The sequence below is a fragment of the Macaca fascicularis genome, chromosome 7 (assembly GCF_037993035.2).
Source record: "Macaca fascicularis isolate 582-1 chromosome 7, T2T-MFA8v1.1".
In the NCBI taxonomy this organism is placed as follows: Eukaryota; Metazoa; Chordata; class Mammalia; order Primates; family Cercopithecidae; genus Macaca; species Macaca fascicularis.
This window is the reverse complement of record NC_088381.1, coordinates 87,506,564-87,624,167: the sequence shown is the minus strand read 5'-3', so window position 1 is coordinate 87,624,167 and position 117,604 is coordinate 87,506,564. Positions and strand designations below refer to the sequence as shown.

Genomic DNA, 117,604 nt, shown 5'->3' with positions numbered 1-117,604 from the left:
ATTTCACTTATTTTTTCTTTAGAGCTTCACAATGATTATTAGACATTATTAGATACTTAGTACTACAGATTATATTGTAGATTACATAAATCACTCCAGGTATTTCCAACATAGTGAAGCAGCTTCGTTGTCTGGGGAAATACCTGCAGTTCTTTGTCTTGTGCTGTGCAGATTAACGACACGGACTCACACACGGAGTGGGTTATGGAGCAGAAAGTTTAATAGGCAAGAAAGAAGAGAAGAGCTCCCCCATACAGAGGGAGAAGGGCTTTGAATGGAATAGCCCCACTTGTGGGGAAAGCGGTCAGTTATATTGGGAGGCTCAGAGAGGTGGTGTCTGATTTGCATAGGGCCCAGGGGATTCATTTGACCAGGTGTGTCTGTCATTCACACAACCCATGAAAAGACTGGCCCTCCCACCCTAATCTTTTATTCTGCAAATGCGGCCTCTACCTGGCTGTCGCCATGATGCCTGTACACGTGGCTTTACTGGGCTGGTGCCATGACACCGGCACATGTGGCAACAAAGGAAAGCAAGCGGGAACAGTCATATTGAGTGGACCTGGCTCTTAGCCACCTGCATTTACTTCTGCAAGCCTGCAATTTACATATCTATGCTTGTAGCATGGCTTTTCAGGCCGCTTTCTGTTAGAAAAATGGTTTGGAGGCTGCTTTTTTATTAAAAGGAAAAGCCTTTCTGAGGACTCTTTTACCCTTTCTAGCTGCCTAAAAGTAATTTCTTAATAAGTCCTGTATTAATAGTGGGGTCTAATGTGCGAAATTAGGTACTTATACAATTGTTCAAGTGTAGAAGACCATTATTTATGCTGGGCATCTATTATAGAAATTGTTGCCAGAAAAACACCGTAGAACTAACCTGCTAAGTGATCTATCCCTGCAATAACCAGGAGACCAAGAGGACAAGAAGCCACTTTCCCAGCTCTTGGCTCAAGGAACACATCAATCAGCCATGGTCTGGCACGAAGAGAATTGTAGAGAGCACCTCTCATGGTATTGTCTCTCTCTCTCTAATTATTTTTTCTAAATTAAATTTCGTATATTTGATAGAATCTGTAATGCTAGTGGCAAAAGTTTTCGACAAACCTGTCTATATGTTGACAGCTTCTTCAGAAAACAAACAAAAATGGTGGTAAAATATAGGATAAAAAGTTTGCAATCTTGGAGGTGAGAAAGGCCATTGCAGTTTGACAAAGAAAATGAAAATAAAAAGATATATTAAATCTTGATATCTTCTACATATTTTGATACGTAAAAATGAAAAAGTTTATATGGGCAAAAGGCAGAAAAATGCTGAAAATATTTCTATCACATATAGATGTGAAGATTATTTTCTGCACGATTATAGGGTTTGCATGTAAATTGAATATTTTCTCCCTACTCCAAGATTGTATAAGAGAGCATCCATGCCTACAAATTAAAATAAAAATTATTAAAAATTGATATAAATGATAAAAATTGATCTAATACATAATTTGCTTAAATGAATATGAAATAGGTACATAGAAGGAAATGTGGGCAATGAACAAAGGAAAAAACGAAAAGGCTTATAAACATGAAAGTAAGCTTACCGTTAAAAATCAACCACAGAAATAAAAACCACTGATTTTGATTGCCATTAGAATGTTGCTCATGTATTATCAATCAAAAAGTACAGAATAGGGAGAGGTGCCAGAAGGAGCTATCATGTGCCACTCATGGAGAGGGAGACAAGGTGGTGAGTAAACACTAGCTCTTCAAGTGGCTCCTCCATGAGGCCATGTTAGGATTCATCAAGGAAGCAACTGCAATCCACTGACAGCAGAAAGGGGCCAGGCAGGAAAGCAGGCCACCCAGGATTGGCATAGAGCCAGGGGAGGCTCCCTACCATGGGGAAAGTGTGAATAAGAACCTCCTGGGACCCACACTTCTGCCATGGGCCATTGCAGTCCTGGCACAGGAGATCTCCGGTGACCCCAGGGGGCCTCCAGACCAACACAGAGAGATTACTGGAGTCTGGGCAGAGCTGCAGCTAAGCTCACCCGGAGCCCCATGAGCCCTGGGGACCTGAGCACCCTGGTGCCAGCTGCCATAGCCCCACCAACGAGGGAGGCCAGCTCTCTTGCATGCCCCTAGAATAGGGACTGCATCCATGGTGCTGAAGAGCAGACTGACTGCGGGCCCCACTTGCTTCATCATGCCAGGCAAAGCCCACCGCCCTGGGTCGCCCACGCAGCCACCCGAGTCCCACCTGAGCACTCAGGCCAGTCAGGGCTCTCCATTTCTTTGGGAAGGAACTCCCAGAGGTAACCAATAGGCCTGAGATGTCTGGTACTGTGGTCTGCCACGTGCTGCCCTCAGGCTGGGGAGGGATCAAGAGCACAGGAGCTATCCTAAACCTTCAGCAAGGCAGCTGTCAAACAAACAGCTGTCATACGGAAAAGCGGCCAGATTATTTTCCACGTGGTTCCCCGTCCCAGCTACTCCTCACTGGGCAAGGCCTTCTGCCTGGGGTCCCAGCACAACTGCCCCACCCCCACCTGATCTTTCATTTGGCGGTGGCCCTGAGTTTCTCTGGGGTGGAGCTTCCAGAGACAACCGGCAGGCTCTGTGCCATCACCAGCTGAGCGTAAGGCCCTTCCTTGCTCCTCGCAGGCTAGGTAGGGAACAAAGAGCCTGACTGCAGCTGTCCTAGGGAGAGAAGGCCAGATTGTCTTCCTTGCGGGCCCCTGACCCCCGCTGCTCTTCACCAGACAGGGCCCGCCTTGGGCCCACAGAACAACCGCGTCGCCCCTGGATCCTTCCCCTGGGCAGTAGCTCTGCGTTTCTCTGGGTGGAGTTGCCAGAGGCAGCTGGCAGGCCCTCTGCCACTGCTGCCACCCTCAGGCTAGGAAGGGAACAAACAGCCTGCTTGCTCAGCTTGCATATCCAGCACGCCACAGCTGCCCTATGGAGAGGAGGCCCGACAGTCCCCCCCAACAAGCCCCCCGATCCCTCTGCTCTTCACCAGGGATGGCCCCGGGCTTGGGCCCACAGCACAAACGTCCCATCCCGGGCTGATCATTCTGCCTGGCAGCGGCTCTGAATTTCTTTGGGGTGGAGTTCCCAAAGACGACTGACAAGTCCTCTGCCATTGCCACCGCCAAGGTCCCAACCCCTACTCCCCCAAGCTGGGGAGGGAATACAAAGCCCGAGTTCGCCCCAGGTCCAACACCAGAGCGAGAAGAGAAACCCACACTCTCAGAGCACTGAGAGGGGTAACCGCGTGGGTTCCCGGGCTGCTGTGGGAGCAGGGTAGGCCTCCCTCGGCAGGACGAGCCTCGAAAAGGTGTGGCCTCTCTCCCTGCGGTGGCCTCTGCCTGAGCGAGTCCCGCAGCCTGGAACACCTAGCAAAAGAAATGAGGGTGCAGTGCTAGTGACCAGAGGGGGTTCCCCCAAGGCTCAGGAGCGGACCTGGTGAGGGAGTCACTTCTTTCCCCACTGTCCCGGATACCAGGCTGTAGATGTGAGGAAGCACAAAGGAACCACAGGCCTGAGCAAGAGCTTATCTACAGTCCATTACTCTTAAGCGACATCTACTGGATTGAAGCCAAAACTGCTACAACACCAAAAATAGTTTGCTAATATCCCTCAGTGAAATCAAAGGCAAGAATCCAGCCACAAATAAAGACCCTGCACCAAGCCTTGGCTATCTGAAAACATTCAGAAACCAAGCCAACTGACTATACTCAAATTATACCACAGGTAAAGGAACGCAGGTGTTTCCAGATGAGAAAGAATCAGTGCAAGAACTCTGACAATTCAAAAAGCCAGTGTCCCCTTACTTTCAAATGAGTCCACCAGACCCCAAGCAATGATTTTTTGTTTGTTTGTTTTTTGTTGCTTTCCTTATTTATTTGCTTGTTTTGGGATAACTTTTACTTTTTGTATTTTAATTTTTTAACTTTTATTTTAGGTTCAGGTATACATGTGCGGATTTGTTATATAGGTAAATTGCTTGTCATGGGGGTTTAGTGAACGGATTTATCACCCAGGTAATACGCATAGTGCCTGATAGGCAGTTTTCTGATCCTCACCCTTTTCCCACCATCCATTCTCAACAATGCCCAAGTATTTGTTGTTCCCTTCTTCGTGTTCATGTGTATTCAACGTTTATCTCCAATTTATAAGAACATGTAGTATTTAGTTTTTGTTCCTATGTTAGTTCACTCAGGAAAATGGCCTCCAGCTCCATGCATGTTGCTGCAAAGGATATGTTCTCATTCTTTTTTATGACTGCATAGTATTCCATAGTATATTTGTACCACATCTTCTTTATCATGTTCACCATTGTTGGGCATCCAGGTTGATTCCATGACATTGCTATTGTGAATACTGCTACGATGAACATACGTGTGCCTGTGTCTTTGTGGTAGAATGATTTATATTTCTTTGAGTATATACCCAACAATGGGATTGCTGGGTTGAATGCTACTTGGTTTTAAGTACTTTGTGAAATCGCCACACTGTTTCCCATAATGGCTGAACTAATTTATATTCCCACCAGCAATGCATAAGCATTCCCTTTTCTCTGCAACCTCACCAGCATGATCTATTATTTTTTGATTTTTCAATAATAGCCCATCTAACTTGTGTGAGATGGTATCTCATTGTGGTTTTGATGTGCATTTCTCTAATGATTAGTGATGTTGAGCATTTTTTTCATATGCTTCTTGGCCATGTGTATGTCTTCTTTTTCTTTTTTGAGATGGAGTTTCACTCTTGTCACCCAGGCTGGAGTGCAGTGGTGCGATCTCGGCTCACTGCAACCTCCACCTCCTGGGTTCAAGAGATTCTCCTGCCTCAGTCTCCCCAGTAGCTGGGATTACAGGCGCCCACCACCATGCCTGGCTAATTTTTGTATTTTTAGTAGAGACGGGGTTTCCCAATGTTGGCCAAGGTGGTCTCGAACTCCTGACCTTAGGTGATCCACCCGCCTCGGCTTCCCAAAGTGTTGGGATTACAGGCATGAGCTACTGTGCCCAGCCTTGACTACTTTTTTTTTTTTTTGACGGAGTCTCACTCTGTCACCAGGCTGGAGGGCAGTGGTGTGGGCTCGGCTCACTGCAAACTTTGCCTCCCAGGTTCAAGCAATTCTTCTGCCTCAGTGTCCTGAGTAGCTGGGACTACAGGCATGCATTTGCAAATATTTTATCCTATTCTATAGGTTGTCTGTTTACTGTATTGATAGTTTATTTTGCTGTGCAGAAGCTTTTTAGGTTAATTAGGTCACATTTATTAATTTTTGCTTTTGTCACCTTTGTCATGAAATCTTTGTCAGGGGCTATGCTGAGAATGGAATTTCCTAGGTTATCTTCCAGGGTTTTTATAGTTTTGGGTTTCATATTTAAGTCTTTAATCCACGTTGGATTGATTTTCATATGTGGTATAAGGGAGGGGTTCAGTTTCAATTTTTTGCATATGGCTACCTAGTTATCTCAGCACCATTTATTGAATAGGGAATGCTTTTCCCATTGCTTGTTTTTGTCAGCCTTGTTGAAGATTAGATGGTTTTTGTTTTTAGTTCTGCTTATGTAGTGAATCACATTTACTAATTTGCATATGTTGAACCAACCTTGTGTTCCAGGGATAAAGCCTACTTGATTGTGGTGGATTAGAGTTTTAATGTGCTGTTGGATTCAATTTGCTAGTATTTTCTTTTTTTGCTAGTTTTCTTTTTTTGTTGTGTCTCTGCCAGGTTTTGGTATCAGAATGATGTTGACCTCATAGAATAAATTAGGGAGGAGTCCTTCCTCCTTAAATTTTCAGAATAGTTTCTGTAGGAAAGGTACCAGCTCTTCTTTATGCATCTGGTAGAACTCAGCTGTGAATCCTTCTGGTCCTGGACTTTTTCAGTTGGTAGGCTTTTTATTACTAACACAATCTTGAAACTTGTTATTAGTCTGTTCAGGGTTTCAATTTCTTCCTAGTTCAATCTTAGGAGGTTGTATGTTTCCAATAATTTATTCATTTCTTCTAGTTTGTGTGCATAGAGTTGTTCGTAGTCTCTGAGGGTTTTTTTTTTTTAAATTTATTTGGGATTGGTGGTAATGTTCCCTTTGTCATTTCTGACTGTATTTATTTTTATCTCCTCTCTTTTTTGCTTTATTAGTCTAGCTAGTGCTCAATCAATCTGGTTTGTTATTTTGAAGAAACAAAACCCGGATTTGTTAATCTTTTGTATGGGTTTTTGCATCTCAATTTCTCTCAGTTCAGCTCTGATTTCAGTTATTTCCTTTCTCTTGCTAGCTTTGGGACTGATTTGCTTTTGTTTCTCTAGTTCCTCTTGGTGTGAAGTTAGGATGTTAATTTGAAAACTTTCTAACCTTTGATGTAGATTTTTTTTTTTTTTTTTTTTTTTGAGACGGAGTCTTGCTGTGTCGCCCAGGCTGGAGTGCAGTGGCCGGATCTCAGCTCATTGCAAGCTCCGCCTCCCGGGTTTTTACGCCATTCTCCTGCCTCAGCCTCCCGAGTAGCTGGGACTACAGGCGCCCACCACCTTGCCCGGCTAGTTTTTTGTATTTTTTAGTAGAGACGGGGTTTCACCGTGTTAGCCAGGATGGTCTCGAACTCCTGACGTCGTGATCCGCCTGTCTCGGCCTCCCAAAGTGCTGGGATTACAGGCTTGAGCCACCGCGCCCGGCCGATTTTTTTTTTTAGTGATATAAACTTTTCTCTTAATACTACTTTACCTGTGTGCCAGAGATTTTGATATGTAGTATGTTTGTTCTCATTAGTTTCAAAGATTTTATTGACTTCTGCCTGAATTTCGTTGTTCACCCAAAAGTCATTCAGGAGAAGGTTGGTTCATTTTCACGTATGCTTTTGATGTATTTTATTATATTGATTTCAATGTTTATTGCATTGTGATCTGAGAAAGTGTAGTTTGTATGATTTTGGATTTTTTGAATTTGCTGAAAATTGTTTTATGATCAATAGTGTGGTTGACTTTAGAGTACATGCCATATGCAGATGAGAAGAACATATATTCTAATGTTTTTGGGTGGAGAGTACTGTAAATGTTTGTTAGGACTGTTTTGTCAAATGTTGAGCTCAGTCCTGAATCTCTTTGTTCATTTTCTGTCTCAGTGCTCTAATACTGTCAGTGGGGTGTTGAAGTCTCCCAGTAGTATTGTGTCGTTATCACAGTCTCTTCAAAGGTCTCTAAGAACTTCCTTTATAAGTCTGGGCACTTCTGTGTTGTATGTATGTATTCTTAGGATTGTTAGGTCTTCTTGTTGAGTTTAACTCTTTGTCCTTTCTTTGTCTTTTTCGATTGTTAATGGTTTACACTCTTTTGTCTGAAATTAGAATCAGATCACTTGCTTCTTTTTGCTTGGTCTATTTTTCTCCATCCCTTTATTTTGAACCCCTGGATGTCACTGCATGTGAGATGGGTCTCTTGTAGAGAGAATACAGTTGGGTCTTGCTTCTTTATCCAACTTGCCACTTTATGCCTTTTAATTGAAGCATTTAACCCATTTACATTCAAGGTCACTCAAGGTTTGATTGTGTATTTCCCAGCAATGATTCCTAACCCATAGGAAATTACTGAAATGACAGACATAGAACTCAGGATCTGGATGTCATGGAAGCTCACAGATTCAGGACATATTTGAAATCCAATTATGGAATCCAGTAAAATGATAGAAGGGTTGAAAGACAAATTAGCCACCTTAAGAAAGAATCAAACTGAAACTCTAGAGTTAAAAATTCACTAGAAGAACTTCATAATACAGTTGGAAGTATTAACAGCAGAATAGACCAAGCTAAGGAAGATATGTCTGAGCTCAAAGACTGGTTCTTTTAATTAACACTGTGTGACAAAAATAAAGAAAAAACAATTTTAAAAAGTGAACAAAACTTCTGAGAAAGATTACATAAAGGGACAAAATCTACAACTTATTGCCATTACTGAGAGAGGACAGAGAATAAACTTGGAAAAGTAATATTTTTTGAGAAAAAAATGAATAAATTCAGAGACAAACTCTTTTGTTGGATAAAAATGTTATTGAATATATACATATCAATGCATAAATTGAATGCAATTTAATAAAGTACCAGTAATACTTTTCATTGTAAAATTAATTCAAGATTATCTGAAAGAAAAAATCTATCCAAGGTGATAAAACTTTCCTAGAAGGGTTAAAAAGTCTCCATTTTGAGGACTATTTTAGGTCTTCAGGTTAATTTTATCTTATGTATTAGAGTGAATAATAGGTGAGTAAGATCCTGGGTTATATTCACAATTATGAGAAAAATCATTTTTTTAAAAGTTTTGGTGGCAGGACTAAACCACTCCAAGAAGGGGTTGTTATTCCACTTAAAAACGTATCTAACCTCATGCATTTTTTCTTTCTCTATTTTCCTCTATGTAACTCTCTTTATCATTGTTTTCTTTTTGTGGTTATATGGATTCGTAGACTGTGCCATTTATATGGACTGCCATGTGAGCTGTCAGAGCCCAGATAGTGGAGTGTGATTGGCTTATGGATATTAAGAAGAATTTACCAACAACTGTATAGATTTGAAAAAGTTGTATTAGATGGAAAGAATGCTGCAGAGCAGTGCAGCAGGGCGCCTCAGCAAGAGAGTACACCACTGCAGATTTTTCCTTAGAGTATTTATGGACCTTAAAGTGGGAGCTTAAGGGTAATTTGAGCCATATTGGCCACATAGTTCATGGTAAACGATTACATTTACAGACATTTTGGTGCCTTGATGTCAGCAAGGGTTGCACAATGAGTTGAGAATACATGCATTCCGGCGATGTATAGAAATTCTACTTATTCACAAGTATTTTTGGAAAAGAAATCTGATACCAGATGCTGGCTTTACACAATAGGGATGTCTAATAAATTCTGAATTCATCTGATAAGGAGTTTTGCCTCTGAACGGTCTTGCTCTCCTCATGGGCTAGTATCTCTGTCTCTTCACCTTTTTTTTTTTTTTTTTTTTTTCCAATCATACTGTGTCCAGAATTAGTAGGTTCTTGGTCTCACTGACTTCAAGAATGAATCTGCGGACCCTCGCGGTAAGTGTTACAGTTCTTAAAGATGATGTGTGCGGAGTTTGTTCCTTCAGATGTTCAGATGTGTCTAGAGTTTCTTCCTTCTAGTGGGTTCATGGTCTCGCTGACAGGAGTGAAGCTGCAGACCTTCGGGTGAGTGTTAGAGCTCTTAAAGGCAGTGCATCTGAAGTTGTTCATTCTTCCTGGTGGCTTTGTGGTCTTGCTGGCATCAGGAGTGAAGCTGCAGACCTTCGCGGGTGAGTGTTACAGCTTATAAAGGCAGTGTGGACCCAAAGAGTGAGCAACAGCAAAATTCATAGCAAAGATAGAAAGAATAACACTTCCACAGTGTTGAAAGGGAACCCACCAGGTTGCTACTGCTAACTAGGGCAGCCTGCTTTTATTCCCTTATCTGATCCCACCCACATCCTGCTGATTAGTCCATTTTACAGAGAGCTGATTGGTCCATTTTACAGAGAGCTGATTGGGCCATTTTACAGAGCACTTATTGGTCCATTTTACAGAGAGCTGATTGGTCCATTTTGACAGGGTGCTGATGGGTGCATTTACAATCCTTTAGCTAGACACAAATGTTCTCCAAGTCCCCGCTAGATTAGCTAGACACAGAGCACTGATTGGTGCGTTTACAAACCCTGAGCTACACACAGAGTGCTGATTGGTGCATTTACAATCCTTTAGCTAGACACAGAGTGCTAGACAGAAAAGTTCTACAAGTCCCCACTAGATTAGCTAGACACAGAGTGCCCACTGGTGCCTTTACAAACCCTGAGCTAGACACAGAATGCTGATTGGTGCATTCACAGTCCTCCAGTTAGACATAAAAGTTCTCCAAATCCCCACCGGACTCAGTATTGCATCTGGCTTTGCCTAGTGGATGCCATGCTGGGGCTGGGAAAGAGCTGCCCATCAGTCCCACGCCACACGCCCACACGCCTCAGCCCTCGGGCATTGGATAGGACCGTGCCTGGTGGAGCAGGGGGCAGCACCTGTAGGGGAAGCTTGGGCTGCGTGGGAGCCCATGGGTGGGTGGGGCTTGGGCATGGCAGGCTGCAGGTCCCAAGCCCTGTCCCGCAGAGAGGTGGCTGAGACCTGGTGAGAATTGGAGCATGCGACGGGCAGGCCGGCAGTGCTGGGGGATCTGGCACACCCTTGGCATCTGCTGGCCTGGGTGCTAAGCTCCTCACTGCCCAGGGCCGGCAGAGCCTGCCAGCCACTCCGAGTGTGGGGCGTGCCAAGCCCGCACCCACCCAGAACTGGCCCTGGCCCGTGAGCACAGCGTGCAATCCCGGTTCCCGCCCACACCTCTCCCTCCACACCTCCCCGCAAGCAGAGGGAGCCAGCTCTGGCCTTGGCTAGCCCAGAGAGGGGCTCCCACAGTGCAGTGGCAGACTGAAGGGCTCCTCAAGTGCTGCCAGAGTGGACGGAGGTGGAGGAGGTGCCGAAATGGAGGGCTGCTATTATGTTGTCACCTGTCAATACGACTGTCTTTTCATTTATGTCTTTGCTAGTCTTTCTTTTCCCTTTTCTCTTGTTCTTTATTTTGATTATTGTAACTTTTTCTGTACTTCTCTCTCTCCTTTCTTCTTTCTTTCCTTTTTATACTCTCACACTTTGTTTTTGAACTGTGAAATAAATTAGAACAAATATATTTGGTGATAAATTATGTTTATTACCCCCAAATCTGTGTTATTTCGCTTGTAAAGTGAACATAAACTCAGTGTTTTCTTTAAAGCAAAATAAAAGATTAAAATATTTTAAAAATAAAATTAATAAAATTAACTTGCATTTAATTTTTCTGACTCAATTAATTTTTAAAATTAATAATCTTTAATGGAAAAATGTTTTTCATCCTTGTTTTAGTTGAGCATAGGGAACAAATGACAAATACAAAGATCATGACACATCTTTTCATCCTTTTTTAGGAGGTCACCTTCCCTTTAGCAATTGTTCTATCCAATCCAAGAAACTATTTTCTCTAAGAAGAATTATGTAACAGTATTCATGAGTTCTTTAATATTTCCTTTGCTAATATCCTTATCACTGGCAACATCCTACAACTGAGTAAGGTGCTTATCTTGCATGCAAAATTTAAAGGCATGCCCAAAAACTCAGTAGTAGAAATCAATATTTTGAGAAATCAAAATTAATTTTAAAATTTGTGATAAACAAAATACCAAATTTTAAGCAAAGGCAGGATCAGCAACTGCCATGTTGAGCTATGTTGGTACCTGAGGCAACAGGAAAAATAAATAATATTGGTGAAGCCTTTTTTAAAAATTATACTTTCAATTCTGGGATACATGTGTAGAATGTGCAGGTTTGTTACATAGGTATACATGTGGCATGGTGGTTTGCTGCACCCATCAACCTGTCACCTACATTAGGTATTTCTCCTAATGCTATCCTCCCCCTAGCCCTCCACTCCGTGACAGGCCCCTGTATGGGGTGTTCCCCTCCCTGTGTCCCTGTGTTCTCATTGTTCAGCTCCCACTTATGAGTGAGAACATGTGGTGTTTGGTTTTCAGTTCCTGTGTTAGTTTGCTGAGAATTATGGTTTCCAGTTTCATACATGTCCCTGCAAATGACATGCACTCATCCTTTTTTATGGCTGCATAGTATTCCATAATGTATATGTGACACATTTTCTTTATCCAGTTCTATGATTGGTGGGCATTCGGGTTGGTTCCAAGTCTTTGCTATTGTCAACAGTGCCACAATAAAAATACATGTGCATGTGTCTTTATAGTAGAATGATTTATGATTCTTTGGGTATATACCCAGTAATGGGATCGCTGGGTCAAATGGTATTTCTGGTTCTACATCCTTGAGGAATCGCCACACTGTCTTCCACAATGGTTGAACTGATTTACACTCCCACCAACAGTGTAAAAGCATTCCTATTTCTCTACATCATCTCCAGCATCTGTTGTTTCCTTACCTTTTAATGATCACCATTCTAACTGGCAAGAGATGGTATCTCATTGTGGTTTTGATTTGCATTTCTCTAATGACCAGTGATGATGAGCTCTTTTTTCATATGTTTGTTGGCCACATAAATGTCTTCTTTTGAGAAGTGTCTGTTCATGTCCTTTGTTCACTTTTTGATGGGGTTGTTTGTTATTTTTTCTTGAAAATTTGTTTAAGTTCCTTGTAGAAGCTAGATATTAGCCCTTTGTCACCCTTTGTCAGATGGATAGATTGCAAAAATTTCCTCTCATTCTGTAGATTGACTGTTCACTCTGATGAGAGGTTTTCTTTTCTTTTCTTTTTTTTCTGTGCAGAAGCTCTTTAGTTTAATTAGATCCCATTTGTCAATTTTGGCTTTTGTTGCCATTGCTTTTGGTGTTTTAGTCATGAAGTCTTTTCCTATGCCTATGTCCTGAATGGTATTGCCTAGGTTTTCTTCTAGGGTTTTTATGGTTTTAGGTTTCATGTTTAAGCCTTTAATCCATCTTGAGTTAATTTTTCTGTAAGGTGTAAGAAAGGGTTTCAGTTTCAGTTTTCTACATATGTTTAGCCAGTTTTCACAACACCATTTATTAAATAGGGAATCCTTTTACCATTCCTTGTTTTTGTCAGGCTTGTTAAAGTTCAGATGGTTGTAGATGTGTGGCATTATTTCTAAGGCCTCTTTTCTGTTTCATTCGTCTATATATCTGTTTTGGTACCAGTACCATGCTGTTTTGGTTACTGTGGCCTTGTAGTATAGTTTGAAGTCAGATAATGTGATGCCTCCAGCTTTGTTCTTTTTGCTTAGGATTGTCTTGGCTATACAGGCTCTGTTTTGGTTCCATATGAAATTTAAAGTAGTTTTTTCTAATTCTGTGAAGAAAGTCAATGGTAGCTTGATGGGGATAGCATTGAATCTATAAATTACTTTGGGCAGTATGGCCATTTTCATGATATTGATTCTTCCTGTCCATGAGCACGGAATGTTTTTCCATTTGTTTGTGTTCTCTCTTTTTTCCTTGAGCAGTGGTTTGTAATTCTCCTTGAAGAGGTCATTCATATCCCTCGTTAGTTGTATTCCTAGGTATTTTATTCTCTTTAAAGCAATTGTGAATGGGAGTTCACTCATGATTTGGCTGTTTGTCTATTAATGGTGTATAGGAATGTTTGTAATTTTTGCACATTGATTTTGTATCCCGAGACTTTGCTGAAGTTGCTTATCAGCTTAAGGAGATTTTGGGCTAAGATGATGGGGTTTTCTAAATAATAATCATGTCATCTGTAAACTTTGACAATTTACCTCCCTCTCTTCCTATTTGAATACCTTTATTTTTTTCCCTTCCCTGATTGCCCTGGCCAGAACTTCCATTACTGTGTTGAATAAGAGTGGTAAGAAAGCGAATCATTGTCTTGTGCTGGTTTTCAAAGAGAATGCTTCCAGCTTTCACCCATTCGATATGATATTGGCTGTGGGTGTGTCATAAATAGCTCTTATTATTTTGAGATAAATTCCATCAATACCTAGTTTATTGAGAGTTTTTAGCATGAAGGAGTGAACTTTATTGAAGGCCTTTCTGCATCTATTGAGATAATCATGTGGTGTTTGTCATTGGTTCTGTTTATGTGATGGATTGGGTATGTTGAACCAGCCTTGCATCCCAGGGATGAAGCCAGCTTGATTGTGGTGGATAAGCTTTTTGATGTGCTGCTGGATTCGGTTTGCCAGTATTTTATTGAGGATTTTTGCATCGATGTTCATCAGGGATATTGGCCTGAAAGTTTCCTTTTTGTGTGTGTGTCTCTGCCAGTTTTGGTATCAGGATGTGCTGGTCTAGTAAAATGAGTTAGGAAGGAGTTCCTCTTTCTCTATTGTTGGGAATAGTTTCAGAAGGAATGGTACCAGCTCCTCTTTGTACCTCTGGTAGAATTTGACTGTGAATCTGTCTGGTCCTGGACTGTTTTTGGTTGGTAGGCTATTAATTACTGCCTCAATTTCAGAACTTGTTATTTGTCTATTCAGGGATTCAACTTCTTCTTGGTTCAGTCCTGGGAGGGTATATGTACCCAGGGATTTGTCCATTTCTTGTAGATTTTCTAGTTTATTTGTGTAGAGGTGTTTGTAGTATTCTCTGATGGTAGTTTGTATTTCTGTAGGATCAGTGGTGATATCCCCTTTATCATTTTTTATTGTGTCTATTCAATTCTTCTCTCTTTTCTTCTTTATTAGTCTGGCTAGTGGTCTATTTATTTGTTAATGTTTTCAAAAACCCACCTCCTGGATTCATTGATTTTTTGAAGGGTTTTTTTGTGTTGCTATCTCCTTCAGTTCTGCTCTGATCTTAGTTATTTCTTGTCTTCTGCTAGTTTTTGAATTTATCTGCTCTTCCTTCTCTAGTTTTTTTTAATTGTAATGTCAGGGTGTCGATTTTAGATCTTTCCTGCTTTAAGCTGTTGGCATTTAGTGCTATAAATTTTCCTCTAAACACTGCATTAGCTGTGTCCCAGAGATTCTGGTACATTGTATCTTTGTTGTCATTGGTTTCAAAGAACTTATTTATTTCTGCCTAAATTTTGTTATTTAACCTGTAGTCATTCAGGAGCAGGTTGTTCAGTTTCCATGTAGTTTTGTGGTTTTGAGTGAGTTTCTTAATCCTGAGTTCTAATTTGATTGCACTGTGGTCTGAGAGACTATCTGTTATGATTTCTGTTCTTTTGCATTTGCTGAGGACTGTTTTACTTTCAATTATGTGGTCAATTTTATAATAAGTGTGATGTGGTGCTGAGAAGAATGTATATTCTGTTGATTTGGGGTGGGGAGTTTTGTAGAAGTCTATTAGGTTCACTTTGTCCAGAGCTGAGTTCAAGTCCTGAATATCCTTGTTAATTTTCTGTCTCATTGATCTGTCTAATATTGACAGTGAGGTGTTAAAGTCTCCCACTATTATTGTGTGGGAATGTAAGTCTCTTTGCATGTCTCTAAGGACTTGCTTTATGAATATAGATGCTTCTGTAGTAGGTGCACATGTATTTTGGATAGTTAGCTTATCTCGTTGCATTGAACCCTTTACCATTATGTAATGCCCTTCTTTGTCTTTTTTAATCTTTGTTGGTTTAAAGCCTGTTTTATCAGAGACTAGGATTGCAACCCCTGCTTTTTTTTGGCTTTCAATTTGCTTGGTAAATCTTCTGCCATCCCTTCATTTTGAGCCTATGTGTGTCTTTGCATGTGAGATGGGTCTCCTGAATACAGCACACCAATGGGTCTTGAGTCACTATCCAATTTGCCAGTCTGTGTATTCTAATTGGGGACTTAACCCATTTACATTTAAGGTTAACATTGTTATGTGTGAATTTGATCCTGTCATTATGATGTTAGCTGGTTATTTTGCCCGTTAGTTGATGCAGTTTCTTCATAGTGTCGATGGTGTTTACAATTTGGTATGTTTTTGCAGTGGCTGGTACCAGTTTTTCTTTCCGTATTTAGTGCTTCCTTCTAGAGCTCTTGTAAGGCAGGTCTGGTGGTGACAAAAATCTCTTAGCATTTTCTTATCTGTAAAGGATTTTATTTCTCCTTCGCTTTTGGAGCTTAGTTTGGCTGGATATTAAATTCTGGTTTGAAAATTCTTTTCTTTAAGAATGTTGAATATTGGCCCCCACTTCTTTCTGGTTTGTAGGGTTTCTGCAGAGAGATCCAGTGTCAGTCTGATGGGCTTCCCTTTGTGGGTAATTACTTGACCTTTCTTTCTGGCTGTTCTTAACATTTTTTCCTTCATTTCAACCTTGGTGAATCTGATGATTATGTGTCTTGAGGTTGTTCTTTCGAGGAGTATCTTTGTGGTGGTCTCTGTATTTCCTGAATTTGAATGTTGGCCTGTCTTACTAGGGTGGGGAAGTTCCCCTGGATAATATCCTGAAGAGTGTTTTTTTTGACTTGGTTCCATTCTTCCTGTCACTTTCAGGTACATCAATAAAATGTAGGTTTGGTCTTTTCACATAGTCCCATATTTCTTGGAGGATTTGTTCATTCCTTTTCAATCTTTTTTCTCCAATCTTGTCTTCATGCTTTATTTCATTAAGTTGATCTTCAATCTCTAATATCCTTTCTTCTGCTCAATCGATTTGGCTATTAATACTTGTGTATGCTTCATGAAGTTCTTGTGCTGTGTTTTTCAGCTCCATCAGGTTATTTATGTTCTTTTCTAAAGTGGTTATTCTAGTTATCAATTCCTCTAACCTTTTTCAAGGTTCTTAGCTTCCCTGTGTTGTGTTAGAACATGCTCCTTTAGCTCAGAGGTGTTTGTTACTACCCATCTTTGGAAGCCTACTTCTGTCAACTCATCAAACTCATTCTCCATCCGGTTTTGTTCCCTTGCTGGCAGGGAGTTGTAATCCTTTGAAGGAGAAGAAATGTTCTGGTTTTTGGAATTTTCAGCCTTTTTGCTCTGGTTTTTCCTCACCTTTGTGGACCTATCTAATTTTGTTCTTTGATATTGGTGACCTTCAGATGGGGTTTTTGGGTGGATGTCCTTTTTGTTGATGTTGATGCTACTTCTTTCTGTTTGTTAGTTTTCCTTCTAACAGTCAGGACCCTCAGCTGCAGATGTGCTGGAGTTTGCTGGAGGTCCACTCCAGACCCTGTTTGCCTGAGTATCATCAGTAGATGCTGCAGAACAGCAAAGATTACTGCCTGTTCTTTCTTCTGGAAGCTTTGTCCCAGAGGGGCAACAGCCAGGTGCCAGCTGGAGCTCTCCTGTATGAGGTATCTGTCGACCCCTGCTGGGAGGTGTCTCCCAGTCAGGAGGCACAGACATCAGGGAGCCACTTTAGGAGGCAGTCTGTCCCTTAGCAGAATTCAAGTGCTTTGCTGGGAGATCTGCTGCTCTCTTCAGAGCCAGCAGGCAGGAACATTTAAGCCTGCTGAAGCTGTGCCCACAACCGCCCTTTCCCCCAGGTGCTCTGTCCCAGGGAGATGGGAGTTTTATCTAAAAGCACCTGACTGGGGATGCTGCCATTCTTTCAGAGATGCCCTGCCCAGCGAGGAGGAATCTAGAGAAGCAGTCTGGCTATAGCTGCTTTGCTGGGTTGTGATGGGCTCTGCCCAGTTCAAACTTCCTGGTGGCTTTATTTACACTGTGAAGGGAAAAGTGCCTACTCAAGCCTCAATAGTGGCAGATTCCCCTACCCCCACCAAGCTCGAGTGTCCCAGGTCGACTTCAGAGTGCTGTGCTGACAGTGAGAATTTCAAGCCAGTGGATCTTAGCTTCCTGGGCTCCATGGGGGTGGGATCCCCTGAGATAGACCACTTGACACCCTGGCTTCAGCCCCGTTTCCAGGGGAGTGAATATTTCTGTCTTGCTGGCATTCCAGGTGCCGCTGGGGTATGAAAAAAAAAAAAAAAAAAAAAAAACTCCTGCATCTACCTCAGTGTCTGCCCAAATGGCTGCCTAGTTTTGTGCTTGATACCCAGGGCCCTGGTGGTGTAGGCACCCGAGGGAAACTCCTGGTCTGCAGGTTGGAAAACCTTGGGAAAAGCCTAGTATTTGGGTTGGAATGCACTGTTCTTCTCGGCACAGTCTCTCATGGCTTCCCTTGGCTAGGGGAGGGAGTTCCCTGAACCCTTCCACTTCCCGGGTGAGGTGATGCCCCCTACCCTGCTTTGGCTCACCCTCAGTGGGCTGCAGTCACTGTCTAACCAGTCCCAATGAGATGAGCTGGGTGCCTCAGTTGGAAATGCAGAAGTCACCCACCTTCTGCGTTGGTCTTGCTGGGAGCTGCAGACTAGAGTTGCTCTTATTTGGCCATCTTGCCGGCCACCCTCTACAGTTTGGTGAAGACTTTAATTGAAAAATTTGAGTCTGGAGTCTGTATACACACACACACACACACACACACACACGTATTTTTTGTCTCATCCTACCTCTGCTTGTTTTTGTGGTACAAAGCAATAATCTCTCATCATTTATTTAATATTTTTCTCCTTTTGAATTTTAATTTTAATGTGTAAATTTACTTCTCTCAAACTTCTATTTACTTCTGGACTAATAAACATGCTTCTGAATAGGGTTCTGTCTTTTTCACAATAGGATTTTTGTTTTAGAACTAGAAAGTAAGTCAGCTTGGCATTATGCAGCACATTTAAAAAAATTTAGTTCTTGCAAGGCTCTGGTATTTTTCTTTGCCTTATTTAGTTGATAACTAATATAGTTTGCCTAATAACTCCCTTTGGAAGCATTCAGTGGGTCATGGTAGTCTCAAATCTCAAAAGCACTTTCTCCATTACAATAGAGAGATTTTAAAATCTAAGGTTCCTCATGTGGCAACCAACATTTATGAACAATGGCAGAATTGGTTAGTCTTACTTGGAGGGGGAGGATGGCTACTTTGTGAGAGTAACATAGGATCCCTGAAGGCTTAAATTTCTGGAGCTCTTCATATATATATAAGAAACAAGAAGAAAGGGACAATAGAAAAAATATTGCAACTATTTTACTTGTTTACCTGGTATCTTAGATTGCAGTTGAATAGACAGGTCAGAGTAATAGCAGGAATAGCCACAGGCTAAGGTCTAAATTCAGCAGTGGGGCACTATGTATTCTCTCTCCTAATAGATCTCCATCTGCATTTAATGCTTGGGATTGCTTTACTGGTAACAAAACTTTTAATTCTATTATAATTTTCCATAGACTCGAGAGAATTGACATCTGGTGTTAAAAACCAAAGATCATACAAGTGACTGATATGTATCATTTTCCTTATTGAATATGGAAGAAAAGGGAGGAGGATGCAGAAATGGTAGGCTAAAAGCTCCAGAGAAAAACTTAACAGATTTTATGATTTTGCAGGAGGTAAGTCCTTGACCTCTTCATTTTCACATTCAGCAGGTACGAAAGTTTCTCTTATTGCATATGGTTCTATCATTCATTCACAGAATTTTGACAGAAAGTTGTAGAACTGAAAAAAGCTTGATATACAAACCACTAGCTGCACTGGCAATTTTACGTTACTGATCCTCCACAATTTGTCTCTATTAACTATTCAGATTTATGCAACTACCATTATCCCAGGGGTTACTCAAAGATATTGACAGGAGATCTAGCAGCATTCTGTCCATTCAATATAACTACTTTTAACATCTAAATATTTTCAGGATTAACTTTGGTTGAAGCATACTTGAATGAATTCCTCATTTGATCCTCATCATCACCTCATTTGGTCATCATGTTACCCACATCAGACCCAAAGAGTCAATATATTAATCTATTTGCTAGATGAAAACTCAGGCTTCTGAAAGCTAGGTAACTTTCCAAGAATCACACAATAAGTTAATTGCTAAGTCAAGGCATGAGAGTCAGATATTTGATTCCCAAACCAGGGATCCTTTTATGTTATTATATTGCCTAAAAAGCTGGCATTCAAATGGAATTTAGAGGTCATTTAATCTGGCCATCTCATTTGATTGATGAATAAATTTTCTGGCTAAGAATCTATACATTTGTTTAGTGCTTTATATACTCATCATCAGCATCAGTATAAATTAAATTTTCTGTTATATCCTCAGCCTGATTCACACTTTTTAGAAAATGCAAAACTTATTATTTCATACTTAAATAATTTACTAACCTTGTGTAGTTAGTAAGTTATTACTAACTACTAATATTACATCCCTAGTTTTGAAATTTTTATTCAATATATTTATTTCATTAGGATGCTACTCATGAAATTAACTTCTTTTTTTAAAAAAAGAATTATCTCATTTTTATCAGTTTCATTTACAAGCAATATATATGTGTGTGTGTATATATCAACATATATGTGTGTGTGTATATATACATATATATGAAGTAATTGATAAGTGACTCAGAGTTGGCCAATTGCAAGAATACCACTTAAAAGTAAATGGTTATTACTGAAGAGTGAATTATACATTTTCATTTTGTAGACTTAATATTTAAAATGGAAGATGGTAGGAAGCACACACATTTCTCAGTCTTGTTGGGAAAGAAAATGACAATGACAATGAGATTTTCTGTTTTGTTTTGTTTTGTTTTTAGATGTATTAGCAAGACAGGCGTGGGGTAGAATGGAGTAGCCATGAACATAGAGGAAAAGTGGAGAGAGTGAAAACATTTTGGAGTGAAAAAACATAGATACATTTAAAGGAGAAGAAAGAAAAAATAATAAAGCACAATATTTAAAGAGAATAAAATAAATAAAACCAGAAAGATACAGAGAGGGGAAAAAGAGCAGGCAACAAGTTAACAGGGAAAAGAAAGCACAACCAGAAAAAAAAAAATGAAAATGAATTGCTTATTGATGAATAAAGAAAGAGAGAAAAAGAAAAATAAGAAAGGAGATGGAGTAAGCACATAGGATCTCTAAACACCTGGCTCCAGGAGCCCATCTGACCACAGTTCGGACTCCAGCTATGCACACATAGAGTTGCCTGGAGATGTTTCTCTGTCTCTACCCTGCAAATGTGGTGAACCCTTCTCCTTCATCTTCCTGTTTCTGTAGTGTGTCATCATGGCCAGAAACTGATGAATCTGTGAATTAGCTGAAATGGCAAGACGGATTAGAGATACAGTGAGGAGGGTATGGTACAGACTTTTGACAGAACTTTCTCTACTAATTTGGCTAAAATAAAATACTTTACTCTGATGATGCCGTCATTTATGGATTTTTTTTGGTAGACACTTATTTTATTTTGCTTAGAGGAATGCTCATCTGATTAGTCTCTGTGTCTATTCCAACCACCATTTAGAGAAGGTAGAGCTGATTCAAAGATGGAAATGGGACAGGGCAGAAAGTTGATCAAGATGTCAAGTAGTACAGAATCCCATCTGTTAAGAAACGGTAGAAAAATAACAGTGAGGCTGGGACACACACAGAATGGAGGAGTTTATAACCTTCAATTTCAAAGTCCTTCAGAAATCCTCAAAAGTCTCAGGGATATTGTTAAATGCTAACACATCAAGAAATACCCCACTCTATGTGAGCATGTGGGATGCATAAAACATAAGAGTAAGTACAGTTGACCCCAGAAAAACATGGGTTTGAACCACATGGGTCCACTTTCATGTGAATTTTCTTCCACCTCTGCCACCCCTGAGACAACAAAACGAACCCTTCCTCTTCCTTCCCCTCCTCAGTCTGCTCAGTGGGAAGATGACAAGGATAAGAACTTTATGATGATCCACTTCCACTTAGTGAACAGTATTTATATATTCCTTTCCTTATGATTTTGTTATATTTTATTTTCTGTAGCTTATTTTATTGTAGGAATATAGTATATAATACATAAAACATAAAAATATTTGTTATTCAACTGTTTATGTTACCAGCAAAGCTTCTGATCAACAGGAATCATTAGAAGCTAAGTTTTTAGGGAGTCAAAGTATATGTTAATTTTTTATTGCACAGGGGTTCTGCCCCCTTAACTCCTGCATTGTTTAAGGGTCGACTGTAGAAGGGGCTCTTGATTTAAGGAAATATTTATATAGGCAGATAGTAGAATAAATGTTGAGACAAATGGCTGGCAAAGGGGGGAAAGGTTAAGACAGGAGAAGAAAAGCTCATTTGAAGGACCCACAAAATATTTTTTCCTATTACAATTAGTGTGTGTTTGTACGTATTTGTGTGCATATGTGTGTATTCATGTGGTATTTGCATATGTATATATGATGATGTGTTAAAGGATGACTTTCATAAATTCCACCTGTGGCTGTCAGTAACACCCAGAAATTTCTGTATTAACCACTCTATTCTGCTCTAGGGATACATAAAGCAGATAGTTTTAATGCTTCTTAAAATATGTACCTTAAGATGACACTATATAGATGCACTGTCTTTTGGTGTTTGCTTGCTTGTTTGTTTTGATTTTCTATTTCTTTCTTCTTTCTTCCCTCATACTCTATCTTCCAGTCTTTCTTTTCTAGGTACTGTCACAGTAGCATTTTCCGTCAAAGATTTTCCCTTCCTTCTGCACCCCATGTGCTAGAGCACTTATTTATTTATTTACTTATTTATTTATTTTGAGATGGAGTCTCGCTCTGTCTCCCAGGCTAGAGTGCAGTGGCTCGATCTCAGCTCACTGCAAGCTCTGCCTCCTGGGTTCACGCCATTCTCCTGCCTCAGACTCCTGAGTAGCTGGGACTACAGGCGCCCACCACCATGCCCGGCTAATTTTTTTGTATTTTTTTAGAGAGAGGGGGTTTCACCGTGTTAGCCAGGATGGTCTCAATATCCTGACCTTGTGATCTACCTGCCTCGGCCTCCCAAAGTACTGGGATTACAGGCATGAGCCACCGTGCCCTGCCGCTGAAGCACTTATTTAAAACAATACACTGCTTAGTTAAATCATGTGAAGAATATCCTTTCATATTATAGTTTGTATTTTGTTGTAGGCCAGCAATTTTCAAACTTAAAAAATTTATTCCCGTAAGACATTTTTGACTATATAACCTTAAATGTATGCATATTTATTTATAAAGTATATATCAACCATTGTACTAATATGTTATCCATTATAAATGTTAAAAAGTGAATTTAGAAAAGAATAAAATATTGTGATATGTATAAAATATTATACATCTACTAAATATAGATAAATTACTATGCTCTTCCTGTACTTCAGTGGATTATTATGTGCACCTTCTGGAATGAGTATACACCATGAAACAATCTGAATTTTAAATATGAATTTTATTCACAAGGCACATTGTTTTCTTTTTATTTAAACAAGGTTGAACTTACAAATCAAAGCAATATGGGAGTGATTTTAGACTAGCAATATTATTTTTAGTTATTCAAATGCAAAAAAAGAACATTCATTCATTAAAGCTGTGATTAAAAAATTCTTTATCTATTTAAACTGAATAGTATACACTTGCCTTATCCTATTACTTATCAAGCAGAGCAAAAAATAAAACTCACTCTAAACTTAAGTAATATAACCACAGGAGCTTTTGTTTTCTCATCTTTGAAATGGAAGAATAAGACTACAGTATCTTTATGGGTACTTACAGTGTATCTATGCTATGATTTTATGAGTTGAGATAATGACATTTTGATGTTTTATATTTGCAAATTTTATATTGTAGCATATTGTTTGTTAAAAGGCTCTGTCTTGGGTGTCATACTGGGAAGAGAGAAAGAAATGCGTTGAGTTTATTAGTGTTTGAAACTCAAAAGTGCTAAATAAGCTGCATGCATGTGTGGAGTGGCCACAGGAGTGGTGCTCAAACAGAGTATGGCTGGAGCACTATGTCTGTGTTAGGTCAAAAGTGGAGCTACAGCTTGGGATTCTGGTGAACAGTCTGGGAAAAGAGTATACAAGGATATCAGACCAGAAGGAGTATAATAAGAAGTACATTAGATGATTAGTCAGAGGGCAAGGAAGAGAGTTACCAGCTAGGAACTGGAAATTACACAGGAATTGAGGGAAGAAAATGTCTAGGAAAATTTTGGGGTGGTGTGGACAAGGAGAAAAAGGGTCTAATCCCAAGAAAAGAGCGAAGCCTCAAGCACAGTATATCCACAACAACTCAAAGACCTTCAGATTTGAAGTTAGGTTGTGTTTCCATTAGGAAACTTGAATGATTTAAGAATGTAGGAATCCCAGCGTGGAGGATGCAGGAATCCCAGCGTGGAGGATGCAGGAATCCCAGCGTGGAGGATGCCAGACTCCTGACATGGAAAATGATTCTGTAGAAGCACGTGGTTGAATGGGAATAAAACTGTAGCTTTGAGAACTGTATTTTGTTTTCATTTTAAATTTGGAGAAATTAAGGTAATTACCCAGAATAGGAGAGGGATGGGAAGTGTTGTTTTTAGCTGAAGTACTGTATGTGCCAAATATTTTTTAGCAGTAGAACTAGTATCTAGTTGGAAGACACAGAGACATAGTAATAACAATTAATTCTGCTTGTTAATGTACTGCAGGCCAGGGAAATGGAAAGCGAGAACGGAACAGTGATAACAGAATTCATCCTCCTTGGTCTGACCCAGTCTCGAGATATTCAGCTCCTGGTCTTTGTGCTAGTTTTAATTTTCTACTTCATCATCCTCCCTGGAAATTTTCTCATTATTTTCACCATAAGGTCAGACCCTGGACTCACAGCCCCCCTCTATTTCTTTCTGGGCAACTTGGCCTTCCTGGATGCATCCTACTCCTTCATTGTGGCTCCCAGGATGTTGGTGGACTTCCTCTCTGAGAAGAAGGTAATCTCCTACAGAGGCTGCATCACTCAGCTCTTTTTCTTACACTTCCTTGGAGGCGGGGAGGGATTACTCCTTGTTGTGATGGCCTTTGACCGCTACATCGCCATCTGCCGGCCTCTGCACTATTCAGCTGTCATGAACCCTAGAGCCTGCTATGCAATGTTGTTGGCTCTGTGGCTTGGGGGTTTTGTTCACTCCATTATCCAGGTGGTCTTCATCCTCCGCTTGCCTTTTTGTGGCCCAAATCAACTGGATAACTTCTTCTGTGATGTCCCACAGGTCATCAAGCTGGCCTGCACCAACACGTTTGTGGTAGAGCTTCTGATGGTCTTCAACAGCGGCCTGAGGACACTTCTGTGCTTTCTGGGGCTTCTGGCCTCCTATGCAGTCATTCTTTGTCGCATACGAGGGTCTTCTTCTGAGGCGAAAAACAAGGCCATGTCCACATGCACCACCCATATCATTGTTATATTCTTCATGTTTGGACCTGGCATCTTCATCTACACGCGCCCCTTCAGGGCTTTCCCAGCTGACAAGGTGGTTTCTCTCTTCCATACAGTGATTTTTCCTTTGTTGAATCCTGTCATTTACACTCTTCGCAACCAGGAAGTGAAAGCTTCCATGAAAAGGGTGTTTAATAAGCACATAGCCTGAAAAAGGGGGGGGGGAAATAGAGTGTAGAATTGTATCTGAAATTGATTTGTTTATTTCCAAGCACTGCAATCCTTGAATACCTCCCATTTGTCAGGACTATTCTAGGATCTGAAGAAAGAAATTAATGAGGCAGATAAGGTCTATCTGCTCTCTAAGAGATATAACAAGAGATATAACCTAGTAAAAATAGACCACCATTAAGGTAGAAAATAAACAGCATAGTTTCAGGAAGAGATATTGCTCTGTAAAAACTAAAAAGAAAAGTGAAATGATAAATTGTGACTCTGGATTGGGAGTAACCAATTTGTGTTTAATAATCAAAAAAGGCCTTGAGGAGCTGACGTTTTGGATCATATCTAGATAAACTGAAGAAGCCAAACATGCAAACATTTGGGGCTATAGTATTCTAGACAGAGGGCACAGGTAGTGCAAAAACTCAAAGATGATGATGAACTTGGTATATTTGAGGAATATGATTAAGTCCATGTTACCCAGAATATAGTAATTTAACGTGAAAATGATTAGATTTAAAGTTGGAGATACTGGTAGTGTCAAAAACATATGGTCTACATAGTAAATATGAGTTTTAATTTTATTACAATAAGAAGCCATTCTGTGGCTTTAAGCAAAAGAGTGATTCCTCTACTGAAGGTTCATAAATGACTTAGGGCTGTAAACTCAAGATTCTATGCAGATATCAAAGAGTTTAAAAATATCATTATGAGGAAAATATTATATTTGTAAGTGCACTTTGAAAGATATTAAACTACCAATTTTTCTTCCATAAATAAGCGGAGAGTGGCAAAAGAAAGTTGATTACTTTTATTGAAAAAGGTCACAAAAATATTTTACTTTTTTTTTTTCTAGAGCTTCATTATTAATCCTAGCAAATTTTTATGACTTTTAGCTGTATGTTTGACCTTATCGCCAATGGATTTCACTCTAAGTTTAATAATGATAGTCCTTTGGTAGACCAATCAGGATTTTGTGTCAGAGAGAAGAAACCATTCTAGCTATTTTAAACAAAACATCATTTAATATCGAGAGTTAGGTGTTCACAAAATCTCTGGAAAGTCTAAAAGAGTAGACTATCGGCTGGACATCCAGAGACGCCTTACAGACTAACACAGGTGACCTATGTCGTCAGGGAAGTTGTTCTTGCTACAATCTTAGCCATCTGTTGTCTGTAAAACATTACCACTTTAGCCATGTGCCTGGGATCAAGTTAATGATCCAGAATCACTCTGGACCTATCAAATCACCCCTAGTACAACAGAAGACTCTCCTACTACCTCCCTGCCTAACTAGCTTACTACAAATTCAAATCTCATATGAGTACATTAAATGGGCAGCATCAGAAAAATCTGGAACCCCAAATGCAAGGAGGTCTAAAACTGAGTTTTAAAATATTTTATTTTTGATAATAACCAAAGTTTATACTTATGAATATAAATTATGTACATGGTAAAAATATTCATAGAATATAGAAAAAGTGGTCTGAATCTTCAAATAATCCTTCTCCATTCTCACTCTGTTTATTGTGTTGCTTCCTGTTTTACTGAGAAAGGTAGCAGGTGAGAATTCCTTAATCTCCCATCACTACCACTATATGACCTGCATCTGTGATTAAGTTTCCTTTAACTTCTCCTGAGACTGGGTGACCTGCTCCTGCTCCTACAGAAGTAAACTCTTCCACTTGTGCCCCAGATTCCATCCCCTCCTCTCTACTAAAGGCAATTACTCTGGTAACTCTCCTTTCTCTCATCTATAACATGAACTTTGTCCTCCCTATTGGGTGTAACCTTTAGCATGTAACCACATTTCTTCGCTCCTAAATAAAACCTTCTTGCCACCTTTTTCCCTCTCCATGTCATTTCATGAATTTTAGGATTTTTGAAAATTTCTTTAAAAAAATGATGTTGGGATTTTCACAGACATTGCATTGAATCTATAGATTGCTTCAGGTAGTGTGGATATTTGAACAATATTAATTGTTCTATTCCATTAACATAGAAAGTCTTTCCATTTATTTGCATCTGCTTTAATTTCTTTCATCAATGTTTTATAGTTTAAGTGTACAAGTCTTTCACGTCCTTGGTTAAGTTTACTCCTAAATATTTTATATTTTGGTTCTAATGGAAATGAGATAAATTTCTTAATTTCCATTTTAGATAGTTCTTTGTTGTTGTACAGAAATTGAAATGATTTATTTCTTTGGTAGATTTTTAAATTTATAAATATTTAATTGACAAAGATCAAATATATTCAAAGCATATGAAATGATAATTTGATACACATATACATTGTATAATGATTACCACAATCAAATTAACACATTAATCACCATTCATATTGTACATTAGTTACCCAGAATGTGTTCATCTTATGGATGAAAATTTGTACCCTTTGACGAACATATTCCCCTTTTCTCTCACTTCAAAACCTCTGACAACCACTGTTCTACTCTCTCCTTGTATGAGCTTTTTCTTTTTCAGATTCTACATGTAAGTGAGATTATATAGTATCTCTTTCTGTGTCTGGCTTATTTCACCTACCATAATGTCAATTAGGTTTATCTATATTGCTGCAAATGAACAAAACTTCCTTCTTTCTGTGGCTGAATGACAGTCTATCACATACATGTACCACAATTTTTATACTCATTCATCAATTGATGTACACTTGGGCTGTTTCCATATTTTGGCTATTGTGAATAATGCAGCAGTGAACATAGCAGTAGAGTTATCTTGTAGAGATACTGATTTCATTTCCTTTGGGTATATATCTAGATGTGAGATTGCTGGAACATATGGAAGTTTTAATTTTTATTTTTTTGAGGAACTTCTATATTGTTTTCCATAATGCCTGTGCCAATTTACATTCCCATCAATAGTGTAAAAAGGTTCCCTTTTCTCCACATCCTCACCAACACTTGTTATCATGTGTCTTCTCATAGTAGCCATTTCAGTAGGTATGAGGTGATGTCTCATTGTGGTTTTAATTTGCATTTTCCCAGTGGTTAATGATGTTGAGCACCTTTTCATATACATGTTGGCTATTTCTATGTCTGTTTTGGGAATATGTCTGTTAAAATCTTTTCCAGTTGTAAAAATTAGGTTGTTTGTTGTTTTGCTGTTGACTTGTGTACTTCCTATTATGAATATTAACCCCTTATCATACATATGGTTTACTAACATTTTCTCCCATTTGGTAGGTTGCCTTTTAATTTGGTCAATTGTTTCTTTTGTGGTGCAGTGGAATTTTTAGTTTGATATAGTCCCACTTGTTTATTTTTTTGTTGCCAGTGCTTTTGTGGTCATATCCGAAAAGTGATAGCCAAGACTGTTGTCAGGGAGTTTTTTCCTGATGTTTTCTTCTGGTAGTTTTCAGTTTCAGGTTTTACATTTAAATCTTTAATTCATTTCCAGTTAGTTTTAGCATATGTTATAAGACAAGACTTCAGTTTCTTTGTTTTGCATGTGGATATTTAGCTTTTCCAACACCATTTATTAAATAGACTTTCCTTTTTCCATTGCGTATTATTGGCACCCTTGTCAAATCTTAGTTGGCCGTATATGTGTGAATTTATTTTTTGGGCTCCCTACTCTGTTCCATTGGTATGTGTCATATTTTTATGGCACCACACTGTTTTAATTAATATGGCTTTGTAATAGAGTTTGAAACAGTGAGTGTGATGCTTCCAGGTTTGTTCCTTTTTCTTAAAATTACTTTGGCTATTTGGAGTCTTTTATGAATACATACAAATTTGGTTTTGTTTTTCCATTTCTGTGATGAATGCCATTGAAATTTCGATAGGGACTGCATTGAATCTGTAGGTAATCTAATTATTTTGGGTATTTTAACGATATTAATTTTTTAAATTCATGTACATATATGTTTACTTTTAATTCTCTTTTTCCATTTATTTTGTCAATGTATTATAGTTTTCAGTGTACAGAGCTTTCACCTCCTTGGTTAAATTTATTCCTAAGTATTTTGTTTTAATTTTTGTAGTTATAAATGGGATGGTTTTCTTGACTTCCTTTTCAGATAATTCATTGTTAGTGTATAGAGATACCACTAGTTTTTGTATGTTCATTTTTTAATCTGCAGCTTTACTGAAATCATTCATTCTAAATTTTTTTTGATGACGTCTTTAGGATTTTCTCTATATAAGATCACGTCATCTGCAAACAGACAATTTTACTTCTTCTTTTCCAATTTGGTTGCCTTTTATTTCTTACCTACTTACTCTACTAGTCCTTTCAGTAATATATTGAGTAGATGTAGTAAGAGTGAGCATCCTTATTTTCTTTCTGATCTTAGAAGGAAAGTTTTCAGTTTTTCACCATTGAATGTAATGTTAGCTGTGGGCTTGTCATATGTGGCATTTATCGCTAAGGTAAGTTCCTTCTAAGTGTAATTTATTGGAAGTTTTTATCATGAAGGATGTTGAATTTTGTCAGTGCCTTTTCTGCTTCTATTGAGGTGATCATACGGTTTTTGCCTTTCATTTTGCCAATGTGGGTATATCACATTTATTGATTTGCATATGTTCAAATACCATTGTGCTTGATAACAGTGAATGATCCTTTTAATATGCTGTCAGATTTAGTGTGTTGGTATTTTGGCATTTATGTTCATCAGAGATACTGGATTGAACCTTTCTTTTAGTATCCATCTGTGGCTTAGATATCAGAGTAATACAGGCCTTATAAAATGAGTATGGAAGTGTTCCCACCTCTTCAATTTTTGGAAGAGTTTGGAGTAAATTGATATTAGCTCTTTTTCACATGTTTGGTAAAATTTAAAAAAGAATCCATTAGGTCCTGGGCTTTTCTTTGCTGGATTCAATTTTATTCCTTACTGATCTGTTAAGATTTTTTATTTTTTCTTCATTTAATTTTGATAAGTTGTGTCCAGAAATTTATCTATTTCTTCAAGATTATTCAATTTATTATAGCATAGTTGTTAAAACTTACACGAAGTAAGTTTTTTATATAGTTTTTGACATATTTATAATGTCATGTATTAATTTCTACAGTATTACAAAGAATAATTTCTCCACCTTAAATTGTTCTTCAACTTAAATTATTCTACTCTTCTTTCTTCTCCTTTTACTCTTGGTAACCACCAGTCTTTTACTGTCTCTATAGTTTTAATTTTTCCAAAATGTCATATATTTGGAGTCATACAGTATATAACCTTTCAAAACTGGCTTCTTTCAGCTGGCATTATGCATGTAAGATTCATTCATGCCTTTATATGGCTTGGTAGTTAATGCCCTTTTTATTGCTGAATAACATTCTATTGTAAATATAGCACAGTTAGTTTATTCATACACTCGTTGAATAACATTGTGGTTTTCTCCAATTTTTGTCTGTTAGGGAATGAAGTTGCTGTAAACATTCATGACTGAGTTTTTGTGTACACATGTTTCAAATCAGTTGGGTAAATGCCTAGGAGTATGATCATATGGTAAGGCTATGCTTAGCTTGGTAAGAAACTTCCAATTTGGTCAAGATGTCTGACTAGATGCAGCCAGGTAGAATAGCTGTCACTGTGGGACTAGGATGACTGGCACACTCCTAACAGGTCCTAAAGACACAAAAACTGGGCAGAAGAGAGAGGAAGCTGGGAACTCTGGGTGGGGCTACTGTGCAATGGGACTCATTCCTGGCCCCCAAGAACTTTGGGGGAATGGATGAGTTGAACTGGCAAGAAGCAACCCACTCTTGCTACAAGCCTCTGGAATCCCACCAGGAGGAGACCCCTCAACCATCAGAGACACAGAGTTGGCAGGGAGAGCTTCTTAGAGGAGTGGTAGGAGCAGCATGCTAGCCGATATGGAGCCCAGAGGGTTTGTTGCAGCAATATCTATAGCAGAGCACAGCCAGGGATGCCCATCCCTCCAGGCTTGACTTGCTTCCATAGGAGACTTTAGCCCTAGCCCTAGGGGACTGTTGGACATGAATTCTGCAGGGCAGTCTTGCTCATCAGATGGGGCAGATCCAACCTTAGTACCCGCTAATCTGCTGACCCCTCCCAGTGCTCCAGCCGGGCTTTTTTCTGCTTGCAGTGCAGACTCAGCTTCCCTGGGGACCCACATCTTAGTTTCTGCACTGGCAGACCATATCTGATTGGTGGAGAGCTCTGGTGGGGTGGCCCCTAGGGCCATGTACCTGCTTGCCTGCTCCCTCCCTCTGTGTGGCTTCTTCCAAGCCCATGGCTAACCGCCCCTGCCCACTGATATCATTTGGCTGGCTTGTATGTGTGCAGGTGGATTTTCTCTTCCCTGCCTCACCAGCTTGTGTAAGCACATGCACCTGTCCTGCCTCTGCTGCCAGCAGGAGTGCACTCTGCTCTCCTTCCCCTGCCATACTGCCGTTACAGTCAAAGCTGTACTGGGCACAGAGCCCACCAGTCCTGCCTCTGTCAGTGACCTGCCCCTGTGCCAACACTGCCACCAGAATGAAACTAGGCACTGAAAACAATGAACCCTCCCCTGCCCTGAGCAGCCACAGAGGGTGCACACACACCTGCACCCACCAGTGTCCTGCCCCCATACTAGCACCACCATCAGTGCAACAATGCACACAGTCACCAATGGGGCCTGCTGACCTCCCGAGTTATGCTGACTCTACTCCTGCTGTCAATGCTTTCATGGAGCCAGGCATCTCAGCACCTGCTAGCAATCTACTGCAGCTGACAAGCATGCATGCTTATTTAATACTGCTGGTGCTGCTGAGGGCACCTGTGAACAAGGACAGATCCCACTACCACTACCCTACAAAACACTTTGGCACCATCCATCAATGTGTAGTGACCAGCAGTCCAGGAGCACCTTAGCCACCCCCCATCAGAGTCTGTTCATAACCTTGAGAAGTCAGAGAACAAAGTAGGGTAGGATACAAGTCCACCAGAATTAAAACATGCAGTTGGGGAGATGACAGCTGAACCTTGGTCCCCAAAAATCTTCCAGAAATGAAGCCAGTTGACTGACTCCACCTTATAACACAATCAAACTCTCAAAGTCATCCAACAGGATAAAAGAAAAAACATCCAAAGGACAGGAACTTCAAAGATTGAAAAAACATTAGCCCACAAAAATGAGGAAAAAACCAGTGCAAGAACTCTGATAAGTCAAAAAGCCAGCGTGCTTTCTTTCCTTCAAATGCCTCCACCAGCTCTCCAACAAAAGTTTTTAACTGAGCTGGGATGGCTGAGATGACACAAATAGAATTTAGAGTATGGATAGAAATTACGAGCATCAAGGTGCAGGAGTACGTTGAAACCCAATCCAAGGAAGCTAAGAACCACAATAAAACAATGCAGGAGCTGACAGACAAAATAGACGGTATAGAAAAGAACATAACTGACCTGATAGAACTGAAAAACACGCTACAAAAATTTCATAATGCAATCACAACTATTAACAGCAGAATAGACCAAGCAGAAGAAATGATATTAGTGCTTTAAGACTGGCTTTCTGAAACAACACAGGCAGACAAGAATAGAGAAAAAAGAATGAAAAGGAAGAAATGAAACCTCTGAGAAATACGAGTTTATGTAAAGAGAACAGATCTGTGATTCATTGGTGTCCCTGAAAGACATGGGGAGAATGGCAGCAACTTGGAAAACATATTTCAGGATATCATCGATGAGAACTTTCTCAACCTAGCTAGAGAGGCTAACATTCAAATTCAGAAAATACAGAAAACCCATGTAAGACACTTCACAGGAAGATCATCTCCAGGACACATAATTATCAGATTTTCCAAGGTTGAAACGAAAGAAAAAAATACAAAAGGCAGCTAGAGAGAAAGGTCAGGTCACCTACAAAGGGAAGCCCATCAGACTAACAGCAGACCTCTCAACAAAAACTCTACAAACCAGAAGAGGTTGGGGGCCAATATTCAAGATTCTTAAAGAAAAGAAATTCCAACCCAGAATTTTACATCTGGCCAAACTATGCTTCATAAGTGGAAGAGAAATAATATCCTTTTCAGACAGGCAAATTCTGAGAGAATTTGTTACTACCAGACTGACCTGCCTTGCAAGAGCTCCTGAAGGAAGCACTAAATAAGAAAAGGAAAGATCATTACCAACCACTTCAAAAATATGCTGAAGTACACAGACCAATGACACTATGAAGCAACCACACAAACAAGTATGTATGGTAACTAACTAACAGCATGATGACAGGATCAAATCCACATGTATCAATACTAACCTTGAATGTAAATGGGCTAAATGCCCCAATTAAAAGGCACAGAGTGATAAGCTGGAAAAAAAAGCAAGACCCAATGGTATGCTGTCTTCAAGAGACATTCAATGACACCCATATGCTCACATGCAATGACACCCATAGGCTCAAAATAAAAGGAGGGAGGAAAATCCACTAAGTAAATAGAAAACATAAAAAATACAGAGATTGTAATCCTAATTTCAGACAAAACAGACTTTAGACCAACAAAAATAAAAAAAGACAAAAAAGGGGATTACATAATGGCAAAGAGTTCAATTCAACGAGTAGTGCTAACTATCCTAAATATATGTGCACCCAACACAGGAGCACCCTGATTCAAACAAGTTCTTAGAAACCTACAAAGAAACTTAGACTCACACACAATAATAATGAGAGACTTCAATACCCTACTGACAGTATTAGACAGATCACTGAGGCAGAAAATTAATAAAGATATTTAGGACCTTAACTCAGCACTGGATCAAATGGACCTGATAGATGTTTACAGAACTCTCCACCAAAAAGCAACATAATATACATTCTTCTCATCACCACATGGCACATATTCTGAAGTCAGCCGTGTAATTGAACATAAAACACTCCTTGGCAAATGCAAAAGAACTGAAATTATAACTACCATTCTCTTGGACCACAGCACAATAAAATTAGAAATTAAGACTAAGAAAATTGCTCATAACCATAAAATTATATGGAAATCGAATAACCTGCTCCTGGATGACTTTTGGGTAAATAATGAAATTAAAACAGAAATCAAGAAGTTCTTTGAAACTAATGAGAAAGATACAACATACCAGAATCTCTGGGCCACAGGTAAGGCAATGTTAAGAGGGAAATTTATAGCACTAACCACCCACATCAAGAAGTTAGAAAGATCTCAAGCTAACAACTAAGTATCACAACTTAAAGAACTAAAGAACCAAGGGCAAACCAACCTAAAAGCTAGCAGAAGACAAAAACTCACCAAAATCAGAGTTGAACTAAAGGAGACTGAGACACATAAAGAACATTCCAAATATCAACCTATCCAGGAATTAATTGTTTGAAAAAATTAATAAAATAGATAGACCACTAGCTAGACTAATAAAAAAGAAAAGAGATAATATCCAAATAAACACAATTAGAAATGACAAAGGGGATATCACTGACCCCACAGAAATACAAATAACTATTGGAGAATATTTTGAACATTTCTATGCACACAAACAAGAAAATCTAGAAGAAATGGATAAATTCCTGGAAACATACACCCTCCCAAGACTGAACCAGGAAGAAATTGAATCTCTGAAGAGACCAATAATGAACTCTGAAATTGAATCAGTAATAAATAGCCTACTGACCTAAAAAATCCTAGAGCCAGACAGATTCACCTCTAAATTCTACCAGATGTGCAAACAAGAGTTGATACCATTCCTACTGAAACTGTTTTATGAAACTGAGGTTTCATGGATAGGAAGAATCAATATTAGTAAAATGGCCATGCTGTCCAAAGCAATTTATAGATTCAGTCCAAAGCAATTTATAGATTCAGTGCTATTCCTATCAAACAAACAATGACATTCTTCACAGAACTAGGAAAAACTATTTTAAAAGTCATATAGAACCAAAAAAGAGTCCAAGCTGCCAACTCCTAAGCAAAGGAACAAAGCTGGAAGCAACATGTTACTCAACTTCAAACTATATTACAGGGCTACAGTAACCAAGACAGACACATATAACAATGGAATAGAATAAGTCTATGATTCATTTGTTCCCAAACTATCTTTTCTCTATTAAATTGCCCTTTCTCCTTTGTTGAAAATAATTGACCCTATTTCTGTGGGTCTATTTTTAGGCTCTGTTTCTGTTCCACTGATCTACATGTCTATTCTTTCACCAATACAGTGCTGCTATTTTATTTTATTTTATTTTTCTTTTAATTTTTTTGAGACAGTGTTTCTCTGTCTCTTTGGCAGGGTGCAGTGGTGTGATCATGGCTCACTGCAATCTCAACCTCCTTTCTCAAGTGATCCTCCTGCTTCAGCTTCCTAAGTAGTTAGTACTACAAGTGTGCACCACCATGCCCAAGTAATTTTTATTTTTTTTATAGAGATTGGGTATCCCACTATGTTTCCCAGGCTGGTCTTGAACTCCTGGGCTCATGTGATCCTCCTGCCTTGTCCTTCTAAAGTTCTGGAATTACAGGCATCAGCCACCATGTCTGGTCCATGATGTCTTAATTAGAGTAATTTTATAGTAAGTCTTGACGTCAGGCAGTGTGAATCCTCAAAATTTGTTCTTTTTCTTTGGTATTGTATTATCTATTTTAAGTCTTGTCCCTTTCCATGAAACTTTTGAGTTAGTTGGTATCTACAAAACCTCTTTTCTACTTTTAATGACTTCTGTGATTTTATTGAGCTCATTCTGCTAATACTGGGTAATCTCTCTATTGTAAGGCAAGCTGATTGGCAACCTTAAACCCATCTACAAAGTCCCTTTTGGCAATTCAGGTAACATATTCACATTATAATATTGTAAGGTCTTGTATATACTTGGTCTATATATAATTTGTTGTTCTCAATTCCCTTATATTAATTGTCAGTTGTTTTCTGTGTTTCTCCAATATTACTTAGATATTACGGTTTTATAATTTTTTGCAGATTTGATCTTCGACAAAGCTGACACTGGGGAAAGGATACACTCTTCAATAAATGGTGCTGGGAAAAATGGATAGCCACATCGAGAAGAATGAAACTGGACCACTATCTCACTATATACAAGAATCAACTCAAAATAGATTAAAGGCTTAAACATAAGACCTGGAACTATAAAGATACTTGAAGAAAACCTAGGGAAAAAATTCCTGGACTTTGGTCTAGGGAAAGAATTTATGACTAACACCTCAAAAGCCACAAGCACCACAAATTAAAATAGACAAATGGAACTTAATTAAATTAGAAAGCTTCTGAGCAGCAGACGAAATAATCAGTAGAGTGAAGAGACAACCTCCTGAATGGAAGAAAATATTTGCAAACTATTTATCTGATAGTGGGCTAATACCTAAAATACGCAAACAAACAAACAAACAAACAAAAAACAAAAAAACCCCCAAACAACAGGAAAAAAAACAATACCACTGGAAAGTGGCCAAAGGATATAAATAGACATTTCTCAAAAGAAGACGTACAAAAGGCCAAAAGATATACGAAAAAATGCTCAACATCACTAATCATTATAGAAATGCAAATCAAAACCAAAATGAGATATTATTTTCCCCTAGTCATAATGACTATTACTAAAAACAAAAACAAAACAAAATATAACAGATTGAAAAGGGAACTCTTCTACACTGTTGGTGGGAATGTAAACCAGTACAGCGACTGCAGAAAACAGTATAGAGATTTCTCACAAAACTAAAAATAGAATTACCATTGGATCCAGCAATTTTACCACTGGGTATTTACTCAAAGGGGGAAAAAAATCAATATATCAAGGGGATACCTGAACTTTTCACATGTTTATTGCAGTACTATTCACAATGCAAATATATGAAACCAACCTAAGTGGGGTTTTGGGCTTATGATAGTAAAAACTCAGGGTTTGTGAAGTTGGTGAGGGATTTGGCAAAACTCTTCAAACTGCATGCAAAGCTGTTGACGAGTAAGGATGGCAAGGTGGACAGCTCAGCAGCCAGGGATGTGCTGGTGGGCAGGGGCAGTGGCATGATGTGCAGGTGTTCCCAAAAATGTTTGGGGTACTCAGTTCCCAAGTGGTGCTTGGAAAAGGTGATGAAGCTCTGAAATAATTTCCGAGCATGATCTATTATCATGCCAGTCACAAACAAAATACAGAATATTTCATGATGATATCCTGCAATAAAAATCATGAAAAAATAGACCAAAAAACAAAACAAAACAACAAAAATTGTGGTATATATACACCATGGAATATTATTCAGCCATAAAAAAGAATGAAATAATGTCATTTGCAGCAACATGGATAAAACTGGTGTGAAATAAACCAGGAACAAAATGATAAATACCCCATGTTCTTACTTACATGCAGGAGCTAAAATTTTGATCACGTGGAGGTAGAGAGTGGAAAAATAGATAACAGACACTGGGAAAAGTGAGCAGAAAGGGCAGGGGAAAGTATAAAGCGAAGTGCATTAAAGCATAAGATAGGAGGAATAAACTCAATGTTTGATAGCAGAGGAGGATAATTATACTGTAAAAAGTATTGTACTGGAATGACGAGCACCCTAAAGATCCTGACTTAATCATTATGCATTACTTACATGTAACAAAATTTCACACGTATCCCATAAATTTGTACGAATAAAAAATTGTTTAAGTTATCTAAAAAAGAAAACATAAACAAACAAAATGAAATAATATTTCTAATTATTGACTACTTTAATCTGATTTGCTTCAGACAAATTTTGAAAATTATTTTGTGAACTCAAAAATATCTCATGGTTTATTGAATTTTGTTTTATGGGAGGGAAAATGTATGCGTTGGACAATGTTGTGTTTTTCTCCGATACCACAATAAGTATTTAAATTTATTTGTCAACTTTTTTCTTTTTTAGAATAGTATAGCTTTTGTCATTTATGAACAACACGTTTCTGTTTAAGATTATTTCTATTTACTTTATATAGTCTATCGTTCATCTGAATAGGTTATTTTTGGTTGCATTTTAACTTTTATATTTTAATATAATACATCTGTAATATAATGTTAAATATATTTATTCAACAATTAAATATATTTAAATTAAACAAGTTAAATATATTTAATACAAATTTAATATAATGTTAAATATATTTATTTAACAATATATTTCAATTAAATAAGTTAAATATATTTAATTGTTGAATAATTTATAAGAAGGTTATTGAATTTATTTGCTCATTTTGAAATTTGCCCTTGTACTGAATGATCTGGGTTTACTTTTTAAAATTCTACTTTATAAATGATCTTAAAGTTAAATGGACTTTTTCTTTGTTTTGGTATACAATCCATTGATTTTAGCACATATATAGATTATGTAATCAGCACCACAACCAAGATATAGAACAGGTTACTAATACCAAAAAACTCCTTCATGCTCTCTCTTTCTGAATTATTTTTTATTTCTATTCTTTTTCTGTTTATTCTCTTGCCTTTTCCAGTATTACTCTAATAATAATTATACCTGTTTTCCAGGATTTATACAGTTTTCCAGGATTACTCTAATAATTATTATATATCCTTATTTTTGTTTTACAATAGGACAAATATTTTAAATTTACAGCTAGCCCTCTCTTTCTGTGGGTTTCATGTTCTTGGATTCAATAGTGGATCCAAAATATTAATAAAAAACAATAAAATAATACAAATTTAGAAAGCAATACCGTATAGCAACTAGTTACATAGCATTTATATTGTATTAGGCATCACAAGTGATCTAAGATGATTTAAAGTATATGGGAGGATGTGTTTAGATTGTACACAAATATCATGCCATTTTAACCCAGGGATTTGAGCATCCATGGATTTTGGTATCAGTAGGGGTCCTGGAACTAATCTTCTGTGGATATCAAGGGACAACTAGAAAACTATTAAATCTTTATACCAGTTTTGTTAATTTTTTCAAAAGTTGTTTCCTTTTTCTTCGTAGAAGGATAAACATCTTAAAACTAAACTTGTTTTCTTATTTCAAAGAGTGCTAGAAATGTGGTCAGCTAAGGAAGATTTTCTTGGGCTCTATTGCCAGACCTGTGGGGAATGTAGGATATATTGATGGGGAATGTAGGACAGTTGTGAAGAGTTCAGTCTTTGAGGTATTTGGGAAAAAAGTTGTGCTTAGACAGTAAGCCACAGATAAACGATTGACCTGCAGGCAAATATGGCAAGACCCTTGGCTTATGGTTTTAGGTTGTGAATCCACATCTACCGTCTTCTTGGATGATCTATTATGAACACTTCAAAAGTAATGACAATTATTATAAACATCCCTGCTATTATTTCTACTACATTTTATTAAGTACTTTCCTTGTAGTAAGCATTGAACTGAATGTTTAAAATTTATTTCTATAATTTAATTTTTACACTATTCCTCTAAGGTACTCCATAGTACCTCTCTTCACTTCCCCTGGTTATGTTGGACTTTCCAATATCCCCCTTTCTAGGATTTACCTATCCCTCGAAATAGCTATTGGTATTAGTTTGTGCTAATTTTTAAATGTATTGTCAGAAACTGTAATGCATGATTCTTCCTTTAATATGCAACTTCCAGTAAGCAAGTATTTGTTGGAGACAAATTGCCTTAGCCTAAAAGAATAATTTTCCAATTATGGGATTTTGAACACTGGGGCATAAATATGGGAATATTTCCATAACTAAAGGAGTAATTTTTTGTTCCCCATATGCTCTGTAAATGACTGCTTAGATGTTTTCTTCTCCCAGGCCGGTTCCAGTTGTGCTTTTCTCCAGTGAACATTGCTACATCACAGGTGTGCATTCCCACTTTAAATAGCAAAGACACACTTCACAGTTCTTGTTGCAACTCTGTGAAAAGTTGGGTCAACATTTTAATGACTCCCACTGCAAGTAGATTACAGTGTTTAATCCCTGATCTAGTAAACGTCACTGCTTTCTAAGGGGTTTTATATCAAGACAGGAGAAAATATGCATCCATACTCCAGGCTTCTGATGCTTACTAAAGAACTATGGTGATTTCAGTAGGCTTGTGAATCTCGGAGCAAATGGTGTTTTTGATGCTACGTGCATAACTGGTAGGTTAAAAGCTAGATATGATAGTAAGGATCTTCAGAAGCAGTTGTGGTTTGCATTCTTCAGGTAGCAAAACAATTAACGTTTATTTAATAATTATATAAAAGAGAAATAATGGAGGAATAGTAAAGAAAAAGTATATATGACTTAAAGACTTAAAAATAGATGGTTCCATTAAATAGGGCTTAAAGCATTCTTTCTGGTGATGAAAAGGAGAAAAAATATAAATATAAATTTATGTATATGTTTAAATCAATATAAAAATAGTTCCCATTAGTAAATAAATTGTCAGTAAAATAGAAATATTCAAATGTGTGAAGCTGAGGATTTTCAATGCATTTAATGTAAAAGGAACTTGTGCTATTTTCATATGAAAAATGCAATTTCAAACATATGAAATTATTTTGGTAGCATATGGTCTTTTTCTAAATCCCTGAACTTAGATTAGAATTTTTATTGCATATGTTATTAATAATAACACAAGCTGATTATTTCCAAACAGCAATATTAAATCTGGATTTTGAAACCTAGAAAATTCCTTAAATTTTGCCCAGAAAATATGCTTCAAGCTTTACATAGACCATGTAATATAATTATCACAAGTAGAGGTCAAATCTTAGGCTACTGAGACATAAGTGAAGTCAAGAATACCGTAACTACTCTTAACCACTGGGCAATAGACTCCTTTTAAGAATTCTAGAATATCATTCTATGACAAAATTTAAAAATAATTTTTCTTTTTTTTCTTTTTGAGTTGGAGTCTAGCTCTGCCATCCAGGCTGGAGTGCAATGGTGCCATCTCGGCTCACTGTAACCTCTGCCTCCCAGGTTCAAACAACTCTCCTGCCTCAGCCTCCTGAGTAGCTGGGAATACAGGCACATACCACCACGCCCAGCTAATTTTTAAGTTTTTAGTAGAGATGGGATTTCACCATGTTGGCCAGGCTGGTCTTGAACTCCTGACCTCATGATTCACCCACCGCTCTCTCAAAGTGCTGGGATTATAGGCATGAGCCACTGCACCTGGCCAAAATAATTTTTCAATATTGACAAAACAATTTAAATATGTGCAAATAAATGGAGATGTAACCAGATTTTCCTCCACATGGGAAAACATGAGGTCATCTAAAGGAAAAATATTGCTGAAGGTAACATTTATTTGTATTTTTATTTTTGGGATGCAGTCTCCCAGGTTGGAGTGAGTGGGATGATCTCGGCTCACTGCAATCTCCGTCTCCTGGGTTCAAGCAATTCTCCTGCCTCAGCCTCCCGAGTAGCTGGGATTACAGGTGCCCATCACCACACATGGCTAATTTTTGCATTTTTAGTAGAGACAGCGTTTCACATTGTTGGCCAGGCATCGCGGTCTCCCAAAGTGCTGGGATTACAGGCATGAGCCATTGCACCCGGCCGTGAAGATAATATTTAAAATTCTGATATTTAGTGTTCAATCGCAGAATGAGTTAAGGATGGAATAATAAGGTAAATTGTAATTAACAAAGTATAATTCATTTTCAGTACATTTGCTTCTGCACAGCAACAATTAAAAACAAATTAAAATTTTTTTTAAATGAATCAGATTTTTTCCCATTATTATTTTTCCACTTCTAACTGGACTCTGAAAGTTGCTGCAACAGAACAATCGCTATAATCCTTTTACTCTAAAGTCAGAATATGTAGTCAATGTAAAATTTCTGATAGTTATCCAAAAAAGAAGCCAAAATTGTTTTGGAACATTTGTTTCAGTTTTTACTACAAATCAGGTAAGACTTTTTCTTTAGACTAGAAACTATGCCATTACTTTTAACTGAAAACAACCAGATAATATCTGCAAATGTAATCAGCCAATCAGTTAATTCAGAAAAAAGGTGGCACATAATCATAAAACTTATTTTTTCACTGAATTGATACATTGGCACTGTCAGACAGTTAAATCTATATGTGTATTGATCTACAATCTAAAATTTCAATAGTCAGTAGTCTCAGGCTTCCATAATACAAGATTTTCTTTTTTATTATGTATTTTCAAGAATTTTTGGAAGGATCATTGGGAATAAATTAATGGAAGAGATTGAAGAAAATAAAAGTCAAATAGTTCTTCTTTTTTTTTTTTTGAGACAGATTCTCACTTAGTGCTCAGGCTGGAGTGCAGTGGCATGTTCTGGGCTCACTGGAGCCTCTGCTTCCACCTCCCAGGTTCAAAGTATTCTCCTGCCTTAACCACCCGAGAAGCTGGGATTACAGGTGTGTGCCACTATGCTTGGCAAAGTTTTGTATTTTCAGTAGAGACAGGGTTTCGCCATGGTGGCCAGGCTGGTCTCAAACTCCTGAGCTCAAGCCATCCATCCGCCTGCCTCAGCCTCCCAAAGTGCTAGCATTACAGGCATGAGCCACTGTGCCCGGCCCATTGATTGACTCTTTTTCCATTTGTTCATTCTTCAAATTCATAACAATGATTTTATTCTTTTCTAAGCATATTAATATTGACTATAACTTAAATATTAGTATGTTGATATTTTAAATTTTTGACATTGGTCCACCATGTTTCACTGACATAATGAAATCTTTTTTAGTGTACCTTGAAAACTTTTATTGAAGAAGGAATGAAATATTGCATTTTCAAAGATGGATAAGTTATAATACAGGATTAGATAAAACTGCATTATCTATTATCATTAAATTATGATCAAAACTAGATAAATATTCAAATGTGTAAAGTGAAATACTCAAATGTGTAATATAACAAGGGAATTCATACAGTTTTACATGTGGAAAAAGCAATTTAAAGAAAAATGGTTTAGATGCATATAGACTTATAAATGCCTGATCTAACACTATATTTTTTTACATAATTAATTTCAGTCTCATCAAATTTTCCAGTAACCTAGACAACTTTACAGTTACCCAGCTAAAATTTCTGTAGTCAAAGGCTTAAATTTCATTAGGTGGTTGGCAAAGTAAACCCTACCTGGTCACAAAATTAGCTTTCATTTACTAGGACTAAGTTTCATTTGCTTTGTACCACACATTTGACTCTTTGGTAAAGACATTGATATTCCATAGGAAATAAAATTTCTAGAACTTGGGAAGCACTGTAAATGAAAACATTAATTCTGAAAAAATTCTGAGTTCTTAATGTATCTGTTTTGTTTGTTTTTGTATTTTAAAATATAGCTTTGGGTAGAATGAAGAGAATTAAAGGAAGGAGATTCTCTTTTTAAAACATGTTTTTATGAAATAATAAATTACCCAAAGTGGAGAATAACTCTTGCAGGTTACAAGTATGCCTTTTGATTATCAGTTGTCTTATGGAATTAAGTAATTAAAAATTAAATAATTTATCACCCTCATAAGATATTAAATGGATCTTCTGAAATCATTATAGTAAAGTCTTAGTTAAGTCTACTGTTTAACAATAGTTGATTCAAAATATTCACATTTTTGTGTGTAAGAGAAACCTTTAAGAATTCAACACTCATTTTATTTTTAGTTTTATTTATATGCCTTATTCAGTAAAGCACACAAATGTAATGTAATCTGCCTCAGTAAATGTGTATTATGTAATTCGTTAAGTTGTATTCAGATAGGTATATAATTTTGTGGGCATGTGATGACTACAACTCAATGTGTACTGATGCTGGTCAAAACCAAAGGGTTAAACTTTTCAGATTATATCTGGTAGCAATTGTTAAGTGGTTCCCCCCAAATATCTTCACCCTGAGGATTTTTAGTTGGATTCTAGGTAATCAATCTTTTAGCGAATGATAAGTTAATATGTGGTTGTAGAAATATCACATTTTCAAACTCTGTAATTTTGTCTGCAGCCGAGTCTGCAGATGAATGGAGGGGTTCAACTATTCCAGAGTATCTGAATTCGTGTTACTTGGACTTACTGATTCACCTGAACTCCAGATACTCTTCTTTGTGGTGTTTTCTGTCTTCTATTTAATGACCACGTTGGGCAACTGCCTGATTTTGCTCACTGTCCTATCCACCTCACACCTTCACTCTCCCATGTACTTCCTGCTCAGCAACCTGTCTCTCATTGACATGTGCCTGTCCTCCTTTGCCACACCAAAGATGATTATGGACTTTTTTGCTCAGCGTAAGACCATCTCTTTCGAAGGCTGCATTTCTCAGATCTTTTTTTTGCACCTCTTCACCGGGACTGAGATTGTGCTGCTGATCTCCATGTCTTTTGACAGGTATATTGCCATATGTAAACCTCTCCATTATTCGACAATTATGAGCCGAAGAGTGTGTGTTGAGCTTGTGCTAGTTTCTTGGACAGTGGGCTTTCTGCATACAATGAGCCAATTAGCTTTTACCCTCTATTTGCCCTTCTGTGGTCCCAACGTTGTAGACAGTTTTTTCTGTGATCTTCCTTTGGTCATCCAGCTAGCTTGTATAGATATTTATGTTCTTGGGATCTTCATGATTTCAACCAGTGGTGTGATTGCTCTTATAAGTTTTCTGCTTTTGCTCACCTCCTACATCATTGTTCTTATTACTGTCAGGGACTACTCGTCCACAGGATCCGCCAAAGCTCTTTCTACTTGTACAGCACATTTTATTGTTGTGTTAATGTTCTTTGGGCCCTGTATTTTCATTTATGTGTGGCCTTCCACAAACTTCCTGGTAGACAAAATTCTCTCTGTTTTCTATACCATCTTCACTCCCTTTCTGAATCCACTTATCTATACTTTGAGAAACCAGGAAGTGAAGACAGCGATGAAGAAGAAACTGAATACCCAATATTTCAGTCTTGGGAAAACTGTTCCATGATACTACGTACAGTGAATAGAGATCTCCTTTGTGAGATATATTAACAGTTATGTTCTTAGAGCAATCAAAAAATTAAAGTTAGAATTTACCTTTCAAATTATTTAGTTTAAATTTATGAAAAGAAGTCAGGGATAAGAAATGTGTGACATCTTGATGAAAAGTTAGCGCAGTGTTTACAAGGCTTTTGAGTTATAGGTCTACTTGATAATCTGGTGAAATGTAAAGGTTATCTTCGTAGAAAAATGAACATATCATCAAAATTGTGAATATAAATTCAGGACTTCATAGACCTCTGGGTCCTACAAACATACCTCAGATTAAGACAACTTAGAGAAGCATGAGATAAAATATGATTCTCCTGTTTTCTAATCCAGAACATTCGTATTCTGCACAGCCTTGTGGTACTCTGATGGTGTTTAGATTAATTTAGAACTATAATTAGCAGTGTAGGACAAAACAGGTTTTTTAAAAAAAAACACTGGGAATAGTTTTATGGGAAAATTTATACTGTGAAGAGATTCTTTTAGGTAATGTTCAACAATCTCGATTTAAGGGGTTCAGTTATTTGAGTTCTGTGTCAACTTTGAAAATAAGAGAACAGTTCGAAGAATCAGAAATTTAGCAATACAGTTTCTTAACAGGTGTTTGTATCACTATCACACTTCATAATTAATATAGCAAATAATCAAATAATAATTTGTAAAGTTTAAATCATAGCAAACTACCCAAATCTGACTGGTTTTCAAAACCTGGCTGAAAATTATAGATATGATGAATTTATTTACAATGTTTGGGAAAAATATTAGCTATTAAATTAATGATAACTTTTTCATTTCCAAAATAAAATTTTGCAGCATATTATTAGTCTTAGAAGAAGCTTTGTGTCTAATTTTCAACATAATATAACCTGTGGAAAGAAAGGAAAAAAGAATTTAAGAAATATATAGCATGATTCTCCCTAATTTGGTATATTATTGATCATGTTAAATCGATTTTTTTTTATGACAAGAGAGTCTTTGAAATCAGTCAGCCAGTCCAATTTTCTAACAGCTGAAGTACTGAAGGTCCGGAGAATTCACAGAACTGGTTGAAGGCTGAATCACTGTAAGGGGCAAAGACATTTCTCTAGACACACATGGACCCTGGAATTAAATCTTGATTCTGTCATTTCCTAGTTGTATTATCCTTGGGGATTCACTTTACTTCTGTCCCTTTTTCATCTCTAAAAAGACTGTAAAAGGTAAATTAAATATTTATCATAACTTTTTTATGGAAAGTATACAGAATGGATTCTAAAAATGTCATTTCTATTTCCCTATGACTTCTACACAAAATACATCTTATATTAAAGTAGTATGCCTTTGAAGAATAACTTCTTTCAAAAAAAGTCACTAGCAGGTTAAATTAGATATTCTAGTTTTAGGATGTCTTTAAGACTGCAGCTTGTTAAAGACATATGACGGAAAAACTAATAGAACATTTTCCAGTTTTTCATTAGTAGTATGGTTGGGTGGGGTGACAAAACTAGGTTAGATTGCATGGTATCTTGATATACGGATAAAAATGTGTCTACTTAAAATAACTGACGTATATAAAAAGAATTCTGGAAGCAATCTGTTATCATAGATTTGAACAGTGAGTAGCATGAGCAAAACACAAGACTTTGCCTTGCAAAGAAAGAAATGGCATTAATAGTTTTGCCACTTAAAAGTCCAAGATAATTGTAAAACATGCTTCAACACAATCTCCAAGCCAAATATTTAACATTAAATAATGTGCAGAAGCTTATGAAGAAACGTAGTGTTGGAGCTAGATATAAAACCACATTTTAAATTTGAAACACCAGTTCATTTTAACCAAATCATGAACTCTTCCTTCTTGCCTTGAGTCAGTTAGGCATATGAAAAAAAAAAAAGGTTAAAATGGAAATGTACTTTTGCCTCATTCCCACTTTCCTGCCCAAATTCTCATCTTTGTTTTTGAATATAAATCTCTGCTCCTGAAATGTCAATCTTTAGTTCAATAAGTATTTGTTGAACATCTACTCTGTTTCAGGTCCTTGCTGGATGCCGGAGATCCACTAAAATACAAGATCTGTTTCTCTTGTCGTTGAGGGACATGTATCCAGCAATTAGTTAGATCACTGTGTTGTAGGTATCAATTCCAGGGTCACAGATTTCTTGTTTTGCAACGTTGAGCAAGTTTTTTTCAATGTTTCTAAGCCTCAGTTTTTTTACCTACAAAATGTGGTAGTAATATTTAACCATTAGTAATGTGAAAATTAAGCAAAAATATCTGTAATATATTTAACGATGCTTGGTGTTCATTAATGCTTTAATAAATACTAACTAATAATATTATTGTTATTGTTGCTGTTGCTTTAAACATGCGTAAAATAGCAGGTACTGGAATGGAAATAAGGGTTCTTACTTGAAATTCAATGGCAGAATTTCATACTGTAATAGGATGTATCAATTTACCTAGTATTAATTATTGTTAAAATGCTGGATTTTTATCAATTATTATTAGTCTTTGATGCACTTCTGTAGTTAGCATTGTCCTTTGTATGCATTGGCCTTTGTATATGTTTCCAAAGAAGTACTATACTTTTAGGGTTTCTTATTTTGAATTGAAGTATATTCCAAGATTGCATAAAAGGGAAAAATAATAAATACACTATGTTTTATAGGTCAATGTCTTGTTTTTTTCTACAACAATGATTTTAAATAAAATAAACATGGTTAAAAAAACCTGCAGTATTTTGTCCCTCATCTTTTACCCATTCAAAAAATAGTCATGGAAATGCTTTAAGTTCTTATATATATCAATTGAGAAATAAATGACTTAATAGTTATCTATTGAATTTTTAAAAAACACATTAATGTACAAGGCAGACTTTGTCCAGATTTATAAAAATATAAGAAATTGCTTATTTTGAGACATGGTAGAATGTACTGTTCAGGAAGTTGTTAAAAATAGAACCATAAAATTAAAGCATGAAGTAAGACATTTCATCTGACTAGTGAAGCCCTAAAGCTGGAGAATAAATATCTAATCTCTACTAGAGAATTTATGGTATTAGAACACATTCTGGGGAAACAGTTAAGCCCTGAACTGTGACTGTGCCCTCAAAGCCTTACTCATGGATCCTAGTTAACATTTCTGCATAAATACAGGATGTCAGATTAGCCATTCTTCGACATGTTACACATGCCAGTATCTGAATATGGCTCTCACATTTGCAGTACCCTTGACTCCTCAGACTGCACTTTAGGTGACTCACTCGAGAGCTCTTGTCTTCAAAGAAGGAAGATGAGTCAGAGGTACAAAGAGAATAAACTGGAGAGTAGAAGGAAAGGGAAAATGGATGTAGTCAAATAAATAATTAGCTATTAATATATTCACAATTTTGATTCCTTTTTTCTCATCTACTACCCTATACAATCCACTAAATAGTCCTCCTATTTTAATAATATATATTGACTTCATTTATGTCTCTTCATCTCTGCTGCCATCTCCCTAGATAAGGCAGTCTCTACTGCACAGTAGTACCACCTCACAGTATACTATTATAGGGTAGTACATAGAGCACTGCTTAGTCAATACTATTGCAACGAACTGCGAGTTGGCCTCTCTACCTTTCTCCTCATGGTTTCCCATCTTCATTCTCCACAGAAGAGCAAGAAGTATTTCCAAAACATAAATGAGCAGGAGGAATAGTGGAGCACAAGTTGGGTTCTTCATCTGTATATCATATACTCTCAAGAGGTCTATGAATAGAATCCAGGAGGTCTGGGAACCTAGGTGAAAAAATTACACATTTATTTTTTACTAATATCTAATTGACATGTAACATTTCTTTCAATTACGAATGTAATCAGTATTATCAGTACTTGTGATAATGTCATCACAAATACATTTATGTCATAAAAAACTGTTGCAGAAATCTCACAATATTATGAAAGATCACTATTTCATTTTATTTTTTAACTTTTATTTTAAGTTCAGGGGTACAAGTGCAGGTTTGTTACACAGGTAAACTTCAATCATGAGGGTTTGCTGCACAGATTATTTCATCACCCAGGTATTAAGCCTAGTAATCATTAGTTATTTTTCCTGATCCTCTCCCTCCTCCTACCCTTCTGTCTCTGAAAGGCCCCAGTGTCTATTGTTCTCTTCTTTGTGTCCATGTGTACTTAATATTTAGCTCCTACTTATACATGAAAACATGCAGTATTTGGTCTTCTGTTTCTGTGTTAGTTTGCTAAGGATAATGACTTCCACCTCCATCCATGTCCTGGCAAAGGACGTGATCTCATTCTTTTTATGGTTGCATAGTATTCCATGGTGTATATGTACTACATTTCCTTTATCCAGACTATCAGTGATGGGCATTTAGGTTGATTCCATGTCTTTGTTATTGTGAATAGTGCTGCAATGAACATATACATGCATAGGTCTTCATAATAGAATAATTTATATTCCTTTAGGTATACACCCAGTAATGGGATTGCTGGGTTAAATGGTATTTCTGTCTTTAGGTCTTTTTGAGGAATTGCCACACTGTCTTCCACAATGGCTGAACTAATGTACACCCCCTCCAACAGTGTGTAAGCATTCCCTTTTCTCTATAACCTCACCAATATCTGTTATTTTTTGACTCTTTAGTAACAGTCATTCTAACTGGTGTGAGATGGTATCTCATTGTGGTTTTTACTTGCATTTCTCTAATAATTAGTGATGTTGAGTTTTTAAAATATGATTATTGGCTGCACGTATGTTTTCTTTTGAAAACTGTTCATGTCCTTTGCTCACTTTTTAATAGGTTGTTTTCCTCTTGTAAATTTGTCTAAGTTCCTTATAAATGATGGATATTAGACCTTTGTGAGATGCATTATTTGAAGAAATTTTCTCCTATTCTGTAGGTTGTGTGTTTACTCTGTTGATAGTTTCTTTTGCGTGCAGAAGATCTTTGGTTTAATTAGATCTAATTTGTCAATTTTTGCTTTTGTTGCAATTTCTTTTGGCATTTTCATCATGAAATCTTTTCCCATGCCTATGCCTTGAATGGTATTGCCTAGGTTGTCTACCAGGGATTTTATAGTTTTGGATTTTACATTTAAGTCTTTTAGCCATCTTGAGTTAATTTTTGTATATGGTGTATGGAAACAGTTCAGTTTCAATCCACTGCATATGGCTAGTCAGTTATCCCAACACCATTTATTGAATAGAGAATTCATTTTCCATTGCTTGTTTTTGCCAGGTTTGTCAAAGATCAGATAGTTGCAGGTGTGTGGTCTTATTTCTGGGTTCTCCATTCTGTTTCATTAGCCTATGTGTCTATTTTTGTATCAGTACCAAACTGTTTTGGTTACTGTAGCCCTGCAATATAGTTTGAATTCAGGGAGTGTGATGCCTTCACCTTTATTAGTTTTGCTTAGGATTGCCTTGACTATTCAGGCTCTTTTTTTAAAATTCTATATGAATTTTAAAATAGTTTTCTCTAGTTCTGTGAAGAATGTCAATGGTAGTTTGATGGAAATAGCACTGTGTCTATAAATTGTGTTGGGCAGTATGGCGCTTTTAACGATATTGATTCTTCCTATCCATGAGCGTGGAATATTTTTCCATTTGTTTGTGACATCTCTGGTTTCTTTGAGCAGTGGTTTGTACTTCTCCTTATAGAAATCTTTCACTTCCCTATTTAGCTTTATTCCTAGGTATTTGATTCTTTTTGTGGCAATTGTGAATGGAATTTCATTCCTGATTTGGTTCTCAGCTTGACTGTTGTTCATGTATAGGAATACTAGTGATTTTTGAACATTGATTTTGTATCTCAAGACTTTGCTGAAGTTGTTTATCAGCTTAAGAAGCTTTTGGGCTGAGACTATGGGGTTTTCCAGATACAGGATCATGTCGTCTGCAAATAGGGATTGTGTGACTTCCTCTTTTCCTATTTGAATGCCCTGTATTTCTTTCTCTTGCCTGATTGCCCTCGCCAGAACTTCCAATACTATGATGAATAGGAGTGGTAAGAGAGGGCGTGGTTATCTTGTGCCAGTTTTCAAGTGGAATGCTTCCAGCTTTTGCCCACTCAGTATGATGTTGGCTATAGGTTTGTCATATATGGCTCTTAATATTTTGAGGTAGGTTCCTTCAAAGTCTAGTCTGTTGAGTGTTTTTTATCATGAGGGAATGCTGACTTTTATTGAAATCCTGTTCTGCATCTATTGAGATAATCATGTGGTTTTTTGTTTTTAGTTCTGTTTACGGATCATCACTATTTTAAAATTGGTTTAGCTATTAGATTCTCACTAGATCTTTTATTCAGTGTGTTCAGAAAGCACTTGTATTACTATATCACAATTGAAAAAATATTTGAAAACTACAGTTTAGTATAATTGACTTTCTTTGTGTTCTTATATTCTTAAATTTATTTTAAATTGACAATAATTATACATATTTATGGGGTACATAGTGATGAGATACATACAACATGTAGAGATCAGATCAGGGTAGTTGGCATACTCATCATTTCAAACAAGTATCTTTTTTTTTGTTGGGAATATTTGATATCTTCTCTTCTAGCTATTTGAAAATATAAAAAATATCATTTTTGGCTATAGTCATCCTATAGTGCTATAAAACATAAGAACTTGTGTCTCCTATCTAGCTGTAATTTTGTATCCTTTAACAAATATCTCCCTTTCTCCTTTTTTCTTACATTTTTCAGCCTCTAGTAACCTCTATTCTGCTTTTTCCTTCTGGAAGATTAACTTTTTTTTTGAGACAGAGTCTAGCTATGTTGCCTAGGCTGGAGTGCAATGGTAATATCTCTGCTCACTGCAACCTCCGCCTCCCGGGTTCAAGCGATTCTCCTGCCTCAGCTCCCCGAGTAGCTGGGAATACAGGGGCCTGCAACCATGCCCGGCTAATTTTTGTATTTTTAGTAGAGGCAGGGTTTCGCCATCTTGGCCAGGCTGGTCTCAAACTCCTGACAGGTGATCTGCCCTCTTCGGCTTCCCAAAGTGCTGGGATTACAGGCGTGAGCCACCGTGCCTGGCCATGATTAACTTTTTAAAATTTCCACATAAGAATAAGAACATGTGATGAACAGCTTTTTGTTCCTACTTTATTTCACTTAACATAATGTACCCCAGTCCCACACATGTTGTTGCAAATAACATGATTTCGTTATTTTTATAGCCGAGTAATATTCCATTGTATATATGTACTGCATTAAAAAAATCTCTTCATCTGCTGCGAGACACAGGAAGATTCCATGTCTTGGTTATTGTGAATAGTGCTGCAATAAATATGAGGGTACAGCTGTCTCTTTGATATATTGATTTTCTTTCATTTGGATAAATGCCCAGTAGTGGGATGGATGGATCATATGGTAGTTCTATTTATATATATATATATATATATATATATATTTTTTTTTTTTTTTTTAAGGAAACTCTGTGTTGTTCTTCACAGTGGTTGTGCTAGTTTATATTCCCACCAATAGTGTATAAGAGTTCTCTTTTCTCCACATCCTCACTGGAATTTATTATTTTGTCTTTTTGATAATAGTCATCCTAACTGGGGTGAGACAATCTATCATTGTGGTTTTGATTTGCACTTTGCTGATGATAAGTGATGTTGAGCATTTTTTCTATATATTTATTGGCCATTTTTAATTCCCTGTATATTTTATGTGTGCAAGATATTATTCTGAGAAGGGTTCAGATTTCACTAGACTTCCAAAGGAGTCTATGATGCATTTGTATATGCACACAAACACACAAACACACACACACAGTTAAGAACCCCTGGAGTAGGGATCGAGAGCACCATAATTGAAACTGGATTGCCTGATTTCAATCCAGCTTTTCACCATTTACCAGGTTCGTGGCTTGGGGAATGTTAATTAGTTTCTCTATTCTAATTTTCTCATCATCTTCTAAGCAGAGTTTGTAAATTAGCAGGCTGCAAGCTACGACTGTCCTCTATTCCCAACATGTTTTGTGTTCCCTCAAATATTTCTAAAGAAATCAAATTAATTACCAAGATTAGATAGTGGAAAGTTTCATAAACAAATACAGACTTATTTATTTTCATGAAAAAATGAAACAAATGTAAGCCTGCTAATATTTGACCAGAATTCCAAGTTGGAGCTGAGCTTTTAGATGGAATTACAAGAGACCTCATCTCTCTGTTTTGTTTTCCATCAGGCCACTCCATTCATATATATTATACCAGCAGTTCTGCCTACATGAATAGAGCAGCCTGGTGCAAAACAGAGCATGCCCTTTCTACCACCATGCCTACAGCTTTTTTTTGCATCTCTAACTCTCACTTTACTGTAATCCATCCTTGTTCCTAGCCTTTCATGCCTTACTCCCAACAAACATAGCATTTGTTGAATCACCAGGAATATAATGTTCTTACAAATTATTCCTATATGAGACTTTAGGTCAAGTAGGGTTATAGAATCTGTTATAGTTCTATCCTCTTCTTGTTTTATACCTGTCTCCCCTTGTGTCCTGATTCGTTTTCTGTTTGTACTCTAGCAGAAATCTGTTTTCAGTCATTGGCATTTCATTATACACTGAAGAGCTATGCTAGCTCTTCCAAAGATATGTCTAATTATAAGAGGATAGGATTTTTCTCTACATGAAGTATCTCAGAATTAGTTAGTAGGGAGGAGATGACTGTCATAAGTTGGGTTTTCTGCCTTTTAGGCTCCTTTCAGTAAAGATAATCCAAGAAATGTTTTTTGGCCCTTTTTACATATCAGAATCTGTGAGATGTACTGAGGAAACAGAAATGATAATACAACTTTCCTATCCTTGAAGAGATTATATTCTAATAAGGGGAAAGATAATTGCCATGGTGTAAATTTGCATGTAGTGATACGGGAAGCTAGGAAAAGGCAAGTCTAAATGTCCCTGGCAAAGTCAGTGTAAGCTTGGAGATCAGAGGTAGTGCTGAATTTGATGGATGACAGGTTGGAGTAAAATAAGCCAGGAAGGGAAGAGCATGGACAAAGGCAGAGGAGCATGAAATGCCCAATGAATTGAGGAGCTACGTTTGGTTTACTTTTCTGGAGCACAAGGTATTAAGTTAGTAGTAGTGGCAAGGGAATCTGTGCTGATAGGAGGTGGTCAGAGCCTTGGATGCTACTATAATAAAGACACTAGGCATATTGTAAGCGTAATGGGGAAGCATTGATTAAGTGGGGGCAGACTACCAGCAGCTGCTCAACTTTTATCCAGTTTCTGCTGTGAGAACTTTTTACAGACTTCTCAGGTGATTTGCTGAGGAAGTTTTATCTTATTTTTCTCAGTAGTGGGTAAAAGGGTGCTAAACATATAGTCTGCACTTGAAGACTATGTTGGAGCTACAGAAGAAAAGTTATCCTTGTTCTTCTTGTCTCTTTCCACCCCTCCTGTAAAACTTTGAATTTGCTTGTTTGACCAACATACTGAGATTTGGGTTATGTGGAGTTGGGTGGACTATTAGCCTTGTAATTTCCAGACCGAAGTCTCTCTTTTCCCTCTTATTACCTTCTTTCCTCATCGCCTTCCATCTTGAAGCAACTTCTCAGAGTCTCTCTACCTCCCATACTCTGAAATGACTTTATTGGTTTATAGAAATCTGTTCCTCTGCATTGCAATTTTTGCATTTTCACTGATGTGGTAGTTGGTGGAAGGCTAGACGATAGAACACCCGGAGGGGAGCAGGAAGGATTGCCGAAGAGATCTAGATATCCCTCATGAGGGAGGCACTGCTCAGCACTTGTTTTTCTAGGCATGAAGTAATCTGACTTGATACTAGTTTTCACAATTTTCATCTACTATGGAATATCATGTATTTATTTATTCTCAAATATTACTAAAAGTTTATAATGTGATGGGCATTATTTTATGGATTAAAGAAAAAATGGCAGTGAGGCTGGGAAATAGAAAGCAACAAATTCCTACAATGCAGGATTCTGCCTACCTCCTCAGTCCTATTTTGTATTTTTCTCTCCCTTGAACACTAACTTCCCTTGTCTTCTAGTGTGCCAGGCTCCATGCTGTTGGGGCCTTTTCCAAATGCTATTATATCTATGTAATGACGTCTTCCTTCTCCACTTGTTCACCCTGCCCTTGTCCTGTACATGTACCCTCAGGACTAAACCTTGATGGAATTTCTCCAAGAAGTCTTCCGATGACCACAGCAACTGGAGAAGGTTCCAGCATTACATGTTCTTTCTCTATTCTATACATGTTCCTAATAGTGCACAGCATAATTATAATTAGAAATGATTATGCTATTATTTATTGAATACCTTTATTTCCCCCCTCTAGACTGGAATTCCTTGAGGGTAGAGCAAAATACATCATATTTACTCTCTATTGCCAACAAGTAGCAGAATGCCTGGCACACGCAGATACTCCTGCACTTACTGAAATATTAAATGAGCTGCAATGATAGAAGTATCTGCAGGTTAGTTTTGGAGGATAGAGGAGGGATTGGCCAATTATGACAGGTATAAAGGAAGGTTAATTGATTTAATAGAATGTGGTGATAGTCTAGTAGAATCTTAAAATAGGATCTTAGGACAGCAGGGTTGAGGGGAGAGCCTTCTAGGCAAAAGGAAGAGCATAGGCAAAATGTGGAGGGTGAAACAACATGTGTTCTGAGAAGTGGAACTCGTCCATCAATTTAGAAGAAAAAGATGCTGGTTAGGAGACTGGTAAGATATGAAGCTAAAGATTTAGGCATTTGGATAGACATTAAACTACTTACAAAGGCAATTTTCTATTTACAAATGTGTATACCTTTTGATATAAAATCTTATTACTGAGGATTTATTCTATGAATACATCTGGATACTTAAGAAATGGTATATGTTCACTATTACTTAATGTGGCACTATAATAAAATAAATAGGAGAAAACTTCATTACCTATCGATAAGATACAAATTAAATAAATTATCCATTGAGTGAAATAATATGAAATGATAAAAATAATTAGAACTCTATGTACTGATATTAAAAGCTCTCTTCCATACTATTAAGTAAACAAAAAAAATAAGTTCAGATATGTAAAACAAATACTCATTTTAAATGATAAGAGGCAAAAAGTATTAATCTCCTAAGACATAGCATCTTGAAATTAGACTCAATAGTCCCTTAGAGTGTTTGCTAGGTACATCTTTAACAATGAACTGTGGGCATTCAGTGTTAGGCTTTTCTGTGACTACGATGATCAAAGATTAAAGAACATGCTCAGATAATCGATTGTCAATAGATAATATGAGGCAGGGAAAGAGAGGACTCCATCAATGGATGGATTAGAATGGGGACTGGAATATTCCTTTACTCAAATTTTCTTAAGTTGGTGATTATATCACCTATCTGTATTTTTTCTTTAGGGTTAATTTCCTATGTTGCTTTCCTAAGGCTTAGAACTGATGGCTTTATTTTAGAGCACATGCAAACTTTAATATAATGGAACCCCTGGCATTTATTTGGTTAGAATTCTGGTCGTGTATATGTTAAGATGCTAAACAGGCACACAAAATTCATAGCCTGATATAGAAACAACTATACTATATTCTCGACCTCAATCAGCTGACCATTGACTATTGACTAAAACAAAATATGAACAACCCAACTTAAGAAATTCGGTCTTATTACAAGGACTGAGAAGGTGGGAGGACGGGTTTATAATGTTCTGAGAGTCATATAAATAAAGAACATTATTACTATTTTTTGTTTAACCTTTATTCATTATTAGATCTCTCCAGTAATCATTAAACACATTCGTAAATTGAATTGGCTGTACTTCATCACAAGAAACACATTTAATATTACGTCTTTTTTTTTTTTTTTTTTTTTTTTTTTTTTTTTTTTTTTTTGAGACGGAGTCTCGCTCTGTCGCCGGGGCTGGAGCGCAGTGGCCGGATCTCAGCTCACTGCAAGCTCCGCCTCCCGGGTTTACGCCATTCTCCTGCCTCAGCCTCCTGTGTAGCTGGGACTACAGGCGCCCGCCACCTCGCCCGGCTAGTTTTTTGTATTTTTTTAGTAGAGACGGGGTTTCACCGTGTTCGCCAGGATGGTCTCGATCTCCTGACCTCGTGATCCGCCCGTCTCGGCCTCCCAAAGTGCTGGGATTACAGGCTTGAGCCACCGCGCCCGGCCACGTCTTTTTAACTATGCCAATTTCATTAACTTTTACAGCAATTTTAAACAAGTAAGGCAATTTACAGTTGGTACAGGCTCAACATAAACCCATAGAAACCATTGAGTAAGTATAGTAAGCTGTATATTCATTTCTTTATCATAGATAAATTATCTATCCACCTATATTGCCATATGTATATGTATGTATCCACCCGTCCATCAACTTATTAATATATCTGCCCATATACTTACCTGTTGGCTATTTTATCTATTTGACTCCTTAAAATCTATCCATTAGTCATCTAAATATCTTTTTGTATTTATTTATACTCAGGCTAAGGAAATATTACTCAGAATATTATGTAAACTTTGACAATGCCACTAATTAGCCATTATTAGTGATTACAATAGTTCAGTTTTATACATTAAATATTTCTTCTACATGTAGCTCTCAGAATGACAATGACCAAAATGCTCTTGCAGATAATCTGGCCCTAGTTCAATATAAAGAGAAAGACGGAGAGGGAGAGAAGGGGCGGGGGGTGGGGGGAGAGAAAGAGAGAGAGAGAGAGAGAGAGAGAAAGAGCATCTTTTATGCTAGATTATTTCATTGAATAGCTTACTTGGGAAAGTAACATTATTCCCTGGTTCTGAATTTCATCATCTGTAAAATAAATAGATTTGACTAGATAATTTATATTTTCTAAAATCTCCACTTATTAGATATATTATATATGTTGAAGAACCTCTATTTAATGAAGTCCTTATGTCAAATACTGTGTTTAACCATAGGGAGAATGGCTCAGATCCTTTGAACCCCACTATTTACAATGTGGCTTTGGATTAAAAAATGGTACAGTAAACATCATGATACCAAAACAATTTGTTACTGCTTAGGAAATAAACAAATATCTGTATTTGTAGGTGAATGATGTAGATTTTGTCCCTAATTAGCATGATTTTGAAAAACCTAGTGTATCATTGGGTCTTAATTTTATCTTTTGTAGAACAGGGCTGTGGATGAGATTTGTTGCACAGTACTCTAGGTTCCTTTCAATCTTTTAGATAGATAGATAGATATGATAGATAGAGATACAGATATGACTATGAGAATTTGCATGGAGTTTCCTATACTGTTTTAAAACTATGAAGTCCACTCTAGGGAACGTAGGGACTAAAGAAAAGTAAGATACATTCCTATTCTTATCCACAATGGGTTACAAACGTATTAAATGGCAAATATTTTTACTTACTAAAAACCCTCTATTGCCTTCTGAATTTTGAGCTACAAAAACCCCACATGCATTAGCATCTCATCAGCAATAAACATTCTACTGCTACTTTAGTGTATAGGGTACTATACTAGGTGCTGGTGCTTTTATACTTGTCTTTTTTCTTAGAGACTATTGCTAGAGATGGAGAGGAAATCTCCTCTTTCTTAAAACGTGTGAAAGTCTGAAAGGAAATTATATTCAAATAGATCTGAAAGAAAAATTCGACATTGTGGGTCCTTTCACACTAAAACGTTAAGTATACATTTTGTAATGCTCGTTAGTAAATGTTATGTTGTGTAAGAAACAATTAATATGACCAGAACTTCATGACAGCTGAGGTTGATTACAGAAACAGTTCTACCATGAACTAATCGATTTCTTGCGATAGCATCAATATGTTGACCAATTAAATGAGGGAGATAAATGCTGAAAAAGTATTTAACTTTCCTCTGAGGAAAATTAAGGAGTATGATCGGTCTTCCTAGATTTAAAGATATGGCTGCTTAGTTTCCTCATGGAATACTTGACATCTTTATTCCTAAGGGTATAGATCACTGGATTCAAGAGGGGAGTGAATATGGTATAAAACACTGAGAGTACTTTGTCTATCGGGAAATTTGTGAAAGGCCACACGTAGATGAAAATGCATGGACCAAAGAAAAGGGTCACAACAGTAAAGTGGGCACTGCAAGTGGAGAGCGCTTTGGAGGATCCACCAGAGGAATACTGCCGAACAGTGACCAAGATGATAGTGTAGGAGATCACCAAGAGGATGAAGCACAGCAGGGCAATCATGCCACTGGTTGAGATCATGAACACCCCCAGAATATATGTGTCAACACAAGCGAGTTTAATCACCAAAGGGAGGTCACAAAAGAAACTGTCTACTTCATTGGGTCCACAGAAGGGCAGATTCACTGTAAATGCTAACTGACTCAGAGCATGGAAGATGCCGACGATCCAGGAAAGTATCACAAGCCCAACACACATTCTCCGGCTCATGATAGATAGGTAACGTAGAGGCTTACAGATAGCCACATACCTATCAAAGGCCATGGAGATCAGCAGTACAATCTCAGCACCTCCTAAGAGATGTAGGAAGAATATCTGGGTCATGCAGCCTTCAAAAGAGATGCCTTTGTGTTCACTGAGGAAGTCTGCAATCATTTTGGGGGTGGCAAATGAGGCCAGGGACATGTCAATGAAGGAGAGATTGCCCAGCAGAAAGTACATGGGAGAATGAAGGTGTGGCTCTGATGCAATGGTGACCACAATAAGAAGGTTCCCCAGCACAGTGGCTGCAAAGACTACGGAGAAAAACAGGAAGTAGAAAATCTGGAGTTCTAAAGAACTGGACAGACCCCGTAGTATGAATTCGGTTACCACAGACTGATTACTCCAGGCCATTTGCTCTGATTTTTGAAGGACTCTAGCATTTCCAGTTGGGAGGAGAACTAGGAAAAAATACAGCAATCAGACTCAAAGTGGGATTTTTGTGTAGACTAATTTAGTGGCAGCCCACCATCGGATAGTTCCCTATTGTCTCTTTTCTGGACTCACAGTGACCACATATTTTTCCCAGTAGCTTTTCCAGATATTTCAAGTGATTCAGTTAAATATTATTTTTTATGACTTAGCAATTTGTTTTACAAGTAAAATACAAATATTCATAAAAGAAATAAAAATTAACGGTTTCAAATATTTACTCCTCAGTTGTGAAATACTTTTTAAATTTCACAGCTTGCTGACAGCAGATTTTTGTAAGAAAAGGGAGTGAAGACCTTTTTCAAACCTCATGAAGGGTGAAAGACTGACGAGGAATATTTGAGGATCAAAGCTTACTATTAGTGGGAACACAATGGTGGGAAGGGTGTGGGCACTGGTCTCTTGCAGTGGCTAGGAAACAGGAATCAAACGTGAGGGAAGGAAAATGGCTACAGAGAAACATCATCTGTTTCAATTTTCTAATGGAGATTGTCTAGAATAAAAGTGAAATGTCCGGGTGCAGTGGCTCACACCTGTAATCCCAGGGCTTTGGCAGGCTGAGGCGCGCAGATCACGAGGTCAGTTGTTCCAGACAAGTCTGACCAACGTGGTGAAACCCTGTCTCTACTAAAAATACAAAAATTAGCCGGGCATGGTGGCTGGCGCCTGTAATCCCAGATACTCAGGAGGCTGAGGCAGGAGAATCGCTTGAACCCGGGAGGCAGGGGTTGCAGTGAGCCAAGATCATGCCACTGCACTCCAGCCTGGTGACAGAGTGAGACTCCGCCTCCAAAAAAAAAAAAAAAGTGAAATCGCCTCTATTTATTACTTCTTTATTTCAGTTATACAGCTATTATGAATGACACTTGATGTATGTCACCAATGCCATACATTTTTTTAGAGGCTAAAAAAATGTTCTGGTTAAAGCCTGAAGTACTCATACATTTCTAAGTATATTTTAAATAGAAAGACTGTTAAATACCATGCTACCAGAAGCCAGACATTTTTTAAATGCTGGAAATTATCGATTTCACAGAAGCTGTTTGAAACAAAAATAAACTCTTCTTGTTTCCAGAGTTTACATGGTGCAAATGTTGAGACAAATTTACATCAGACAGAAGATAGTAATGAATTTAGAAGTTATGCAATATAACATACCTCAAAAGTTGTAACTTGCCTGATTAAGGAAATCTCTCTCACACTGAGATCTGAGATTTACAAAATGCACTGAAAGCCAATTGAGTTGATGTGTACTCAAAATTCATGACAAAACCTTTTCATCTTTCTACTAATCCAAGCATTTGTTTTTCTTTTCTTCTCAAACCTCTGTTGTAACTGTATAGTCTAAACAAATTGTTCTAAGACCAAATCCAATTTACTCATTCAACTACCTACTGTTCTTTGGCTTTCTATTAAAAATGTTGTGGCCTTTGGAAAACAAATAAACAAAAAAACCTTCACATTGTTCTTCTAGCTTTACCCATCCCAGAAACTTTTAAATTTCTTTCTCACTCACCTACCTGATATTCAAACAGATGTCTCTAGCACAGCTCTCATTTAAATTGGTGTACCACAAATAACAGTGACCTGAGAGTCAGAAAATGGGAATTGAAATCTTGTCCTTCGAGTGTGGGATCGAGTAATTTACTGAGTCAACCGATGCTTCCAAGTCTTCATATGTAAAATCGGGGCGTTGATCTAGATAATTTTAAGATCCTTTCCACACACGTAATGTAATACTCAACCAACTCCTGAAAGCAGGGACAACTGCTTCACAGTGAAGTTAGGTGAATCCCTTGCCTAATTTCTGGGGAAAAGAGGCTCACAGTCCTTGAGACCTTTGTATTTATGACAGCTGTATTGATACGAAATAATTTTGTGAATTACATGGCAAGAAAAAGACCAGCTGCTGCTTGGGGAATATACAAATGTTCAAGTTGCAGTGGGAGTTATTAAAACTTTCAAGTTCGTTTGGCCATATTTAAAGGTGAATTACAGAATGCATGATTGCTGGTAAATGTTTAATGTACAGGTTATGGATGTGATTGGCTGGGAAAATATAAAGAATAACGTGTATCTTGGACCACGGCAAAGACAAGACAAATAGTATCTATTATTTGACTTATGAGGCTACAAGTGTTATTGAGGAAAGAGAGAGACCCTCTCATATTGTTTTATATTGTTTTATACTCAGTACCTGTTTTAAGAAAAAACAAAGAAGTAAAACCAAAGACAGGTAGCCCGGCGCCAGGCCCAAAACCAGGCGTGGGCCTGCCTGGCCTAAACCCAATAGTTAAAAATCAACTCATAACTTAGAAACTGATGTTATTCATAGATTCCAGACATTGTATAGAAGAACACTGTGAAACTCCCTGCCCTGTTCTGTTTCTCTCTGACCACTGGTGCATGCAGCCCCTGTCCTGTACCACTTGCTTGCTCAAATCAATCACTACCCTTTCATGTGAAATCTTTAGTGTCGTGAGCCCTTAAAAGGACCAGAAACTGTGCACTTGGGGAGCTCGAACTTTAAGGCAGTAGTTTGCCGATGCTCCCAGCTGAATAAAGCCCTTCCTTCTACAACTTGGTGTCTGAGAGGTTTTGTCTGTGGCTGGTCCTGCTACATTCTCTCTCAGTTCCTCCATTAATAAATGAGTATAAGGCCTCTGTCTCCCCATCTGGAAAAAAACTGATACAGAAAATAATAAAATGAATGTTCAAGAATTTCAAATTTGTACTATTCACTTGAGTCATTATGGAGTAATGGAAGAAAAAATTGAAAAGTGAAAAAATTCTGGTTTATAAATTCTAACTATGTAAAGAATGTCAAGTAATCATCAAAATTTTAATATCTCTTAAAAATCAGAATAAAAATAAAATTTAAATGCCATCCATACTTAAATATTTCTCTATTAACAAAATAGTTTTGAATATTTACATTTCACAGAGCTTGTATTCATAAGGTGAAAAGAAATAGCTTGATGAAACTGCATTATATGCCTCTAGTATAATAAAAAGAACATTGAATCTCAGATTTGGAGGCCTGAGTTTACATCACAGTAAAATACTTTATTATATTATACTGAGTACATCACCACATTATCATAAATCTCAATTTCCTCATTTGCACTGAGAGATAAAAAACAAAGCATTGGTATATCAACACATAAAAAACTACTAAATTAGAGAATTAAAAAGACCAAGAACCCTGCATAAAATGGGAAAAAAGTACAAATAGCTGTTATCTGTATAAAAGATGCTCAAACTCTTTTTATATGAACACATGTTGAAATTCATTGAGATACCACTTATCAACTATCATATGGTAAACATTTCTTTTTTTTTCTTTTTTGAATTTATTATTATTTTTTTATTATTATTATACTTTAAGTTCTAGGGTACATGTGCATAACGTGCAGGTTTGTTACGTATGTATACTTGTGCCATGTTGGTGTGCTGCACTCATGAACTCGTCGGCACCCATCAACTCGTTGTTTACATCAGGTATAACTCCCAGTGCAATCCCTCCCCCCTCCCCCATCCCCATGATAGGCCCCGGTGTGTGATGTTCCCCTTCCCGAGTCCAAGTGATCTCATTGTTCAGTTCCCACCTATGAGTGAGAACATGTGGTGTTTGGTTTTCTGTTCTTGTGATAGTTTGCTGAGAATGATGATTTCCAGCTGCATCCATGTCCCTACAAAGGACACAAACTCATCCTTTTTGATGGCTGCATAGTATTCCATGGTGTATATGTGCCACATTTTCTTAATCCAGTCTGTCATTGATGGACATTTGGGTTGATTCCAAGTCTTTGCTATTGTGAATAGTGCCGCAATAAACATATGTGTGCATGTGTCTTTATAGCAGTATGATTTATAATCCTTTGGGTATATACCCAGTAATGGGATGGCTGGGTCATATGGTACTTCTAGCTCTAGATCCTTGAGGAATCGCCATACTGTTTTCCATAATGGTTGAACTAGTTTACAATCCCACCAACAGTGTAAACGTGTTCCTATTTCTCCACATCCTCTCCAGCACCTGTTGTTTCCTGACTTTTTAATGATCGCCATTCTAACTGGTGTGAGATGGTATCTCATTGTGGTTTTGATTTGCATTTCTCTGATGGTGAGTGATGATGAGCATTCTTTCATGTGTCTGTTGGCTGTATGAATGTCTTCTTTTGAGAAATGTCTGTTCATATCCTTTGCCCACTTTTTGATGGGGTTGTTTGTTTTTTTCTTATAAATTTGTTTGAGTTCTTTGTAGGTTCTGGATATTAGCCCTTTGTCTGATGAGTAGATTGCAAAAATGTTCTCCCATTCTGTAGGTTGCCTGTTCACTCTGATGGTAGTTTCTTTAGAAAACCCCATTGTCTCAGCCCAAAATCTCCTTAAGCTGATAAGCAACTTCAGCAAAGTCTCAGGATACAAAATTAATATGCAAAAATCACAAGCATTCTTATATACCAGTAACAGACAAACAGAGAGCCAAATCATGAATGAACTTCCATTCACAATTGCTTCAAAGAGAATAAAATACTTAGGAATCCAACTTACAAGGGATGTAAAGGACCTCTTCAAGGAGAACTACAAACCACTGCTCAGTGAAATCAAAGAGGACACAAACAAATGGAAGAACATACCATGCTCATGGATAGGAAGAATCAATATCGTGAAAATGGCCATACTGCCCAAGGTAATTTATAGATTCAATGCCATCCATCAAGCTACCACTGAATTTCTTCACAGAATTGGAAAAAAACTGCTTTAAAGTTCATATGGAACCAAAAAAGAGCCCGCATTGCCAAGACAATCCTAAGTCAAAAGAACACAGCTAGAGGCATCACGCTACCTGACTTCAAACTATACTACAAGGCTACAGTAACCAAAACAGCATGGTACTGGTACCAAAACAGAGATATAGACCAATGGAAGAGAACAGAGTCCTCAGAAATAACACCACACATCTACAGCCATCTGATCTTTGACAAACCTGAGAAAAACAAGAAATGGGGAAAGGATTCCCTATTTAATAAATGGTCCTGGGAAAATTGGCTAGCCATAAGTAGAAAGCTGAAACTGGATCCTTTCCTTACTCCTTATACGAAAATTAGTTCAAGATGGATTAGAGACTTAAATGTTAGACCTAAAACCATAAAAACCCTAGAAGAAAACCTAGGTAATGCCATTCAGGACATAGGCATGGGCAAGGACTTCATGTCTAAAACACCAAAAGCAATGGCAACAAAAGCCAAAATTGACAAATGGATCTAATTAAACATATGGTAAACATTTCTATCAGGCGGCAAAATTCTAGCAGATTGAACACTCTGCTCTAGATGATGCTACAGTGAGGTAATGCCAGAAGGAATATAAAATAATAAAATTCCATGGAGGAATATTTAAATATATTAAATATATACATATATATTTAAGTAGGTATATGTATATATCTATATATCTATATAAATTTACCTCTAAGGAGAGGGATATGATAGGGGACAATAGAATTGACGTGTTGAAATGTCAGGGATAAAATCAAAACATCTCTGATTTTATCTACTTTGTTAGTTTTGACTTAGGTTAAGAAATAGAGTTCAACTTAGAAAGCAGAGCTACCATGCATTGTGGGATAAGGCATTTACCATAGGAATTAGACCTTAAACAATGTGGAAGGACTTAGGAAAGCAAAGACGTGAAACAGGGAGCTGCAGAATTAGAGGCAGCAATAGCCAGTCAATCAAGAAACCAAGCCCATCTAGCCAACGAAGTAGAGGTCATGAAAGGAGCAAAATTTAGAAAATTTTGCTGATAGAAAAATTTTTGTGAAGTTGTTACTTCTGAGGATCTGCAGGCAGGCAGCCTGAGGCTACTGTTGATCCTCAAATTCAGAAGTTGGGAAAAAGGTGGACATAGAGTGAAGTCGCTGAGAGCAAAACAAGCTAGAAGCTGTTGGCACCTCTGCATCTGTATAGCCACAAAGATCAGAGAGTCATGGCTGGTGCTTTAGGCTGTTTTCAAATTCCAAACGAATTTATTTTTAGACAACTCCAATACAGAAAGACGTGGAGAAAAGAATTCTGGGAAATGTAGTTCTCAGCTTAACCACTTTGACAATAGAAAGATGTAACGTGCCACTCTCTGGTCTATAGGAAAGACTCATGCACTTGCATTATGTACCTGGGAGCTCAGCTGGTACTGGAACTTCCAGAATGGCTTTCCTGACATATCTTGTGCCTCACCTGGAGTGTATAAAATGGCTGGGGTCTGGCTAGTGCTCTATGTTTACATATAATACTTCATCATTCTGTATTCCTCCCGTGTGTGTGTGTGTGTGTGTGTGTGTGTACACATGTGTGTCTGTCTCTCAATATTTCTTTGTATTTCTTCTATTTATCCTAGGACCCTGATGAGTTAAAAATTAAAATATATTAACAGTGCTGGAGTCACACACTGACTTTTAAAACTTCTGCTCATGTGTGGCATATGATACTTCTAGTCGCATTACATTGCACAAAGTAAGTCACATATCCAAGGTTCTGGTAAATAAAGGGAGGGTTACACTCCTTCCATAGCATGTGAAGGTTCCTGAAGGGATGAGCCATATACAAAAAGGTAACCAATTTTGATTTTCTAAAATTCAGTCGGCCAGGCGCGGTGGCTCACACCTGTTCATCCCAGCACTTTGTGAGGTGGAGGCGGGCTGATTACTTGAGGTCAGGAGTTCAAAACCAATCTGGCCAACACGGTGAAACCCCGCCTCTACTGAAAATATAATTAGCAGGGCATGGTGGCACATGCCTGTAATCTCAGCTACTCTGGAGGCTGAGACATGAGAGTCACCTGAACCGGGTGGTGGAGGTTGCAGTGAGCCAAGATTGCGCCATTGCACTCCAGGCTGAGTGACAAGAGTGAAACTCTGTCTCAAAAAAAAAAAAAAATTTATTCTACTACATAGACTGCACAGGAGAATAATCACATTATTAGTATCCAATAAATAAAAATATTCATAATGACAGTTACTTGGACGTCTCATTTAATTAGTTACAATCACATTCACATTGCTGGTAACTTAGTCAAAATTATCTCCTTATATCCATTTCATTTAATGATCTGTATTAAATTTCTCCCTTCTCCAAACTAAGTAAATCCTTACACAATACTGCTTTCAAATAATTATAATTCTGCCCATGATATTAAAAAGAAAAATGACCCCTTATCTTTTATATCAAGTTAAATTTTTAGAAAGGTATTCATATTCTTCTAAACTGTTAACTAAATCTCCTGTTTCATGGCAAATAAGTTGCACTGTTTTCCCTCCACATGCATTTATTTTCTTCTGTCAATCAATATTTTAGTTTTCATTCTAAGTCAAGTTCATGACATGTCTCCTGCAAGAACACTTGCTTGATTGATTCTGCACATTACCAGTTTTGTTTGTTTGTTTGTTTTTTGTTGTTGTTTTTTAACTAAGATCTAGTTCATCCATGGTCTCTGAGAATTGACTGAACACTAGGTCTATTTGGTGGTATTTTTCACCAATTGTTTTATTTATAGGTGCTTAATATTGCCAAATAACTCTAAATTACTTGAAGCAGAGGCAAATGTTTAGATTTTGTTCTCCATTGCTTCTAATATAGCATTAGAGAACCAAGAGTCCTTATCAGAATTAGTTGAATTGATATTTCCTGTTGCTTTTTGAAATTAGGACTTTCCCAACGTCTAGTCCCTGAATCTCTCAGGTCCAGGTGAAAACAATCATTGTAAATTCCCACAAGATTCTTGAAATGTCTTTCCTTCGTGAACTCGATAATGCCATCTTTGTTGTTTAATAAATCCCATTGCAAGATGATTTCTTGTTCAATTCCCGAGTCCCTACAACATCCATTTTATCCACAGCTGGTACACAACTAATGATTCAACTAGGTCATTTATTTAGATTTAAAATTGCCTTCTATGCTCTATCAGAAGCCTACTTAACACTGAGTAATCTAAAGCCCTGGCTCTGCTATAGATCCGGTAAGAAAAAGTGTCTTAAAAATGAGTTCTGCTGAAATATTTTAAACGTTTGCCCTTCCCATTCCCATTTCCTAATCCCTATTCCGTGAAGCTTGGATCAATACAACAGTTTATGTATGTTGACATTTACAGAAGAAGAATTCATACAGAGGTGAAATGAAAGAAATTGATCTTTGAGTACTTTCCCATGAAAATGTTGTTATATATCCTTTAGGATATAAACTTTTAAATAATAGAATTATAAATATTTGTAAGGAACACATTCATATTTTAATTAAAAAGAAAGGACCAGAAGAAGTTAATGCCTTTCCTTTGTCTATATGACTGTATTGTAATGAATTAGTCTTCTTTCTCGGATGAATATCAGCAAAACTAACTTTCAATGTATTTCTTTTGAGTTTCAAATAGGAAACTTTATCTGGGAATACTTTAATAGTTAATATCTGGAAATTTACAAAAGCTCTACAACTGTCAGTTGAAACTTCACTATAATGTGCTTAGGAGCCCTTATGTGTGATATAATTATTATGTTTTTGTCAGTAAGGATATCTTTATGGACAAATTCCAAATGACTAAACATATATGTGTATGTGTATTTCACACATTATCAGCATAAAGTAAATGCTTACTGTTATCGTTAGGATTACATAGATGAATAGATAGACAAATAGGTAGGAGGTCTGTTCAGAATGATATTATCTTGGTTGGATTGCCATTTAGTATCAGAAAAGAAAGTGTTCTTTTCAATTCCTATGAATTAAGGAATATTTTGCTATAAGCTCTAATATTCCATAATTTCCATTCAAAACAATATACCAAATGAGAAGGATGGATAGAATAGTCAAGGTTTTTAGGGAAGATAAAATTTCTGAAAGTAGATTATTGGAAATGAATCTTTTGCTTCCATTGAATCTGACTTTTCTCTCTCTCTCTCTCTTTTTGTTACAGGCTTCTACCTATGAATCAAGGCAATGGATGTGGCCAATAAGTCTACCATGTTTGAATTTGTTTTGCTGGGGCTCTGTAATTCCTGGGAACTACAGATGTTTTTCTTTATGGTGTTTTCATTGTTTTATGTGGCAACAATGGTGGGTAACAGCCTCATAGTCATCACAGTTATAGTGGACCCTCACCTACACTCCCCTATGTATTTCCTGCTTACCAACCTTTCAATCATTGATATGTCTCTTGCTTCTTTTGCCACCCCGAAGATGATTACAGATTACCTAACAGGTCGCAAAACCATCTCTTTCGATGGCTGCCTTACCCAGATATTCTTTCTCCACCTTTTCACTGGCACCGAGATCATCTTACTCATGGCCATGTCCTTCGATAGGTATATTGCAATATGCAAGCCCCTGCACTATGCTTCAATCATTAGTCCCCAGGTGTGTGTTGCTCTCGTGGTGGCTTCCTGGATTGTGGGAATCATGCATTCAATGAGTCAGGTCATATTTGCCCTCACGTTACCATTCTGTGGTCCCAATGAGGTAGACAGCTTTTTCTGTGACCTTCCTGTGGTGTTCCAATTGGCTTGTGTGGATACTTATGTTCTGGGCCTCTTTATGATCTCAACAAGTGGCATAATTGCGTTGTCCTGCTTTATTGTTTTATTTCATTCATATGTTATTGTCCTGATTACTGTGAAGCATCATTCTTCCCGAGGATCATCTAAGGCCCTCTCTACTTGTAAAGCTCATTTCATCGTTGTCTCCTTGTTCTTTGGGCCATGCATCTTCATCTACATGTGGCCACTAAGCAGCTTTCTCACAGACAAGATCCTGTCTGTGTTTTATACCATCTTTACTCCTATTCTGAACCCAATAATTTATACTTTGAGGAATCAAGAAGTAAAGATAGCCATGAGGAAACTGAAAAATAGGTTTCTAAATTTTAATAAGGCAATGCCATCATAGTTTTCTGACACAGAACATTAGTCACAATGCTGTGTTAGGCTCTTCGTTCTAGAGGGTTCTTATCAAATTGTAATTGCCAAGAATTTGTGAGGGCTCAAGTTCAGTGCATTTTGAAACTATTCTCATGATTGTGAATGTGTTCAAAACACATTTGGAATTTCAGAAAAGCAAGTTAATGAAAACAATTTATTCTAGAAACAAAGACTATAAGAATGTCAGGAGTGATAGTTCCAGTTAGGATATTCAATATCAATAATCAATTAACTGGAAAAGAAGACCAAGGAATGAGGAGAAGAAATACAGATTAAAGCAGAACTAGGAGATCATGACAATTACACACAGTTAGCAACTGAGTCACTCAGTGAGATGCTCCTAAAGTATGACAAGTAGCAAGATTCCTATAATCCTTAGGAACTCCATACTGCTATAGGATCTTAGCCTCTGACAGAGAAGCAATGATTTTCCACATACTTTCCCAAGCCACTCCTACTTAACATTTAAACCAACTTGTGATATCTTCTATTAAAGAAAACTCTAGATATATTTTATTACGAATGTTAATGATGTCCATAAAAATGCTGTAAGTGTAGCAATCTTTACCAACCACTTTTAGTTAATCATCAAAGCAATACAGTCATATATTTCTTTCTGATAATGCAGAATGAGTAGAGAGGCTGGAGAATTCTGCAAATCAGAAAATATGAAATGAGTTGCAGATCAGTACACTTTGTTTTGTACAGACACTATGGTTGCTTAATTACTAAGGAGTTAAAACTAGAATTAAGAGACACAGCTTATAATAGTTGAATTTATGGAGGGTTCACGCTTGCATTTTAAAGTGTGATATTACTTTGCATTTTAGTTGTTTTTTTCTTGAAATATTTGGATGTAAAAATAATGAATCTGCATTTAGTAATACATTGTCAATGTAATAAGTAAGTTTTAGTACACAAATAGGTTTTGTTACTATTTTAAATAAACCTGGTAGGGTTAATATTAGCTTTAATGTATACAAAGTATTACTGTCACCTGCTGGTACTTACTGGAATCGCAAGTATTGAAAGAGTAATAATAATTCTGTATACTCTGCTTTGCAAATCATCTTTAAATGATGGCAAACATTCATGAGTTAACTGTTATTTAGAATTTTCTAAATGATATTGATAAAATATAGTGTCTTATATATGATCCAACATGTATCCACAAAAGGAAAGATATGTTGCAACCATAGTATTTGATAATATCAAGTTGTTATTTTCTGGTATGATTGAGTAAATGGAGAAAACAAATGAAATGCATTTATTATCATTTACAAAAGATAATTAAAACAGAAAATTCTTAGATGTTCATTTTAAGCCAAGTTATAAAAGGAATGTATTTTTTCTTCATCAGTTTTTGTTTTATTTCTTCGTTAACGTACTAACCAAATAAGGAACAAACTAACAGCTTGAAGGTCTGTGATAGTGTGTTCAAAGCCTAAGCAGTTTTGAAATTATTAAATAATAATGTCTAAAGTATTAACATAAGATAAAACATGCTTATATAAGCATAAAATTAGCATAATTCTATTTTAAATAGGGATACAAATAGGCCAGTTTAGGTTTGGAGTGTGAACTTTCTCTTGGTTGCAGTTATATGTACAGATATGTTCAGATTCAAGGACTTTGTTCATGTAGAATGTTTTAGCTGGTGTTTAAAAATGCTAGAAATAATTCTTTTACTTGATATATTTATTTGTCCAGGGAATATTTTCAAAGCTGTGTTGCTTTTTGCATATAAAACTGTGGAATCTTTTGGAAGAGATGCTATTGATTTTCGGTGCTTTTGTGGAGAATTCTAAAACTCAAGAACATTTGCCAAAATACCCTCCAACGTGTAGCTGATCAGCAGACAACTGTATAAGGCAAGTCAATAATGAGATTAAGAAGTTGGAGTGATAGTAAAGTTCTGTAGCTGATAATAAAAAGGATTACAGAAAGCCGTTGGGGGACTTCCATATGTACATGGAACTATCTACCACATTTCTTGGTGGCTTAGTGTGAGGAGTCAATATTCATGGTACCTCTGCATGTTATACAAACACTTAAAAATCTTAGGACTTTAGGACTCATGGTGGATGGTTTTATCGACATATCTCTTAGACAAGATGCTGACACTCTTTTTTTTTTTTTTTTTCCCCGGAGTCTCACTCTGTCACCCAGGCTGGGGTGCAGTGGCAAGATCTAGACTCACTGCAAGCTCTGCCTCCCAGGTTCAGGCCAGTCTCCTGTCTCAGCCTCCCAAGTAGCTGGGACTACAGGCCCCCACCACCACGCCCAGTTAATTTTTGTATTTTTGGTAGAGACAGGGTTTCACCATGTTAGCCAGTATGGTCTTGATCTCCTGACCTCATGATCCGCCTGCCTCGGCCTCCCAAAGTGCTGGGATTACAGGCGTGAGCCCCCGCGCCCGGCCGATACTGACACTCTTTTACCAAGGATAACTAGTGACATGGCCATGGACTCGTTAAGCAATAATAAGGATGGTGCCAGCTGCCACCAGTTTCCAGAGACAGAGGTGATGTTCTGCAGAGAATACAAGATAAGCAGACAAGTATAATTTTAAGTGATCTGCACCATCTGCAATAACACAATGGAGGGAGTTCTGGAGCATTTATAATAAGACCATGTTGACAAGCAACTTCATCTTCCTCTATGTGTTTAGGAAGCCATGAAGCTTGACAATAATTGAATGAGGATGGAAAAACTGTTAAACATCAGGTATAGATAAAAACAGATAAAGTGTAAATTTTAATATGTGAAGGAACGGGATATATGTAATAGCAATAAAAACTACAAATTATGTTTGTTTCTAAAAATGCTTAAGAAAACTTTAGAATACTATGTGGTATAATGACGGTGGATTTACCATAAAGCTAGTAAAGCTTAAGTTTTAGAACTCCTCCTTTGCATGGATTTCCTCCAAGGCCCTAGAATGGAACCTAACAACCTTTTATTAGTTATTTTGATGTTTTTTTTTTTTTTCCCCCGAAACAGGTGTCCTCGAACTGTATAAGGTTTAGGCCTAGCTTGTCTAACCCCATGGCCTTCAGGTTTCATGCGGCCCTGGAGATGGCTTTAAATTCAGCCCAACATAAATTTGTAACCTTTCTTAAAACATTATGAGATTTTCTTGTGATTTTTTAAAAAGTTCATCAGCTATCCTTAGTGTCAGTGTATTTTATGTATGGTCCAAGACAATTCTTCCAATGTGGCCCAGAGAAGCCAAAAGATTAGACACCCCTGCTTTAAAAGGCTCTGAAGTATCTAATGTGTAGTTTTAAAAGTCTTAGACTCTGGTTTCTTTCTTTCTTTTTTCTTTTTTTTTTTAAACCAGTGTTTAATACTACTTCTACTGCTAGTGGTGTAAACTTAAGCTAAATACTTAATGCCTCTTAGCTTCAGTTTCTACATCTGTTAAAGGAGGTAATAGTGGTCTCTACACCACAGAGTTATTTGAGGCATAAAAGAAGTAAATAATATAAAGCATATAGTTGTCAAAAAATGTTAGTTATTGTAACATTCTGGGTGATAACCTCTGGATATCTTTGTTTATGGGACGTGATAGTCTCTTGAGCTAACAATTGACTTGTATAATTTAAAAGGTAAATTTTTATTTATATGTTTTAAATATTCATGTCTGTATATGTGTGTGTAAATGTTCATGTCTGTATATGTGTGTCAGTATTAATTTAAAAAATTGAAAGTAACTTCCGCTAGAAAATTACATTGGTTCGTACATTAGTTAAAGCTTCTGGAAACTTGTTTTTCTGTCAATTCACAATTGTCATTAATCAAGAGAAGTATCAAGTTATTGTTTAATCATTATGCTACTGCTTCCTTACAATGAATAAATATTAAATTGGTTTATTGATTTGAGGATGAATTTACATTACAATTGTTGTCAGAATAAGAATGATGTTTGACTCATATTATTAAAGTGAAGAGATAGGCAGATGGATAGATTAGTAGATAGGTAAAGTTTCATATTATATGAATTGTCTTATGTGCAGTATTTTTCTGCATTGATAAGGGCTTAGGATAATGTGATCACTGGATTATGTTACTATATAGAAGTTCTTGGTAAAATTCTATTATTTGTGCATATCCAGACTCTTTAGGAAAGTATTTTCAAATTTAAAAAACTACCAGTGAATCTCTTCTCTACACGTGAGTTTTTAAACAACTCAGTTAAAGTAAATTGTTGAGAGAGTTGGAGTAATCCTCTTATCCCCCTATTATTTCCCTGATATTATTTTCCATGATTTTCGGATGTGTGTGCCAATTTAAAAACGGTGAGAAGAAAACAGCCAGGGAAATCTAATTCATGTGAACTTCATGCATGTGCTCTCAGATGCCAATGAAATCCACTAAGCAACTTGATAGTTTTTCAGTTTATAAGTTTCTGTTATGCTTTGTTGTTTGGAATTATTTTTAGTGCTCTTGGTTACACCTATGAGGTAAATATGCACAAATTATTCCAGAGTATGTAGGACCAACACTCAAATGAGATTGAAAATGTGACTGGGATCATTGATTGATGTATTCTGTCTGTATTATTGCTAATATAACTCAATTGACATGTTTATTTTTTCTGTCTGATTTTTGTAAAACAAACAAATAAATTCCAATATCTAGTATGTACTAAGATATTATACTTTCATTTTTATTTTTTACTCTGATAATTTACACTGCCAATATAAGGAGATTTATACCTATTTTTTAAATTAAAAAATGTTCTCGGACTGGAGGCTCCAGGTTTTTTTCCCCGTTAGCTTTTTTATGACTACTCAATGCAAGACCATTGTTAATTCGCCTATCTATTTTTCTTTACGTTTTAACTGTACTAGGAATCTGAAGCCATCAACAAAAGCTAGATTTTTCTCCTTTTGCTCACTCCTCACCTGTTAAAGAAAATTTAAAGGAGAGTTTTTTTTTTTTTTTAGTTTGAGACTAGAAATAGAAATTTAATTAGTAATTTGATTTTATATAATATAATTATATCTACATTTTTTCTTCTTGTTTGAGTATACTTACATTGATTGTCCTACAGTTAAGAAAATAGAAACCATTGGGTAAATTAAGCAGAATTAATACAATGTATTAAATGCTTCTGAATAATTCAAAGACTTACAGGAACATGCATTGGAGGCTGCTACTGGAGCTATTGTGTTCCAGAGCACATTACCCCAGTAATGTGACGTAAGGGTAAAAGGCAAAAAGCCTTGGTGTCATTGCCATTCCATCACCCTCAACACTCTTGAAGGTAGTGAATAGTCACTGGACACAGTTATGGCTGCCACAGTTGCTTTCCCTCACATCTCATCATCATCTTGCTCACCAGCAGCAATTATATCAGTAGATGTCTCTGCCTCACTTGTGCTTTCTAAAGCTCATTTGGTGCATCTAATTGGTGGAATCTACTTTGCATAGAGAAACTTGGCTTAAAAATCAATTTATAGATTTCAAGATTCTTATGCAACAGAAAACATGCTAATAAAGGGTGGATTGGAGGGAGACTCCATCAATCAATCAATATACATTACTTCAATTGTTTTAAATTATAACCCTTTTATTGTAGTGTAAAAGCAAGGTAAAGAAAAATACACAAACATGTTTAGCTTAATGAAATATTATAAGGCAAACACCATTATAATCACATCTCAAGTCACAAAATAGAACTTTGTCAGCCACTCCTGAAGTCCTCATATTTGTTCATCTCCACGACAACTCTCTCCTTCCAAAATTAACCATTACCCTGACTTAATACATTCTTTGCATTTCTTTTCAGTTTCATGAAAAAAAAATACATATATATACACACACTCAAATATACATCCATACACACTCAAACTTAGCCTCATCAACTTTGTTTCCTTTTCTTGTAGCCCACAAGTCTCACTATCACTCTCTCTTCCATTTGTGTATAATTTATCTTTTGAAAAGCCTGAGTTATTTACCATGTAGGGTCTCCCAGAGTCTGAAATATGCTGATTGCATGCTCATGGTACAGTTCAACATGTACTTCTGTCCCTGTATTTTCTGCAAAATGCCTATCCAGTGGCATAATCATATGTAGTTTGATACTTTTTGCAAGACAAATGACAGATGGTGTTATATTTTTTCTTCCAAAATATCTTGATATCTTGCTGTATCTCTTTTGGGAATGACAGTACTGTTGTTGCTCAAGGCTGCAGCCTATAGTTGATATCTGTAACCATTTTTGTTGGCTGAAGCTTGTTCTCTACTATATTCCTCAGGAAGTCTTGAAGACCCTATTCTCTGAATTTCAGCATGTTAGCAAGTTTCTTTGAAACATAAATGTTTCAAAGTCAATTTTGCTGTAAATTCATTGGCTATTCCTTTATTTTCTTGACTATCTTAAATTGAAATAATGACTGTATTTTTCTTCACTCACCCTAGCATACCATACAATTAGAAGTTTGGAACTGATGTTTTAATTTTTGGAGGGAGGTATTAATAACCCTTCTGATATTTATATTAGTAGTCTCTCTAAAGTAATTAAATGGGATTCCATTGCACTCAAGAGATTTTTTAAAACATTAAAATTTCTAAATTTCCTTTAAGTATATTAAAATGTACCTAAATAAAATTGTTCTTCAAGAGTAACATGTAACTGAATCATCAACATATTTATTTAACTTTTCCAATTTTTTAAAGAAAGATACCTCTCTTGCAGCTCAATTGCTTTTTTAATAAAATAAATTTGAATCCCTATTTGTATCCTGGATACCTTTTTGATCTGCCCTCCTCACCTCACATTTCACACATGGAGAAAAAAATTCTGCACTTATAAAGCAATTATGCTACAAAAAATGAAATGACTTCTTATCTTAAAGGAAAAGAACAAATTATGAATATATTGTGAAGTAGCTCAAATAAGATTGAGACTGGTCTTTCTGTGTGTCTGTTTCACTTAAAACTCATGTGACATTTACAAAAACACATTAACATGTAGGCCATAATGTCTTGATAAATAGCAGAAAATCGATAATTACAGAAGACATCTAATCACAGTGCAATAAAAATAATAAAATGATAAATAGTCCTTCCTTACCCACCCACTGTCCACCAAAATAAACCCTATACCTTTAGAAAATAAAAAAAAATGCTTTATCCATTAGTCAAAAAGATAATTCAAAAAAAATATGTCACTCCTGTAATCCCAGCACTTTGGGAGGCCGAGGTGGGCAGATCACGAAGTCAGGAGATCGAGATCATCCTAGCCAACATTGTGAAACCCTGTCTCTACTAAAAATACAAAAATTAGTTGTGCATGGTGGTGTGTGCCTGTAATCCCAGCTACTCAGGAGGCTGAGGCAGGAGAATCGCTTGAACCAGGGAGTCGGAGGTTGCAGTGAGCCGAGATCATGCCACTGCACTCCAGCCTGGCGGGAGAGCGAGACTCCGTCTCAAAAAAACAAAGAAAAAAAATTATGGTGCAGTGCATGTTGCTCAGGTGATAGGTGCACCAGGCTCTCACAAATCTCTACTGAATAACTTAGTCATGTAACCAAATACCACCTGTGCCCCAATAACTTATGGAAAAATAAAATTTAAGACTAACATTTTTGAACTGAGTAATACAAATAGACTTAATATCAACACTTGTGAAGAAAATGTCTATTCATAAATGTGCAAATTAAAACATAAAACACAGTAAGCTTAGTGTTCTATATACAAAATTAGAAAAAAAAAACTAAAGTAATTAAATAGGATTCCATTGCACTCAAGAGATTTTTAAAACATTTAAATTTCTAAATTTCCTTTAAGTATATTAAAATGTACCTAAATAAAATTGTTCTTCAAGAGAAAAATCATAAATGTAACAGCAGAATATAACCACATTTTCTCCAGCTGTCTTTATGGACGTAGCTTAAGCTTAATGTCAAAACCCTGTGAAGATGCTAGAAGGAGAGTTTTTAGACAATTTTGTTTTTTAATGTAGTACACGTATCTGTTAAGATTTGATTAGGAAAGCTGAATCACTAAGAGTGACATGTAATAAGGAATTGATTATAAGGATTAGACATTACACAATAATAAGAATCACTGGAGAACCCTATGGAAGGCGGCTGCTTCTGAAGCTGGTGATGCACCTGAAATTGCTTATAGGTTAGTAAGGTAGTGGCTGAAAGAAAAACTAGATATGAAATCTAAAGTCTATCTAGTTGATATTTTCTAATGAACAATCTAGCTGATATTTTCTAGTGACAATTCTAATTTCTTTCTTGGTTTTTAACTATAATTTTTTGAGTTATTTTGTTTTGTGGTGGCTCTAGGGATCACAACCTGCATGCTGATTTATCACAATTTACTTCAGATTAATACTAATTTAGTTCCAGTAAAATATAGAAACTTTGCTTCAGTATATCTTCATTTCCTCCCACTTCTTTGTGCTGATATTGTCACATACATTACATCTCATATTTATACGTAGAAAATAAAGCTTTATAATTATTTTATGCAATTGATTTTCAAATCAGGTTATAGAAGAAAAGAAAAAAGCCTGTTTATATAGGATTTAATATTTACCTACATAGTTAGCTTTACTCGTGTTCTTTAATTATTTATGTTGAATGCGGTTACTCCCTGGTGTCTTTTAATTTCAGCTTGAAGAATTTCCTTTAGTATTCCTTGTAGAGAAGATCTAGTAATTGATTATCATTCTCTTTGTTTGAATCCAGGACTATCTGTATTTCACCTTTATTTTTGAAGGATTTTTTTCATTGCTAATATTTTTCTTTCATTAATTTCAATATGCTATCTTACTGTTTTTTCTTTTTTTTTTTTTTTTTGAGACAGAGTCTCGCTCTGTCGCCCAGGCTGGAGTGCAGTGGCCGAATCTCAGCTCACTACAAGCTCTGCCTCCTGGGTTTACGCCATTCTCCTGCCTCAGCCTCCCGAGTAGCTGGGACTACAGGCGCTTGCCACCTCGCAGGGCTAGTTTTTTTTTTTTTTTTTTTTTTTTTGTATTTTTTAGTAGAGACGGAGTTTCACCGTGTTAGCCAGGATGGTCTCGATCTCCTGACCTCATGATCCGCCCGTCTCGGCCTCCCAAAGTGCTGGGATTACAGGCTTGAGCCACCGCGCCCGGCCTATCTTACTGTTTTTTAACCTCCATTATTTTCCAGTGAAAAGTCACTTGTTAATTTTTTTTTATTTTTATTAATTAATTAATTAATTATTATTATTATTATACTTTAAGTTCTAGGGTACATGTGCATAACGTGCAGGTTTGTTACATATGTATACTTGTGCCATGTTGGTGTGCTGCACCCATCAACTCGTCAGCACCCATCACCTCGACATTTACATCAGGTATAACTCCCAGTGCAATCCCTCCCCCTTCCCCCTTCCCCATGATAGGCCCCGGTGTGTGATGTTCCCCTTCTCGAGTCCAGGTGATCTCATTGTTCAGTTCCCACCTATGAGTGAGAACATGCGGTGTTTGGTTTTCTATTCTTGCCATAGTTTGCTGAGAATGATGGTTTCCAGCTGCATCCATGTCCCTACAAAGGACATAAACTCATCCTTTTTGATGGCTGCATAGTATTCCATGGTGTATATGTGCCACATTTTCTTAATCCAGTCTGTCACTGATGGACATTTGGGTTGGTTCCAAGTCTTTGCTATTGTGAATAGTGCCACAATAAACATACATGTGCATGTGTGTTTATAGCAGCATGATTTATAATCCTTTGGGTATATACCCAGTAATGGGATGGCTGGGTCATATGGTACTTCTGGTCTAGAAGTCAGTAAGAGAAAACCAACACATCAGGATAAATAAACCTCATTAAAATTAACAAGTGATTCCTCAAGTCACTTGTTAATTTTAATGATGTTTCTTTACCCTGATGTGTTGGCTTTCTCTTACTGACTTCACAGTTTTCTCTTTGTCTTTCAACAGTTTGAGGATGATAGTCTATAATAGGCATGGATCTTTTTGTGTTTATCTTCTTTAAAGTTTGTTAAGGTTTTGGGATCTGTAAATTAATGTTCATCAATTTTGGGAGGTCTTGAGGTATGTTTTTCAGGTATCACATGTTTTTCTGTGCGTTTCTCTTTGGTCCTTCTGGGACTTCCATTTTGGTCATTTTGGTATAATTTTATTGTGTCCTGCCAGTCTGTGAAGCTTTGTTTATTATTCTTCATACTTTTTTTTCTTGTTTTTTTTTTTTTTCAGATTTGATAATTTCTATTGATCCATCTTCAGATTTGCTGATTCTTTCTTATGGCACTTAAAATTTGGTATCAAATCCCTCTAGTGAATTTTCATTTCACATATTTTATTTTTTCTCTTTAGAATTTCTATTGTTTATTTATGAATTATATTTCTTTATTTTCATTCTCTATTTGGTGAATTATTGTTATTATTCTTTCCTTTAATTATTGTTTTCTGATCCAGTCATATCTCTCTTCTTTTTATTTTTTTTCTAATCTTAAAAATATTTTTAGTATAGATTCAGGAGGTACCTGTGCTTGTTTGTTACATAGGTATTACATCTGTAATGGTGGGGTTTGGGCTTCTAGTGTACCCATCACCTGAATATTGGATATTGTACCCAGTAAGTAATTTTCAAACCTACCCCCTGCATTTCCCCATTTGGAATTCTCAGAGTCTGTTTTCCCCATCTTTATGTCCATGTGTACTCTTTCTTCAGTGCCAACTTAAAAGTGAGAACATGCAATATTTTTTATGCTTCTGTGTTACTTAGGATAATGGCCTCCAGCTTCATCCATGTTACTGCAAATGACATTTTATTCTTTTTTTATGGCTATGTAGTAATCCATGGTGTATATATATCACATTTTCTTTATCCCATCAGCTGTTGGTAGACACTTAGGCTGGTTCTATGACTTTGTTGTTGTAAACAGTGCTTCGGTAAACATATGAATGCAAATATATTTTGATATAATGATTTCTTTTCTTTTGGGTAGACAGCTGGTAGTTGGATTGCGGGGTTGAATGGTAGTTTTATTTTTATTTCTTTGAGATATCTCCATATTGTGTTCCACAGAGACTGAAATTACAGTCACACCAACAGTGTATGAGCATTCCCTTTTCTCTGCATCCACACCAGCATCTGTTTTATGACTTTTAATGAAAGCTATTCTGACTAGTGTAAGACGGTATCTCTTGTGGCTTTAATTTGCATTTCTCTGATAATTAGTCATGTTGGGCATTTTTTTCATGTGTTTGTTGCTACTTGTGTTTCTTCTTTGAGAATTGTTTATTCCTGTCTTTTGCCCAGTTTTTCATAAGCTTGTTTGCTTTTTTCTTGTTGAGGCACTTGAGTTCCTGGTAGATTCTAGATATAAATCTCTAGTTAGAGGCATAATTTATAAATATCTTTTTCCCATTCTGTGGGTTGTCTGTCTGTTCTGTTGATTATTTCTTTTGCTGTGCAGAAGCTTTTTAGTTTAAGTCCCATTTGCTTATTTTTGTCTTTATTGCAATTGCTTTTGGGGTCTTCATCACAAACTCTTTGCTTAGACCAATGTCCAAAAGAGTTTTTCCAGGTTTTCTTCTAAGAATTGTATAGTTTCAGGTCTTACATTTAGGTCTTTAATCCGTCTTGGGATAATTTTTGTATATGGTGAGAAGTAGGGGTCTAGTTTTGTTCTTTCACATATGGCTAGCTAGTTTTCCAAGCACCATTTATTGAGTATTTATTGACTAGAGTGTCCTTTCTCCATTGTTTGTCTTTGTTGACTTTACTAAAGAACAGCTGGTTACAGGTACGTGACTTTGTTTCTGGGTTTTCTATTCTGTTCTATTATCTATTTTTGTATCAGTACCATCCTTCTGTAGTTATTATAGTCTTGTAGTATAATTTGAAGTCAGACACTGTAATACCTCCAAAGTAGAACTTTTTGCTTAGGATTGCTTTGGCTCTTTGGGGTTATTTTTGTGTGTGTATATGTGTGTGTATATGTGTGTGGTTCTATATGAACTTTAGGACTTTTTTTTTCTAATTCTGTGAAAAATGCCATTGTAGTTTGATAGGAATTGCATTGAATATGTAGATTGCTTTGGGTAATGAGGTCATTTTAATGATAACTATTCTTCTAATTCATGAGCATGGAATGTTTTTCCATTTTTTTGTATCATCTTCAATTTCTTTCATCAGGGTTTTGTAGTTCTCCTTGTAGAGATATTTCACCACCTTGATTAAGTATATTTCTAGGCATTTTATTTTTGCCTGTGGCTATTGTAAATGTAATTGAGTTTTTAATTTGGTTTTCAGCTTGAAGATTATTGGTGTATAGAAGTGGTACTAGTTTTTGTACATTGATTTTGTATCCTGAGACTCTACTGAAGTTGGTTATCAAGTCTAGGAATTTTCTAGAGAAGTCTTCATGGTTTTGTAACTATACAATCATGTCGTCAGCAAACAGAGACAATTTAACTCCCTTTTTTCCAATTTGAATGTGTTTATTTCTTTTTCTTCCCTGATAGCTCTGGAGAGGACTGCCAGTGCTATGTTGAATAAGAGTGTATGTTTATACGCATTAATTCCTTTCTTCTAGGTTTCTAGTTTGTGTGCATAGAGGTGTTCATCGTAGTCTCTTATTATTTTTTGTATTTCTTTGGTGTCAGTTGTAATGTCATTTTTATCATTTCTGATTGTACTTATTTGAATTTTCTCTTTTTTTTCTTAGTCTAGTTAGTGGTCTGTCAATTTTGTTTATTCTTTCAAATAAACAATTTTTTGTTTCATTGATTACATTGTATTGTGTTTTGTCTCAATTTCACTTATTTCTGCTTGGATTTCAGGTATATCTTTTCTTCTACTAACTTTGGGTTTGGTTTGTTCTTGTTTTTCTAGTTCCTTGAGGTGCAACATTTTATTGTTAACTTGAGATCTTTCCATCTTTTTGATGTAAGCATTTAACACTGTAAAATTTCCTTCTAGTGCTGCCTTTGCTGTATCCCAGAGACTTTAGTATATTGCATTTCTATTTCATTTATTTTAAAGAATTTTTATAATTTCTTTCCTAATTTCATTGTTTATCCAAAAGTTGTTCATGAGCATGTTTTTAGTTTCCATGTACTGGTGTAGTTTTCAGAGTACTTTTGGTATTAATTTCTAATTTTATTCCAGTGTGGTCCAGAAGGCACTGGATATAATCTCAATTTTTAAAAATTTATTGAGACTTGCATTATGCCTGAGCACATGGTTGATTTTGAAGGGTATTCTGTGTGCAGATAAGAGAAATGTATATTCTGCAGTTGTTGGGTAAAATGTTCTATAGATGTCTATTAGGTCCGTTTGGTATATTGTTCAGTTTAAGGCTAGAGTTTCTTTGTTGATTCTCTGCTTCAATAATCTATTTAGTGATTTCAGTGGGGTATTGAAGTCCCCCACTATAATTATTATTATTTATTATTATTATTTTGAGACAGAGTCTCCCCCTGTCACCCAGGCTGAGTGCAGAGGAGTGATCTTGGCTCACTACAACCTTTGCCTCCTGGGTTCAAGTGATCTGTGTGCCTCAGCCTACTGAGTAGCTGGGATTACAGGTGCACACCACCATGCCTGGCTAGTTTTTTGTATTGTTATTAGAGATGGGGTTTCACCATGTTGACCAGGCTGGTATCGAACTCTTGGCCTCAAGTCATCCACCCTCTTCAGCTTCCCAAACTTCTGGGATTACACGCATAAGCCACTGCACCTAGCTCCCCAGTAGTATTTTATTTTATTTTTGAGACAGAGTCTTACTTTGTTGCCCAGGCTGGAGCATAGTGGAATGATCATGGCTCATAGCAGTCTTACCTCCTGGGCTCAAACAATTCTCCCACCTCAGCCTCCCAAGTAGCCAGAACTGTAGGCATACACCACAATGCCCAGCTAATTTCTTTTTTTATGTGTAGAGGTGATGTATTAGTTCGTTCTTGCATTGCTATAAAGAAATACCTGATACTGTGTAATTTATAAAGAAAAGAGGTTTAATTGTCTCAAGATTCTGCAGGCTGTACAGATAGCATGATGCTGGTTTCTGCTAAGCTTCTTGGGAGGCCTCAAGAAACTTACAATCATGGCAGAAGGCTAAAAGGGAGCTTGCATGTCACATGGCAAAAGCAGGAGCAAGAGAGAAAGAAGGGAGGTGCCACACACTTTTAAATAATCAGATCTCATGAAAACTCACTCACTATTATGAGGACCGTACCAAGAGGAATGGTGCTAAGCCATTAATGAGAAATTCACCTCCATGATCGAATCACCTCCCGCCAGGCCTCACCTCTAACACTGAGGATTACATTTCAATATGAGATTTGGGTGGAGACATACATCCAAAGTGTGCCAGTTTCCTGCTTGTTCGATCCAATATATCAATATTAGACTAACTCCAATGCTGAATTTCATGACATTTTGACACCAAGGTCATTATTATTTTAGGCATGTGATTTTCTGTTTCCAGCTCTAAATTATATCAGCCACCTCTGGCAGAAAAGCGGCTGACTTCCACCACTTCCCCCACCCTGCTGGAACTATTATGCTGAAGGAGTTTGTTGGGGTAGTGATAATGCAAGAAGCTGTAGGCTAAAATACCATATACTTCTACTGTTCTTATGTGATATTCATTAGGTTTTCACAAATACAGGTTTCTCTTTCTTTTTGTCTTAATGTCAGTTTGGGCAGCCATCACAAAGTACCATAGACTAGGTGGTTTATAAGCAACAGAAATTTATTTCTCATAGTTTTGCAGGCTGGAAGCCTGAGATCAGACTGCCAGTCTGGTTGGGTTCTGGTGAGTGCCCTCTTTCAGGCTGCAGGCCATCAACTTCTCCTTATACCCTTACATGGCAGAAAGAGAACTACAAATCTCTCTAAAGTATTTTTTACAAAGGCACTGATCCCATCCATGAGGGGTCCACCCTCATGACCTGATTTATCTCCAAAAGTCTGCCCTTCCTAATACCATCTCATTGGATGTTAGGATTTCAACATATGGATTGTTAGTGGGGGTCGGGGGACATAAACATTCAGTTCTTAACAGTCAATATCCAGGATTCTGAAATAGTTGTTTCCAATCACTTTTTTCCAGTTTATTATTACTTTTGTTAGGAAAGACTTGATTGAATTCCTTACTCTTTCATTTCAAAATTAGGTCTTGTCTTTCTATAAATTATGCACACCCCTGATGGCGACAACTCCAAACGGGCTGCCTTAAGAGCTGTAACACTCACCGTGAAGGTCTGCAGCTTCACTTCTGAAGCCAGCGAGACCACGAACCCACCAGAAGGAAAAAACTCTGAATATGTCCGAACATCAGAAGGAACAAACTCCAGACACACCATCTTTAAGAACTGTAACACTCACCGCAAGGGTACGTGGCTTTATTCTTGAAGTCAGTGAGACCAAGAACCCACCAATTCCGGACACAATGCCACTCTCTACTTTCCCTATGAAAAAAACAAGTATAATTTTACTTCAATTACTTGTCAAGGTATGTGCTTTGTGCCTTAGAATATAAGTTTTATAAAGTTAGGACCTGCTATCTTGTACCTCAATGAATTTCCAGCTCCTAGTTTAGTATATGTAAACCAGAGTTCCATGACCATTCAGTGAAGAAATGCAGTTATGTGCTATTATAAAGTGATTTCAAATTAACCAGGCATTGAACACAAGAAGCTTGTAACAGGACAAGTAAGCCATGACGGAAGGCATAATTGCAGTTAAGAATAAAAGTTATTTTTTAAACTTCCTAATTTGGATGTTTAAAAATTATACAGAAAATGAGAATGTACTCACATGCTCCCATCGGTGCATTTATACCCAGCTTTCTTTTTTTTAATTATTATTATACTTTAAGTTCTAGGGTACATGTGCATAACGTGCAGGTTTGTTACATATGTATACCCAGCTTTTATAGTTATCAACATATGTCTACCCTTTTCTTTTTTCCTATTGTTTCAAGTAAAATTGCTAAGTACAAGGGTCAGTTGCACACGTATTTTCTACACGTTGCTAAATACACTTCCTTTTTTTGTTTTGCATTCTCACTTGCAATATATGAGAGTACTTCATAGCCTTCTCAAGAGAGTACATTGAAATTTTAGATTTTTGTCAATGTAATATATAAGAAATTATATTTCAGTGTAGTTCTACTTTTAAAACAGAAGTTCTTAAAATTCTAATGACATTTTTCACAGAAATAGAAAAAAATCATAAAATTTGTATGGAACCACAAAAAACCCTGAAAACCCAAATAAATCTTGAGAAAACAGAACAAAACTGGAAGCATCACACTACCTTATGTAAAAATCTACTACAAAGTTATAGTAACCAAAAAAGCACGGTATTGGTATAGAAACAGACATATAGGCCAACAAAACTGAATGGGAAGCTCCAAAATGAATCCACGCATTTATGGTCAATTCATTTTTGACAAAGGTGCCCAGAACACATAATGTTGAAAGGACAGTCTCTTCAATAAATGGTGTTGGGAAACTGGAAATCCACAAGCAGAAGAATAAAATTAGACCCTTATCTCACCCCATATTTAAAAACTCAACTAAAAATGGCTGAAGAGTTACACATGAGAGTTAATTGTAAAATTACTAGATGAAAACATAGGAACAATTTTCTATGCTGTTAGTTGGGCCAATCATTTTTTGGATACTAAAGCATAGACCAAAAAAAAGATAAAAAGCATAAATAGACAAGTTTGATTACATAAAACTAAAAAGCTTCTACACAATCTTTTCCTTGTATAAAGAAACAACCAATAAAATGAAAATCAACCCATGGAATGGGAGAACATATTTGCAAACCACACATGGGATACAATGTTTATATCCAATACATATAAAGAACTCAAACAACTCAATACCACTAAAATGAATAACTCAGTTATAAAGTGGGTAAAGGACCTGAATATACATTTCTCCAAAAGAAGACATACAAGTGGCCAACAGATAGTGAAAAAATACTCAACATCACTAATTATCAAGGAAATGCAAATAACCGTAATGAGATATTAACTCACAACTCTTGGAAGAGGTATATCAAAATGATGAAAGATAACAAGTGTTGGCGAGAAAGTAAAGGGAACTCTTGTACCCTGTTAGTGGGAATGTAAATTAGGACATTCATTATGGAAAACAGTATAGAGGTTCCTAAAGAATTAAAAACAGGACTGCCATATGACCCAGTAATTCCATTACTGGGTATATATATATCCAAAGGAATCGAAATCAGTACGTTGAAGAGATATCTGTACTTCCGTGTTTACTGCATCATTATTCACAACAGCCAAGAGATGGAATCAATCAAATGTTCATGAATGGATGAAGGGGAAAGAAAATGTGGCATATATACGAGGGTACTTCAAAAAGTTTATGAAAAAAATGGACTTAAAAGATAAAATTTTTTAAAAACAACTTTATTTCTCAAGATAAGCTCCATCAAGTTCAAGACAGTTTTGTAAGCAGTGATACCAGCCATTTTTCCCTAAATAACTGAATGTCCTGGGAATTTAACAATGTCAATGCAGTCTTTCTTCATTAGCTAGAGAAAAATGGGTGCCCTTTACAGATTGCTTTTTAAGATTGGAAAACAAAAAATAGTCAGAAGGAGCCAAATCAGGACTGTAAGGTGTGTGTCTAATAATTTCCCATCAAAATGCTCACAAAATTGCTCTTGTTTCATAAGAAGAATGAGCAAGAGGATTGGCATGGTGAAGAAAGACTCTGTTGAGGCTTTCCTGTGCATTTTACTGTCAAAGTTTGACTTTCTCAAAACACTCTTATAATAAACAGATGCTACCATTCCTTGGCCCCCCAGAAAGTAAACAAACAAAATGCCTTGAGAATCCCAAAATACTATTGCCATGACTTTTGTTTTTGACTGCTCAACTTTGTACCAATTCTATCTCTTGGTAGTCATTCCTTTGATTGTGCTGTGTCTTCAGGAGCATACTGGTAAAGCCATGTTTCATGTTCTGTTATAATTCTTCAAAGAAATACTTCAGATATTGATCCCACTTGATATAGTTTGGATGTTTGTCCCCTCCAAATCTCATGTCTAAATGTGATTTCCGGTGTTGGAGGTAGAGCTTGGCTGGAGGTGATTGAATCAGGGGGTTGGTCCTTCATGAATGTCTTAGCAGCATCCCCTTGATGATAAGTGAATTTTAGCTCAGTTAGTTCATGTGAGATCTGGATGTTTAAGGGTCTGGGACTCCTCTTTCTCTTTCTTGCTCCTGTTTTTATCATGTGATGCACTTTCTCCCCACTTGTCCTCTGTCATGATTGTAAGCTTCCTGAGGCCCTCATCAGAAGCAGATGCTGGAACCATTCTTCCTGCCAGTTAAGGAACTGTGATCAATTAAGCCCCTTTTCTTTATAAATTACCCAGTCTCAGGTATTTCTTTATAGCAATTCAAGAATGACGTAACACAAAATTGATAATGAGGAGTGGGATGTTGCTATAAGGATACTTGAAAATGTGGAAGTAGCTTTGGAACTGGAAATGGGCAAAGGTTGACAAAGTTTGGAGGGCTCTGAAGAAGATAGGAAGATGAGGGAAAGTTTGGAACTTCTTAGAGACTGGTTAAATGGTTGTGACCAAGATACTAATAGAAATACGGACAGTGAAGACCACACTGATCAGGTCTCAGATAGAAATGAGAGTTTTTGGGAACTGGAGTAAAGGTCACTCATGTTACACCATAGCAAAGAACTTGTCTGCATTGTGTTCATGTTCTAGGTATCTGTGGAAGTTTTAACTTAAGAGTGATTACTTAGGGTATCTAATGGAAGAAATTTCTAAGCAGCAAAACATTCAAGATGTGGCCCGGTTGTTTATAACAGCCTATGGTCAGATATGAGAAAAAAGAAATAACTTAAATTTAGATGTATTTAAAAGGGAAGCAGAGTGTAAAACTCTGAGATATTTGTAGCCTGGACATGTGGCAGAGAAAGAATCCAATCCAAGCAGGCTGCATTCACTTGCTAGAGAGACTAGCAAGACTGAAAGGCAGCCAAGTGCCAATACTCAAGACAATGGGAAAAAGGCCCCAAATGTATTTATTTCAGAGATCTTGGAGACAGCTGCTCCTATCATAGGGCCAGAGGCTTAGGAGGAAAGAACGATTTCAGGGGCCAGGCCCAAGATGGCGCTGCTCTGCTCAGCCTCAAGACACTGCTCCCACATTCTGGCTGCTTCAGCTCCAACCACAATTAAATGGGCCCCAGGTACAGCTTGGGCTGCTGCTTCATAGGGTGCAAGCCATAATCCTTGGTGGCTTCCATGTGGTGTCAATCCTGCATGTACACAGAAGGACACTGTGGCAAGGGTGAAAAAGGCTTGGCAGCTTCTACCTGTGTTTCATGGAGTATATGAGGAAGCCTCTATACCCAGGCTTGCCACAAGGGAGGAGACTTCACAGGGAACCTCTACTGGGGAAATGCTCAGGGGCACTGTGGGGTTGGAGTCCCCACACAGAGTCCCCACTGGGGCACTGCCTAGTGGAGCTGTGGGAGGGGGGACACTGCCCTCTAGACCCCAGAATGGTTGATTCACCTGCAGCTTGCACACTGTGCCTGGAAAAGCCACAGGCACTTAACTCCAACTTGTGAGAGCAGCCATGGGGTCTGCACCCTGCAAAGCTATATAGGCAGAGTTTCTCAAGGCCTTAAAAGTCCACCCTTTGCATCAATATGTTCTGGATGTGGGAAATAGAGTCAAAGGAGATTATTTTGGAGCTTTCATATTTAATGACTGTCCTGCTGGTTTTCAGATTTGTATGGGACCTATTACCCTTTTCTTTTGGCCAATTTTTATCTTTCAGAATAGCAATGTTTACCTAATGCTTGTACTATTATTAGAGCTTGGGAGTAAATAACTTGTTTTGATTTTAGAGGCTCATAGGTGAAAGGAGATGAGTCTCAGATGATACTTAAGACTTTGGATTTGATGTTTGAACGAGTTAAGACTTTGGGGGACTGTTAGTAGGAGATGATTATTTTGTGATGTGAAAAAGATATGAGATTTGGAGGGCCAGGGGTAGAATGATATGGTTTACATATTTTTCCCTCCACATCTCATGTTGAAATGTAATCCCCAGTGTTGGAGGTAGTCTTGGTGGGAGGTGTTTAGATCATGGGAGCAGATCCCTTATGCATAGCTTTAGCACCATCCCTTTGGTAATTAGTCGGTTCTCATGAGAACTGGTTGTTTAAACACGTGTGGCATCTTCTTGCTCCCCTTGCTTCTGCTCTCACAATGTGATGTGCCTGCTTCCCCTTTACCTTTTGCCATGATTGTAAGCTTCCTGAAGTTCTTACTAGAAGCTGAGCAGTTGCTTATGCTATGTTTGTACAGCCTGTAGAACCATGAGCCAATTAAACCTCTTTTTAAAATTAATTACCCAGTCTCAGGTATTGCTTTACAGTAATGCAGGAACCTACTGATATATACTGGTTTAAAATTACCATTGAAAACTCTGCTCTCATCTGCAGTTGATCTGGGCACAGTGGTTTTGACACCCATTGGACAATACGATTGCTCAACTTTAATTTTTCAGTCGGAATTGTGTAAGCTGAATGAGTTGAGATGTTTACAAGTGTTGACTATTGTTAGTTCTCATCAGTCCTCTTAAATTGGGGCATGAACAAGATGAATTTTTTGCTCACAAATTGATGTGGATGGTCTGCCATTGTGTGCATCATCTTCAACACCATCTAATTCCTTCTTAAAACAAGTTATCCATTTGTAAATACTTGATTTCTTTGGGGTGTTGTACCTATAAGTTTTTAGTAAAGTTTCAATTATTTCACCATTCTTCCATTTCACCTTCACTATAAATTTGATGTGTGTTCTTGCTTCAGTTTTAGCAGAATTCTTGTTGCTCTCATATGACTTCTTTTCAAATTGATATCTTATCCTTCTTAGTGCCTCAAACTAGATCCTGTTCAGAAATGTTATAAAAAGTTAGTTTGAATTTATTTTAGTGCAAATTTTGAAATACATCCATAGTCATTTTATATTTATTTTCCATGAAACTTTTGAAGACCCTTCACATACAATGAAATACTATTCATCCTTAAAAAAGAAGAAAATATTGTCTTTTGAAAAAACATGGATGAAACTGGAGGGCATTATGTTAAGTAAAATAAAGCAGGCACAAAATGACAAACATTGCATGATTTCACTTATATATGAACTGTAAAATTTGAACTCAGAGTAGCATGAAGTAAAATGGTAGTCACCAGAGGATTGGGGGTGGGACAATTGGGGAGATGTTGGTCAAAGAACATAAAATTTTATCTAGACAGAAGGACTATGTTCAAGAGATCCATTATACTTCATGGTGACTACAGTTAATGACAGTATGTTGTATATTTGAAAATTTCTAAGAAAGTAGATTTTAAGTGGTACTCATCACAAAAAACAAATGCTGAAGTATGTGAGGTAATGCCCATGATAAATAGCTTGATTTAGTCATTATGCAGTGTACACAAACATTAAAACATCAAAAACATCACGTTGTAAAATAAAAATATATAGATTTTTACTTGTCAATTAAAGAATAACGGACGTTCTTGAAATAAAAAAACAAATAATCTAGTGCAGTTCCTTGTGAAACCAAATATATGGCTCTTGGAAAAGCAAAAATAAAAGAACAACAAGAAAAAAAGAGAAAAGATCCGTACTGATGAAAATTAAAGTTAAAAAGAGACTGTACAATTAATCATTATAGATTAGAAAAATGCTCCTAAATTTATATGTTTAGGAAATTAAGCAACTTAAATAATGTAAAAGCAGAAGACAACATTCATTGACATGAATTTTTAATTTTTTCAGAAATCGTATGTTGTCAAATTTTCTGAGGAGGAGAAAATTAAAGCTCTAATCATCATGGAATACATTAAAAGAAGTCAAAAGTATCATCCTATAAAACTCACAAGCTACATGCATGTTTATGTACAACCTTTCCCAAACCTGTCAAAGGACAGATAATGCTAGGATATAGAAACACTTTTCTGAGCAACCCCACTAATTTTGTGAGCCTATCATTGTCTTACTACCAAAATAGGAAGTGGATCGCCCAACAACTTAAAACTACTGTAATTGGAAACCTATATGAAAAAATCCTCAGTAAAGTGTTAGCACATCAGACCAAAGTTATAATATTCCCATATAACACACCATAATTAAGTGGAGTGTATGCTAAGAATACAAATATGTTTGTATGGGATATCCTATCAATAATTTTTAACGTTTAAAATTACAACAGGAATTCATTTAACATTCATATTGCAGTGCATCAGCTGTTCTTTGCTGAGTTTCTTCCCACTGATGTGTGGAATATCACTGAAGATTCATTTCAACTCAGTTCTTCCTGTAGTGTTACAGAAATTTCTCCATGTAAAACTCTTCCTAAATCTATTAGAGACATAGTGCATGTAATTGGTAGTGAGACAAGGGAAAGAGCTCTGGGAGTTGAAAGAAAGCTGAAAGTGGTTTGGCTGTCTGGACTTGAGCCTTTTTCCCTATTCAATAAGCCAACAAATATTTAATGGTAAGGAATCATCATGGGACACATTCATACTCCCATGGTCCTTGTTCAATCCCAAGTCCTAAATGAAATACGTAAATGATAAAACGGGAAACGGGTGAAATAGAGTGTTGAGAAGAGGAGGTTTACCTAAGTCAATATTTATTATAGTTATAACACCTTAACTCAAAAGTATGTGCACATTTGGTGCGGCTCCCCTACAAGAACATTTGATCTGAAAGAAGCCAAAACCTGTTTCAACTTTCTCAAAATCTGTAGATAATTGAATGAGGTATGCGTTTATTAAAAAAAAAATTTATGTCAACAACTTGCTTGATCCAATTGCTTGAGATTTTCTTTTTGGAAAATAGCAATAAGACCTTTAACTGGAGAATGAAAGGTGGAGCAATGGCTTATGATACTTGGACTTAGAGTTTTGTGCAAAGTCCTTTGACTCTACCACAAAATAATTATATCAATTTTAGTCTAGAGCATAAAATTTGACTTTGGGTATGATAGAAAATGACTTAAAGATCCGTGTCTGTAATATTTGAGGTTTCTTTTAGTTCTGTGGGTTCTTTTTCTGAAATATTGAATAGAGGAGACTCTACAGAAGCATACTAATATCATTCTATACTTACCTCAGTTCAACCCTGCCCAGTGCAACATCTAGACAAAAATGGCATTCAGTAGAGGATATGGTGCCATTCTCTATGAGGATTTCTGGCATTTTTCAAATCTTCATTTTATGGCTATTATCACCTTATCTACTGATATTCTGTACTGACATATGTACATTTCAGTTTACATATTCTCATACAGTATAAGGTTAACTGCAAGGGAATTTACCTCAAACCCAAACAGTTCACATAACTTCAGAGATAATATGGATTAAGCAGTTTTCATGGTTTAATCCATAAAATCACTGCAGGTTGCAGGTGTTGCTTATAGAGTAAAGACAGAGGCAACAGGAGAGAAAACCAGAGTAAAAAACATGGGGGAAAAGATAGGTATTTTCCTTGTAAATGTGGCCTTGTGGGGATTCTCTATGAATTGAAGCTGCTTGTAGATAATTCTGAGTGGATATAAAAAGAAGCAGGGCAAAGGAAGGTGGAACAAATAATCTGGATATATTAGCATCTCTTCTTAATTGAGGTTTTTGTGGTATTTATATGTTATTTGCTTAGCCTCAGATTTAACGCACAAATTTATAAAATGGAGTTGTTGACTTACTATGGTTGTACCTCATAGCCATTCTTCATTAATAAGGATAATTGAGAGAAGAATATATATACGTCAAAATTACAGATAAGACATTTCCTAGTGGGATAACTCTAGAGCATTTTAAATTAATGTGGAGAAGAACACTTTTGGATTGTAGTCTACTTTTCTAGATCTTGATAATAACCCATTGATGTTTCTCTTTGTAGGTACTTCTCTTGTAGGCTGAGACCATGGACAAGGGAAATTATTCTAGGGTGCCGGAGTTTGTTTTGCTGGGACTCTGCAGTTCCTGGGAGCTCCAGTATCTCTTCTTTGTGTTTTTTAACTTGTTGTACATTGCTATTATACTGGGCAATCTTCTCATTGTTTTTACAGTGATTTCAGAACCTGCCCTGCATACACCCATGTACATCATGCTCAGTAACCTTTCTGTTTTTGATATTTTTCTTGCCTCTTATGCAACCCCTAAGATGATCCATGATTTCCTTCATGAACCCAAGACTATCTCCTTTGAGGGCTGCATGGCCCAGATATTCTTGCTCCATGTCTTTGCTGGTGGTGAGATGGTGCTCCTTGTAGCCATGGCCTATGACAGGTATGTAGCCATTTGCAAACCTCTCCATTATGCAACCATCATGAACTTGTGCACATGTACAGGCCTAGTGGTAGGATCTTGGGTCATTGGGGTTATGCACTCCCTGAGCCAGTTAGCTTTCACTGTAAATTTGCCCTTCTGTGGCCCAAACATAGTGGACAGTTATTATTGCGACCTTACTTTGGTCATCAAACTTGCCTGTACAGATACTTATATCCCTGAAGTGTTGATGCTTTTGGACAGTGGTCTTATGGGGGCAACGTCATTTTTTCTTTTGCTGATCTCCTACACGGTCATTCTGATTACTGTGCGGCGACATTCCTCAGCAGGTATGGCCAAGGCTCGCAGCACTCTGACTGCCCACATTACTGTGGTGACCCTGTTCTTTGGGCCCTGTATCTTCATCTATGCCTGGCCTTTCAGCAACTTACCAGTGGATAACATTCTGTCTGTATTCTCTACAGTTTTCACACCTATATTAAACCCCCTTATTTACACATTGAGAAACAAAGAGGTAAAATCAGCAATTCATAAACTGAAGACCCAGTATGTAACTTCCAGGCTGTCTTCCCAGCTCTCTCTCATAAGACTAGATTTGTTGAATTGAGTAGACAAGTGGGAACTTGAGACACAGACTTTGTCTTTTTCTTCTAACCGTCAATGTTTTTAACAGTTAATTTGTTTGCTTGAAATTATAAATGCATGTTCTTTGTTAAATACTTGTAAAGAAGCCTATACACAATTATGCATTCTTCAGTCATACTTGCTATAGTTTTGTAGTTAATTTTCTTATATTTGCTAACTAAAATCAATACAGAGTGTTTCACAAATGATTGCACAATTTAAAATATTTTGATAAAATAGGAAATTGTTTGATAAAAATTTACGTGCATATTCATACTTGCTAAACTAAAAATGCTGTTTCTTTTATGGTTAAGATATACTAAGTAATTTGTGAGATTTACCGTTAGCAGTAAAAACATTCCATTAACATTCTTTTCTTCATACATTTTACATCAAAAAGTTTACGCTCTGTATTAAAAAGATCCATAGACTAATTAAGCATGTAAAATTAACTTTATAAGAATTTAAGATAACACTTTTCAAATCTACTTTTATTTTATTTTTTCCTCCTCACATACAAAACTTGAGAGATGCAAGAGATCACCTTTTATGAAGCTATATAAAATCACTTGATGTTACCAAGGTACCATTTATTCTTATCATTTTGTCACCAAAATGGTGTTAACATCGAAATATGACAGTTAACTAGTTTTAAGTCCATAAAACAGTTACATAACATAGCATATAAAGCTTTAGACACTTGGCAATAAAACCACATAAAAATAGAACAAGAAGCAAAAGCAGTTACTTCAGAACAATGAACACTGTAATCTAAAAGTACATTATGATGCTGCCCCAGAGCTGTGGGCTGAATTTTTATGTCCCCCACCCCCTGTAGTGCTATAGTCTGAACATTTTATGTCCTATTCATGTATTGAAATTCTTACCACCAAGTTAATGGTATGAGGAAGTAAAACCTTTGGTAAGTCATTAGGTCTTTTGGATGGAGCTCTCATGAACGTCATTAGTGGCCTCAGAGAATTCCTTCTTTTTGACACGTGAAGTTAGAGCAACTGCTGTCTATGATCTAGGAAGTCGGTACAGGCCACTTAATTTACCAATTTCTTTATCTTGAACTTCTTAGCCTCTAGAACTGAATTCCTATTGTTTATAAGCCACTCAGTTTGTGGCATTTTGTTATAACAGCCAGTATGAACTAAGACATCCAGTGTTAGGTACCACCCCAACTTCCTTCAAGGTGATTTCACTCTATTATATACTGTCCAGTCCATTTGGCACAAAATAAAAACAAACAACATAACATTTATCCTGTGGAGCTATCCTATTCATGTTATGCATTCACTATGCTTTTAAACACCTTGGTTTTATACGTTGGGTGATTCATCAATCCTGCACTGTAGTGTTGCTTCTTTCCTAGTATCAGCCATTATGATCAAAGATTACTTAGACAGAACAACTGCTATAGATATGACACATGCATATTTTTTTCCACAATGTGCTAAATATTTTAAGTCTATAAATCCATGGTGAGAGGTTATCAGACTTGTCTAGTGTTCTTCTTTTAAACTCATTAGCCTTGGTTCCACTTGAGGATTTAATCTAATTACTCTGCTAATTTTTACAAGAATACAAGGGTTTCCTTTGAAAGCACAAATATCAGGATGCTCCATACCACTGCATGCTTAAACTAAGGTAGCAGGAAATTTACATGCATTATAAACTAGTCTCTTCTTTCAAAAAGAACTTCATCAGGATGGATTGTGAGATTCTTCTGTTCATCTAATACAGCTTTAGAAAAGTATTAAATCTACAAAATACCTATTCTAGGAAGCTGAATCAGACATACTGAATGCATATTTTAATGCCCTCACTGGTTCTGGAGAAAATTTAAGTCCTGAACTAGGAAGCTGGTATTTTGGAACCTTATCTTTCAGCGTCTGAAGCATAGGCCACATTGTGAACAAAAAGAATACAGCTAGGAACCCACACAAGACTAGGTAGAAGAGCAGGAGTAAACCTCCTTTCCTCTCTCTCACTAGTGGTCCAGGAAGCAGTCTCCTGCTGGGTGACAGGTCAGTGTGCCTCTGCTGCTGCCACCAACACACGTGTCACTAACATTCATCTGTAGCCTTCTCTTCTATGGACAATCACTGTGAGATGGAAAGTCTCATTTCCCAGAACATTTACTAAGCCATGACCCAGAATGGGAACAGGCGATTCTAAGAAAACGCCACCTCAGGGCCCCTCTGGCACTTGGTGATTTGCCCCAAATGTTCTTCACTGGTCAGGATGTAGAGGAACTTCCACTCAGCCTGATTTGGGTTGAAGAATTTCTCCTTCTTTGTTATAGTGGGTGTGGGGAAAATGAGATGACTGGTGGCAGCAGCAGCTCACAGGCAGTGACCCAGGGGGGTGGGGTTTCAAGGACTGTGGAGGCCATGGCCCTGCTCAGGCAACAGCAGCTGAGAGTGGGAAACAGGTCAAGGACGCCTGATCTCTCCAGCACACACTCAGTCAACTGCAGTTGCTTGCATATCATATTGTAAATATACTCATGTATTTTATATGTCACATCATAAATATTTTCTTAAATACTAAAAATTCCTAATGAATTTAATGAAGACATATTTCATATAATTCATCATATTTTGTATCATTGAGCATAAAATTTTAATCTGCTAATTTAATGAGAAAATAAATGTAAATAAAACCATTGTTTTATTTTGTGTTACCTTAGTTTCTAATGAAGCTTTAAAAATATATTTTGTCAATTGCCCTAACACTTCATTCTCAGTTACAGGCTTAGTTATTATTTTAATTACCGTTTGTACTTTTGCCGGGTTGAAGAAGAGTACAGCTGTTTCTACATTTGTGATTACCTGTAAAAAACTTTTAGGGTTAAATTCACTTTTAGTTTTGTGTATTTCTATGCATTTTGACAAATGCATAGAGTTCTCTGTCCATCACTACAGTTCCACACAGAACAGTTCCATCACCCAAATTTTCCCATTGCTATTCCCATATAGACAACTTCTCACCACCTCCTACACCCCTGGAAACCACGGATTTCTTTTTTACTCTGTAGTTTTGCTTTTTTTCAGATATTCATATAATCCTGTAGTGTGTAGCTTTTTGGAATCTGGTTTCCTGCTGGCACTTTAGCAAAATGTATGTGAAATTTATCAGTTTTGTTTTGAGGGTTATGGTTTATTCCATTTGTTGATGAAGAATGTATGGGTGGTTTGGAAATTAATAATGAAGTTGCTACAGACAGCTCTATATAAGGTTTTGTGTAAACCTAGGTTTTCATTTCTTGTGAGTAGATAGCTAGGAATGAGATGATTGAGTCACATGTAGTCATGTTTTTTTAAGATGGCTTTACTAAGGTATAATTGATATGCAATAAATTGAATGTATTAAAGTGCACAATTTGATGTTTTGACGTATGCCCATAAAACTGTCTCTACAATCAAAATAATGAATGTATCCATGGTCCCAAAAGTTTTCCGCAACCCCTCCCCAATCCACTACTTGTTCTATTGTTTTTCCTATTTTAACTCAGTATATTTATTTGAATTTATCTATTTTTATACATGTATCAATATTATGTTCCCTTTTTCTTGCTTAGAAGTAGTTCATTGTATGGGAATACCACACTTTATTGATTAATTCACTGTCGACAGACATTTTTATTGTGCCTCAGTTTTGTCTATTACCAATATAGTTGCTTATTTGCATATAAGTCTTTGTATGGATATATATTTTATTTTTCCATTTTTAGGCAAATAATAAATTGGAATGTCTGAATCATGTTGTAGGTGTATGCTTAACTTTTTAAAAGAAACTGACAGACCCTGTTTTAAGTGCTTACATTATTTTATGTTCCTATATTCCCATGAAAATTTCACTTCCTCTACATGTTTGCTAAACTTGTTATTTTTCATTTTAATTTTAGCTTCCTCACAAGTGTGGAGTTGCAGCTAATTGTATTTTAAATTTACATTTCCCTAATGACTAATTATATTGAACATATCAGACATAATTTAAGTGAGACTATATTGCTAAAGGAAATGTTTTCCAGGATTATACTATCTTCCTAAACTTGCATAATCCTAATGTCAGCCTCAAAATGTATAAGGTGCAGAATTACAAGGAACAAGAGAGAAACTTCATGACCATCATTAAAGATTTCATTAAAATCTTCATTCACTGTTTGTAGAAATACGTAGCAGTCTGTGTACAGTCAGGAGACAGAAACCATACAACAGATTAAGTAGTTTGGTATAAAGAATGAACTATAATGGAAAAGTAACTATAAGATATAAGGAAACTCTAGGTGGTGCCCTATAGCAAAGAGAAAGTACCCAACGAACCACAATCTTAACAGAGGTTAAGTTTCATTGGGAAATGAATGGTTCATCTCATTGGTGAGTAAAAAAGCTCACTGATTTGGCTAGGTCAGAGCTGGTCTCCCAACTGCTGGGCAACTAATAGCCCACCTCTTATGCAAGCTGGGGAAGAGGTGATCAGAAACCAGTGGACTAGATGCGCAAAGGAAATCTAGGTGCTGGTATGGGTAGGAACTCTTCCAAATTGTGGTGGGGGGGGGGACCCTGGTTTCTGTGTGAAAAGTCTCCTGAAAAGTTATCACAAGACCATGGCTGTGAAGTTGTAGGGAAATCAAGCTTCAGGCCTGGGACTGGAGCAGTCTCCATTGGTTTTCCTTACACCTGTGTTGCTGACCCCAGCAGAGGCCTGAACTGGTAAGAGGGTTTCTTCCTCCTGCAATGTGCTTCTAGCACCTTTCTCTGAGAAAGCTAAACATTGTTCTCACTTTAAAGGGAGAAATACTTAAAGAAATTCCATTGTTCAACACCTAGCCCATATTGAAGGGTACATTCAAACCTGAGAGACAATAAACTGATAACTGAAAAGAAGCACAAATTTGTTAAATAGCTTTATAGAATAATTTGGAAATGTCTAATAGTAATGCTGAAGATTTGAATTTTGTACAATTTAGCAATTACTCTCCAAGTGTACATTCTGGAGAACTTCTAGCACATATTTATTTATGCAAGTGCTCATTTTAATGTTGTTTGTAATAGCAAGAACTAGAAACAATCCAGATGTCTATTCACCAAAAATGACAAACATACAATGTACTGTATTTATATAATGGAGATCCTACAGAATTAAAATGTATAAACTGAAACCATGTGTGTCACTATTGATAACTGTTAAAAATCAATTATTGAATAGAAAAATATTAAATTGTCAAATAATACATGAAGGATGATACTGCTTGTATGAAATTAAATAAATATGCCAATAAATCATTTAATAGTTCTCTTTATTTTTAGTGTCCTTGAAATATTACAAATCATTTTGTACAAGGGTAAACTAAGGCTAAGAGGTTTACAGTGATTTGTCCAATAACATATTCTTTGTTATTGTTAGAATTGAGAATAGGAACCCACATCCTTTAAGTTCTAATTAATTACCCTTTGTTCCATATTACACATGCAAGGACCCAGTATGCCCTTCCATTCCTAAGTCAAAGTATTTCTCACTTAGGCAAAAGAATGTACTTTCCCACACATTTTCTCTGGAGTAGGAGGTTCATTTGTATAGAATTAGCAGAAGATACTTCAATAGTGCCCAAGGGCTGAATGACTCTCACTTTTTCTCCTATGGCCTTATCGTCCTCATTATAGTTTTCAGCAATGTGGGATGTTACTTGCCTTGTTCACTTGAGAATATCTGGTGAAACATGTTAATTCCCATTGGAAGATGAACCTTGGCTAATTTAATACTGAATCTTAAAAGCTGCAATCGGTCACTTAGATAAATTCATGGTACTCTTACAATTTGACAAAAGAAAAAGGCACTAACCACCAGCACCCCGATAACTTATGGAAAAAATAAATGATTAATTAAAAAAAGATGAGGATGTTCATGTGTCTGTATCTTAGTGTGCCAGGGATGACTTGTGAGAAATTATGTAAATAGATGAAGTATACTTGGGGAGACACTTGAGAAAATTGTGAAAAACTCTGACTGCACCTAGGAAAATCCATCATGACACTCTTACCTATTACCTAAAGAAATTAAATAGGCATGAAAATCAAGGCTATATATTGCTTTGTAGAGTAAAACTACACAAAAAAAATAATGAGAATGTTAAATACCAAACTCATGTTATAGGTCTGTAGTTATAGCATAATCAATAATTTATTTTTATTTGCACTTAAAGTATATAACACGATTTATTTAACCCTACAGAAGTAAAATGCAAATTTATTTTTCTTAAAGCATCTTATTATTTCTTTTTTTCTTTTTTTTTGTGACGGAGTCTTGCTCTGTCGCCCAGGCTGGAGTGCAGTGGCTGGATCTCAGCTCACTGCAAGCTCCGCCTCCCGGGTTCATGCCATTCTCCTGCCTCAGCCTCCTGAGTAGCTGGGACTACAGGTGCCTGTCACCTGGCCCGGCTAGTTTTTTTTGTATTTTTTTAGTAGAGATGGGGTTTCACCGTGTTAGCCAGGATGGTCTCGATCTCCTGACCTCGTGATCCACCCGTCTCGGCCTCCCAAAGTGCTGGGATTACAGGCTTGAGCCACCGTGCCCGGCCCTTATTGTTTCTATAACTTAAAAAAATTGGTAATGTATGGTTTACTTCCAATGTAATGGACAAACTATTTTCTCTATGCTTCAACTCAAACCGGTCGTGTCATTATTTTTGCATTAGCTGGTTGATTGTTGGTACTGGTTTTTATTACTTAATTAGGACATTGTATTACCAAGTAGATGAAATGTTTTTGCTCCATGTAAAGATGGAGTTTATGTGGGTGGTTTATGGTTTGCAGAGTTCTAGGCCATTCACTGGGAAGGATTCTATGCACAGGAAAGTAAGAAGGTAAAACTATTCAGTGAATGACAAATATAGGGTGAAGTATATTTCCATTAATACTATAACATGTTTATCGACAATGTACTTTTGGCACATCTCTCTACCAAATCCTGTGAATGATTCATAAGAAGCACAAGAATTCAAGAAGTTTCAGTATGGAAGAGAAATAATAGAGTTAGCTATGATAATAATATTTCTCTTCCACACTGGGAGTATTAACTTACGTTTTGAGAGTCCCAGCTAAACTGGAGTTCCATACCAGAGTGGCTAGCAATCCTGTCCCAATGAGAAACGAAAATGAACTTGTTGTGGGTGTTTCCAGTGTGTCTTTATGGGATATTTCTTTTACCTGGTGAAAGGCTTAATGCCTAATTGTCAGGACCAGGGAGTTCCTCACACAGGAGACTTTATACTGGCAGATGCCCCTGCAGCTTTTGTCTGACCTATGTCTAGTTGATGTCTACTAGACCAGCACTCTGGAGGTTGGGAGTCTGATCTTGTGTTCTCCCAAGCATTCCAGGGAAAACCCAGCCTGGGCCAGCCCCTGGTTCTTCAGGTGGATGGTGCAAATTCAATACATCCCTGAAATAGCAAAAACATTCAAGGATTTTTATTTAGCGATCAGGCAGGGAGAGTGCAATAAGTTGGGAGGACAGTCCTTCATCCCAGGGTCATGTGGGGCAGGAATGAAGAGTCAGGCAGAGGGAGGGCGAGAAAATCTGTCATCTAGCAGTATACCTGAGGGAAAAGGGTATGGGTTACTTTAAGTTCACCGGAAAATGACTGAATGGTCCATTTAAAGAAAGTGACAGGAAAGCGGGAAGCCCAGTCTGCCAGGTGGGAGAGATGCCTCTAGTTTTTAATCTCTGGCCACCAGTTTGAACCATTTGAATATAGTGTAGAACTGGAAACTGTGTCAAGGGTAACTGAGCCCTGCTTCTGGTATGAGAAAGTGGAATTTGTATTCAAAATGTATGCCAAGCCAACATAATTCACTACACCTTGGGAGAAGATATAACGCATATGCAATCAAAGTGCTACAGAAACATTAGAACATAGACATTTCGACTTAAGCCTCTAGGAAGGCTTTTAGAGGTGGTAACATCTGTGTTGGAATAGACATCTGTGAAGGACATGAAAAAATGGATAAGGAATTGTTTATCAGCTTAATAAATATTGAGTAGCCTGTTTTTAAAAATTATTTATTTATTAATTTTTGCTAGAGAGCAGGGTATGGCATAGGTAAAAACAGGTTATATATTCTTGGCTCTCATGCTAAGGACATTAGATTTCTATATAAGCTTAAGGAATGATGAGATGTTTCAAGTGGAAGAGTGAGGTCCAGGAGAAAGGTAGGTTTTCCTTTACAGTTAATTCAGAAAAGTTTGAAGGAAAAGAGTTGAGTTGGGAAATTGTGAGAGCCAAGGTTTGAGATGGCTGTGTACAGTCACATTCAAAAAGTATCAGAAACAGATTGGAATATTGGAATGTGGGGGGCAGGGGGAAACAGTACCGCAAAATTAGCGGTCATAATACAGAGGTGATGACTGATGCTAGGGAGATGAATGGAATGCTGAAGAAAGGGAGATAACAAGGAAGAGAAAGAGATTAATAAGGACGTAAAGAGACAAGAGTTCAAGAAATATAGAAGGAAAAAGAAAAAAAATTAGAATGCCAGAGGCTAGGACCTCTTGGAATCTACTTTTAAGGGGCAGTAGCATGAATAAAGAAAGCTAATATTAAAAATTCTGAAAGGAAAATGAAGAGGCGTTCTGTTTAAGAGTTAGCTATCATTACCAGGTCTTTGCGGCCATTTGATAAACTAGTTTTCCTGACCATGGCAACAAAAGGTATAGTTAAGCATGTTAAAAGTCTGAGTAGTAAAAAAGATTTGGACGGAAACGTAGACACTCTTACACAAAATTTCTTTTCTTAAAAAAAGAAAAATTAAGGAAAAAACAAAGAGAATAGAAGAGTTTAGGAGAGGTTTTTTTCTTATTTCTTTGATAAGTGAATCTGAACAGTTGTCAGTAGATGAAAAGATTAAATGAAAAGTGAAATGAAACAGGAAGAGACTAAAAATGCAAGCCAAAGACAGCTTAACCCAGTGGCACAGTGGTTCTCAACTGGGAGTCATTTTTCACCTCCTCAGCTGGACATTTTGTAATGTTTGGAGACATTTTTGGTTGTCATAACTGGGGGGAAAGTGTAACTGGCATCTGATGGGTGATGGCAGAGATGCTCCTGAATACCCTACAATAGTCACATGACAGTCTGTTTCAACACAGTAATTCAACCCCAAATGTCAATAATGCCAAAGTTGGGAAACTCTAGCTCAACCGACTGACCAATGGCTCATAGTAGGTGAAAAGATTAGAATCATGAACATATATTGAGGGAATTCCCAGTTGTAGCACAGTGTCAATGGCATCGATTTTGTATTCAGATCTGAAACAGTATGTCGTAGTGTGGCAATAGCTGGCCTTGGAGTCAAATACCAGGGTTCAAATTCTAGTTTAATGACTCTCCAGCTATGGAACTTCAGGGAAACTGCTTATCATCTTTGTATCTCTGACTTCTTATTGTAAGACAGAATTAGTAAGCGCATTTACCATGTAGCATTATGGGAAGATTCAATTACTATATATTAAGAGCGCAGAACAGTGCCTGACACTTTGGTGCATAGTAAATATTAAATATTATTTATATTATCTGATTTCAAATCCTCACTGAGATGTTCTGACCCTTACTAGCTGTCTGACCCCAGATTACTAAACATGTATAATCTTTGTTTTTCTCTTCTGCAGTTTAATAACCCCTTTTCCAAAGGTCTATTGTAAAGATCACTTGATAAAACATGTATACACAGTAGATGTTATCTAGCAGTGTCGGAACAAACGCAAGCTCTTTTTGTCCTTCATTTGTAAATTTTAAAATTATGATTCGTCATTCACTATATTTAAATCTGCCTCAATTTTTAGCTTAATACATTACATTCATACAATAAACTTTTTCATTAGGTAGAGTTGATCATTTTATGTAATAAATACATGAACTTGAGCAAGGACACATTTATTTCACAAATGGAGGAACAAAATGAGTCACACATGGGATAAAGTGATTACATTATGTTTCAGAATCCTCTTAATTATTGCCTTTTTGTATATTATAGACACTGATTTGTTGTTACTAAAGCTTTAAACAATTATAATGAGTCTTTTTTTTGTCATAGTTCCAGAGTTTAAAATAACGTATATCCAAAATGTGGCCCAGTGGAATGCTTCTCTGAACATTCTTCCAATAGAGGACACAATATGATTGTTTACTGTGGGGCTTCCCTGTGTGGACTGCAACTGCATTCATCTAAATGAGAGGCTAGGTCTGTAGCCTAGAGACAAAGTAAAGACTCTGGCTTCTTGTCTGAAATAAATTAGCAGAAAAAGATGCTCATGTTCTCACATGGGACCAGAATTAGATCATCACTCTCTCAGGTCTCTTACTATGACTGTTGTCAACAATTAATTGTCAGAACTAATATGGTTTCCTAAAACAGCACTTCTTTAAAGCTATTCCAGTTCGACTGGACTAGATTTATATAGTAGGGTTTTACAGGGTGAAAAACATAAGATGCAAATTTTTAGATATTTTCAAGAGCATGAGAGGTTTATAATCATTTTTACTTCTCTATCCCAAAAAATTTTTTTTTAAAAAAACACTTAATTTTCTGGCATTAATTGTAAACATGTTTTAAGAAGATCATGGAGAACTCTAGCAGGGAGAACGTAAGTGGGCTGAAATCAAATTCTGATAGGCAAAGAAAATGAAAAATTTAGGTTCTGCTCTTGGATAATCAACAGAAAATGGGATTTAGATAATTCAGGTCAGTCATAATACGTGTTTTAAGAAATTATTGGATGACTAATTGATAAACTCAGTTGGAACTATAGGCCAGTATAATATACATTCAATAGTATCTGTTTAGTAGGAATTGCCTAAATTGGAAACGACTCCTACAGCAGCACGAAGGTAAATTTCTATTAATATAGCGGTGTTTAACGTATTGAGATCCTATGTTGCAATGCAATTACTTTGATAGTAGACTGTCATGACTTATCCTGCTTAAACTCTAAAGTTTTCTGTAAAGTAGGTATTTTTACACCTCCCATCTTTTTTAAGGTGTGGAATTAAAGTCCAGACAAAATAATTAGCCAAAAGTTAATCTGTGTGACTTTACATCATGTAATAATAATCAAGTTACGAATATCTCTTCAAAAGTTAAGAAGAATGTTGTATAATTGATGATGTAAGATGACCACAAGACAAGTAGATGTAAACACTTTTTGTCAACCTATAAGGCCCGTGGAGCTGGACTCTAGGTCACTCCTCTAGTCTTGTTGTCATGAGTCAGCTTCTGGGTAAGCTCATTTCCTACTATATAACAGACAAGGACTATCCAAAAACTCAAGGGGTTCTAATTCTATTGATTAAATTATTAAGCATTATTTAGACATTTACATAAGTTCTTTCCTATTATCTACCTATCCAGACATACTGCTATGGCCTCTTTAAAATTTTTGCATTCAGCAAATGTACATTATATCTGAGATCTCAGAATCCCTCACCTTAAAAGTATTCTTAATTCAAGTTCTGATTCCTTTCTATTTATCCTCCTTTAGAGTTGTTTCAGAACAAGTCTGCAGCCTGGAACCATGGATAAGGCCAATTCTTCAGTGGTGTCTGAGTTTGTACTGTTGGGACTCTGTAGTTCTCAAAAACTCCAGCTTTTCTATTTTGTTTTCTTCTCTGTGTTGTATATGGTCATTGTGCTGGGAAATCTTCTCATTATCCTCACAGTGACTTTTGATACCAGCTTGCACTCCCCTATGTACTTTCTCTTGGGAAACCTTTCCTTTATTGACATTTGTCAGGCTTCTTTTGCTACCCCTAAGATGATTGCAGATTTTCTGAGTGAACACAAGACCATATCCTTCAGTGGCTGCATAGCCCAAATTTTCTTCGTTCACCTTTTTACTGGAGGGGAGATGGTGCTACTTGTTTCGATGGCCTATGACAGGTATGTAGCCATATGCAAACCCTTATACTATGTGATCATCATGAGCCGAAGGACATGCACTGTCTTGGTAACGATATCCTGGGCTGTGGGCTTGGTGCACACATTAAGCCAGTTATCATTTACTGTGAACTTGCCTTTCTGTGGACCTAATGTAGTAGACAGCTTTTTTTGTGATCTTCCTCGGGTGACCAAACTTGCCTGCTTGGACTCTAACATCATTGAAATACTAATTGTGGTCAATAGTGGAGTTCTTTCTCTAAGCACTTTCTCTCTCTTGGTCAGCTCCTACATCATTATTCTTGTCACAGTTTTGCTCAAGTCTTCAGCTGCAATGGCAAAGGCATTTTCTACGCTGGCTTCCCATATTGCAGTAGTAATATTATTCTTTGGACCTTGCATCTTCATCTATGTATGGCCCTTTACCATCTATCCTGTGGATAAATTACTTGACATATTTTACACTGTTTTCACCCCCATATTAAACCCCATTATTTATACACTAAGGAATAGGGATATGAAGGCTGCCATAAGGAAAATTGTGAACTATTACCTGAGGCCAAGGATAATTTCTGAAATGTCACTAGTAGTGAGAACTTCCCTTCATTAAGACAAAATTCCTTCAAATTCCTCAGGTCAATACCCTGTTTAATATTTTAGTCCTTTTTTGTGGTGTATCTCAATTGTGGGGAAAGTAGTGGAGAAGATACTATACAGAATATTTAATGAATATTAACAAGTCTTTTTCTAGGTATCAAGCGAGAGTTAAATATCAAAAACATGGAAAAATCACTGTTTAGATTACTGGTTCCAGAAAAAAAATATGGGTACTAGATGGATAATATGTATGCATTTACTGCTTTTGTTACGGGTAAATGTAAATATGATCAAAAAAAGCAATGACAACCTAATTCTTTGGTAGACATACATTCAAACATTTGTCAGGTTTTATAAGTTTTCTTAATGACATGCCTAAAACGTCTATATGGATGAATAGTATTTAAAAATCTGAAACTGAATTTTGCCAGCTTTAGGGAATAGCCAATCTATGATTTAACATAAGTGCTTAAGTTTAAGTGGAGATAATTAGGTTATGAGACTCCTCTCCCCATATGAATTATGCCTATCCCATAGTTTTCAAATAGCTAGCAATGCTTTAAAATATGGAATGAAATATACTCAGAAGCTTCCATTTTAAACCTTTCATTTAAAGGGCTTTCTCTGATTGGCTAGATAATTCCAATTTCCTTTTAGATTATGAGTTGTAGAAAAGAGAGGAGAATCTAGAAAGCTGAACTATTTTAACACCAAGATTTTTATTTGTGCCACTTCTCTTGTTCCTATAGTGCAGCTGCCAGTGGCTTATGTTCAGGCACCCAGTGGTACTCATCCTCCAGCAAGTTTTATTGCCAGCCTTGGCCTTAAATTCTCTGAGCCCCATTTTCAGTCACCCTCTGTGAACTAGCTCTGGTCTAGCGCAACCCAGAGAACCTCTCTCCATCCAGGGGGCCTCACTCATATTCTCTCCAAAGTGTTCTGAAACTCATCCTTGGGCAGGGCATCACCCTTCCACATTTATTTCTTCCTTGGTTTCTCCCCTTTAGGCCTAGGGTTTTTTTTTTTCCAAAGTAAAGTAAAGACTATTCAGATTCAGATTTAACCAGTTTTTACATGTATTCTTTTTTTTTTTGTTTTTACTATTGCTCTATAGTATTATGAAATATTATTACATAAATAGATTCATGTAGCCACGACTACTACAAACCACAATAAGGACATAGTCCTCTTCCATCACTTCCAAGAAACTTTCCTGTGTTGTCTTCCCTGTGATCTTAACCCCTGGCAACCAGTGATCTGGTCCCCATCACTCTATTTTATTTTTTCATTTCAAGAGTATTGTAAAATGTATCAGCTATTCAAATGGCCTTTTGTAATAACTTTTTAAAAATTTAATGTGATTGCATTTGTGAATCATTTTTGATATCTTTTTTTGTGTGTGTCTGTGTCTGATTTAAGAAATCTTTCTCTCTGTCAAGATCATATGACATTATTTAGATTTTCTTCTGTAAATTAAAACATATTTTGCTTTTTATACTTAAGAATTTCATCCCTTTGTAATTCATTTTGTAAATGTTGGGAGATAGAAATCTATTTTTATATATTTGTAAATATGTAGAAATCAGACTTGATATCATTTATTTAATAGTTCATCATTTCCCTCAATTTGCAATACTACCTCTCTTATATTTTCAGCTTCAGTGTATGTATGGATTTGTTACTAGACTCTGTTCTGTTTCGTTAATGTATGTGCTTAGCCCTGAACCCATATTACGCTGTTTTAATTTACTATAGTTTTAAAATAAATCTTGATGTCTGATAGATTAAGTTCTTTCATCTTATTTTTCACAGTGTCTTTGTTAGTTTTATCCCTTTTATGTTCTGTAAATATTTTACAATCAGTTTGTCAGATTTCTTAAAATATTATTTCAGGATTTTGTTGTAATTGCATTGGATTCATGTGTTAATTAACATACAAAGATATTTATTATATTCATTGTTTATCAACACATTTATTAACTTGTAGAGAATTGACATCATTTACAAATAAATGTTGAAAAAGAAAAAACATGTTAACAAAAAATTACAAATATTTACATAAAAAACATAACTTGCAAAACAACAAATACTCTAAGCTTATGTACAAATTTAAAGATGTGCATTTAGAGAAAATTATAAAACTTAACAAAAGGTGGTAATGAAGAGTGTATTAGTAAATAAAACTTAAATAAGTGAAGATAGACACTATATTAATAAATAGAAAAACAGTATCGTAAAAGATGTCAATTCTCCCTTAGGGTATTTTTTTAGAGTTATTTTTTATTCTCCTTGTAGTAGCTAATTCCTTTTAACAGTTGCTAATTCTTTATATTAAGTATTCTTTGTTCAAGGTACTCATGTCAGTTCTGTCTCCTGACTAGACTTTGCCAGATACAGATATTTTAAAGTATTTTGAAGATATCAAAAAATCAGAAGCATTCAAAAGCATCTCGTCAAATATGATAATGAGAGGGCCGGGCGCGGTGGCTCAAGCCTGTAATCCCAGCACTTTGGGAGGCCGAGACGGGCAGATCACAAGGTCAGGAGATCGAGACCACCCTGGCTAACGCAGTGAAACCCCGTCTTTACTAAAAAAAATACAAAAAAAAAAACTAGCCGGGCAATGTGGCGGGCGCCTGTAGTCCCAGCTACTCGGGAGGCTGAGGCAGGAGAATGGCATAAATCCGGGAGGCGGAGCTTGCAGTGAGCTGAGATCTGGTCACGGCACTCCAGCCTGGGCGACGGAGCGAGACTCCGTCTCAAAAAAAAAAAAAAAAAAAAAAAGTGGAACTTTCATCCCCACCTCCTGGCCTCTGGGGAGGGAAGAGAAGCTTGAGATTGAGTTTAATCACCAGGGTCCAATGATGTAATCAATCATGCCTACATAATGGAACCACCATAAAAAAAAATCCAAAGGACCCCTCAAGGTGTTGGGAGGATGGTGCACCCGATAATGACAGAAATCAGGAACTAGTTGAATAAAAAATGTCAGTAGCTTCATCTATTTATGCAATAAAGTGAAATTCATCTATGACTTGCTTCAAAATATAAAAAATGGTGGGGTTGGGCACGGTGGCTCACACCTGTAATCCCAGGACTTTGGGAGGCCGAGGTGGGCGGATAACCTGAGGTCGGGAGTTCGAGACCAGTCTGACTAACATAGAGTAACCCCGTCTCTACTAAAAATACAAAACTAGCCGGGTGTGGTGGCGCATGCCTTTAGTCCCAGCTACTCAGGAGGCTGAGGCAGGAGAATCGCTTGAACCTGGGAGGCAGACTTTGCAGTGAGCCGAGATCGCAACATTGCACTCCAGCCTGGGCAACAAGAGCAAAACAAAACAAAACAAAACAAAAAGATAGCATTTATAAAGTGAATGCTATCATTTGGTAAACTCACTGTTTAAAATTTATTTCTCGTCTTTTTAATAATCGCCATCCTGACTGGTGTGACATGGTATCTCATTGTGGTTTTGATTTGCATTAGATGCTGGTGAAACTGTGGAGAAATAGGAATGCTTTTACACTGTTGGGAGTGTAAATTAGTTCAACTATTATGGAGGACAGTGTGGCTATTCCTCAAGGATCTAGAACCAGAAATACCATTTGACCCAGCAAACCCATTACTGGTTATATACCCAAAGGAATGTAAATCATTCTATTCTAAAGACACATGTACATGTATGTTTATTGCAGCATATTTTCACAAAATTTTCAAATTACTCTAGTTCCAATAAAAACAGAGACATTGCTAATGCTAATAGCAATGAATTTCTAATTTAATTAATTCCTAGTTAAGGGAAACTATTAAAGGCACATAGCATTACATTTCGGTTAGGATTGTGATATTATGTGCTGTAGAATCCCACCTTAAATTTTGTTTAAAATATAAAAAATAAAGCAACTATTAATATAACTTGGTAATCAACTATTTAATACACACATTTCAAAGTAACAGGATAGTATTAAAAATTCTTTGTTTTTTCTTTCTGGTTTACAGATCCTATAGACTTTCCCTGCACTGCTGTACAAATTGACAGAGAAATACCTTTAACTGTATAAAATGGCAGAAGTGAACATTTCAGTAAATGTGGAAATAACGTTAGTCAATTGAAAAAGTGTAAAGTATCTTGAGTTGGCTGTCAAAAACTGGGATTTGAACATTGATTATATGACTATTTTGTGACCTTGAACAGATTACTTAGCTTTTGATCAAGTCACCAATCTCTTCAGTCTTTTAATTTTTAGGTATTTCTCTTAGAATAAAGAAAAGAAAAGAAAAAAAAAACTTTTTAGTCTGCACAGGCTCTGTATTATATGGATCCCTCTTCATGATAACTCACACCATGAGTTAATTAACATATTTCTCCCTGGCTAAGCCAAACTATACCATATTAGGGGATTTGTCTATGGTAGATGAATATATTCCTAAATTGCTTTTGATAATCTGGATATTTTAAAAAGTAAGAAGGGATGCTACCAAACCCAAGGCAGACTTTTATTTGTTTCCTGAGATCTCACAATTTGAGCTACTTCTGCTATGCTTATGAACTAAGTTGACGAGCAGTCCTTCTGACAAGGAACAGTCCTTCAGACAATGCCCAGCTCAGAAGTGTTCGAAGGAGCTGATGTGATACTCCAGACTTTACAGAGAGAGAGTGTCATGGTTGGTGGAGAGAGTACCTCAAAATGCCAACAGGATAAAAGATGAAGAAGCTTTAGTTCCATTGACTAAGTCTAGACAACTGGCGATAGTATAAGTCAAGTTAATCACAGGACAAGGAGGAAAGTATCAGAGGTACACTTTCCAGGAACACAGAGTAACAGAGCCCTCCAGGAAAAAACAGAGTAGGTGATTGCAAAGGCACTTCAGGGTGGTCTTTAGAGGAACATAAAGGTGGGGTGTGGGTGGAATGGATCTGTCAGCAGAGCCATGATCCAGTATTTCACCATAGGTGTTTTACATTTTAAACTAATTTATGTTTCATCATAAATACTTTTCCATGGAGAAGATCCTTGCCACATTATATGTTGTATTTGCAATATATTGAAATTCCAATAGATTTAACTTCATACTGTACATGAAGGATATCATACAACTACTAACATGTTAACAACAAGTTGCAGAAAACCACTCAACTTCATCTTGTGATGGAGTTCTCACCCTTAAAAATTCACATTTGTTACTCCATAACTTTCTGAACATTTAGAGTTTGTTCAGCTTTTTAAAACTCATTTACTCTCTGTCATAATATAGTCCTTAGGGAACTTAATGGTCATGATAATCTATAGAACATCGTATTAGTCACACATTGAAGGCATGCTCTGATTAGACCTGCGGGTAGGAAATGACATACAAGAAGGTTAGCAATACCCTTAGATATTTTCAGAATTCTGCCAAATCATTTAGGTTTTGAGTTCAATACACTAGGGAAGGCTAGAGTATCTTCCCATTACGTAAAATACACGTTATTTTGCTTTATATTCTTTACCACTAAGAAAGAGGCACAGTTCTTGCAAGATCATTGAATGTTATATGCAGCATAAACACTGCTTCATAAATACTACTTTATATCAATTTTAGGTTGATTCATAGCATTTCCAGTTTTCAGTGAGTCCCTGTACTAATTCTGGTCTTCAGTGCAAACTGCCCTGCCATTCAGGCTATGTCAACCAGGAATCTAATGAAATGGAGATATCCATGATAAATAAGGAGATTGTGTAGATTATTTACAAAAGTCAATTAGATAAACAGCAATTACTAACTTTTAGGATTCCAGAAAAAAATCTCTGCAGAAGACAACTGCTTATTGTTTAAAACATAGATCTTAGTATGCTATTGGGTCTTATTAGGGACTAAGTACCTGACCATTGATTTCCAAGTGACTGCCTATGTGAGCACTGCTCATCATGAACTGTTATCAGATTTATTAAGTCATAATTTCTAGCTGCCACAGCAGCAAGCCATCACACATTGGAAATGGCATGTGTAGGACCATGCTGAAGGTATAAAGGCACTAGTAATTGGTATGAACAGGTAGTCTAAATCCTTTATCAAGTATTTCTCTGGCATTAATATATTTTCTTAAGCTCAATGTTATGGCCTCATGGGAGAGTTTCTATGGATGACTTCATTCTATGTCTTGGTGCAAGCCAAAAAATGGACTGCTGCTGCATTACAATTCACTCAGCTGACCTTCACAGACACTTATGAGGAAGAATTCTCTCATTGGCCAGAGCCATAAACATCACACTTAGTTATCAGCTTTAGATGGATAATTGGTCATAAGTAAAAATAAACATGAATTCGTGGGCTTTGAAAAATGGCTTTGCTAGCTTGTTAGGGGTCTTGAAGATCAAAATTGAAAATTGGAGGAAAGTAGTCTGGGAGGGAAGAATGAGGATGAACCTATGTGAGTGGGCTCTAAGTGTGTAGATTTTTGTACTTCACAGCAATGCCCATCAGGGACCAAAAACATGGACTCTCTTTTATCAGGGTTAGTCTCATACCACTACTACAGCTCCTGAATGCTTGGTCTGTTGGCAGAAGGGAGTCATGCTGCAGCCTTGTTATGGTGCCATTCCTCAGAGAGACCACATGCATTTGGTGTCAAATCAACTGTGTCACACCCCTTCCTCTGAAGGGCGGGTAGTGACTTGTCTTTATTGGAATTCATTCCTACTCCTGATATGAATTTTCCTTCCTTACCTGTATTCCTTCTCCCCAGACACAATTCCAGGGCACACAGAGTGTTCGATATATGGATATAGGATTCCACAAAGATTGTCTCTGGAATTAGAGACAAAAGTATTTACAGTGAAGAAGGTGGAATTTATTGAACTTACAGTGAAGAGGTGTGACAGTAGAGACATATCATGAGATCTGTTTTTCTGAGAAGCTTCCAGGCATAAACAACATTGGAATGGCATATATAAGCCTCAAATAAGAGACTGTTGTTGAGATTACACTCAAATTTGTTGAGATGGTGAACTCCAAAATGTAAAACATTCATTGAAACGACAGTGAATTTGTAATTTTGCATTACCAGTAGCTAAAATACTCACATATAGATAACAAAGAAGAGGCAAGGAATAGATTGGACTTTCTCCCCAACATTCCCATTGATTCACTTATGGATTTTGTGCTTCCTGCCCCAGCAATTCTAGGATTTACTATGATCTTGCTTGCTTATTATTTATTTATTTATTACTAGTGGTTTATTGAACATCTTGGTTCTATGGCTAGAAGTATACTTCAGTTATGGAAAGCTGTTAGCCAGAATCTCTTTAGCTATTGCTCTAGCTTTGTGCTCTCTTCTTCTGTGACTTCAATTATGCTTGTCTTTTTCCTGTGTGTATCTAATGCGTGTCTTTTCTTTGTCATCTTTGCCAATCTAACTGACAACGAAAAGCTTGTTTTTTTCAAAATTCCTATTTGTTTATTTTAAATTCCTATTTGTTTATTTCTCTAAATAAGAAATAGGGTTTTTATTTTTAATTGGGCATTTTTTGTCTCTTAATTGAAAATGTGACTTGTTTTCTGCTTTAAATATATTCACTAAGTATAAAATGTATGTTTCTAATGAAACTTTCATTGACAATGATTTAACATATTTTTCCCCCAAATTACTTCAAATTATGTTGACATTTTTTTCAATCTATAAGGTAAAGAGGTCTTATTATTGTCATAGAGTTGTAAAGTATGTCTGTTCTTTTGAACTCCCTGTGTATGTGCTCATTTTTCTACTTAGTTGTTGATATTTCTTTATTTTCATTTCTAATAGTATTTTGATTTACAAGGAATTAGTCTCGGTCATACGTGTTGCACATATTTTATAGTTTGCGATTTTTATTAATGTTCATTGTGGGGTTTTTGATATATCAAATCTAAAAATGATTAAGTCAGTCAATTCTATCCATTACATATCCATATATTTATGGCTTCTTTAATGTCATGATTTAGAGGCCTTACCAACTCCAAGATTATTAAAAAATCTTCACGTTCTTTTTTTCTAATGTTTCAAACTTAATCTTTGATCCAATTAAAATTTATTTTGCTTTTATAACTATATCTATGCAGATAGAAATTTACCTTTTCCTATGAATTTCATTTATATAGTAATCTATATTTCTTTAAATTATTATAAATAACTATTATTACAAATTATAATTTATATATATTTGGTTAATTTCTGGATACTATTCTGTTCCATTTATTCTTTATATATAAATATATATAATTTAATATATACATTTTATACATATTGCACATTGTGTGTGTGTGTGTGTGTATGGGGAGAGAGAGAGAGAGACAGAGAGCATGGACCAAAATATTTCACCTTGGAGCTTTTGTTATTTTTTTTAGTAAAGTTATTTCTGGTTATTTTTCTCTTGCAAATATTTCCTGTCTACTCTTACACAATTTATCTCCTAGTAACCTTTGTAGATTATTTTAATAATGATTATTTTATGCAATCAAAAGAAACTATTTCTAATCATCCTGAGCAAAACACAATTATTAGGAGGATTTGGCATTATCTGCATGTTTGGTAGTACATTTAGAGAAGCAGCTTCAGAAAATGAGCATTAGAAGCCAGACAGCATGAAAAACAGTCAAGATTATGCTTGTCTGGTAAAAACAGATGCTTGTTGACACTGAGTCTTCCCTGAATCATTGCTGCTGAAATCCACCATTATTTTACTATTGTGGTAGTCTCTTAACTGTCTGTTTGTCATTGTATTTCTCGCTTAAGATGTTAAATTAGACTTTATGCATTTTAGAATTTTTCTTTGTAGTCTGGATATTTTTAAAATTTAATTCATAAGTGTGTCCATTTTTTTGGTTTATAAAAATTTGAACATAATTTTACAATCTTTAATTTTTTTCCCTCAACATTATGTTTTTAACCTTATATATATATGTACAAAATATTATTTAACAATTTAAATCATTGAATGTATTTCATCACACTAAAATATTATAATTCCCCACTCTCTCTCTCTATATAAGTACTTGGGTTTTTTCCAGTATCTCTCTCCTTCAGTCAGTGCTGCAATATGTGTCATTTTGCACAGATGCTTATATATGTGAACGTTTTACTAAGGGGTATACACACAGAGGATACATAGGAAGATAGAGAGAAACACTAAGTAATAGGGACTCTCACCTTTAATTTCTATACTTAAAGATCACCACTTGAAACTTACATCAGAACCTGTGGATATCTATAAAACTTATTCTATAAAATATAGTTGAAAAAGACTGTTGATGTATTTTGGGAAACAAATAAATTTATATAGGGAATAAATGAGAGCCTCTTTAAATATTTGAAGAAACATAATATTGAAGTGCTAATAGATTTACTCTTTAAATTACAGATGGTAGAAACAGTGGAGCATAGATTGAACTGTCTTATGAAGCAGTGGGCTCCTTGTGATTGGAGGAAACACTCTGAGGCAAGGTGATCATTTTTAAGATTGTGTGATTGTTTTATTAACAGAAAGTTAGGAGTTGAATACTTAAATACTTCCTTTGCTGACTGATACTCAGTTAAAATCAAGTAATCTTTTGCTTCGTATGTATCCACTAGCTGGCAAAACAAACAATTTTTTTTTCTTTTCCATTTCTGGAAAATTATTTTGTGAAAAATAATTACTCCCACTGGAAAGTGACCTAAGAGGTCTAAAGGGTGATTTCTTGCTTCACCAATGAAATCAATTTTCTAGAATGAGGTTAAAAGGCTTTATATTGTATTGCCTAAAGATATTGTCATTGCTCGGTTGAGTGCAAGACGATCAGAGCCCTCACCACCTCAGGACAGGACTTGAGAGGCTCGCTTCCATATGGCATAGTGTAAGGAACCAAGTTAAAATGCGTCCAGTTAACACTATATTATAAATATTTTCAGTATGAAGACTCATAGGACAAAGTGGGAAACAGAAACAAACTAGAGGACACCAAACTGGAGAAAATAAGGAAGAAGTCAAAGACTTGGACAACTTTTCCAAAGTGTAAGTATTATACATTCATTGTGAACATATTGCTGCACTAGAGAAATAATGAACAAGATCTCTTATAGATGCAAAATCAGCAACTAGAAGATAGCAAAGTGGAAGTTATTGTTGTCTCAAATTGAAAACTCCCTCTGGAAGAACATTCCTGTTCTCCACTTCTCTGTCTATATCATTCTTCCACTGTACTGCTTTTGGGCAACCCTGGTAAGAAGAGGATCAAAATCTCATAGTCAGAGGAACATATGTTACAACCATTATCTTTCCCTTCCCTGACCCGTTTATGCTTTCTGTTCAGGGACTCTGTAGCCATTAGTTTAACAAATATTTATTGGCTATCAAAATTTGCCTCAAATGAAGAAAGGTGTAGCTATACACAGTAGAGTAATGGTCAGTAGGATATCCTTTATTGTTTGCTTCTAGGCTTATAGGTAATCAAGTATTATACATGAAAATAAAGACAAGAAAAAGTATCATGCTTATGATTTCA

The 117,604-nt window shown here is 36.6% G+C and overlaps 7 protein-coding genes across 7 annotated transcripts in view; 6 read left to right on the top strand and 1 right to left on the bottom strand.

The window, feature by feature from the left end:
• The first annotated feature begins 5,747 nt into the window (after positions 1-5,747).
• Positions 5,748-26,770, top strand: OR4N2 (olfactory receptor family 4 subfamily N member 2). The gene is made up of 2 exons (XM_045395118.2): positions 5,748-5,895; positions 23,957-26,770. The coding sequence occupies exon 2, from the start codon at positions 23,966-23,968 to the stop codon at positions 24,887-24,889; it is 924 nt and encodes a 307-aa protein (XP_045251053.2). The 5' UTR covers positions 5,748-5,895; positions 23,957-23,965; the 3' UTR covers positions 24,890-26,770.
• A 16,981-nt stretch (positions 26,771-43,751) lies between these two features.
• LOC102134236 (olfactory receptor 4K2-like) lies at positions 43,752-44,696 on the top strand. Its single transcript, XM_005560658.4, has one exon. The coding sequence runs from the start codon at positions 43,752-43,754 to the stop codon at positions 44,694-44,696; it is 945 nt and encodes a 314-aa protein (XP_005560715.3).
• A 13,896-nt stretch (positions 44,697-58,592) lies between these two features.
• LOC102134609 (olfactory receptor 4K3) lies at positions 58,593-59,569 on the bottom strand. The gene has a single exon (XM_005560659.3). The coding sequence runs from the start codon at positions 59,538-59,540 to the stop codon at positions 58,593-58,595; it is 948 nt and encodes a 315-aa protein (XP_005560716.3). The 5' UTR covers positions 59,541-59,569.
• A 9,039-nt stretch (positions 59,570-68,608) lies between these two features.
• Positions 68,609-69,553, top strand: LOC107126384 (olfactory receptor 4K2). Its single transcript, XM_015453307.3, has one exon. The coding sequence runs from the start codon at positions 68,609-68,611 to the stop codon at positions 69,551-69,553; it is 945 nt and encodes a 314-aa protein (XP_015308793.3).
• A 24,028-nt stretch (positions 69,554-93,581) lies between these two features.
• Positions 93,582-94,553, top strand: LOC123574565 (olfactory receptor 4K15-like). Its single transcript, XM_045396588.2, has one exon. The coding sequence runs from the start codon at positions 93,582-93,584 to the stop codon at positions 94,551-94,553; it is 972 nt and encodes a 323-aa protein (XP_045252523.1).
• An 11,594-nt stretch (positions 94,554-106,147) lies between these two features.
• OR4K5 (olfactory receptor family 4 subfamily K member 5) lies at positions 106,148-107,119 on the top strand. Its single transcript, XM_015453306.3, has one exon. The coding sequence runs from the start codon at positions 106,148-106,150 to the stop codon at positions 107,117-107,119; it is 972 nt and encodes a 323-aa protein (XP_015308792.3).
• A 9,777-nt stretch (positions 107,120-116,896) lies between these two features.
• LOC102126432 (olfactory receptor 4K1) overlaps positions 116,897-117,604 on the top strand; it is a 5,869-nt gene continuing 5,161 nt past the window's right edge. Inside the window, exon 1 of the mRNA XM_015453305.3 lies at positions 116,897-117,114. The gene's annotated coding sequence lies outside the window, so the exon portion shown is untranslated. The remainder of the gene's footprint in view (positions 117,115-117,604) is intronic.

Excerpts from the sequence above, each read along its gene's own strand:
- OR4N2 (XM_045395118.2), top strand. The coding sequence starts at position 23,966 with ATGGAAAGCGAGAACGGAACAGTGATAACAGAATTCATCCTCCTTGGT.
- LOC102134236 (XM_005560658.4), top strand. The coding sequence starts at position 43,752 with ATGGAGGGGTTCAACTATTCCAGAGTATCTGAATTCGTGTTACTTGGA.
- LOC102134609 (XM_005560659.3), bottom strand. The coding sequence starts at position 59,540 with ATGGCCTGGAGTAATCAGTCTGTGGTAACCGAATTCATACTACGGGGT.
- LOC107126384 (XM_015453307.3), top strand. The coding sequence starts at position 68,609 with ATGGATGTGGCCAATAAGTCTACCATGTTTGAATTTGTTTTGCTGGGG.
- LOC123574565 (XM_045396588.2), top strand. The coding sequence starts at position 93,582 with ATGGACAAGGGAAATTATTCTAGGGTGCCGGAGTTTGTTTTGCTGGGA.
- OR4K5 (XM_015453306.3), top strand. The coding sequence starts at position 106,148 with ATGGATAAGGCCAATTCTTCAGTGGTGTCTGAGTTTGTACTGTTGGGA.